The following is a 118,786-nucleotide window of genomic DNA, read 5'->3' as shown; positions in this document are numbered from 1 at the left end:
TCCAGAGCTCTGCCTGACCTCGAGGGCTCCCCTCCCACTCTCCTGTGGGCAGAGGTGAAAGTACGCCGGTACGCCCCGGTACGGCGTACTGGTAAGAGCCGGTGCGCCGTGCCAGGACCGGCTTTCCCAGAGGGCAATTTAAAGCCCTGGGGTAGCGGCGGCGGGGATTTAAAGGGCCCCAGGGCTCCAGCCGCCGCTATTGCCCCGGCCCTTTAAATCCCTGCCGGAGCCCTGCTGCCGAAGCCCTGGGGTAGAGGTGGTGGGGCTCCTGCGGGCATTTAAAGGGCCGGGGCGGTCGCAGGGGCTGGAGCCCTGGGGCCCTTTAAATCCCCGATGGAGCCCAGCCACCCCTACCCCAGGGCTCAGGCAGCAGGGCTCAGGCGGGGATTTAAAGGGCTCGGGGCTCCGGCAGCTGCTACCACAGCGGAGCCCCAGGCCCTTTAAAGCTCTGTCAGAGCCCAGAGCCCCGGGGTAGCGGTGGCAGCCGGGAGCCCCCAGGGCTCCTCAGTGATTTAAAGGGCCCGGGGCTCGGCTGTGGTAGCGGCAGCTGGAGCCCTGGGCCCTTTAAATCACCCCTGAGCCCCGGGGCTCCCAGCTGCCTCTGCAGCTGGTAGCTCAGGGGTGATTTAAAGGGCCTCGAGCTCCCAGCCGCCATGACCACAGCTGGAGCCCTGGCCCTTGAAATCAAGATTTAAAGGGCCCGGGGATTTAAGGCCACACCTCTTCCGGTTGAGGCCACGCCCCCCGCTCAGGACTCCGGCATACCAGTAAATCCTCTAATTTACTTTCACCCCTGCCTGTGTGGGAGAGTCCTCGTAATCCAACAAAGCTGGGCCCAGGATTCCTGCAGGGCTGGACCTCCAACCTTGTCGTGGTCACTTAGGACAGGGGCTAGGGTGTCCCCACTCCGGGTGCTCTCTCTGCTCTGGATACTTCCCTGACCCGTTGATCAATGTCTATAGTTCAAAGCAAATACCATTTATTAAACAGCAACCAATTAAAAAAAGAAGAAGGGAACAAATGGGAAAGGCTGAAGGAAAACCCGTCACCCTGCTCTGTGGCCCGGAGACATCACAGCCAGCGTCTGTTCCTCACACATCCCAGGCCCTGGCTGCCCTGCAGGGACGCTGCGGGTCGGACACTTGTTTTGGCGGTGGCCAAATGCCTTCAGGTGGCAGGACCCTTCTTCCCAGCATCAGCCCCCAATCGGGGTTACGATCCCATCCAAGTCTGGCCTGCAAGGCCTCTTGGCTAGTGGCATCTCCCTGCGCTGGGCCCTCTGCCCAGGGTCCTCCCCTCGCTGGCCCCATGCAGGCTCCTGGGCCCCAGAGGAGGCTGTATGTGCTCTTCGGCTTCCTGGGTTCATCAGTCACCTCCCTGCACTCCAGAGAGATTATTGATGAAGCCAGGAAGCTGAGTAGTGCATAGTGTCTCCTCAGCTGTCCCAGAACCCGCATGGGACATATCAAAAGCTTCTTTGGGAAGAGATGCTTTTCCCTGGTGCAGCTTGGGGTCTGGGGAGGGGAGGTGCCGGGCAGCTGCAGCTGGCCTGGGCTTCTTTGGGCAGGTGCAGGGCTGCTTGTGGCTCCAGCCGTGGGGGGGAAGCAGGGCAGGCGGGTGGAAGGGGTGGAGCCAGGGGCTAGCTTCCCCAAAGTGGGGCTCCACCCGCCTCCCATGCTCATTACCTTCAGGACAATATTTGATTAATGAGCTCTGATGAGTAGCACACTGTCATTAACCTGTCCGGTCTCAGAATCACTTTAACACTAATAGGGACCCGTAACTAGGGTTGCCAGTTGTGGCTGGATGTATGTGGCTTGGAGGTTTCATCACACAACATTAATCTTTACTTAAAGATTAATCTTTATATCCTGAAGACTCCAGTCCAATCCTGGAGGGTTGGCATCCCTGCCTGTGACACACAGTTCCAAAGTGGTTCAGGAGATCAAATTTATATATCTAGTACATTACTTTGAGGACAATATTTTACTAATGAGAACAGATTAGAAGCATAATGTCATTAACCCATTCCAGCCCAGACCCTGTCTGCCCCCCCCCCCCATCAGGTATCCCCAGGGGATTAAATTTATAAACATAAACACATTACCTTGAGGAGAATGTTTTAGGAATCAAAACCAATTACTAACACACTGTTATTAACTTGTTCTGGCCCCAAACCATTTTAATACCAACACCAATAAGGACTCGGAACAATTGGTTCCAAAGTGGCCCAGGGGACCAAAATTATACACATAATACAACTAACTGAGAATGACATAATACTGCTGAACATAATGATTGATACAACCTTTCATTGTCCATTCTAGTCAATAATTTTGTGTATTATTGATTCAATATATCTGGAACTTCGTATTCCCAAATTTAAGGAATAATAATAATAAATGTGTAGGTTTATATAACACAGAGTCATTTTGCCACTTGTCCAAACCTGGTTGAAATCCACTTCTAACACCATACCACCTTCTGTGCAATACAATATTATGTGTAGTACTGTTAGCCGATCATTTTTGTTATTTTTAGTGGTGGTGGTAGTCGGAGTAGTAGGTTATACAAATTTCCATGGAAATGGGACTAAAAAGGCTTTATACTATTTCTTTGTGTAGATATGAAACATTTAACTGGTGGAATAATTTAACATATATTTTTGTTGTTTTGTTTTCGTAGGGAACTCTATTTCTATGCAAATATCTGAATTGTGTTTTTTTACGTAAACATTAATTTTCTAACATTGTTTTCCTTCTTTCTTAACAATGGAGTACAGTGAGGCCCTGTTTGTATTTTGTATGAAAGCAAGTGATAAACTAGCTTTATTTTCACAAATAGATAATAAGTTTTGGAATTGCTGATTGCCCATTATGAAGTAATTTTAAACAATGTATCATTAACACACAAGTACAGAGCAAAAAACCCCACATTCACAACATTTCTATTGATACATTTGCTGCCTTGATCGTTTAATAAGAGATTTATTTTTCTTACCATCCAAATACCTTCTCAACAGAACTACCAGTGAGCTAGTCAGTTGTATCTTGAGTGTCCAATGTCAAAAGCTGCCAGTGGAGAGCTGGGGTTTGGGATTGGGTTGCATGTCTGAGAACAGTGCGTTTTCAAATTGAAATGGGATAAATGAATGGGCCTACATGTAGAACAAATACAAAGATCATTCATGATGAGATTTTTACAGTGTTTATGCCAACTTTTGTTAAACCATAAGTGGTCAAAAATCTGAACCAGTAACTCTGAAAATAAAAAGTATTATTGAATTAAATGGCAAAAAACTTTATTAACCCAGAGTAAATAGTGATAGCTCGTGCTCTTCTAGAATGTCAAGTTCAGCAAAACTCAAACTTCTGAAAACCAGAAAATACAGAGTTACGGTAAATGCCCACACAACTTTAACTTGCCCCCCCCCCACCCCCCCTGGAGCTGGCAATAGCCACTGGGAATTATCTGCATATGATTGTAACAAATGGAGAGGAGTCACTTTACTCTCTGTTGTAGGGAAAACTTGCTGCAAGGTGATAGTACACAGGATGAAAGAATCAGTGGATGCAAAGCTTGGAGAACAGGCTTTCAAATATTCACACTGAGGACCATCACAGAGGAACGTATAGAATGGCTAGCTCCCGTTTTCATCAGTTTCATTGATTTTGAAAGGCACTTGACAGTCTGTGCAGACACACATTATGGAATATTCTCCAGCCCTACAGAATCCCAGCTAAAGTCATCAACATCATCAAGGCCATGTGCAGAGATGCAAAGGGCTCTGTAGGGGGATGTCTATGCAGCAATGTAAGCCCAGGGTTAGTGGAACTCAAGTAAATGAACCCTGGGTTTGAGAACGCACTGCTTGAGCGTCAACACTGATTGAAGACCCTAGGCTGAGATTTTTTGAACCCAGGCCCCAATCCAGATCTCCAGCATCCTCACCGCAGTACACAGGCCTGGGGGGCAGGGATAGCTCAGTGGTTTGAGCATTGGCTTGCTAAACCCAGGGTTGTGAGTTCAATCCTTGAGGGGGCCATTTGGGATCTGAGGCAAAAATTGGGGATTGGTCCTGCTTCGAGCAGGGGGTTGGACTAGATGACCTCCTGAGGTCCCTTCCAACCGTGGTATTCTGTGATTCTGTGAGTCCAAACAACTATATAGCATATTTCCTAGTATCCTCCTGAAATGTGACCACTCTATAGTCCTTTGTTTGTGGTGAAATGTGGCAGAAAAGGACCTGGGGATTACAGTGGGGAAGAAGCTGGATATGAGTCAGCAGTGTGCCCTTGTTGCCAAGAAGGCTAATGGCATATTGGGCTGCATTAGTAGGCGCATTGAAAATGGTGGAGTACTATGTCCAGTTTTTGGCCCCCCCACTACAGAAGGGATGTGGACAAATTGGAGAGAGTCCAGCGGAGGGCAATGAAAATGATTAGGGGGCTGGGGCACATGACGTACAAGGAGAGGCTGAGGGAACTGGGCTTATTTAGTCTGCAGAGAGGAGAGTGAGGGGGGATTTGATAGCAGCCTTCAACTACCTGAAGAGGGTTCCAAAGAGGATGGATCTAGACTGTTCTCAGTGGTACCAGGTGACAGGACAAGGAGTAATGGCCTCAAGTTGCAGAGGGGGAGGTCTAGGTTGGATATTGGGAAACACTATTTCACTAGGAGGGTGGTGAAGCACTGGAATGGGTTCCTGAGGGAGGTGGTGGAATCTCCTTCCTTAGAGGTTTTTAAGGCCCGGCTTGACAAAGCCCTGGCTGGGATGATTTAGTTGGGGATCGGTCCTGCTTTGAGCAGGGGGTGGGACTAGATGCCCTCCTGAGGTCCCTTCCAACCCTAATATTCACTGAGTCTATGAATCTATGAACACTTGGCTGTGCGCCCCCATGCATCACAGGAAGTTTGAGCAGCCCACCAACACAGGCTGCTGAGCCAGCATTTTGGTCTGTGTGCTCCCAGCAACATGAAGGAGCCACCGTTTGTCATGGATCCACAGGTGCGGTGCTCTGGAACAGTCCCTGGGACGGGAGGACCCCTTTAGTGTGTCAGCCCCCTGAGGATCACACTCTCTCACTGGGGTAAAAGCCTCTTGGCTTCATTGCCTCCTGGGACAGAACTTCAGAGCCTTCAGCACCCCGCCCTGCCGCATGCTGTGAGCTCCCTCCAGTGCGTCTGCCCGGATTGGACAGCTGGGGGAGACTTGCACACCCAAAGGGAGCAATGCACCCCCCACTTCCCAACTCTGGAGTGACTCTCAGCATAGGCGCCGACTCCATGGGTGCTCCAGGGCTGGAGCACCCATAGGGAAAAATTAGTGGGTGCTCTGCACCCACCAGCAGCCAAGCTCCCCCCGCCCCCACCCCCGCCCCATCTCCTCCTTTCCCCCCCAGCCCCAGCGCGCCACATCCCAGCTCCTCCACTTACCTCCCAGCACTTCCCGCCCAGCTGCCACCAAACAACTGTGGTGCACTCAGGGGAGGAGGCAGGGAAGAGGCAGGGCTGGGGCGGGGATTTGGGGAAGGACTTGGAATAGGGGCAGGGAGGGGGCGGAGCTGGGGTGGGGCAGGGGTTAGAGGGGGCGGGGCCTCATGGAAGGGGTGGAGTGGGGGCGGGGCCAGGGCAGAGTGGGGTCGAGCCGAAATCGACGCCTATGACTTTCAGCCAGCACTATAAAAGCAGAAGGGTTTATCAGATGCCTGGAACACAGCGTAGAAAGCCCTTAGTTAAAATAGAGAACAGAAAGTTAGCAACTTCCATAGGGATAGTCCAGAGCCCAGAGCTCTCAGCACCCCCTGTTAGTACCTGTCAGTAAATAGTAATACCTTTAGTTCTTTGTTTCTGTATATTTGATTCATTTATATGTATTAGCTATTTAGAATCTTTATCTTCAGCAAAGAGTATGTCTAAAGTCTAAGGCCCAGAACACTGGTCTTGACCAATGTGTAAGCATATTCAGGAGTGTATTCATTCTGCTGTATTTAATAACTCTAGGGCGCCTTCATGTCTGCAAAATTCTAGATATTCTTGGAAACCATTTCCTTAACATACATATATAATGCTGACATAAGCATATACAGACGAGGGAAACTGTTATGAAGCTGGATCTGACAAGGATAGAAGGGAACAGGCTAAGATGAGAGGAGAGGGGTGGGAAGACAAGGAGGCATATGGGGAGGGGAGTGGGAGTGGGGGGGAATGGGGTTGCAGCAGGAGGGGGCAATTGGGGCAGGGTGACAGCTTGCCCCTTGTGGGCTTCTGTAGGCTTACATCTTGCCGGCTTCTCTGAGTAGTTACAACAGGTCCTGAGGAAGCTCGTAGAAGGAAGGTAATATGGATGGGGAGTGTTCAGCTGTTGTGACCTGCACTGGATGTGCCATGTTTGTCTTTCTTCCACAGGACAGAAGCGACTTTGTCTGTACAAAGTGCAAGCTGGCCTCCATATTGGAAGAGAAGGTTCAAGGTCTGGAGAAACAGGTATCGACCCCGCGTTGCATAAGAGAAACTGAAGATTTCCTGGACAGACGTCAGGATATGCTTCTACAGACACAATGTTCTGAAGATTCAGAGCAGGCTGCACTGCGGGGACAGGAGGACGGTGAAGAAATTTGGCAGCATGTGACCTCCAGAAGAGGAAAGGGGAGTGTCCATGTACCAGCAGGGCAGATACAGGTAAGTAACCATTTTCATGTTCTCTCCACAGGTACTAATGCGGAGAGTGGACCAGATGATACGTCTGAGGGAAGGGAGCAGAAGGAGACTCTGCCGATTGGAAGGCATGAGATGCACTGTCCTAGGGTTGAGGGTTCCACGACCACCACTCCCAAGAGAAGGAGGTGAGTGGTGGTGGTGGTCGGGGACTCTCTCCTCAGGGGGACTGAGTCATCTATCTGCCGCCCCGACCGGGAAAACCGAGAAGTCTGCTGCTTGCCAGGAGCTAGGATTCACAATGTGACGGAGAGACTGCCGAGACTCATCAAGCCCTCGGATCGCTGCCCCTTCCTGCTTCTCCACGTGGGCACCAATGACACTGCCAAGAATGACCTTGAGCAGATCACTGCGGACTACGTGGCTCTGGGAAGAAGGATAAAGGAGTTTGAGGCGCAAATGGTGTTCTCGTCCATCCTCCCCGTGGAAGGAAAAGGCCTAGGTAGAGACCGTCGAATCGTGGAAGTCAACGAATGGCTACACAGGTGGTGTCGGAGAGAAGGCTTTGGATTCTTTGACCATGGGATGGTGTTCCAAGAAGGAGGAGTGCTAGGCAGAGATGGGCTCCACCTAACGAAGAGAGGGAAGAGCATCTTCGCAAGCAGGCTGGCTAACTTAGTGAGGAGGGCTTTAAACTAGGTTCACCGGGGGAAGGAGACCAAAGCCCTGAGGTAAGTGGGGAAGTGGGCTACCGGGAGGAAGCACGAGCAGGAGAGCGCGAGAGGGGAGGGCTCCTGCCTCATACTGAGAAAGAGGGACAATCAGCGAGTTATCTCAAGGGCCTATACACAAATGCAAGAAGCCTGGGAAACAAGAAGGGAGAACTGGAAGTCCTGGCACAGTCAAGGAATTATGATGTGATTGGAATAACAGAGACTTGTTGGGATAACTCCCATGACTGGAGTACTGTCATGGATGGATCTAAACTGTTCAGGAGGGACAGGGAGGCCAGAAATGGTGGGGGAGTTGCAATGTATGTAAGGGAGCAGTAGGACTGCTCAGAGCTCCGGTACGAAACTTCAGAAAAACCTAAGAGTCTCTGGATTAAGTTTATAAGTGTGAGCAACAAGGGTGATGTCATGGTGGGAGTCTGCTATAGATCACCGGACCAGGGCGATGAGGTGGACAAGGCTTTCTTCAGTTAACTAACAGAAGTCACTAGATCGCAGGCCTTGGTTCTCATGGGAGACTTCAATCACCCTGGTATCTGCTGGGAGAGTAATACAGCGGTGCACAGACAATCCAGGAAGTTTTTGGAAAGTGTAGGGGACAATTTCCTGGTGCAAGTGCTGGAAGAAACCCTTCTTGGGAGAGCAGCCCCCACCCACTGACCGAGCTAAAGTGGAGGGGACTCCTGTATGGGAGTCCCATGGAGACGAGTCTCCTTTGGCAGCTCAGTCCACCATTTCAGCGAGAGAAGAGTTGCGGTCCCTGGGCATTGGGCCCCCCAAGGCCTTTAACACCACAGCCCTGGGAAGGGGGTGCTGAGATGGACCATCCAGTGAGGAACACAAGTCCTTCTACCATCCAAGTGCAAGTGCTGGAGGAACCAACTAGGGGCAGAGCTCTTCTTGACCTGCTGCTCACAAACCGGGAAGAATGAGTAGGGGAAGCAAAAGTGGATGGGAACCTGGGAGGCAGTGACCATGAGATGGTCGAGTTCAGGATCCTGACACAGGGAAGAAAGCAGAGCAGCAGAATACAGACCCTGGACTTCAGAAAAGCAGACTTTGACTCCCTCAGGGAACTGATGGGTAGGATCCCCTGGGAGAATAACATGAGGGGGAAAGGAGTCCAGGACAGCTGGCTGTATTTTAAAGAATCCTTATTGAGGTTACAGGGACAAACCATCCCGATGTGTGGAAAGAATAGTAAATATGGCAGGTGACCAGCTTGGCTTAACAGTGAAATCCTTGCTGATCTTAAACACAAAAAGGAAGCTTACAAGAAGTGGAATATTGGACAAATGGCCAGGGAGGAGTTTAAAAGTATTGCTCAGGCATGCAGGAGTGAAATCAGGAAGGCTAAATCACACCTGGAGTTGCAGCTAGCAAGAGATGTTAAGAGTAACAAGAAGGGTTTCTTCAGGTATGTTAGCAACAAGAAGAAAGTCAAGGAAAGTGTGGGCCCCTTACTGAATGAGGGAGGCAACCTAGTGTCAGAGAATGTGGAAAAAGCTAATGTACTCAATGCTCTTTTTGCCTCTGTCTTCATGAACAAGGTCAGCTTCCAGACTGCTGCACTGGGCAGCACAGCATGGGGAGGAGGTAACCAGCCCTCTGTGGAGAAAGAAGTGGTTCGGGACTATTTAGAAAAGCTGGACGAGCACAAGTCCATGGGGCCGGATGCGCTGCATCTGAGAGTGCTAAAGGAGTTGGCGGATGTGATTGCAGAGCCATTGGCCATTATCTTGGAAAACTCATGGTGATCGGGGGAGGTACCGGATGACTGGAAAAAGGCTAATGTAGTGCCAATCTTTCAAAAAGGGAAGAAGGAGGATCCTGGGAACTACAGGCCAGTCAGCCTCACCTCAGTCTCCGGAAAAATCATGGAGCAGGTCCTCAAGGAATCAATTCTGAAGCACTTAGAGGAGAGGAAAGTGATCAGGAACAGTCAGCATGGATTCCCAAGGGCAAGTCATGCCTGACTAATCTAATTGCCTTCTATGATGAGATAACTGGCTCTGTGGATGAGGGGAAAGCAGTGGACGTGTTATTCCTTGACTTTAGCAAAGCTTTTGACGGAGTCTCTCACAGTATTCTTGCCAGCAAGTTAAAGAAGTATGGGCTAGATGAATGGACTATAGGGTGAATAGAAAGCTGGCTAGATTGTCGGGCTCAACGGGTAGTGATCAATGGCTCCATGTCTAGTTGGCAGCCGATATCAAGTGGAGTGCCCCAAGGGTCGGTCCTCTGGCCGGTTTTGTTCAATATCTTCATTAATGATCTGGAGGATGGCGTGGATTGCACCCTCAGCAAGTTTGCAGATGACACTAAACTGGGAGGAGAGGCAGATACACTGGAGGGTAAGGATAGGATACAGAGGGACCTAGACAAATTAGAGGATTGGACCAAAACAAATCTGATGAGGTTCAAGATGGACAAGTGCAGAGTCCTGCATTTAGGATGGAAGAACCCCATGCACCGCTACAGGATAGGGACCGAATGGCTCGGCAGCAGTTCTGCAGAAAAGGACCTAGTGGTTACAGTGGACGAGAAACTGAATATCAGTCAACAGCGTGCCCTTGTTGCCAAGAAGGCCAATGGCATTTTGGGATGTATAAGTAGGAGCATTGCCAGCAGATCGAGGGACATGATCGTTCCCCTCTATTCTACATTGGTGAGGCCTCATCTGGAGTACTGTGTCCAGTTTTGGACCCCACACTACAAGAAGGATGTGAAAAAATTGGAAAACGTCCAGCGGAGGCAAACAAAAATGATTAGGGGACTGGAACATATGACTTATGAGGAGAGGCTGAGGGAACTGGGATTGTTTAGTCTGCGGAAGAGAAGAATGAGGGGGGATTTGATAGCTGCTTTCAACTGCCTGAAGGGGGGTTCCAAAGAGGATGGATCTAGGCTGTTCTCAGTGGTAGCAGATGACAGAAGGAGGAGTAATGGTCTCAGGTTGCAGTGGGGGAGGTTTAGGTTGGATATTAGGAAAAACTTTTTCACTAGGAGGGTGGTGAAGCACTGGAATGCGTTACCTAGGGAGGTGATGGAATCTCCTTCCTTAGAAGTTTTTAAGATCAGGCTTGACAAAGCCCTGGCTGGGATGATTTAGTTGGGGATCGGTCCTGCTTTGAGCAGGGGGTTGGACTAGATGCCCTCCTGAGGTCCCTTTCAACCCTGATATTCTATGATTCTATGTACCCTTATTCCTGTCCCCTGTGTGAGCCAGTATCTGCCACTATTATTTCATCATTCAATTTTAGATGAAGTTTTCTACCTTTTCTTCCTTCTCTTCTTCAGAATGAAACTTCCCAACAGCCGGAAAGTTAATGTGCTGCTTTCCATCAGGCAACCGTTAACCTGATAAGGGTTCATTTTATGGTGTTACCCGTATTATTTATTGCTGTAAAGTCTGAAGGTTACAACAATTCCTGCCTGCAAAGACAAGGAGCCTTTGAGCACAAACTGGTGTGAAGAAAAGGTAACAAATATGGGGGTGACTCATGTCCCTTTTCCCAGATCTGCTCTCACAGGAAACCTCTGCACCAGGTCTCCCTGCTCCCACGTGAATGGGGCTCAGAAGCAGGGCTGCCAACTGCTGAAAATAATTTTTATAGACAGTATAGAAAAAAAATTACAGACAACCAAAGTTTTTTTATGAGACATATTCTTATGTAAGGCCTTCGAGGTGCCTGTGTGACGCCAGCAACCACTTCCTTCACCCAATTTGCAAAGTGGAGGTTCACCCACCGGGCCCGGCTCAGCTGCATTCCACTGAACGGAGCCGTCCCCCACAGGAATCGGGACAAGCGATGCAGGAAGTGCGGCTACGCCAACAAAACGCTAGCCCACGTCCTGTGTGACTGCAAGCCCTACTCCAGAGCCTGGCAGCTGCGACACAGCACCACCCAGGATCACCTGGTCAGATCCATCCTGCCACCCGTGGGGAAGGCTGCCGTGAATTCTGCCATCCCTGGAATGGGCAGTCGACTGCGTCCAGACATCGTCATCACAAATGAGGCTCAGAAGATTATTACGGTGGATGTCACAGTGCCCTTCGAGAACAGGACCCCGGCCTTCCACGATGCTAGATCCTGAAAGCTGGAGAAGTACGTCCCTCTGGCTGACACCTTGAGAGCTTGGGGCTACAAGGTCCAAACCCACGCGTTGATGGTCAGAGCCCTGGGTGCATGGGACCCCAGCAACGAGCAAGTGTTGAGAGAATGTGGAGTTGGTCAACACTATGCTCTCAGCTGATGCGGCAACTCGTGGTGTCAGGCGCCATCAGGTGGTCGAGGGACATCTACACAGAACACATCACCGGACATCGGCAATACCAGGAGGGATGAGCAGGAGTGCTGATGAGAGGCGCAGCCAGGAAAGTAACTCCAATACTTCCCCGGTGGATTGTATTTCCCAACAGACAGCCTATCCTAAAAATCTGGTTTATTGAGGGACAATCTACACTCATGGATACATTTACTTTCCACTACCACCTCTCTGTAAAACTTTCCAGGAGTGATGTACCTGAATATTTGATCAATAATATCCGAACAGTATTGCTAAACTTGCACACCTAAATCTCGGTTATTGCTCATTATATACTATATGTTTCATATGACTTTTAAGCAAAACTTTTATTTGTAGATAACCCAAGCATGACACCCAGATGTACAGAAACTCTTTTTCTTAACCTGTGTACTTTGTAAAAAAAATTTTAACATTAGCTTTAATAAGGATGGCTCAAAAGGACAAAAGTGAGCAAGTGACCGCCCTGCTGTGACTTACTGGCAGGGCCGCGGGGAACCTATGGGAGGCTGCTACGCCTGGCCTGCTGTACCCTCTCCCCTTCCCCCCCAGCCACAGGGAGCCCGGCAGGAGAAGAGTTCAAAGCCAGAGGCGGAGAAGAGCAGCCCCTGACAGCCAGCAGCAGGTTGGAGGGAGCCCCCACCAGGAGAATTCCCCTCTCCGGCCCCGCACCGGGAATTGGGGACTCCCTGGAGCTGTCTTGCGGTGCAGAGCTCGCCTAGGGGCCAAGGGGAAGGGACTCCTCAGCTCCACTGCAAAGCTCGGTGGTTTTTTTACTGATATCTAAATATTTTTATGGACAGGTCCACTTTCAGCTCTTTCTTATGGACTGTCCATGAATTTACCGATGGTTGGCAACCCTGTTGTGGGAGTGCACACCCTGCAGAGCGTGCTCCAGGGACCCTACAGCAGGTGGTGAGGGGAATGAGTGGGCCAGAGCTGGGGATACCCCTCATCCCTCCCTCAGCCCAATGGAGATTCCTTGGAAAAGGCCATGTCACCTGGGGCTGTATATTTTATGTACCTTCCCGCTCATGGTGGGGATTCCCCTTTGTGGGGTTCCCCAGGGGCAACTCTGATCACAGGGGACTTCCTGCTAGTGCTGCTCCCGAGGCACTGTGTTTTTGAGGAATGGCCGTGGGGACTGCCTGGGCTTGGGGCCTCCTGACTTCCTGCTGATCCCTCAGCACCGGCCAGTTCTGGGGCAAGTCTCTGGTTCAGCCTGTGGGAGAGCAGCCCCCACCCACGGACAGAGCTACAGTGGAGGGGACTCCTGTATGGGCGCCCCATGGAGACGAGTCTCCTGTGGCGGCTCAGTCCACCATTTCAGCGAGAGAAGAGCTGCGGTCGCTGGGCATTGGGCCACCCAGGGCCTTTAACACCACAGCCCTGGGAAGGGGGTGCTGTGATGGACCATCCAGTGAGGAACACAAGTCCTTCTACCATCCACCACACCCTGTTTTGGAGCTGCTGCTGATGGCTCACCCCATCTGTGGTAACTGTTATCCCCTCTGCCACCCTCAATCTGGGGGTTTCCCCTTCTGCACCTACCTGGCAGGGCAGCCCCCCTGTCTGAACCCCAGATCCTGCCTCTCTTCTCTTCGCCTCTCTCCTTCCCCTCCCTGAATCTGATGTACCCTCCTCTGGATGTATTTTGGCCCCTGTACAAATCCTGCCCATCCCTCCGCTCCGATTTCTCCCCTTGAGCCCCCTTTTGCAGGGAGCAGATTCCGATGGCGAGTGAGGGCAGTGGCTTGCCGACGTTACTGAGCGTGTGATTGTGGGACCCTGCTCAGGAACAGCAAAGTGACAAGTTCTAATGGGAAGCAGCTTCTGGTATGAGGGCAGGTCCCTCCCCACGTTGTGGGTACAAAGAGTACAGCTCCTCTGCTCCTCCCCGTCCCTGCCACACCGAGCCTGGGAAGGGGGAGAGGGCCCCCCTGCAGCCCGCCCCACCCTGGCCTGGGATCAGGGGGAGTAAAGACCCTCAGGAGCTGCAGGTGTGAAGCTGGGATGGGGATGGAATTGATGGCAGTGACAGGGGCAGAACTGAAGTGAGGACTGGGAGTTTGGGGCCCCGCAGATGTTCCGGCTGGGCGTAGAAATGGACAGAGTCTCGTATTTCCTTTGGCGCCGTCTTCTTTGTTTTCAAGGGATGTACACAGTCCTGCTTCCCTGAACATGGAAAGACACAAACAGGGAACAGCGTCCTTGCTCACAGCACCCGAAACACTCTGCTGAGCCAGCACCCCAAAACCTCTCTCTCTCGGCTTTCTCCAGGTTGGGTCACCAGCTCCCAGACCAGGCCTTTTCTGTTCCTTTCTCTGCTGCAGCTTCTCTCTCACACGCCACACCATCCCTGTCCCCGCCTCACCGCATGCCACCGAAGCAATAGACCTGGCGGCTGGCTCTTTCAGACTCCTGGGGCCTCAGGTGTGCCTTTGCATTGGAGACTGCTATTGTTCCCCACCTGTAACCAGAATGAAAGGCGAGTATTAAATTCAACAGTTGAAAGGCAGTTAACCTAGTCTATGCCATGGCCGTGCATGACACCACCTGGGGTTAGTACCGTTACTGCTGCTGAAAGGAGCCAGGTGAATGATGGGTAAAAACCTGGGCCCATGTGTCAGCTCTGGCCACTGGGTGCGGTGCCCCTTTCTCCTGCCACAGGCTGCGCTGAATTCCCCAGGTGGCCAGCTCTCATGATTTTGTCGTGAGGCTCCTGGTAATGATTGTTTTCCTTAAAGCCCCAGCTCCTGGAGTCAGGTGGCAATGCGAGGATTTCAGCCTTCGCTCTAAGGGAAAGGTCAGTTTCTAGCCCACGCGGCGGTGGAGGAAGCTTCAAAATGTGACCCCAGGGCACCCTAAAGGCTCGAAAAGCAGAAGGCAAATAAAACAAACTCCAAGGCTGCTCTTTTGACATAACTGCATGGTTTTAAAGCCAGTCTCATGACTTTTGGTGAGACTGACTCAGCGCGTTTGAACATTTGGGGCTGGCAATTCTGAATTCCCAAACCAAGACTTTCTTCATCCTCCTCATCCTCCTCCTTGTGGGGAAAATCTTTCCCCTTTCTTCCTGCAAGCAAAATCCACCAAAGCTTTTGCTCATTCCGCAGGAGCAAATCCAGCCGCCCCTGTGAGTGCGACCCCCCTTTCGGTGGATGCATTGCATGTGATTTGGAGGCATCACTCAGCCACATGTATCCTGCTGCTGCTCCCTGCACCTGGGAACTTCCCTTCGGGGCTCTGTCTCCTGATTCGCCAAGGAGCCGCCCACGGACAGACCCCTGCACTCATATGGAGCCACTGGCAGGTTTGGGGCTTTAACACCTGTATCAAAGGCTGGTGCCTGTGCAGTGATCAGCGCTCTCAGTGCCCACGGACTCTATTTACCCAGCAAAAGTTTAAACATATTTAAGTGTTTAAACATCTAGCTTTCAGGTTACAAAATTAGACAAAAAAATGCACCCGAGGTGAGGTGGGTGGGGTCGTTCTAGTGCTTGTCCTGCTTCTGTGCTCACCCATCCCGCAGCCCTGCCTCACTTCCTAACCGCTTTTAGTCAAGTGCTCGGGAGGCCTAAAGAGCGACATGCGCTGAAGAGGGCTCCAGGTTATGGGAGAGGCAGGCTGGTCTGTGCAGACCATGGGGGAGTGTAAACAACCACAGGGAGGAGGCGGCGTGTTTAGGACTATGGGATGCTGGGGGGCATAGGAGGCAGGGGTTAAGGTGTGCATTGTGCTTTGTGAGCAATGTCATCTTGAGGCAGCGTTCCCCTGTTGTCTAGCATTGGTTATTCCTGTTGCCCCTTCGCCGACCAGTAGCAGATTGTGCATCCTTCATAGCAGGTCATTTCTCCATTGCAGGAGCATTTGGTGACACAAAATCAGATAATTTCTAGTGTGATTGTTAAGAGTGCACAAGACCTATTTCCTGGAATCTCTCCTATTAACTTGCAGCCTCTCACCCTCCTGGTATTTCGGTCCAGGGAGCCTCAAATCCCTGGTCCCCTCTGCTTCTTCCACAAAAACTGGATCAAGAAAAAATATTAAAATGGATAAAACCTCCGAACGGGGAACGCTTTATTTACCATCACTGTGAGGGGTTCAGCGGCACTGGGCGTGACCATTTAGTAACCAGAACAGAAACAACTGCCAATGTTGCTACAAAGATTTGTTTAAGGCACTGAAATAACTCCACTTTTCTTGAACTAATGCCTGAAATGGATGGAGTATGCAGTGAATGACACTGTCACTTTCAGTAGCATTTACACATCTCACTGCCACCTTGGCTTGCCTCTTTCTTTTTCACTGCCCTTTGCTCTCACTCCCCCTTCCTCAAGTTCTCCTCTCTAAGACTGGACTCTACAATTTGCCAGAGTGCTCCCAGATCACAGACGACATTGGTGACAAACAGGCCATGACACCCAGTTTTCTTGCAGTGCATGGGAAAGTTCCCTGAGCTGGGAATTTGTCACCACGAGTTCATACAGGCAGTGGTTTAGATCCCCTGCAATTCATCTTCCTTACTAGAGAGAAAGGCCATGATCCCAAGAATAGAAACAGTTAGAAATGAGCAGCTGTGCCCCCTTACCACTCAGTTAAGAGACAGCTCCTACAAAGAGTTGGGAACAGAAGATGGGTCTCTAACACGGTAATCCCAAGTCTTAGCCACGCTCCCTTTCCGACTGAGTGTCCCACAGCTAGATAGTTGGCTTCCCCCCCAGCCAGTAAGCCACAATGTCCACCTGGAGCCAGGAAACAGGAGCGTTAGAGGCTTTTTCCTTCACCCTCCCTCAGTGTGGAAGAGAACGTGCACAAACTCCTTGCCCCCTCCAGGTAACAAGTACTTGCACTGGGTTTATTAAAAAACAAAAGTGATTTTATTAAGAATAAAAGTAAGATTTAAGTGGTCGTATGAGAGAGCAGACAGAACAAAGTAGGTTACTAAGCAAAATAAAACAGAACATGCAAACTAAGCTTAATACACTAAGGAAACTTATTGCATGCAATATCTCACCCTAACAGTTGTTCTAAGAATCTTTGCACAGACTAGACGCGTTTCCATTGTGGGTCCAGTGCTTGTCCCCAGGTCAGTCTTTAGTTGTTTCCAGCAGTCCTCTTGGATGGGGTAAGCCCAAGAATCAGATCCCACTGGGATTCACAAACTCCCACTTGACTGTCTCTGAACCCTGTAGGTGCTCAGAGCCCAAATTTCCACTCTAAAAGCTCCCTTGGTGCCTATGATTCTGCCTCATTGACCTGCTAAACCCAGGGTTGTAAGTTCAGTCCTTGAGAAGGCCACTTAGGGATCTGAGGCGAAAATGGAGGATTGAGCAGCGGGTTGGACTAGATGATCTCTTGAGGTCCCTTCCAACCCTGATATTCTATGAAAGCCTCCAGGCAGGCACTCTGCAGCCCCACACCGGGCTTCTGGATGGCTGTCTTCTGCCCAGCCCTGGTGCCACGCACAAAGCAAGGGAGTATAGGTGCAGGCATAGGTGCCGACTTCCCCTCTTTCACGTGGGTGCTCGACCTCCTCTCTACCCCTGGCCCTGCCCTCACTCCACCCCTTTCATGAGGCCCTGCCCCTGCCCCACCTCTTCCCACCCCTTCCCCACCCCCATTCCAGCCCCTTCCCCAAAGTCCCTACCCCAACTCTGCCCCCTCCCTGCCAATATTCCAACCCCTTCCACAAATCCCCGCCCCGGCCCTGCCTCTGCCCCACCTCCTCCCCGAGTGCGCCACGTTCCCGCTCCTCCCCCCATTCCAGAGTGTGCTAATGCCAGGGGGGAAACGCTGGGAGGTAGGTGGAGGAGCGGGGACGCAGTGCACTCAGGGGAGGAGGAGGAGGTGGGGCAGGGGGTGAGGGGAGCTTGGCTGCTGGTAGGTGCAGAGCACCCACTAATTTTTCCCCATGGGTGCTCCAGCCCCAGAGCACCCACAGAGTCAGCACCTCTGGGTACAGGAGAACCTACCTTGCCTGGGGGACCTCATCGGCTGGTGCTAACCTGGCACTCATCCCCACCCAGCACAGAAGGGCTGGCTCTAGGCCATTGATAGATGCTAGGGCAGCTCAGCATCTGCATAAAAAACAGCTGGGGGCCAAAGGGAAGCACAAAGGGAGGAGCAGAAAGAAAAAAATACACTTGATCCTTCCTGTGAGCAGATGGACTATCCGACTACAGGGATATCTGACCGGGGTGGGCATGGATTAGTGGTGCAGGGGGGTAGGTAGACATTCAACTAACGGGTACAGGGTGAAGATGAGAATAAAACAAACAGATTTGGCTAAGCTGAAAAGTGCAAATTGTGGAACATGCATATGAAACCCGCTTTTGGAAAAGACGCCTTCACTTTCCACAAGAGGTTCACAACATCTGTGTAAAATGACAAGAGAAATTTCCCTGAGCTGATGTCTCTGAAGCATCTTCTAAAATCATCAATACATTTATTATGATCTTACTGTAATATCTATGCTGCATGTAATTACTCAATCCTTTTTCAGGTAAAACTGTACAGAAGGATGCCATAATCTTATTTCACTCTAACTCGGGGGTACAACTGGGGTTATATACATGACAGTATGGCATTTTGGCACCTTTGTCAAGCTATGTTCTTTGGTCTCCAGAATCTAAGCTTTCATTTTTTAATGTGCTGAGCAGGAGGCTACCCCACTGAAGGGAAAGTAATAGGCTGTACCACATGTTCACCCTTTTTACAAGAAAATAAATTTTGCACAAAGTACGCCTTGTGAAGTACCATTTGGAAACTCATAATCTGCTGAATATTATTGTCCTGCTAAAATGTGTGTATTAGAATTGTATGTAAAGTTATAAGATTCTACTGTATCACGTTGCTGTAACATGCTCCAAGTTTAGAAAAGCAGACACAAACCAGTTCCCCAGAAATAAAAGTCAGACCAACACCAGGTGTCAAGAAAGTCAAATGGGCTATTACCAAGTTAAGCAGCCATTCTTTGGCAAGAAGAAGGGATAAGCAAGAACATTACATATTAGCAATGGAAAACATCTGGAAGGCATATGTAAACAAACTGGCTGTCACCTGAACTCCAGCTGGAGATAATCTTCAATGGGGGAGGAATTGTATAAGAATATATCAATGAGCAGCAAACAGTACAGTATGACATGTTTTCATAAAACATATTGTAATCATGTGACAGTGGTGAATATGGGGGCTCCAGGGTGCTACTTTGAGGTACAGAGTGTCACAGTAATCAGTTCTGACTTTTATGCCTTATTACACTTAAAATCTATTTTTCTGTAGTTAATAAACTTGTGTTATTGTTTTATCTAAACCAGTGTGTTTGGACTGAAGAGTTTGGGAACTTAATTTGGGACAAGAACATCTAGGCATATCCTATTCTATTAATGAAATGAGAGACTTTCTATGAGCTTGTATTGTCCAGTAAAGTTCTGGGCAGTACAGGACATGCATTTCTGTGGGAACAAGGCTGGGACTGGGAATTTGCTGGTGTCACTCTGCAATACAATTTTGTGACTGGCAAAGCTTTTGTATAACATGGCTGGGAATGATTTTGCATGCCGGAGACTGTGTGTGCGCAGAACCAGGAGTGGTGGCTCTTACAGCAAAGCCGTGCAAAAGACATCCACAGGGTAACTCTCATTTACTTGCCAGGGAGTGGGAGACTCCCAAGATATAACACAAACACACACAACAAATTTAACACAGTAATTGTATTAAACAGGAGGTAAATATAACACAAGAGGGTAAAACACTATTCTCAGGGTCACCTCTTGCTGATTATACCAGTGAATTCCCCCAGTCACATGATCTGATACAGCCAACTTAAAAAATTAGTGTCCCGTTGCTACACACACTTTGTAGGGACCTGTGATAACCTGTGACCATGATATCTTCTGTGCAGAGTTAGCAACTTGGCGGACTGGGCTCAGTGCAGCCCAAATGTCTCACAAGTGGGATAAGGTGGTAAGTCTTTAATAGGCAGCAGGTAACACAATCCCCAAGCCCGAATCCCCTGGCTCGAGGACACAGCCCAGGGAGCAGGGGGTCTCCCAAACCATTTCTCTGAGCAGCTAACTAAAGGATGGTGCACTTACAACTCTAGGTTGAGAGATGGCTCTGGACTCCTCAGTCACTGCAGAGAGGCTGACAATCAGTGCTGGCAGGCATCCTCTTCATGCAGGAGTCAGGCTGCTGGTGCCTGGATTTTCCCTCACCACAAAGGGATGCAGGGTTCAGGTTACAAAACTCTACTGAACTCCAAACCTTAGTTCTCCGCCCCCCAGCGCTAGAGCAGTCTGGAGCCACTCAGGGAAAGGGTAACGCTGGCTGTGTGGGGAGCGGATGAGACCCAGGCCTGCTCCTTGGGGGCTACACAATGATGATCTATGACATGACATGTTAGGTAATCATAACATCCCACAATAAAAGAAGGATAAAATGAACCAATTGGCTACAAGGTGGAAGATTGTGCCTTGAGGAGCAAGAGCAACTCCCGCTGGCCAAGCTGGACGAGCAGATTCTGAAGAACCAGAAGGAAAATCAATCACTGAACTCTCTGAGGAGATTTCCTGTCTCAGGGAGCTGATCGGTGAGTGAATTCCTGCAGGTGAGACTGTTAGAAACATCCCAGATCCCCACACAGAGAGAGGTCAGCTCCTGAATTGTGGACCCCGGAGTCCAGTTGTCAGATAGCGCAGTGTAACTCAGTGTGTGAATGTGAATTACTATTGTTCTTTGCAGTTATGGACACGTGGGTGTTGGGGATGGAATTAGCCCATTAGCTCAGCAGGGCCTTTTATCCCCATATTAGCAAAGTCCTTTCCAGGCATCCTGTGTGTGTGTCGAGTCGGACCGAGATTCCTCTCGCTCTCGCATTCGCTTTCCTACTCCCTTTTATTTCATTTCAGCCAGCTGTGCATATCATTGTCTCTAGCACGTGTTTGCCATCCATTTATTTCTCTGTCTCCTCCTAAATCTCCTGTATTCCCTATCACAGATCCTTCCAACTCGGGTTCCCAGGTCTCTTCCTGCGCTTTCCCCTTCCCCTCCAGCTGTCCCCCGAGCTTTTCCCTTCCCAGGATTGCTTTGTTTTCACTCTTTTCATTTCAGTTCCCTACCACTGAACCCCTTCCCCCTGGCTTCTCTATTCACTCTTGTTTTACTTCATTATTGCCTGTTTTTTCCCCTTTCATTTCTTCTCTCCCTTCTGGTTAAACCTACCCTGTACCTGCCTCTCCCCTCCCCACAGCCAGCTCACCTCCATTTATATGAAATCCTCCCCACCTTCCAGCAACTCCTCCCCACTATAGCATCCATTCCCCATGGCCTGGAGGTCACACTCGCCAGTACCTGGGTTTCCATCTCCCAGGCTCCCTGCTGGTTAGGAGCCTCCAGCTTCTCCCCAAACCCCAATTACTTGATTCTGTGTCCCTGCCACCCCCACATCTGCCTGTCTCCAGCCCAGCTAGTAACACCGCTACAAGCCTGAACCAAGAACTTTGCATTTATTGTATGTATTTGACTCCTTTTACCAATTTTAACTCTCACCTTTCTTTCTTTCTTTCTATAAATAAACCTTTAGATTTTAGGTTCTAAAGGATTGGCAACAGTGTGATTATTGGGTAAGATCTGAGTGATATATTGACCTGGCTGTATGAATGGCCCTTTTATTTGATGAAACTGGTTTTAAATACCCACTCATCATTTAGTTCAATGTTTTTGGTGGTAATATAAGGACTGGAATGCAGAAGGAAACTGCTTTCCTGACTTTTTGTTAGCCAGTGTGGTGAAACAGAAGTTTACTTCTTACGGGAGAATAACCACTAGCTTTGGGAATTGTCTGCCCTATTTCTCAGCAGTTTGTCCTGAATTTGGTACTCTTAGTTACCACGAAGGCACAGTTACACCTGCTACCCAGCTACAACAGTGGATTTAATCCCATCATCACGCTGTGATTCCATGGCAGAAACAATGGCCAGAATCTCACGTGCTGTCACTTCCCAAAGCTTTGATGACTTTCGTGGATCTAGGCCAGGGGTTCTCAAATTCCATTGCACCGTAACCCCCTTCTGACAACGACAAGACCCCGGGAGTGGGGACCCAAGCCTGAGCCCTGCTGTGTGCCCCGACTAAAGCTTTTACAGCACATTTGGCACGTATCGGGCTTCTCTTCCTTGTGGAGTCTCTGATGAGACAGAAGGTGGGAGCTGACACTGAATCTTTTCCCACACTCTTTGCATTTGTAGGGTCCCTCCCCCATGTGGATTCTCAGGTGTTTAGTGAGCTGTCCCTGAAACTTTTCTCACAGTCAAGACACTTATAGGACTTCTCTCCACTGTGAGTTCTCTGATGAGTCATGAAGTTTGTGTTGGCACTGAAGCATTTCCCGCATTTGGGGCACTGGAAGGGTTTCTCTCCCATGTGAAAAGAAAAGGAGGACTTGTGGCACCTTAGAGACTAACAAATTTATTAGAGCATAAGCTTTCGTGAGCTACAGCTCACTTGCACCTTAGAGACTAACAAATTTATTAGAGCATAAGCTTTCATGAGCTACAGCTTACTTCATCCGATGAAGTGAGCTGTAGCTCATGAAAGCTTATGCTCTAATAAATTTGTTAGTCTCTAAGATGCCACAAGTCCTCCTTTTCTTTTTACAGATACAGACTAACACAGCTGCTACTCTGAAATCTCCCATGTGGGTTCTCTGATGTCTAGCAAGGTGTGAATTGTCTCTGAAGCCTTTCCTGCAGTCAGGGCACTTCCTGCCTCTCTTTCCTGAGCAGATTCTCTGGCGACTGAGCAAGGCTGATCTCACAGTCATGGCCCTGTCATAAATATAAAGGGAAGGGTAATCACCTTTAAAATCCCTCCTGGCCAGAGGAAAAATCCTTTTACCTGTAAAGGGTTAAGAAGCTAAAGGTAACCTCGCTGGCACCTGACCAAAATGACCAATGAGGAGACAAGATACTTTCAAAAGCTGGGAGGAGGGAGAAAAACAAAGGGTCTGTGTCTGTCTGTGTGATGCTTTTGCCGGGGACAGAACAGGAATGGAGTCTTAGAACTTAGTAAGTAACCTAGCTAGGTATGTGTTAGATTATGATTTCTTTAAATGGCTGAGAAAAGAACTGTGCTCAATAGAATGACTATTCCTGTCCGTGTGTCTTTTTTGTAATTTAAGGTTTTGCCTAGAGGGATTCTCTATGTTTTGAATCTAATTACCCTGTAAGGTATTTACCATCCTGATTTTACAGAGGTCATTCTTTTTTACTTCTATTAAAAGTCTTCTTGTAAGAAAACTGAATGCTTTTTCATTGTTCTAAGATCCAAGGGTTTGGGTCTGTGGTCACCTAGGCAAATTGGTGAGGATTTTTACCAAACCTTCCCCAGGAAGTGGGGTGCAAGGGTTGGGAGGATTTTGGGGGGAAAGACGTTTCCAAACAATGTTTTCTCGGGAACCCAGAATAAAGTTTGGTGGTGGCAGTGGAAGTCCAAGGGCAAAGGGTAAAATAGTTTGTACCTTGGGGAAGTTTTAACCTAAGTTGGTAAAAGTAAGCTTAGGAAGTTTTCATGCAGGTCCCCACATCTGTACCCTAGAGTTCAGAGTGGGGAAGGAACCTTGACAGGCCCTCTTAGGGTCTCTCTCCAGTGGGGATTCTGAGCAAAACAGATTCTTTGACTTTCTCGACTCTTTGGCTCCAGTGAGTGGATTCACGTGGTCTCCTGCGATACAGGAGCCACTGTGCAGAACCATGTGATGCCACACAAGCAGCCCTGCTGGAAGACATAGAGCAGAGCAATTCGCAGTTGCTGGCAACAGTCATACATCAGCTGAACATGGTTGAATGCCGTTTCTGGACCTGGAAAACAAGCACTGACTGGCAGGACTTCATCATTATGCATGTATGGGATGATGAGCAGAGGCTTCAGAACTTTCGAATGCGGAAGGCCACTTTCCAAGAACTGTGTGAAGAGCTTTCCCCAGCCCTAAAGTGCAGCAAAACTAAAATGAGAGCTGCTCTGACAATGGAGAAGCGAGTGGTGATCACTCTGTGGAAGCTTGCAATGCCAGACTGCTACCGATCAGTGGGGAATCACTTTGGAGTGGGTAAATCTACTCTGGGGTCTGTTGTGATCCAAGTTTGAAGGGCCATTACCCATTAACAGACTTCTGCTAAGAAGGGTAGTGACTCTGGGCAATGTGCAGGACACAGTGGATGGTTCTGCCACGGGTTCCCTAACTGTGTAGGGGCTATAGATGCATATCCCTATCTTGGCATCAGACCAACCTTGCCAAAGAGTACATAAACTGGAAGAAGAAAAGGAGAACTTGTGGAACCTTAGAGACTAACAAATTTATTAGAGCATAAGCTTTCGTGAGCTACAGCTCACTTCATCGGAAGCATTCAGTCGAAAATACAGTAGGGAGATTTCATATACACAGAGAACATGAAACAATGGGTGTTACCATACAGACTTTAACAAGAGTGATCAGGAAAGGTGAGCTATTACCAGCAGGAGAGCCGGGGAGGGGAGAAGGGGGGGGGGGGAACCTTTTGTAGTGATAATCAAGGTGGGCCATTTCCAGCCGTTTACAAGAACAGTAGGAGGGGAAATAAACAAGGGGAAATAGTTTTAGTGTGTGTAATGACCCATCCACTCCCAGTCTTTATTCAAGCCTAATTTAATGGTGTCCAGTTTGCAAATTAATTCCAATTCAGCAGTCTCTCGTTGGAGTCTGTTTTTGAAGTTTTTTGTTGAAGAATTGCCACTTTTAGGTCTCTAATCGAGTGACCAGAGAGATTGAAGTGTTCTCCAACTGGTTTTTGAATGTTATAATTCTTGATGCTGATTTGTGTCCATTTATTCTTTTACTTAGAGACTGTCCTGTTTGGCCAATGTACATGGCAGAGGGGCATTGCTGCCACATAGAATCATAGAATCATAGAATATCAGGGTTGGAAGGGACCTCAGGAGGTCATCTAGTCCAACCCCCTGCTCAAAGCAGGACCAATCCCCAATCAAATCATCCCAGCCAGGGCTTTGTCAAGCCTGACCTTAAAAACTTCCAAGGAATGAGATTCTACCACCTCCCTAGGTAACGCATTCCAGTGTTTCACCACCCTCCTGTTATTTTCCATCCCACCATCAACCTCAGCCTGGACCAGTCCACACAAGAGATCCACTTCCTGGGCACTGTGGTGCTGATAAGCGATGGTCACATAAACACCACCCTATACCGGAAACCTACTGACCGCTATTCCTACCTACATGCCTCTAGCTTTCATCCAGACCACACCACACGATCCATTGTCTACAGCCAGGCTCTACGATACAACCGCATTTGCTCCAACCCCTCAGACAGAGACAAACACCTACAAGATCTCTATCAAGCATTCTTACAACTACAATACCCACCTGCGGAAGTGAAGAAACAGATTGACAGAGCCAGAAGAGTACCCAGAAGTCACCTACTACAGGACAGGCCCAACAAAGAAAATAACAGAAAGCCAGTAGCCATCACCTTCAGCCCCCAACTAAAACCTCTCCAACACATCATCAAGGATCTACAACCTATCCTGAAGGATGATTCATCACTCTCACAGATCTTGGGAGACAGGCCAGTCCTTGCCTACAGACAGCCCCGCAACCTGAAGCAAATACCCACCAGCAACCACACACCAGAACCACTAACCCAGGAACCTATCCTTGCAACAAAGCCCGTTGGCAACTGTGCCCACATATCTATTCAGGGGACACGATCATAGGGCCTAATCACATCAACCACACTATCAGAGGCTCGTTCACCTGCACATCCACGAATGTGATATATGCCATCATGTGCCAGCAATGCCCCTCTGCCATGTACATTGGTCAAACTGGACAGTCTCTGCTTAAAAGAATAAATGGACACAAATCAGACGTCAAGAATTATAACATTCAAAAACCAGTCGGAGAACACTTCAATCTCTCTGGTCACTCGATTACAGACCTAAAAGTGGCAATTCTTCAACAAAAAAACTTCAAAAACAGACTCCAAGGAGAGACTGCTGAATTGGAATTACTTTGCAAACTGGATACAATTAATTTAGGCTTGAATAGAGACTGGGAGTGGATGGGTCATTACACAAAGTAAAACTATTTCCCCATGTTTATTCCCGCCCTCCACCCCCCACTGTTCCTCACACATTCTTGTCAACCACTGGAAATGGCCCACCTTGATTATCACTACAAAAAGTTTCCCCCCGGCTCTCCTGCTGGTAATAGCTCACCTTAAGTGATCACTCTCGTTACAGTGTGTACGGTAACACCCATTGTTTCATGTTTTCTGTGTATATAAATCTCCCCACTGTATTTTCCACTGAATGCATCCGATGAAGTGAGCTGTAGCTCACGAAAGCTTATGCTCAAATAAATTGGTTAGTCTCTAAGGTGCCACATGTCCTCCTTTTCTTTTTGTATGGAATACGTGGGACACTTTCTGATATTCTTGGTACCAATATTATAACAGTGTAAGGAATCTGACCAGCTATGCCATGTGAAGTATCTATGAAAATGTTAGAATTTGCCAAGTTTATATGTGTGTATCACTTTTGTGTTAGGAGTTATAGACATGTAGGTAGATCTGTGTTTCCAAACTTGTGCTGTGTTTCCCGGTGACACCCTCAGACAGATTGGCATCAGCACTGAAAGGCCAGGGACTACAGCTTATGAGCCAGCAAGACATGTAGGGGCATGTCTACGGACCGCACCCTAAGGCTTTGTCTACACTAACAATGATAAAGCGCTGCCACGGAACGTTGCTGTGTAGTTGTGGCCAAAGCCAGCCCCACGCGGGGCATAGCTGACGTCGCTGCGAGCGCGGCTCCCCACACTGGTGCCGCGACTACACTCGCACTGTAGAGAGCTGAACTGGCATCACTCTGGTGTTTTTTCACACCCCTGAGCAAGAAAGTTTCAGCGCTCTAAAGTGCCAGTGTTGACCAGGCTTAAGGCTTTTCCACGCCATGTCCTGTGGAGATGGTGTTCGGGACCCAGGAAGTACAAGTCACATGGCAAAAGGAATATAAAGGGCAGTTGTATCATCTCCATTTTGTCTTCAATCCTGCTTCTTACCTCCGGAGGAACTTTTCTACAAACTGAAGCTTTGAACAAAGGACTGAATGACCCATCCAAGCTGTGGATGTGTTCCAGAGGGACTTTCAAGCCAGCAAACTCACCACTACCCTGCTAAGAACCTGATCTATGGACTTTGATAATCTCTGTATATATTTGAGTGCTTTATCATTTAACAACTCTCTTCTTCTTTCCTTTTTCTTTATAACAAACCTTTAGTTTTAGATACTAAAGGATTGGCTGGCCACATGGTATTTTGGGTAAGATCCATTATATTTCAGTCAGTGACTCATAATTTCTTGCTTAGTAAAGCTTGCTTCTCTAATGGGCCTGGAGTTTGAAGTCCTTTACTTTTCCCAGCCTCAGAGCAGGCACAGCACAAACCATGGCAATCCAATATACCAGCTAAAGGTATTCTTCAGCTGTGGCCTGAAGAGACCAGCTCTGGCTGTAAAAGGCAAATTGCGTCTCCTCAGCCAATTTACTCCTTAGCCTCCATGCTCGGATGATCAGGAGGTTCCCGTGTTAAGTGCTGTAGACATCACTTCACTAGGAATGAGACTGATACCCTGCCCTGCCCCCAGCTCATTCCACTCAGGTCTCCTCAGTCCTCAAGTGGCAAAGACTCTGGATCACTGCTGACCTGGGCTGGACTGTAACCAGGGCCTTAGAGGTGACAGGCCCATATTCCATCCCCAGAATGCTGAGGCAGCCAGTCCCCCAAGGATACGTCTCTAAGAAATACGTCAGGTCAGTCTCTGCCACTGAACAGATAATTCCAGAGTCTCCTATAAAAGGGTGAGAACCTCAGGATTAACTTCACCGGGGAGATTTGTATCCAAAACGTGACCTTCCCCTCACATTTTGCTATGGCGCTCTGGGGAAATGTGGTGTTAATGTTATGTCCAAGCCCCTCCCCACATTGTGAAGTGTGGGGGGGGGTAAGAGAGAGCCACATACCTGCTCAAGGTGCTCCTGACATCCTAGAGGGAAGAGACAGAGAGAGAATATCTCAGTACCACTTGACACATGCTGGGGGTCCCAGGGAAGGGATTTTGAGTTACGAACACCTCAGAATGGAGGTTGTTCGCAACTCTGAAATGTTCGTATCACTGAACAAAACATATGGGTGGTTCTTTCAAAAGTTTACAGCTGAGCATTGACTTAATACAGCTTTGAAACTTTACTATGAAACTTTACTTTTTTTTTAGTAGTTTATGTTTAATACAGCACTCACTGTACTCTATTCACTCCCCCCACCCCCCCCACTCCTGCTGCCTGATTGCGTACTTCCAGTTCCAAATGAGGCGTGTGGCTGACTGGTCAGTTTGTAACTCTCAGGTTCTCCTGTACAGGGTAAAAAGGCCCTGCCCTGGCCCCCCGGCAATAGATTGATTGAGTTAATGGGGATTTTCCAGTTCTAATATCTCTGTGTTTGTAACTCTCCAAAGAGCAATAGCCATTTGTACTTCAGGCCCCAGGGCCCATGAGTCAGGAGCCTTTCTTTCCCTAGGCAGGGATCTGGGATGTTTCTAACTCAGTCTCACCTGCAGGAACTCACGTGCTGGCTTCTGACCCTTCCCCTCCATCTCACTGATCAGCTCACTGAGATGGGAAATCTCCTCAGAGAGTTTACTGACATTGTCATTCTGTATCTTTACAACCTTCCTGTCCGGGGTCTCCAGCCGGGCCTGCAGGAGGCGCTCTTGTTCCATCAGGAACTGCCGCAGTTGCTGAAATTCAGACACAATCTTCGGCCTCTCGGCCTGTGTCTGTTCTGTACAAAACCAGGTACCAGGCTGGCCAGGCACAGGGACGTGGCCTGAGGGCCTCTCGTACAGACGGACAGAAGAGACTCTCTTTTCCGTTTCTAAGACATCTGTGTAGGGACCCGGGCATGGGCAGTCAGGCCTAGGTCACAGCCAGGGCTGGACGCCAGGACCCGAAGCCAGAATCGGAGCCAGATTGCACCTCGGGCAGGGCCCACATGCGCGTCAGGAGTCACAGCAAAGGCGGTGCCGGAAGCGGTGCCGGGAGCCAGGTCGTGGTCAGGACTGGAGTCAGTCAGCGATCCCTGCCGTGGACCAGGCTGGACTCAGGGAACGGTGCCACACGTCCCAGCGGAGTCAGGCCAGGGTCACGCTGCCCTCGGGGTCCAGTCCAGCAGCAGAACAGGAGGCCGCTCAGCCGCTCAGACAGCTTCTGACTTAAGCCGTGCACCCGAAGGTCTGCTCCAATCAGGAGCTCCGTAGGCGGAGCCTCTGCTGGGCCCCGCCCCCACTGGGTCCAGCTTGCTACTGGGTAGTGGCTGTGGTCCGGGGCCCACCGTCCCCGGTCTGAGACCCTCGATCCTTCACTTCCTGCACTTGAGCATCCTTCGTGATTACGAGGGAGTGGATTTTCTTACAGCTTCCCGTTTGGCCCCAATACCTGCTCAAGGGAAGTTTCCATCTTGGACATGGTTAGGACCCCATGCTATCAATGGCCTCTGAGCGTGTGTTTACACGGCGTGTGGCAGGGAGCCTCCGAGCCCAAGACAACAGACTTGAGCTCACAGGGCTTGCGCTATTGCAGTAATAATAGCTGTGTGGGTGACACTGCAGCTAGGGCTGGAGCTCAGGCTCTGACCTCGGGAGGGAGAGGGGTGGACTTCAGAGCCTGAGCTCCAGCCTGACCTGCAGCTTAGAAACACTGCTGACATTAGTGCTTTACTGAGTCCCACACGACAGGAGCCTGAGTCTGTCAACCTGGGCCTGGAGGCTCCCTGCTGCTGGCTGTGTAGACATGCCCTGAGAATCCAGATCCCAAGTGCAGGAGGCAGGACTCAGCACCACACTGAGAGAGATGTCAGGGAGAAAAGTAACCAAATCATAGAATCATAGAATAATGATCTAAAAAGGCAAGTAATGATCACAGATTGTGACAGACAGTGGTGCCCGGGATATGGTCAGCTCAGTCTGGGAGAAGTTTTGTGAATGCCACGCGGGGTAGAATTTAACTCATTCAGATGCATCTCAGATTCTACAGACGATGATGTTGTCCTTCTCCAGGGAGAGAACTTTTTTCTCTCTCTCACACGCACACACACTTCTATGAGCATGGAGAAACACAAGCTCACATTCACCAAGCCACAAGGAAATCTGCCAACAAACACACCTCCCACTCTCATGTCACAACAGGTGAAAAACAGGTGTGGTCACCTACCAGCTACTCCTGGGTTCTCTTTTCTTCATGCACTTTAAATCCCAGGAGCTTTTCTCGCTCTTCCGTCAGAGTCTTCAAATGGGCCTGGATTCTCTCCTGAATAAACAGAGATGATTTGGTGATTTTATTTTAAAGGCTAGTGTGTGTGTGTGTGTGTGTGTGTGTCAGGGTGTGGGGGGTAATCTTTTGACCCAAACCCCAAGATTCTGTAGATGACTGTCACTCCTACTAGATCTGTGTGTGACTGAATGCACCCTGTGTAAGCACCCTTCACACCATTGTAATAATCTTTGTACAAAAATGCCTTCTGAGGTATGATTTGGAAACTAACAACTCACTGGTCAATAATATCATGGTAGACTGTATGTCACAACACCGTAAAGTTATGAGATCCCTCCTGTATGATGTTAAAGGGACATATTCAAACTCACATAGCCCCAAATTCATCAAGCAGGTCTTAAACAAAGGGACGTGTGGTTACCTCAATTTGCATACCACAGAGTCCTCAGACTGTGAGAGGGAAAAGAAAGGAGACATCTCAGCACACCCAGGTGAGACAAAAGAGCATGAAGCATCTGTCAGGGTTCCTTCCCCACTTTGAACTCTGGGGTACACATGTGGGGACCCTCATGAAAGACCCCCTAAGCTTATTTTTACCAGCTTAGATTAAAAACTTTCCCAAGGCACAAATTCCACCTTGTCCTTGAACAGTACGCTGCCACCACCAAGTGATTTAGACAAAGAATCAAGGAAAGGACCATTAGAGTTCCTGTTCCCCCAAAATATCCCCCCAAGCCCTACACCCCCTTTCCTGGGGAGGCTTGAGAATAATATCCTAACCAATTGGTTACAAAGTGAACACAGACCTAAACCCCTGGATCTTTGGACACTGAAAAAAAATCAATCAGTTCTTAAAAGAAGAATTTTATTTAAAAAAAGAGAAAAGGTAAAAATCCCCTCTGTAAAATCAGGTTGGAAGATAACTTTACAGAGTAACAAAAGATGCACAAAACACAGAGAAACTCCCTCTAGCCTTAGTTTCAAAGTTACAACAAAACAGGGCTAAACCTCCCTCTAGCAAAGGGAATATTCACAAGTTGAGAAAACAAAGATAAACTGATACGCCTTGCCTGGCTGTACTTACAATTTCTGTAACATGAGAGATGGGTTCAGAAGGGTTTGGAGGACATGGATTTGTGTCCCGTCCCTCTTAGTCACAAGAGCGAACGAACACAGAAACAAAGAACCCAAAACAAAGCCTCTTCCCTCCCCACCCAGATTTGAAAGTATCTTTTGTCCCCATTAGTTCCTTTGGTCAGGTGCCAACCAGGTTATCTGAGCTTCTTAAACCCTTACAGGTAAGGAGGAATTTTAGGCTACCCTTATGGTTATGACAGCATCTTTCCCCATTAGACTCCATGTCTCCCTCTGCTCAGCTGGACAGAACTTTCTAAGGGGGGGCTGAACTATAAAAGTGAGGGGCAAACACCACAAGGGATCAATCTCCCTTTATGCACCTAAGAAGACAAAAGAAACAGCTGTTGGGCTTTGGGGGAGGGATCCTGACCTGGAAAATGTGGTTAGTTGGAAGGACATGCTACAAACTTTACTTTGAATCAAGAATATTGTAGTTTGTTCTTAGGCACTAGGAAGCATTTTATTTTTATTGTAACCATTTCTGACTTTTATGCCTCATTATTTCTGCTCACTGAAGATCCTATCTTCTTCTGTTAATAAATTTCTTTTATTCTTTAACTGAAACAAATCCAGTGTTGTTAAATCAAACTGTCTGGGTAACTCCATCTAAGGTGGAAAGTTGTTGTGTATTGTTCACTCAAATGGACAAGGGACCTTGTACCTCTGGACTGTCCAGGGCTGCACAGTACAGAATCTACATTCTGGGAGGAAATCCTGGACTGAGAGTGTGTTGGGGACACCCTTCAGCAGTAACCAAGGCAGGTGAGAGCCTGAGTGTGGCAGGCTGGCTGCCTGGCTGCAGATACACACCGCCACTCAGGGGCACCTGCAGGCTGGTAGGCTGGCTGTGAGTGGCCCAGGTTTGGAGCTAACACAGCAAGGCATTGTAAGGATCCCAAGGGTGCAGGACAGGGGTCACCCAGCACCTCATTGGGTAGGATTGTGCCCCAGAATATCACAGTATGGCATCAGAGACACCAAGGAAATGACACATTATTTGTGGAGACTGGCAGCGTTTTCTATTCAGACTTTGGAATGCTTTAGTTCATTTTCTCCATTGAGTTAAACCAGCAGGATCCCTGGTGGCAGATCAATAAACCTGTTTTTGAGTCAGTTTAGCACACAAAGATATACAAGTCCCAGCGGTCACCAGGGTTAGAAATATGGGCTGGGATTCTCAAAGAATCCCAACTCCCATTGATTTTCAGCCCTGAACCCCTCTGGATCATCCGAGTTAGACAGAAGTGGCCTGGGCACATGTGGAAACCCCATTAGATGTGTTGGTTTGTGTTAAGGACAGCTGAGGTTTACCTTATCGCTGTCGTAAACTCTTTCAGTGGCAATGACCTCCGGGTAGTTACCCCACAGTCCATAGCAAAGCTCCGCGAAGCAGTGGATTCTGGGAGATTTCAAAAGGCTGCATTAGGGGACCTGTGGAACCCCTTTGGCGGGTCCTTGCCCACGTACACAACAAAACAGTTCAGACCCGCACTGGTCAGCAGCACCCAGCGGTTAGTTTTGCTGCAATGCACTGTAATCCAAATGGCATTTGGCACAGACCTGTGCTGTCTGGAGCCCTTGTGTGTGTGGACTCCTGGTGCTTGGGTCTCCCCAGTCAACTCCTCTAGTGCAGGCTGGCATCTGAGTTTAACTAGTCATGGACAGAGGCGGATTTACAGTGAAACACAGGGTGCCCTGGCACGGGGCCCCCCACGACAGGGGCCCCAGGACTGGGCAGCTGCAGGGGCAGAAGCTTGGTTCTGCTGGCTCCTGGGACTCCTGCTGCAGGTTCTGCCCCCGCCAGCAGCCAACCTCTCCCCTCCCCCACCTCTTCCCCCGAGCACGCTGCATTCCCGCCCCTCCCCCTCCCAGCGCTTCCCCCACCACCGAACAGCTGTTTGCCGGCACTCAGGTTGCTCCGGGAGGGAGGGGGAAGGGTGGGGCCGCAGTGCACTTGGGAGGAGGCGGAGAAGAGGTGGGGTGGGACTTTGGGGAAAAGGGTAGAATCGGGGCTGGGCGGAGCAAAGGCGGGCCCCCCGCACTCCCCCTACACATACCCCCCCTGCCCTGTCCTGTGAGCTGCTCAGGGCAGGTGGCTGGGGTGGGGCAGGGAGCACGTGCATGACCCCAGCCCACACCCACAGCCCCCTGCCCTGACTCCTACACTCCCTTCACACATCCCCAGCCCCCTGCCGACCCTGACTCCTGCACCCCCCACATCCCCACCTGCGCCCCTCGCACCAAACAGGAACTGCCCCAGGTAAGCGCTCCACACCCCAACCCCGTGCCCCAGCCCTGAGCCCCATCCCACACCCTAGCTCTCTCCCAGACCCTGCACCCCCAGCCCTGAGCCCCCTCCCACACCCTAGCTCCCTCCCAGACCCTGCACCCCCAGCCCTGAGCCCCCTCCCGCACCCTAGCTCCCTCCCAGACCCTGCACCCCCAGCCCTGAGCCCCAGCCCGCACCCTAAGTCCTGGCCAGACCCTGCACCCCAGCGTTTTTTTACATGTTTTTTATAAAGGGCTCTTCTCCAAAGCGCTTTACCAGAGTTAGGTAACGGCACAAACAATATTTGGCATGATCATTAAGTGGTCCACCGAGACCCTCTGTGATTTTCAAGTGGGTCTGAGGAAAAATAAGTTAGACGACAAGAACAATCAAGGTCCCTCCCTTTATTTTCGTTTACTTCCTATTAAATATAGGAGGAGGATGAAGAAAAAAAGAAGGGAAAAGGGGGTGGGGGGAGATAAGAGCCAATGTCCTTTTTCTTGGCTGGGTCCCAAGGAGGTGCCCCAGAAATGAAGCTGAGCACAGGGCTCCACTAACTCTAAATCCGCCTCTGGTCATGGAGCACCAAGAGAATTCAGAAGCCCAATGGGAAACCCCAGCTCCCTGCTGGGCTTGGGGCCTTTTTCAAGGAGACTTTTCCTCTTCATGGACAGACTTCCTCATTGCTCAGTGCTGCAGGGGTAGCATGGCCAAAGGGTTAGGCTGCTGGATTGAATCTTAGGAGACCTGGGTGCTCTTCCACTGAGTGGCTGGGTGATGATAGTCAAGATGCTTCCCCTCTCTGTGCCTCTGTTTCCCCTCCCACCCTTGTCTGTAAACTGTTCACACCAGGGACTGTTTCTCCCTGTGTTTTGTGCAGGGCCCAGCAAAATGGAGGTCAGAGCTCACTTGGGGCCTGTAGAGGCTGCTGGGATGCAAACAGTGATAATAAATATTGTGCTACAAATCAGAAACAGCAATAGCTCACAATGCCCCCTTCTCCAATCTGAAGGTGACACTCTCACATAGACTGGCCTGCAGGTCTTGTGATTTAAACCTCACTGGTCATTTAACTGCATCTGTTCTGTAGAAAGATTATTTCACCAGTGGGAGCTGGTTTGGAAAAGGATTCAGCTTCTCAGATAAAAGTTTCCCTTGACAGACAAATTTAAAAGCTTCATTTTTTGTCTTTCTTGCTAGACTGGAGAATCATTTATTTTTATAGCATCTTTCATGCAATGGAGGCTTTACAGAGCTGAATGCTGCACTTGCACCTGTGTCATGGAACTTGGGATAACATTAAATTGTAATTAAATTCCAAAGTGATTACCCATGAGTCTGGACTGCAATTCCCTACCTTGTACTTCTGGGCAGCCTCCTCTATGGGAACCACAGCTTGAGCTCGGTGAGCCCAGGATCTGTCACACACCACACTGATGGGGATTTGATCCTCGTCGCAAAGCAGTGTGAGAGCCTCCTGGTGCTCCCCACACCCCCCGGCCCCTCCTGCTCCCTTTGCGTGTTGGAAACTCAGCCGTTTGGCGATTTCTAGGACATTTCCCAGCTGCCTGTGGGGCCTGCGGTTTCTCAGTTGCACAGTTTCTCTGCACTGGGGGCAGGAGGCGTCTGTGTCAGATCCCTCCTTCTTGTCAACTGTTTGAAATGGGCCATCCTAATTATCACTACAAATGTTTTTCTTCTCCTGTTGTTAATAGCCCACCTTAATTGATTAGTCTCTTAAAGTTGGTATGGCAACCCTCTTCTTTCTATGTTCTCTGTGTATATATATCTTTCTACTGTATTTTCCAGTGGATGCATCCGATGAAGTGGGTTTTAGCCCACGAAAGCTTATGCCCAAATAAATTTGTTGGTCTCTACGGTGCCACAAGTCCTCCTCGTTCTTTTTGCGGATACAGACTATTTAATACTGCTCTAAGGGAGTCAATACACAAAAAATAAATGTTTCTGGCTGTGACCGTAATCCCGGTGGGAGCCAGATGAGGTCACTCAATTAGGGTGAACTGCAAAGAGAATGGGGCGAACAAACCCCAAACGCTGGTGGATATTCCAAGCCAGCCCAAAATAGCTTCTGTATCACCTCACTGGTTACTCAGACGTCCAAACAACACAGTTCCCTTAAAGTGCCCAGCCTCAGGCCTCCATCTAGGTATCCAAATCAAATATAATGAAGATTTCTGAAAATCTTATTTCATCATATAAAAGAAAAGGTTCTTCTGATCCCAAAGGACCAGCCACACACCGAGGTCAGATCCTACCCAAAATGCACGCGTACAGCCAATTCTTATTAACTAAACTAAACTGTCTTACAAAGAAAAGAGAGCGCACTGGTTAAACTATCTATACAGATACAGGCATGCGTTCAATTCACTGAGGTGCAGATACAGAGCAGAGATGGTGAGCTTTGTAGTCACAAAGACTTCCACTCTGAAACCAGTCCATAGGTTATAGTCCAATGTCCATATTCAGGGTGAATCCAGCTTCGGACTGGGATCTCAATCCTTATGGCTTAGGTTTCCCCTGCATGAAACCTTAGGCAGATCTGAGATGACAGAAGCAGGACCCAAGAATCCTTTATACAATTTCATGTCCTTTTTGACAAGTTGGAATTCCTCAGGGAACAAAAGGCAATTAGGATTGTGATAGGTTCTCAGTCCCTTCGGTCTGCCACACATTCTCAGTCCCTTGGGATTGTCACTTGATGTGCTGAGATACCACTGAGCCTAACCCTTGTACCATCATGGGCACCCCTTGACTCTGCCTTGCTGAGCCAGGCCACCTCCAGCACAGACCCAGATAATGGGCCTCACCCCTTTGCAGAATACAGACTCTGGGGCGGCTCAGTTAGAGGGACTTGCCTCAGCACCCCAGTGCACAGCCTCTTTAGGAGCCTGAGCCCCCAGACTTTATACAGTGTAAGTTCATGTTATTCACCCTCTTTCTCCTTGTAAAGAGAGAGACGCACAGACTGTTCTCCCCCCAGGGAACAATGACTTACACTGGGTTTATTAATGAACAAAAGTGATTTTATTAAGTATAAAAGGTAGGATTTAAGTGGTCATAAGAGATAACAGACAGAACAAAGTAAGTTACTAAGCAAAATAAAACAGGACACACAAGGCTAAGCTTAATACGCTAAGAAACTGGTTACGTGTAATATCTCACCCTCAAAGATGTTCCAATAAGCTTCTTTCACAGACTAGACTCATTTCTAGTTTGGGCCCATTCCTTCCCCTTGTTCAGTCTCTGTTAGTTCCAGCAGACATCTTGGGCGGTAAGCAGGGTTTCTCATGACTGGTCCCTCCTGTTGGGCTTCCCACCCTTATATAGCTTTTGGAGAAGGCAGAAATCCTTTGTTCTCCTGTTTAAAATTTTTCCATGCCTCTGGTGGAAAAATACCACATCCAAGATGGATTCCAGCATCAAATGACACGATCACGTCTTTGCAGGACCCTATAACTTCTCCTTACAGGCTTACTGGAAAAACAAGTTTGTTCACAGCTCATTATTGTCGTAAATGGGGCCATCGAGTTCCTGAATTACCATTAATGGCCCTCGCTTAGCATGACTACATTAGTAACAAGAAAAGGAGGACTTGTGGCACCTTAGAGACTAACCAATTTATTTGAGCATCAGCTTTTCTGAGCTACAGCTCACTGCATCGGATGCATTCAGTGGAAAATGAAGTGAACTGTAGCTCACGAAAGCTTACGCTCAAATAAATTAGTTAGTCTCTAAGGTGCCACAAGTCCTCCTTTTCTTTTTGCAGATACAGACTAACACGGCTGCTACTCTGAAACTGTTTCAGAGTAACAGCCGTGTTAGTCTGTATTCGTAAAAAGAAAAGGAGGACTTGTGGCACCTTAGAGACTAACCAGTTTATTTGAGCATGAGCTTTCGTGAGCTACAGCTCACTTCATCGGATGCATAGCATATCATGGAAACTGCAGAAGACATTATATACACACAGAGACCATGAAACAAAACTTCCTCCCACCCCACTCTCCTGCTGGTAACAGCTTATCTAAAGTGATCATCAAGTAGAGCCATTTCCAGCACAAATCCAGGTTTTCTCACCCTTCCCCCCCCCCCCCCCCCACACACACATACAAACTCACTCTCCTGCTGGTAATAGCCCATCCCTCTTTGAAACCTCTCTTTATAATGCGCATGATAATCAAGGTGGGTCATTTCCAGCACTAATCCAGGTTTTCTCACCCCCCCCACCCCCCTCCAAAAACCACACACACAAACTCACTCTCCTGCTGGCAATAGCTCATCTTACAATGTGCACAGCAATAATCCAAGTTTAACCAGAACGTCTTGGGGGGAGTTTGTAGGAAAAAAACAAGAGGAGATAGGCTACCTTGCATAATGACTTAGCCACTCCCAGTCTCTATTCAAGCCCAAATTAATAGTATCCAATTTGCAAATGAATTCCAATTCAGCAGTTTCTCGCTGGAGTCTGGATTTGAAGTTTTTTTGCTTTAAGATAGCGACCCTCATGTCTGTGATTGCGTGACCAGAGAGATTGAAGTGTTCTCCGACTGGTTTATGAATGTTATAATTCTTGACATCTGATTTGTGTCCATTTATTCTTTTACGTAGAGACTGTCCAGTTTGACCAATGTACATGGCAGAGGGGCATTGCTGGCACATGATGGCATATATCACATTGGTGGATGTGCAGGTGAACGAGCCTCTGATAGTGTGGCTGATGTTGTTAGGCCCTGTGATGGTGTCCCCTGAATAGATATGTGGGCACAGTTGGCAACGGGCTTTGTTGCAAGGATAGGTTCCTGGGTTAGTGGTTCTGTTGTGTGGTATGTGGTTGTTGGTGAGTATTCGCTTCAGGTTGGGGGGCTGTCTGTAGGCAAGGACTGGCCTTTCTCCCAAGATTTGTGAGAGTGTTGGGTCATCCTTCAGGATAGGTTGTAGATCCTTAATAATGCGTTGGAGGGGTTTTAGTTGGGGGCTGAAGGTGACAGCTAGAGGCGTTCTGTTATTTTCTTTGTTAGGCCTGTCCTGTAGTAGGTGACTTCTGGGAACTCTTCTGGCTCTATCAATCTGTTTCTTCACTTCCGCAGGTGGGTATTGTAGTTGTAAGAATGCTTGATAGAGATCTTGTAGGTGTTTGTCTCTGTCTGAGGGGTTGGAGCAAATGCGGTTGTATCGCAGAGCTTGGCTGTAGACGATGGATCGTGTGGTGTGGTCAGGGTGAAAGCTGGAGGCATGTAGGTAGGAATAGCGGTCAGTAGGTTTCCGGTATAGGGTGGTGTTGATGTGACCATCGTTTATTAGCACTGTAGTGTCCAGGAAGTGGATCTCTTGTGTGGACTGGACCAGGCTGAGGTTGATGCTGGGATGGAAATTGTTGAAATCATGGTGGAATTCCTCAAGGGCTTCTTTTCCATGGGTCCAGATGATGAAGATGTCATCAATATAGCGCAAGTAAAGTAGGGGCGTTAGGGGACGAGAGCTGAGGAAGCGTTGTTCTAAATCAGCCATAAAAATGTTGGCATACTGTGGGGCCATGCGGGTACCCATAGCAGTGCCGCTGATCTGAAGGTATACATTGTCCCCAAATGTAAAATAGTTATGGGTAAGGACAAAGTCACAAAGTTCAGCCACCAGGTTAGCCGTGACATTATCGGGGATAGTGTTCTTGACGGCTTGTAGTCCATCTTTGTGTGGAATGTTGGTATAGAGGGCTTCTACATCCATAGTGGGCAGGATGGTGTTTTCAGGAAGATCACCGATGGATTGTAGTTTCCTCAGGAAGTCAGTGGTGTCTCGAAGGTAGCTGGGAGTGCTGGTAGCGTAGGGCCTGAGGAGTGAGTCTACATAGCCGGACAATCCTGCTGTCAGGGTGCCAATGCCCGAGATGATGGGGCGCCCAGGATTTCCAGGTTTATGGATCTTGGGTAGTAGATAGAATATCCCAGGTCGGGGTTCCAGGGGTGTGTCTGTGCGGATTTGATCTTGTGCTTTTTCAGGAAGTTTCTTCAGCAAATGCTGTAGATGCTTTTGGTAACCCTCAGTGGGATCAGAGGGCAATGGCTTGTAGAAAGTGGTGTTGGAGAGCTGCCGAGCAGCCTCTTGTTCATATTCATATTCATATATTTTTTACTCTGAAACTGTACATTAGGAACACAAGTTTATACTTCCTATTCCTAACTTTAAATATAGAAATGATACAGGCATATAAATAGGATGAGCACATTCAGTAGATTATAACTTTTCCAATGGTATGTTACATAAAGCATTTTACACAAAGTGTATTCCAGTTCTGTCATATTCATAAGCATATTTCCATAAAGAATATGGAGTGCAGTGACATAAGTATGTCTTTGAAGGCGGACCATCTCCCATACTGAGCTATAGGAATTAACATAAGACAATTTGCTTGTTCCTCCACCATTCACAGGTGATTTGCTATATGATAGCATATAAGCCTGTTTGTCAGCCTGAGATAGAATTCTGGGTTTGATTTTTTGATACTCTTATATATTATACTAATATGTGTAAACAAAGGACACAGTCACTGCATTTTACATCGGCCCACAAGCAGATGGGGTGACAAGAGATAAGAAAGGGAACTAACATGGTACTGGGTATGGTGGGAATGTAATATATGAGCGCACACTCAAAGACTGCCTCAACTCCTTATCTCAAGGCAAGGTCAAGCAACCAGTTAGGAGGGGCAATGGGGAATGATGGTGGACGGGGGAGGCATAAGAAACACTAAACACCAAAGAAAAACCTGGCGTTGGCCAGGACACAACCTCATGCCTCATCCTCCTGTGGGGTACAAAAGAGGTGGGATGAAAACCCCAACTCACGACCCTCCAGAACGGAACATGACCATAAGCAGTAAGAGGTGTGACTGGGCACGCGCACTGCATGTATATTTGGGCCTGCTAAGGAGGAGGCGGGAATAGGGAATGGACAATGAGAATGGGGAATAGGAATTGGGAATTGGGAACGGGGGAATGGGGACAGGGGATAAAGTCTCTGTAGTGTCAAAGCTGGGAAGGGAACACTGGGGAGCAGACTCTATTGGCATATAGAGATAAGCCCGACTGGTGAGAAGGGCTTTGGAATATGCTTGACTGGAAACTAACCCCAATAAACATCATATTGTCTGCACTCCCGGACTTCTGGTCTGATCTCTGTCTATGTGAGAAGAACCAGGGGAGAGGGTGAAGGGGAAAGCCCTCTAACACTATACATTTCAAAGAGATGAATACCGCAACATCCCCTGTTTACAATTCATTTAAATGCCAGGATGTTCTTTTGATCTTTGAATTAACAGAACATAGCATAGATAGAAACTGCTGATTACAATGGTTCACCACTATCAATATATGTGGACATAAGAACAGCCAGTCTGGGACAGACCAAAGGTCCATCTAGTCCAGTGTCCTGTCTTCCAACAGTAGCCAGTGCCAGGTGCCCCAGAAGGAATGAACAGAACAAGCAATCATCAAGTGATTCACCCCCTGTCACTCATTCCCAGCTTCTGACAAAACAGAGGTTAGGGACACCATCCCTGCCCATCCTGGCTAATAGCCATTGATGGACCTATCCTCCATGAACTTATCTAGTTCTTTTTTGAACCTTGTTATAGTCTTGGCCTTCACAACATCTTCTGGCAAGGAGTTCCACAGGTTGACTATGCGTTGTGCAAAGGAATACTTCATTTTGTTTGTTTTAAACCTGCTGCCTAATAATTTCGTTTGCTGACCCCGAGTTCCTGTGTTATGAGAAGTAGTAAACAACACTTCCTTATCTACTTTCTCTACACCAGTCATGATTTTATAGACCTCAATCATATCACCCCTTAGTCATCTCTTTTCCAAGCTGAAAAGTCCCAGTCTTATTAATCTCTCCTCACACAGAAGCCATTCCATACCCTTAATCATTTCTGTTGCCCTTTTCTGAACCTTTTCCAATTCCCATAGATCTTTTTTGAGGTGGGGTGACCACATCTGCACACAGTATTCAAGTTGTGGGCGTACCATGGATTTATGTAGAGGCGATATGATATTTTCTGTCCTATTATCTGTCCCTTTCTTAATTATTCCCAACATTCTGTTTGCTTTTTTGACTGCCACTGCTCATTGAATGGATGTTTTCAGAGAACTCTCCACAATGACTCCAAGATCATTCTTGATTGGTAACAGCTAATTTAGACCCCATCATTTTGTATGTATAGTTGGGATTATTTTTTCCAATGTGCATTACTTTGCATTTATCAACATTAAATGTCATCTGCCATTGTGTTGCCCAGTCACCCAGTTTTGTAAGATCCTTTTGTAGCTCTTTGCAGTCTGCCTGGGACTTAACTATCTTTAGTAGTTTTGTATCATCTGCAAATTTTGGCACCTCACTGGTTATCCCTTTTTCCAGATCATTTAGGGTCCATGAGGGAGAGTGGCTGATGGACTGCACCTTGTCCCTGAGGTAAGGGACTAGACTTTGGAGTGGCAGGCGGCCACGAAGGCAGGTGTGGACTTAGACTGCTGATATACCCCTGGAAGGGGATGGGAACGGAGTAGTGGGCACTGCCGGTGGGCAGTGTCCTGAATAGGACACTGCGGTCCCAAGAGCGACGCGTGTCCTGGTGGTGCAGACAACAGTGAGGGCAGACAACGGGCAAATCCCCCTGGCAGGGGGTGCTTCACAGCTGACTGAGCTAATTCCCGGTGCGACCGACAGGAGCAGGCAGCGGTGGTAAGTCTTTGAGCCTCTCACAGTAAGCTTACATGCTAACGGTGCCGTGAAACCACGTTGCCCCGTTCCATATGGAGTATTGCTGAGTGATTTCGGGGCCTTTCATGCTATAGATTATTACACAGTACAACGCTTACAAAGATGCAGGGAATGAATCTGGTTTACAGCATTTATTTCTGGCCATAATTCTGATTTACAACCTCAGCTGAAACTGAGTAGTAGTAGTGTGGGGGGGGGGGTGTCCTCCTCCCATCCTTGATACACACCGCGAAGAGTCAGAATACACACTGCTGTGTGCTGCTGTTACTCTCCCTGACCCCTGATCTCCAGTGATTCCCTCCTGCCGCCACCCCCTCCTGACTCTTCACTGATCTATTATTGTTAAGCAAATTGTTGTTCTTCCTTTTATTTTAGAGCCAGTTTGTGACGGTGGCATTGGGGGAATCATATGGGTCAAAACCAGCGTGTTTCGCATGCATACACCTTTTCCATCAGCTGGTGCTTCTGTGAGACAGACGATGAGCAGAGCAGAGCTGCAGTCACTGTAACAGGATAAAACTCCAGGGAGGAAAGGGGGGCTGTGTTAGAGATCTCAGGATTTTGCTGGTCTGCTCCCCAGTGCTGTGGAGAGTGGGGGGGTCTTTTCCGCTCTTTCAGTGATTTGACTGCACATTCATCTGGACCCATGGAAAAGAAGCCCTTGAGGAATTCCACCATGATTTCAACAATTTCCATCCCACCACCAACCTCAGCCTGGTCCAGTCCACACAAGAGATCCACTTCCTGGACACTACGGTGCTAATAAACAATGGTCACATAAACACCACCCTATACCGGAAACCTACTGACCGCTATTCCTACCTACATGCCTCCAGCTTTCACCCTGACCACACCACACGATCCATTGTCTACAGCCAAGCTCTGCGATACAACCGCATTTGCTCCAACCCCTCAGACAGATACAAACACCTACAAGATCTCTATCAAGCATTCTTACAACTACAATACCCACCTGCGGAAGTGAAAAAACAGATTGATAGAGCCAGAAGAGTACCTAGAAGTCACCTACTACAGGACAGGCCTAACAAAGAAAATAACAGAACGCCACTAGCCGTCACCTTCAGCCCCCAACTAAAACCCCTCCAACGCATTATTAAGGATCTACAACCTATCCTGAAGGATGACCCAACACTCTCACAAATCTTGGGAGACAGGCCAGTCCTTGCCTACAGACAGCCCCCCAACCTGAAGCGAATACTCACCAGCAACCACATATCACACGACAGAACCACTAACCCAGGAACCTGTCCTTGCAACAAAGCCCGTTGCCAACTGTGCCCACATATCTATTCAGGGGACACCATCACAGGGCCTAATAACATCAGCCACACTATCAGAGGCTCGTTCACCTGCACATCCACCAATGTGATATATGCCATCATGTGCCAGCAATGCCCCTCTGCCATGTACATTGGCCAAACCGAACAGTCTCTACGTAAAAGAGTAAATGGACACAAATCAGATGTCAAGAATTATAACATTCATAAACCAGTCGGAGAACACTTCAATCTCTCTGGTCACGCGATTACAGCCATGAAAGTTGTGATATTACAACAAAAAAACTTCAAATCCAGACTCCAGCTAGAGACTGTTGAATTGGAATTCATTTGCAAATTCGATACAATTAACTTAGGCTTGAATAGAGACTGGGAGTGGCTAAGTCATTATGCAAGGTAACCTATTTCCTCTTGTTTTTTCCTAGCCCCCCCCCCCCCCCCCCCCCCCCCGACGTTCTTGTTAAACCCTGGATTTGTGCTGGAAATGGCCCACCTTGATTATCATACACATTGTAAGGAGAGGTTTCAGAGTAACAGCCGTGTTAGTCTGTATTCGCAAAAAGAAAAGGAGTACTTGTGGCACCTTAGAGACTAACCAATTTATTTGAGCATGAGCTTTCGTGAGCTACAGCTCACTTCATCGGATGCATACTGTGGAAACTGCAGAAGACATTATATACACAGACACCATGAAACAATACCTCCTCCCACCCCACTCTCCTGCTGGTAATAGCTTATCTAAAGTGATCATCAAGTTGGCCATTTCCAGCACAAATCCAGGATCATTAAACAAAAAAATGACACATGGTTGTAAACTGCCCCTCAAACTCATTAATATTAATTGGCTACTTTCTTGTAGGTTGTTACCAAAACTATTTATCCAATATTAGGGATTTCAAAAGGATTTACACATGTTAAACAATAGGTTTCCCAGCCCCGTGGCACTGAAATACACATTACACGGCTGTGTGTGGCTTTTTCTTCCTGACATTTGTAAAGATGGCAAAGGACAAGCTAATGTTCTGCTGAGGTTTGTGAGAGAAATAAGCAACTAGTATAATGTTGCAAAGAACTGGGTACAAATTTCAAGTAACCTTGAAGAGCAAGTGCAAACTATTTGGGAACAGAAAGATTAGGATGTGTAATGGTGCTAAATAATTTGGGGAATTTGTGTCCATGGTAACAGATAAGGTACAAAGAAAAGGAGTACTTATGGCACCTTAGAGACTAACAAATTTATTAGAGCATAAGCTTTTGTGAGCTACAGCTCAGCGCTCTAACACGCACAGGCAGATTGCCTTCATAACTGCTGTGACACACCAGGGGAAGAAGTAGAATTTGTGCTGCAAATTTGGGCTCATTTGGTCAAGTGGCTCTGGAGATGCAGCTTCTCTACAGTGAGCTGCTTTTAACATTTTCAATTTCTTATCTTTTTTTCCAGCAGAGCTGGGGGGAAGGGATTGTTTCCCTACCCATCCCTGGTGCAAGGTTTGCTGAACTGCACCCTTCCCCCCTGCTCCATTTTGGAACTGGGGCTGGGGAATGGAGATGTAACTTGTAGTGACCTCCTGGGTGGGGCTTGTCCCCCATCTTACCTTTCCTCCGCAGAGTCTCCTTCCCATACTCTAGAGAACTCCTTAGCCAGGGAATACATTTCTCCTCCAGGTAGCGTTTCCACTGCTGGTTGTCAAGTACTTCAGCATCCCATCTCCTCTTGGTGATCTGAGCCCCAATGTCTGCTGCTACCCAAGTCATGGTCTCCTTATCGAAGGTAAGAAAGTCTTGTCCGTCATATGAATCCTGGTAAAACCCCTGAATGACGTTGTCTTCCCGGAGATCACAGCCGCTTATCACCTGGATAATGTGAAACCCTAAAACACAGCTGAGGGTCAGCAGCAGCCTCTCTCTGAAAATCTCACCAAGACACCACTGCAGGTAGCCCAGTGGATCCTCCTTTTGTTATTGGGCCCTCCCTCCCCTGAGAAATGGGGTTTCCCCTTATGCTGTGGGGTCCTGAACCCTCCCAGCTCCTTTCAGAAGGGAGCCCAAACCCACAGGGGCACTCCCCCCCCCCCCCACACACACACACTGCAGAGAGCTCACAACCTTCAAGGAGTGCCTCACTGCTGCTTGTTCTCGTATGTTCCCTGCAGGGGGTGCAGGGTGGCACTACCCCAAAGGGAGTACTCCGGATATTACAGGGGTCTATCCCCTCCAGCTCTCTTCTGTTCTCTGAGGATCCCCCCAGTTCTGGTAGTCAGGAGGGGAGAGAGAGAGAGAGAATGTTCAGGGTGTCTGAACCCATCTCTCCTGCTATGGTTGTATTAATTTTGCAGGTCCTCAGGGTCACTTGGTCCCCCACCTCCTCCATTCACAGTACCCCCATGTCCCTGTGAGGAGGGGGTACAGGAAGTCTGTCCCCGACACTAACCTCTGCTCTGGTTTAATGACCTCACAGAATCCCCAGGGTCCCTGTGTTTCTCTGCCCCATCTTCCCCGTGCCCCCAGCTCAATCTAGGAACGGCAAAGCACCAACTTCGGATGCTTGGCCTCTTTTTCACATGGCCACTGTCTCAAGGTGATTCCCTGTAAGGATCAAGCCATTGACAGCCTTTAGTTCAGCTGGCCACCATTTTCCTACAGCCAGACTAATCTTCACAACAACGGCCCCCATCTCGCACACAACCAAGAGCAGACTCAGTTAATACAGCCACCCCTGGGCTGACAGGAGACAGGGAGGGAGACTGGGGGGTGGGACGTGAGGATGGGGACAGGAAGGAGAATTTAGGGGAGAGGGAGGGAGGCTGTGGTGAACAGAGATCACTGTGGGGAATCACAAGGAAGACTGAAACGTGCGGGGAACGGATCAGACCCCTCGCTTGGCAAACAGGGCAGAATGTGGGGGCACAAAAATAACCCAAACAGGGTCCCAAAAATATTTTCATCCCTCCCATCCTGCTTTAGATACATCGAGGTAAATGCCTAGATTTTCAGCAATCACTAGTGATTTTGGGTGCCCAACTGAGACCCTTTAAGGAGGCCTGATCAGAATGTGGAAGCACCTGGCCTCTGAATCTCAGACACCCAAAAATCACTAATCACGTTTGGAAAAATGTCGGCCAAGGGCTTAAAATACCATTTGGTGTCACAGCCACAGGTGAGAGCCAAGCCCACTAAGCTGCATCCCTGAACCATGCCCCAGGTTTGGACAAAAACCAGTTACTAACCTTCCTGTAACGGTTGTTCTCAGAGATGTGTTGCACACGTCCATTCCACGCTCGGTGTGCGTGCCCCAGACACAGTCGCCAGAAACTTTTCCCCTCGGTGATTCCCCTCGGTGATACCCCTCAGGCTGGCACTAGCGCCCCCTGGTACGATGCGCTAATGTTGCAGGGTGAAGGGACCGGTTGACCCCGCACCTTCTCAGTTCCTTCTTGCCAGCAACTCCAACAGAGGGGTAGGAGGGTGGCTCGGGGAATGGACGTGTGCAACACGTCTCAAACAACAACCGTTACAGAAAGGTTAGTAACCATTTTTTCTTCTTCAAATGCTTCAAAAACGTCCATTCCACCTTCAGTGACTCCCAATGGACACATGGATTACAACACTGCCCAGCCAAATCCAGTGCATCTCTAACTTGCTGGGTGATGGCGTCATTGGAAGAAAAAGTACGTACTGACGCCCAGGTGGCTGCTCTGCAAATGTCCTGGATCAGGCCTGGGACACGAACACCACTGAGGAAGCTTGTGGTCTCACAGAACGGGCCGTCAGGAAGGCAGGTGGTGGGACACCTGCCTGCTCGTACCACATGTGACTGCACAATGTGATCCAGGATGAAATTCTCTGAGCCTTTCATCCTATCAGCTACTGCCACAAAGAGCTGCGTGGATTTACAGATCGACTTTCTATCTAGTCCTTTCTATACAGAACACTAGGATGCCCTGCCTATGTATGGAGTATGGAGATGTCATTCCTCCCTATTCTTGTGCGGCTTCAGGAAGAAAATGGGCAGGAAAATAGCCTGATTACTGTGAACTGAGAGACTGCCTTTGGGAGGAACATGGGGTGGGAGCGACGTTGTACCTTGTCATTAAAGAACACTGTATACAGAGGTTTTGACATAAGAGGTCTAATCTCGGAGACCCTCCTGACTGAGGTAATTGCGACCAGAAAGGCGACCTTCCAGGAAAGGTACAAGAGGGCACAATGCTAGCAGCTCAAAGGGAGGCCTCGTGAGCTTTGACAGGACCAGGTTTAAGTCCCTCAGGGGGATGGGTTCCTGGATTTGCAGGTATAGCCTGTGACGGGTTGGGTCTTGGGATTGTCACCTGATGTGCTGAAATTACCTCTGAGCCAGTTTTCCCTGCCAGCCTGGGACCCCCAGATCCCTGTTCTGCTTGAGCCAGACAAGCTAGCCTGCTCAACACAGACGCAAGGCCCGGGCCACATCTCCGAAGTGCAGACTTAACAGCTTAGCAAGTTACATGTGTCCAGCACCGAGACACCCAGTTCCCAATGGGATCCAAACCCCAAATAAATCGTTTTACTGTGTATAAAGCTTATACAGGGTGAATTCATAAATTGTTCGTCCTCTATAGCACAGATAGAGAGATATGCACAGCTGTCCCCCCCGCCCCCGGCATTAATCACTTACTCTGGGTTTATTAATAAACAAAAGTGATTTTATTAAGTATAAAGAGTTGGATTTAAGTGGTTTCAAGAATAACAGACAGAACAAGGTAAGTTACTAAGTAAAATAAATAAAAATACGCAAAGCTAACTTAATACACTTAGGATCTAGTTACAGGTAATATCTCACCCTCAAAGATGTTCCAATAAGCATACTTCACAGACTGGATTCTTTCCTAGCTTGGGTCCAATCCTTTCCCCTGGTACAGTCCTTGTTAGTTCCAGCTTACATCTCAGGTGATAGACAGGGGTGTTCTCCTGACCGGCAACCTCTCAAGCCAGCTCAAGACCAAAATGGAGGGGCTTCCAGGGCCTTTTATATCTCTCTCTTTTTTGGGCGGAAACCTCTTTGTTCTTCTGTGCAAAGTCACAGCAGCAAGATGGAGTTTGTAGCTACATGGGCAAGTCACATGTCCATGAATGATTCAGCTTTCTTGCAGGCCAACACCATTGTTTACCTGTTAGCTCAGCAGATGTGGATTGGCGTCTCCCCAAAGTCCATTGTTAGTTAAATGTTTGCTGATGGGCCACTCATCAGCACACACAGAGAAATACAACTTTATATCTTATTTCCCTAAATTCAGACATAAAAATGATACATGCCAGCAAATGGAAAAACAGATTCAGCAGATTACAACCTTTGTAAAGACATGTTGCATGGCATATTTAGCATAAAGCATATTCTAGTTATGTCATATTCACATCCACAAGCATATTTTCATGAAGAATATGGAGTGCAACGTCACGTAGTCTTTCGAAGCCCTTGCGGAAGTAAATGGACATTTTGCGTGAAAAAACTGATCGATCACCCAGCAGGTGGAACGCTGAGATCGCTGCTAGACGTATCGTAATAGATGAAATCGCTAGACCTTCCTGTTTCAGGTGAAGCAGATACTCCAGAACAGTCTGGACTCGTGGAAAGATGACTCAGCGGCTGAGAGGCAGGGGTGCTGGATCCGCAGGGCCAAGGGGCCATGGCCCTACCAATTTAGCAGTGGGCAAGAGCAGGATAGGGGGGAAGCCTCAGGGGAAGAGGTGGAGCGGGGGTGGTGCCGCGGGGGAAGAAGCAGAAACCATTGCGCTCCCCCACTTGTAGGGAGGTTCCAGTGCCCCTAGCTGTGATGACCAAACAGAGAATCACTTCCGTTTGGGGAAGTAAAGTAGCTCTGCTAGAGGGTTTCCTACTGCCTAGCAAGACCTGCTCCAAACAGGCCAGTTCCACGGGATTTAAGCATGGAGTTTCCACACTGTCAGGCAGACGGAGCATTTGGCTGTGATCTTGTGAGATCGGGTACAGAAAGAGAGGGAGCAGGTAGTGGGGCGGCTGCCCCCCTCCAGCAGGGAGAGGGTTAAAAACAGCCTTGAAGTGTCCTGGGGAGAGAAAACACCCATCCCTGCGTCTTCTGGGGAGGAGGAGGCAGCCTGCACCAGCATGGGACCTTCCTCCTCCCCTTCTGCACCAACTGGATCCCGTAGCTCCAGGTTCTGAGAGTCGGTACCTGGCTCTGTATCGTAGTCCAGATCAGCTGCTGTTTGGTGTGGCAGAGGAATCCCTCTCTCAGACACCACTGAGTAGGAGCACCTAGACGGGGGGCCAGGCAGCAGACGAAAACCCCAGGGGTTCTGAAAAGGCCACTGTATCTGCATGGGCCATTGCCCACTGGGCCGGGCTCTCGGAGGATCCCCCACCCTGGGATCCACCATTGCATAGGACTGACTGGTGGGGTACTGGTACCAGTCCGTCGGCTGGGTGCAAGATTCAAACTCCAACTGGGATGATGAGTCACCTTGTGGGGACGAGGGGGTTGTGGTACCCGTAGGCTCCAAGGGATGGTGCTGAGGATCCAGGGATCGGGCCGAGATGGGGAAGCCTGCTTTGACATAAGCAGAGAGCAAGGGGCCTGGTACCAAACAGGAGCTCGGGGGATCATGCTCCCTTCTGCTTGCCCGCACTTCTGGCACCAACTGTCGTACTGCCCGCAATGGTGGTAGCGAACACGCCAGCCAGTCCCTGGCCACCACAAACGCCTCCGGGGTGGCTGGCACCGCGACCCTGCTGCTGCCTCACGGCCCCTCCGGGGCCGGCGGCTGGCCGGGCACTGGACTCCACAGAGCCTGCGGACAGGGCGGAGTCGACGGTATCGCCTGCGGAGCGGGGCAGAGGAGTGGCCAGACACAGGTCACACTCCGCTGCACTGAACCGGTGGCAGAGCTGACAGTGATCCGCAAGAGGAGTCTCAGCCACACACTTTAGACAAAAAGAAAAGGAGGACTTGTGGCACCTTAGAGACTAACCAATTTATCTGAGCATAAGCTTTCGTGAGCTACAGCTCACTTCATCGGATGCATACTGTGGAAAATACAGTGGGGAGATTTATATACACACAGAACATGAAACAATGGGTGTTTATCACGCACACTGTAAGGACAGTGATCACTTAAGATGAGCTATTACCAGCAGGAGAGTTTTGGGGGGGGAGAAAACCTTTTGTAGTGATAATCAAGGTGGGCCATTTCCAGCAGTTAACAAGAACGTCTGAGGAACAGTGGGGGGGGGGGGGACGGGGAGGAATAAATAAGGGGAAATAGTTTTACTTTGTGTAATGACTCAACCACTCCCAGTCTCTATTCAAGCCTAAGTTAATTGTATCCAGTTTGCAAATTAATTCCAATTCAGCAGTCTCTCGTCGTTGGAGTCTGTTTTCGAAGTCTTTTTGTTGAAGAATAGCCACTTTTAGGTCAGACATCGAGTGACCAGAGAGATTGAAGTGTTCTCCGACTGGTTTATGAATGTTATAATTCTTGACAAAAAGAAAAGGAGGACTTGTGGCACCTTAGAGACTAACCAATTTATTTGAGCATAAGCTTTCGTGAGCTACAGCTCACTTCATCGGATGCATACTGTGGAAACTGCAGAAGACATTATGTACACAGAGACCATGAAACAATACCTCCTCCCACCCCACTCTCCTGCTGGTAATAGCTTATCCAAAGTGACCACTCTCCTTACAATGTGTATGAAAATCAAGGTGGGCCATTTCCAGCACAAATCCAGGTCCCCCCCTCCCTCCCCCCAAAAAACACACACACACAAACTCACTCTCCTGCTGGTAATAGCTTATCCTGCTGCTATTACCAGCAGGAGAGTGAGTTTGTGTGTGTGTGTTTTGGGGGGGGGGGGGACCTGGATTTGTGCTGGAAATGGCCCACCTTGATTTTCTAGTTTGTGGGCGGGGGGGCGGAGGGTGAGAAAACCTGGATTTGTGCTGGAAATGGCCCAACTTGATTATCATACACATTGTAAGGAGAGTGATCACTTTAGATAAGCTATTACCAGCAGGAGAGTGGGGTTGGGGGAGGTATTTTTTCATGCTTTGTGTGTATAAAAGATCATCTACACTTTCCACAGTATGCATCCGATGAAGTGAGCTGTAGCTCATGAAAGCTCATGCTCAAATAAATTGGTTAGTCTCTAAGGTGCCACAAGTACTTCTTTTCTTTTTGCGAATACAGACTAACACAGCTGTTACTCTGAAACCAATAATTCTTGACGTTTGATTTGTGTCCATTTATTCTTTTACTTAGAGACTGTCCTGTTTGGCCAATGTACATGGCAGAGGGGCATTGCTGGCCCAGGATGGCATATATCACATTGGTGGATGTGCAGGTGAACGAGCCTCTGATAGTGTGGTTGATGTTATTAGGCCCTGTGATGGTGTCCCCTGAATAGATATGTGGACACAGTTGGCAACGGGCTTTGTTGCAAGGATAGGTTCCTGGGTTAGTGGTTCTGTTGTGTGGTGTGTGGTTGCTGGTGAGTATTTGCTTCAGGTTGGGGGGCTGTCTGTAAGCAAGGACTGGCCTGTCTCCCAAGATTTGTGAGAGTGATGGGTTGTCCTTCAGGATAGGTTGTAGATCCTTGATAATACGTTGGAGAGGTTTTAGTTGGGGGCTGAAGGTGACGGCTAGTGGCGTTCTGTTATTTTCTTTGTTGGGCCTGTCCTGTAGTAGGTGACTTCTGGGTACTCTTCTGGCTCTGTCAATCTGTTTCTTCACTTCAGCAGGTGGGTATTGTAGTTGTAAGAATGCTTGAGAAAGATCTTGTAGGTGTTTGTCTCTGTCTGAGGGGTTGGAGCAAATGCGGTTGTATCGTAGAGCTTGGCTGTAGACAATGGATCGTGTGGTGTGATCTGGGTGAAAGCTGGAGGCATGTAGGTAGGAATAGCGGTCAGTTGGTTTCCGGTATAGGGTGGTGTTTATGTGACCGTCGCTTATTAGCACCGTAGTGTCCAGGAAGTGGATCTCTTGTGTGGACTGGTCCAGGCTGAGGTTGATGCTGGGATGGAAATTGTTGAAATCATGGTGGAATTCCTCAAGGGCTTCTTTTCCATGGGTCCAGATGATGAAGATGTCATCAATATAGCGCAAGTAGAGTAGGGGCATTAGGGGACGAGAGCTGAGGAAGCGTTGTTCTAAGTCAGACATAAAAATGTTGGCATACTGTGGGGCCATGCGGGTACCCATAGCAGTGCCGCTGGTTTGAAGGTATACATTGTCCCCAAATGTGAACTAGTTATGGGTGAGGACAAAGTCACAAAGTTCAGCCACCAGGTTTGCCATGACATTATCGGGGACAGCGTTGCTGACGGCCTGTAGTCCATCTTTGTGTGGAAAGTGCTGGTCGCGTAGGGCCTGAGGAGGGAGTCTACATAGCCAGACAATCCTGCTGTCAGGGTGCCAATGCCTGAGATGATGGGGCATCCAGGATTTCCAGGTTTATGGATCTTGCGTAGCAGATAGAATACCTCTGGTCGGAGTTCTAGGAGTGTGTCTGTGCAGATTTGCTCTTGTGCTTTTTCAGGGAGTTTCTTGAGCAGATGGTGTCGTTTCTTTTGGTAATCCTCAGTGGGATCAGAGGGTAATGGCTTGTAGAATGTGGTGCTGGAGAGCTGCCGAGCAGCCTCTTGTTCATATTCCTACCGATTCATGATGACGACAGTACCTCCTTTACAAGCTTTTTGATTATGATGTCAGAGTTGTTTCTGAGGCTGTGGATGGTGGTGTGTTCTGCACAGCTGAGCTTATGGGGCAAGTGATGCTGCTTTTCCACAATTTCAGCCCGTGCACATCGGTGGAAGCACTCTATTTCAGTCTGGGAATGTCCCACAACAGCATTTCTAATGGGAAGCTGGCTGCAGAACAATTAAACTGCAGAGAGCTCCTATGGAGGCGGGGTGGGAATTCAGTCTCTGTATTCTGTCAGTGTAACTAGAGTGTCAAGTTTCCTTCCTCACGCTGAACTCTAAGGTACAGATGTGGGGACCTGCATGAAAGACCCCCTAAGCTTATTTTTACCAGCTTAGGTTAAAAACTTCCCCAAGGTACAAACTTTGCCTTTTCCTTGAACTGTATGCTGCCACCACCAAGTGTGTTAAACAAAGAACAGGGAAAGAGCCCACTTCGAGATGTCTTCCCCCAAAATATCCCCCCAATCCCTACACCCCCTTTCCTGGGGAAGGCTTGATAAAAATCCTCACCAATTTGTACAGATGAACACAGACCCAAACCCTTGGATCTTAAGAACAATGAAAAAACAATCAGATTCCTAAAAGAAGAATTTTAATTAAAGAAAAGGTAAAAGAATCCCCTCTCTAAAATCAGGATGGTAAATACCTTACAGGGTAATTAGATTCAAAACATAGAGAATCCCTCTAGGCAAAACCTTAAGTTACAAAAAGACACAAAAACAGGAATATACATTCCATTCAGCACAGCCTATTTACCAGCCATTAAACAAAAGGAAATCTAACGCATATCTAGCTAGATTATTTACTAACTTAACAGGAGTTGTAAGGCTGCATTCCTGATCTGTTCCCGGCAAAAGCATCACACAGACAGACAGACCCTTTGTTCCCCCCTCTCCAGCTTTGAAAGTATCTTGTCTCTTCATTGGTCATTTTGGTCAGGTGCCAGCAAGGTTATCCTAGCTTCTTAACCCTTTACAGGTGAAAGGGTTTTGCCTCTGGCCAGGAGGGATTTTATAGCACTGTATACAGAAAGGTGGTTACCCTTCCCTTTATATTTATGACATAGAGCAATGGGAAATCCCCTCCAGTCACTGTAGCAACTCTCTACTCCGAAGTGCTATAGGAGCTTTTTAAGTGTAGCCAGCCTAAGAGTGAGACCAGATCTACCTCCAGTTTTCACCATGGATGCTCCGGCACGAAGACTACAGCAATGAGAACAGTTCAATGTTTCCATAGGTGCCAGGATTCAAATCCACGTAGGAAAGCCCCAAGGGGTTTCTAGTCCATCCCCTTAACCACTCAGCCACAAGTACCTGATGGACAATTGCCTCACTACACTATGATTCTCTTCTCACTGAATTATCACTTCAAATTGTTTGCTCAGACCAGCCTCCCCAGCACACTCACTGCTGTGCGGGGGTGTAAGTGTGTCCATTGCTGGACAGCAGGAATTCCTGCCCATTTCCCTTCCGTCTGGAGCATGATTAGAGTGTGTTTGTGTTCATGACATTGCTGTAGATCATTGTTCGTTCCTGACCTTGACAATTCAGACAGTCCTTTCCCATTCAGATCTCCAGCCTATCATTCCAATAGCAGGGGTCAGGTTTTCTCTGGGGCACTGACATTTGTCAGGGGGTTGGTGAGTGAACTCAGCCTTGCATTCCATCCTTGATGTTTCATGGACTAACAACAGCAGCATAAAGAAAGAGCCGAGCCGATATCTCAGTGTTAGGGCTGAAGGTGGCCACGTCCCCCGTTTGCCCTTTGCTATTGCAAGGGAGAAAGTGTCAAAGGAATTGAATGCCCTGTCTCAGACAAGAGACACAGGGAGGTTTTGCTGCTCCTGGATCATCCATACAAAGGAAATTGTGTCTCTGTGTGAAATTGAGGAGGGAAATGAAACGTCCCCATGGTAGCACAATGCCCGAAGGCATGTGGGTGAAGGCCTCATGCTGAGAAATGATTTACCTGGGGTCTGTATCAATGTATTGCCCTGTTTAAAAACTATGGCTAAAAGGCAGCCATTGTTGGTAGTACTTGAACCTCCGTAGGGACACCCCAGTGGGTGTCAACTCCATTGCATTAACCAGCGGGCGACTATTTTCATCAAGATCCAGATTTCTTGGTCAAGGTCTAGTCAAGGTCTGGGCTCCAGAGAAAAGAATGCACGAATGATAATGAGACAAGTATAAAAAGATGCTGCAGTCACGATGGGCATAACGATGATAATTGTGTTGTGTTCATTCCTTAGATCTGGTGCCACCGCCTTTCTCTTTAGGCTTGTAGTTTCCCAAGGGTAAAAGTAACCATCTGTTGAGATACAAGGGCATGTTTGTGTTCATTCCTGCGAGCTACACAGGGGTTTGATGTTGCTGCTTTCAATCCCCGGGCTCTGCCGGGAGAAGGAGCAATTCAGGCCATCACTGAGCTGAAGGAGGGAGATGATTTTCTGACAGGGAGGGACGCCTCCTCCTAAAGGTGCTTGGCAGGCAGCCCTCCTTCCCAGGTCCGTCCCGACAACACCCAGTTGAAAAGGGACCCTCCCCAGCCCTACTCAGCGTGGTGACAATGAGCGAGTGAGTGAGTGTGGGGGAGAGGGAGCAACGGAGGAGAGGGAGATGGCGTGAGCGGGCCAGGACCTCGGCGACGGGGCGGGGCAAGGGTGTTCAGTTTTGTTGGGTGTAGAAGTTGGCAACCCTAGATCCAGGGGCAACAACTCCAACCTCCACAGAGGCTGGGCAGGGGCAGGACATCAGCTTGGAGGGGAGGGGTGGGTGGAGCAGTCACATCACAAAGGCCTTTTGCAGGAACTCAGCCCATTGGGCAAAGGTGGTGGGGAGGGGGTGACCTCACAGAGAGACCCCGACATCAGCCGGGCAGGGCAGAGGTGCAGGGCCAGGGCAGTCGCTGAGACCCCCCCGGCTTTGCTGCCGCACGTCTCCTTCTCCAGGTCTCCCCTCGAGGACGGGGAGAGAATTAGGATTCACGTCTGTGAGCATGAGGAGGAGCCTCTGTGGAGTTTTCTCCTTTCCCACCACTGACTGTGCCAGAAAACGAACTTCCCTTGGACAAGGTCAGAGGCTCCGAGAGGTTTGGAACCTGTTGGGTCTGATCCACCTGGTGCAGGCAGAATTCTCGGCACATCCTGATTTTACAGAGGTGATTATTTTATCTTTTCTTTAATTAAAATTCTTCTTTTAAGACCCTGATTGATTTTTCATTGTTCTTAAGATCTAAGAACCTTGACGTGGGGATGCCCTGCCAGGTAGGTGCAGAAGGGAAAACCCCCAGATTGAGGGTGGCAGAGGGGATAACACTGACCTGGAACACGGGGGACCCTGGTTCAACCCTTCCTCCCTTGCAGACAGTGGGGGGAGATGCTGGCAGCACCAGCTCATGCTCAGGCCTCCCTGAACCATGGATCTAGCACAAATCAGGCTTGCCTAGGTGGCAGGATCGAGCAGAGGGCCCAAGGGTAGTGTCTGGGACGCCCTGTTCAGGCTGTTACCGTGCCTGGGGAGTTGGCTCTTGGTGGGTGAAATCAAAATGTAGAGCTCCCAATCCCCATGGGTTTCAGAGTATCAGTCCTGTTAGTCTGTATCTGCAAAAAGGGGTTTGTGCCCTGGTGTGTAACACTCTGCCCTGAGGTTGGTACTCACGCCCCTGAGCTACGCTAGGCAGCTGGACACATCCCAGGTGAGTGCTGTGAGAGAAGGGTAGGGCTAGGACACCTCCCCCTTGTCAGTCTCTCCCATTCGCGGCCTTGGCTGGCTCCCTGCCCAGTGAACTGACTTTCGGGAGTTGTATTGTAAAGTGCCCGTGTCGCCCAAGCATTGTACGAGGAGTTTAGGCACCTAACTCAGCTGTGTGGATCCGTGTTGTTCCTGTGATTTTCTAGCTGTCTAAAACCATGCCCTGTGACGCTCAGCATTGCCACACCTCCGTCCTGTCCTGGGCTGCACCCTGTGTAACCAGTCAGCTCTCTGCAGGGACGGTAAGGGATGGGTTGGTGCTGTGGGAGGAGGAGAGGGGGGTTGTCGGCAGGGAGCGATTGGGTTGGAGGGATGGGGACTGGGTCTGGGAGGGATCTGGGGGAGGGAGAGGCTACAGGGGACTTGGATCGGGGACTTGGGTCAATGGCATGGCTGTGGCGGTTGGGTTGGGAGGTAGTGAGGGGCAGCACCATGGCCCCAGGGGACACAGCATGGCTGTGGGGGGCTGTGGAGGGGGGTGGGGGGGTGGCACAGCTGGGTGGGGCGGCTGCACCCTGGCTGGGGGCGAGGAGGACAGTCGGGGGGGGGGGGATTGTGGAGGGGTTCGGCCACACTGGGGCCTGGGGGCTTGTGGGGAGGCAGCCGCACGGGGCTGTGGTGGGGGGGGGTGGGGGGTGGCACAGCTGGGTGGGGCAGCTGCACCCTGGCTTGGGGCGAGGAGGGCAGTCGGGGGACTGTGGAGGGGCTCGGCCACACTGGGGCCTGGGGGCTTGTGGGGAGGCAGCCGCACGGGGCTGTGGGGAGGGGTAGTGGGGTGGCACCAGGCCATGGCTGTTGGTTTGTCTTGGGGCATCTCTGGTGGGGTGCACCAGCAGGGGATGGGGGGTGTCTGTCACCCACTGGGTGTAAGTTGTGGCATTGACTGATCTCGTGACATTTTGTATCTTCATTTTTATTTAGAAATACAGATCGATCCCCTCCGCCCGGGGCTTTGAAATCACTGGGCCCCTGGGCAATGGGCCCCTTGGCCCCCATCCCTGCTGGAGGGCCGGGAGGTGAGGCTACAAGACATGAAATAAGAGACAGACCCCCCCACCACCCGGCCAGACCCAGGGACTCCAGCGTGGTAGGATCCCGGAGGCGCCGGGTGGAGCAAGCCCGGGGCCCAGCCGGGCAGCAGGAGGGAATTGCGGTCGCTGCCTCGCCAGCCCCCCGGGCCTCGGCTGCTGCTGCTGGGGCCCCCCGAGCCCTGGCTGCGGGCGGGGAAGGGACATTCCCCCTGCCCCCCCCCCCCGAGACTCTCCCTGTGCAGAGATCCCGGCCTAGCACCCCCCCCGACTGAGACCCCGAGCCTCGCCCCCAGCAGTGCCCCCTGGGGAGAGAAGGGGAGACCTGCCCCCCCAGGGAGCTGCTCCCGGGGCAGCCTGTGGGGGGGGGAGCCCCAGGCTGCTCCCAGCGGGGTGCTGCGAGTCCCTGCCCTGGGCAGAAGGAAGCTGCGGCAGCTCCCCGGGGTTGGGGGGCAGCAACATGTGGGGAGCGGGGGGCGGAGCGGGGGCCGGGGGCTCTGAGCCGCTCCGCCCGGCCCCGAGCTCCGGAGAGCCCCCGGCCCCACCCCTGCTGTTCCCCCCCCCACAGCCTCCGCTCCCGGCGCCGCCGGCCCATGCTCCGGGCAGCGCGGTCAGGGGGCAGGGAGTAGGGGAGGAGGAAGGGGGGTAGGATAGAGGGCAGGGGAGTTCGGGGGATGGTCAGGGGTGGGGGGTGGATGGGGTCGGGGCGGTCAGAGGGTGGGGAACAGGGGGCTTGAATGGGGGCAGGAGGTCCTGGGGCGGGCAGGGAGAAGGGGTGGTTGGATGGGGCAGGGGTCCCTGGGGGCAGTGAGGAAGCAGAGGAGGGGGTGGATGGGGCAGTGGGGGGCAGTCAGGGGTGGGAGTTCAGGGGCGGTCAGAGGACAGGGAGAAGAGATGGTTGGATGGGGCAGGGGTCCCGGGGGGCAGGCAGGAAGGAGAGGGGGTGGATGGGGTGGTGGGGGTCAGTTATGGCAGGGGTCAGTTAGGGGCAGAGAGTCTGGGGGTGGTCAGGGAGAATAGGTGGTTTCATGGGGTAGGGGTCCCGGGGGGGCAGTCAGGAAGGAGGGGGGGTTGGATGGGGCAGCAGGGGGCAGTTAGGGGCGGGGGGATCCGGGTGCGGTCAGGGGACAGAGAGCGGGGGGGGGGGTGGATGGGGCAGGAGTCCTGGGGAGGCCATCAGGGGGCGAGAAGCAGGCAGGGGGTCAGATGGGGGCGGGGGCCTGGCCATGCCTTGCTGTTTGGGGAGGCACAGCCTCCCCTGACCGGCTTTACATACAATTTCTGAAACCAGATCCGATCTCAGGCCAAAAAGTTTGCCGGCCCCTGGCTTAGGGCCTGATTCATGCAAAGACCCACTGGGAGTGTGTGAACATTCCCCCATTTCTGAAACTGGAAACAACCCCCTGCACAGCGCTGGGAAAACAGAGCAGAGCACTGGAGCCTGAACCCCCTCGTCAGAGACTGCAATGAAATCCTCTCAGGCATTGGCATCCTGACAGCAGGATTATCTGGCTATGTCAACTCTTTCCTCAGGCCCTACGTGACCAGCACCCCTAGCCAATGCCTGAGATGACGGGGCGTCCAGGATTTCCTGGTTTATGGATCTTGAGTAGCAGATAGAAGACCCCTGCTCGGGGTTCCAGGGGCGTGTCTGTGCAGATTTGTTCTTTTGCTCAAGAAACTCCCTGAAAAAGCACATGGTGTAGTTTCTTTTGGTAACCCTGAGTGGGATCAGAGGGGAATGGCTTGTAGAAAGCGGTGTTAGAGAGCTGCCTAGCAGCCTCTTGTCATCATGAATAGGTCGGAATACGAACAACAGCACCTCCTTTGTCAGCCTTTTTGATTATGATGTCAGAGTTGTTCCTGAGGCTGTGGATGGTGTTGTGTTCTGCACGGCTGAGGTTATGGGGCAAGTGCTTTTCCACGTCAGCCCGTGCTCGTCAGCAGAAGCACTCTATGTAGAAGTCCAGTCTGTTTTTTCGACCTTCAGGAGGAGTCAACCCAGAATCCTCCTTTTTGTAGTGTTGGTAGGGAGGTCTCTGTGGATTAGTGTGTTGTTCAGAGGTGTGTTGGAAATATTCCTTGAGTCAGAGATGTCGAAAGTAGGATTCCAGGTCACCACAGAACTGTATCATGTTCGTGGGGGTGGAGGGGCAGAAGGAGAGGCCACACAAGAGACCCACTTCCTGGACACTACAGTGCTAATAAGCTAATAAACACCACCCTCTACCGGACCGCTACACTTACCTACATGCCTCCAGCTTCCATCCAGGACACACCACACGATCCATTGTCTACAGCCAACCTCTAAGATACAACCGCATTTGCTCCAGTCCCTTAGACAGAGACAAACACCTACAGGATCTCTGTCAAGCGTTCTTAAAACTACAATACCCACCTGCTGAAGGGAGAAAACAGATTGACAGAGCCAGAAGAGTACCCAGAAGTCACCTACTACAGGACAGGCCCAAAAAAGGAAGTAACAGAACGCCACTAGCCATCACCTTCAGCCCCCAACTAAAACCTCTCCAACCCATCATCAAGGTTCTACAACCTATCCTGAAGGACGACCCATCACTCTCACAGATCTTGGGAGACAGGCCAGTCCTCCCTTACAGACAGCCCCCCAACCTGAAGCAAATACTCAACAGCAACCACACAACAAAACCACTAACCCAGGAACCTATCCTTGCAACAAAGCCCGTTGCCAACTCTGTCCACAAATCTATTCTAGGGACACCTTCATAGGGCCTAATCACATCAGTCACACCATCATGGGCTCGTTCTCCTGAACATCTACCAATGTGATATATGCCATCATGTGCCAGCAATGCCCCTCTGCCATGTGCATTGGCCAAACTGGACAGTCTCTATGCAAAAGAATAAATGGACACAAATCAGCCGTCAAGAATTATAACATTCAAAAACCAGTCGGAGAAGACTTCAACCTCCCTGGTCACTCAGTTTCAGACCTAAAAGTCGCAATTCTCCAACAAAAAAACTTCAAAACCAGACTCCAACGAGAAACTGCATAATTGGAATTAATTTGCAAACTGGACACTATTAAATTAGGCTTGAGTAAAGACTGGAAGTGGATGGGTTATTACACTAAGTAAAAGCTATTTCCCCGTGCTAAGTTCCCCCTACTGTTACTCACACCTTCCTGTCAACTGTTTGAAATGGGCCATCCTGATTATCACTACAAAAGTTTTTTTCCTCCTGCTGATAATAGGCCACCTTAATTGATTAGTCTGTTCGAGCTTGTATGGCAACACCCATCTTATCATGTTCTCTCTGTATATATATCTTCCTACTGTATTTTCCAGTGGATGCATCCGATGAAGTGGGTTTTAGCCCACGAAAGCTTATGCTCAAATACATTTCTTAGTCTCTAAGGTGCCACGAGTACTTCTCGTTTCTTTTTGCTGATAGAGACTAACACGGCTACCATTCTGAAATAAATGATTGCATCTCTCCCCAAAATAGATCTATAAGCACAAAGAACATCCTGGAGACCAGGCCTTTAAACATTAGGAAACATCAGAGTTAAGATGACGTGTACATACTTTGCGCAGTGCTGATGTGCATGTGTGTTATGATACAGACTCAGAAGTGTGGCCTTGGGGTCAATTTCCTCCAGACTGCCAAGGGAAGTGGTGCTTTCTCCATCCCTTGATGAGATGCCTTTCTCGAGTCTGCTTTGGTCCAAAACTCGCTACTGCGCCATACAGGAGGCCTGTGATGTGTAGGGGGGCCAGATGAGATGATCTAACAGTCTCTTCTGGCCTTCAAGTCTCCAAATCTCTGCAAAACCGAGTGCGGCACATTGAGCATCCTCTGATGGTTCCACGTGTCACCTGCATGAACCCTTGCACGACCACTGAGTGTGTGGGGGTGACCCAGGGGGAGCAGCTCAAAGACACACAGGAGCTGGCTCGGGGCAGGGCATGAGCCCTGCAGGGCAGGGGTGGGTGTGGCAGTGACATCACAAGGGCCCTTTGCAGCACTCAGCTGATTGGTGAAAGGAGTTAGGGAGGCGGTGACCTCACAGAGAGTCCACGACAACGGCCAGGGAGGACAGGCTGCAGGGCAGGGGGATCTCAGAGACCCCCGGGGCTTTGCTGCAGGGAGTCTCCTTCTTGAGGTGTCTCCTTGAGGACGGAGAGAGAATTCAGGGTCTCGTATGTGAGCGCGAGGTGGAGCCTCTCTGGAGTTTTCTCCTTTCCCACTGCTCATTGAGCGAGAAGACAGACGTCCCTGTGGAGAAGGTAAGAGCCCCAGAGAGGTTGGATACCTAGGCAGCCTGATCCACTCGGTGCTGGCCAAATTCTAAGCACGGAAAACACGAGGTTAAGGTGGGACAATTTTCCCCCAGCTCGGCCTTTGTCCCTTAGAGTCATTGGGGTTTGTCTTTTTTGGTTTCCCATTTCCTGCTTCCCTCCTTCCACCGGCGAGGAGGGGGCTGCTCTGTAGCCCTCATGGTGGGAGGCCTCCCAAAGAGATGGGACAGGAAGCGTGCTCTGAGAGTGATCCTAACCGGTGACCTGAGCCATCCCTGGGCCATCTGGGGAACCCTCAGCCCACCGCCAGAGTCTCCACGCTGATTGGCTGAGCAGGGGTCAAGTGGCAGGGAGGAGATTCAGGACTTTGTTGTTCTCGTTTAAGGCCCAGCAAATAAGCCAGAACCAATCATCTGCTTGGAGAATTGTTCTCCCTCTCACTGCTGATTGTCTCTGAGCCGTTCCTGGTTCTCGCTGGTGTTCTAGTGCTTCTAACACACTTGCTGAAGAATCAGTGTGAATGGTTGTTGGTCTGTAGCTCGTTCCAGGTCACTTTATTCTGATCATTCAGTGTGTGAAACTCCAGACTGATGGTTAGTTTGAAAGTCAGGACACCCGGGTCCTGTTCCTAACTCTATCCTGACAGGTTGTGTGATGTAAGACAAGGCCCTTCGCCTTTCTCAGTCTTCGTTTCTCCCTCTGTCAGTTCGGGAGAACAATCCTCTCACACCTGCCTCCCGGTGCAGAGAGGCTGGGGAGCTGTGGGGACCTGTTTGAGAGTGTCACTCGTAGCAGTGTATCGTAGGAGGTGTCCTATCGGGTTGAGTCATTCCAGATAATGATGTAGTGAAGCAGAAGCCCGTTTCCCAACCTGGCGTTACGCAGCTTTCCATATGAACCGAACCAACAGTGCACACAGGTCCAGAAGCCGGCGATTTCTCCTTTGGCCACTAGATTAGCGCAATGGTGGTTAGTCTCCCCAAAAAGAACGTCGTTCTCGTTTTGAATATTCCTTGATGTGCACCATGTGGACTGTCGCGATACATTTCAAAAAGTTGCAGGGCTTGTTTCATGGTCTACACAATGACAATCTTTCTTCCTTTTAAGACGTGACGACATTTTTGGTAAAGATCCTTGATTATTCAGGGACTTATCCAGGAAGACCCAAAGTATTTGGTACATAAGACTTGTATGGAAGGGCGCACAGTGCTAAAGTATTTTTGGCCATAGCAAGTTACTTGTCCCAAGAATGAAGTCAATCCCCCTTCAAAACAAGCCCAAAATGAGCTGTTACCAGAATTGCCCATTACTTTGGGGTACGCTCATTTATTAGGGATACTCTTCAGGGGGGAAAGATTCTGTAATTCTGTCAATGTACTGCTTGTGTTACTTGTGTTTTCCTATGGAGCTCTACTCCTTCCTTCTGCAAGTTCCCTCCCAATGGAGCTACCCTGCAGGACCTCGGTTCCCCAGGGCTGGGGTCTTCCAGCCCCCAAATCTGATGAACACACACACACACACACACACGTCTGAGAGGACTGGGGAATCAGCACTCACAAGCTGACCTCTTATACGTCCCGGGACTCAGTCGGCTGGATTGAACAGCAATTTAAAGCTGTTACCCTCATATGTCCTTGGCCTCAGCAGGCTGGGCTAAGCAACACCTTAATCTGCCACCCTCCTCTGCCCCCAGGTTCAGCACATCCCTGTCCCCACTTTCACCCCACAACCACTTGATGAGAGGTTTCAGAGTAGCAGCCATGTTAGTCTGTATCCGTAAAAGAAAAGGAGTACTTGTGGCACCCTAGAGACTAACAAATTTATTTGAGCATGAGCTACAGCTCACTTCATCGGATGCATGCAGCATCCACTTGATGAGCAAACCCCAGAGGATCTTTGGGCACTGCAGGGATCTTTAGCTTAGGTCCAAGGAGCATTGCTGCAGAGTGAATGGAAAAGCCAAACACACCCATGATGGGGGAGACCAATCAGCTTAACCATGAAAGTTATTTATTTCCAGGTAGTAACCTTACAAGGGGAGCCAAACAAACAAAACCGTTCCAAGATTAAATCTAACTTAAATTTGATTACAAAAGTTAGGGCTAGCAAACTACAACTGATCACATAAGGCAGGGTCAGGAGGCTATACCTAGAGAGAGCCAGAGAAAGAGAGAGATGGATCTCAGCACTCCTTAAAGCTGGAATTGATCAGGGTTCCCAGGTGGCACTGGTAGCTGAGGGACCAGAGCGCTGGAGCCAGACAGAGCCCCCAGCACAATCAGTCAGGAAAAGCTAGTGAGGAGGACTTGTGGCACCTTAGAGACTAACAAATTTATTTGAGCATAAGCTTTCATGGGTTAAAGCCCACTTCATCAGATGCATGCAGTGGAAAATACAGTAGGAAGATTGGATAATCTGAGAACACGAGAAAATGGAGGTTGCCATACCAACTCTTAACGAGACCAATTGATTAAGGTGGGCTATTAGCAGCAGCAGAAAAAAAACTTTTGTTGTGATAATCAGGCTAATCTGGGGGGACTAAAACTGCAGGGCAGAGAGACCAGTAAGTGGTAGGGGGTCCCGATCCAGTCCCCCAGCTTCTAGCCACGGCCACCCCCCCAAGGCTGCCATTGCTGGGAGCCCCCTCCATCTGCAACTTCAACTTGTAAAGATTGTAGATAAAACCTGTACAGCTGTGTGCCTTAGGGGAAAAACACAGGTACATCAAATACACACAGGTACATCAAATACATTATGAAAGAATACATGCAAAAGAAAACACAGTGGGTAAAACCAGCTAACAAAAGCCTGAGCAGCCAAAACACCAGCCAGCTGTTGCTCCCACTAAGAGGGAACAGTTACAATAGCTCATCCTTCACATTTCTCATAGGAACTACTGGGGCCTGATGAAATTGGGGCAGATTGAAAACCGTTAAAACATTTTTAAAAGAAAAAACATCCAAGACTTTATTACATGTTATTTACAGCATCATTATTCATACTCACCTGCTTGACCTTCTCTGCCAGAAGAGAGGCAGACAGACTAGGATCAGGACTACCAGCTGTGCCCCCACAAGACTGGGCTCTGGGCCAAACCTCCAAATATATGAGACCCACATCCTTCCCCAGAACAACCCCCCCAAACTGGACCAGACCCACATCCCTCCCCAGAATGACCATCCGTGACCTGGACAGCGCACCCAGCTCAGCCAGGAAGGAGAACTCTTGAAACTTTCTTTGGCTTTTCATCTCCCTGTTCTTCCCCTAATTGTTGGGGGCTCAAAATATCTCTCCGTGGGAAGTGAAGACGCAGGCACTGGATTCTACCTCTCGGCAGCCAACAGCGCACACCCAGACTGTTGCCTATGGTATTGTGGCACGCTTGAAGTGCCATTTCCAAGTGAAGGAGGACTTGTGGCACTTTAGAGACTTACCAGTTTATTTGAGCATAAGCTTTCGTGAGCTACAGCTCACTTCATCGGATGCATACTGTAGCTCACGAAAGCTTATGCTCAAATAAATTGGTTAGTCTCTACAAGTACTCCTTTTCTTTTTGCGAATACAGACTAACACGGCTGCTACTCTGAAACCTGTCATTTCCAAGTGGTTCAGTTTTACAGCTAGATTTGGCTGTTGGTTTCTGGCCCAAAACTCTGAGGCCTAACAATTTCAGCAATGGCCAAATGTGGCTTGTTGCTGTAAGGGTCCGAGTCTCACTTCAGGTGCCAGAGGGCCTGGCTGCAGCTCCCGGACAAGGCCTCCCCCAGGGTGTGTTTGCTGTTGTACCTTCCCAGGCTTCTTCTGCCTGGGTGTGTGGCTGGTCATTTGTCTTTAGAAACTCCTGTGGAATGCAGGTTTTCTTAGAGTTCCCAAATGATTTGTTGGACTAGGGTGTAAGTCTCCTTTAGGATGCAAGAGATCCCGGCTTCAAATTTCGACCAAGTCCTTGCCAAGGCTCCATTTGCAGCTGACTCTGGAGGTTTTTTTCACCTGTGCTTTTCTCCAACATCCTGCAGAGGGAGAGCTGCATTTGGGTCTGACTGTGGTTTGTTGGTCAAGGTGTAGGATTCTCACTCGGGGCGGGAGAGTGTGCGTAGAAGACCTTGGAAAGGTGAAATCGGGGGCAGGACTTTTTCAGGTGCCTGTTTTTGTGGGGGTTTGTTGAATGTTGTTTTTTGCTGAAATGGAGAGAAAGGTTGTTCGCTTTTCAGCCTGAAGGCTTGTTCTGTCCAGCAGTCCAAACGGCCAGCCTTGTTCCACCTGTTTAATGTTGGACAGGGACAGGGTCACGTTAGCACCTTTGACTCTTTTGGAGCTCCTTGATTCTATTAAAATTACCACAAAAGTTCCCACCCCCTGTGTGAGTAGCATGTGGGACTGAGCGTCTTTTTTCCTTTCTCCCCTCTAGGATGTCAGAAGCACCCTAGACAGGTGCATGGCTCCTTCCCCTTCACATGGCATGATAGTGGGCACAGGCTGAGAGAAAACAACTATCCCAGGGCACAACTGCAAAGTGGGGAAGGTGACTCGTGGGGTCGGAATCTCCTTTGGTTTATTACAAACCTGGGGTTCCTGCATTTCCTACAAAACGAAAACTGTTTTCTAAATCGCTTCTCTGCTAAGGCTGCATCTACACTCCCTCGTGTGTCGGTAGAACGTATGTCACTCAGGGGTGTGAATAAGCCACCCCCCGAGTGACACAAGTTACACCGACCTAAGTGCTGGTGTGGACAGTGCTATGTCGCTGGGAGAGTTTCTCCTGCCAACCTGGCTACGGCTGCTGGCTGGAGGTGGAGAGCTCCCTCCCACTGGCTTCCAGCGGCTACACTAGAGAGCTTCCAGCGGGGCAGCTGCATCAGTGCAGCAGTTCTGCCCAGGGTAGGAGGAACAGAAGTCTGTATGACGTGATGACAATTCAGAGACTGGTAAGGAATGAGCTGGTTTGAGGGAAGTTGATCTCAGTCCAGTTGCAAATGCGCAGATGTCCACAGAATAAAGACCAGCAGGAACACTGGAATCTATTGGTCAAAGCATGGAGGCCGAGGAGTGAATTGCCCACAGGGACTGAACTCCCGTCCGGTCCCCAGAGCTGGTCTCAGGAAATCAGGGCTGAAGCACATTGACAGGACACCTCAGGGAAGCTTGCACAACCATTGCTGGAGCTGGAGCTATTCTGTGGCTGGATACACAGAAATTCCTTCTCCCGGCCCGTCAATTCAGCATTTCTCACTGGGAAGAAATTCAGAGTAAAATACGACAATAAAGTAAATAATGATCAATGGGAAAAAAACCTGTTTCTTTCTAGATGTGAAAAAGGGAAGTTCTAGCAACAGGAGGACACGTCTGCTGACCTGGAAATCAGACTTGGTTATTGGTGCCAACAAACCAGTGCTCTGAAGGAGACTCTGAGGAAAATCAAAGGTACCGAGAAGGGAACTAGGTGGGGAAACTGAGACACGGATCTGGGACTTTTGGAAGTGACAGGTTCTGACCAGTTAGTTGCAATAGATGCTAACATCAAACTGAAACAAATGAGAGTGAACCCAGAAATCATCATTCCTGACTCAGGGGAAAAGGCGGGGGGGGGGAGGGGGGAATTTACCAAGGCAACAACAACAAAAGGTTCATAATCTGTAGTCATTTGACCACAAACAAGTTTCTCTGAAGTGAGGAGAAATCCGGGTTCCAGGTGAAGGGAGCCGGGTCCCATTCTCCAGTCTGACAGTCCAGTCATGGCTTAGTCCTGTTTCTAAATAGAGATAAGAGTCCAATAATAAAAAACAGTGTAATAAAAGCGAGAAAGTGCGAACATTGGTGGCTAGAGCAGGGAGCTGGTAGATTCTAACTCACTGTGTGACCTTGGACAGTTTAATTCTATCTCCATGTCCCTATCTTTACAGGGGGGAGAGCAATAATTTCAGACCCCACAGGAGGGGGTTGGTTTGATGCTTAACCACATGGCTAAACGAGACCCACAAATTCCCCCTGTGCTTTGAGAGCCAAGTTTGCTGTTTGAATTCTGTATTTCAGATGACTTCAGGCCTGGGCATTGTGATTGTTTCCCAGTTTCTCTGGCCTTGGGGCATTGCTGGGCTCAAAGCTGTGATGGCCGACTGGTTAAAGTGTTGGACTAGAAATCCAATAGGGTTTCCCTGCACAGGTTCAAATCCTGCTCACAGCGAGGCCTGTGTTCTAGCCACACTTGCTAACCAGGGCAATACATCTCTACAAACCTCTGAGAGGCTCTCAATACGCTCTGCACCCCAAGTAAACCCTGTTCTGCTCCTTGCATAGAGATGCCTGGGATGGTGCCTCACGCTGTGTCCCTGAGGGGTGCGAGGCAAACTCTCAGCTCCCGGAGCCTCTGCCACTCACCTAGTGCCCCATGGCTCAGTCCTACCCCGAGTGCTGCGCCTCTCTAGAGTGTGGAAGGAGCTGAGCAAGGGCAGCACGTCTAAGAGGCCAGGGGAGGCTGAGCTGCTGGGGGTGCGGGGCGGGTCACCCCTCTGGAGGCACGTGGGCCCATTGTCACCTTTCCAGTGCTGGAAGCGAAGCTCCAGAGAAGTGGGGGCACCACTTATGCTCTGCCTCTTCTCATTCCCCACTGCACATCTTCCTGCCCTGTCTCCTTCCCCAAGGACCTGTTGCCCCCTGCTCACCTAAGGCAGAAAAAAGAGATGGGGGCCTGGCCCCGTGGCTCCCCTGGTAGCCCCCCCTTACAGGAAAGGGGCAGAGAGGAGCAAGCAGGGGCTGAGTGGAGTCTTGGGGGAAGAGAGAGAGAGGAGCAGGGGGCAGGTAGGAGGGTGTCGGGGGAGGGAGCGGAGAGGAGTGAAGAGTGGGGGGGCCTCGGGGGATTGGGCAGTAAGTGCCAGCGTGAGGGAGGGGCCTCAGGGGAAGACAATGACATGGGGTGGGGCCTTGGTGGCAGGGCCATGATCTAAGCGCCAGTGGCCCCCCAACTTCTAGAGAGCTTCTGGCACCTGTGTGTGAGCCTCCCCAAACAGAGCCACATGTGCCCCCCGTGCCACCGAGTGTATTAAATGCTTCCAGCGCCCTGCATGGAACAAGCACTGGGCACCTGATTGTCAGAAGTGCTGGACACCAGCAGGTCCCACTGACTTCACTTAGAGCTGTGGGTGCTCAGAGCCTTTGAAAAACAGACCCTGGGTGTGCGGAGGGGTCACTGGACACCCAGGATGAGTCTGATTCTTGTTTGCACTAAGACGACATAACACCTTTATCTTCACGGCACTGTAAAGGGGCTCGACAGTGGCATAAAGCCCTCTAGACACGGCCAGAGACAGGGAAAGGGTCGTCAGTGCGGAAGAGAATCAGGCCCAGAGTAATACAATGTGCAGGGAATATTCTGGATTCTGTTAATTACACTTCGCCCTTGCTAGAAATTCTTCCTGTATTTTCTCCATTTCACTCCCTGACTCTGTATCTCTGCCCCTATCCCCCTGCTTGTTCCTCAGAATTAGCAGGTTCTGGCAATTAATAGCAGCAATCCTGCCATAACACAGCAGCCTGAAACCTCAGCTCTCTCTCCCCCTCTCCTCACGCTGAACTTGAAAGAATGGGGAACGTCTCTGGCAGAGGGAGTGAAAAAGACACTCGGAAAGGGTGAGTTTTCACAGGGATTTCCTCAAGTGAGGAGAAACTTGGGGTCCCAATTTGAACTCAGAAAACCCCTCAGGGATCAAACAAACCAGAGGGCCAGTTCACCCAGATCTGGGCTCCACGTGGGAGTGAGCAGGGGGCTGCTGGGACACACCACAACTGACTGGCCCTGCCCAGGGGACTGTAGCTGAGGAGGGGGCAGACAGGCTCCCCGCATGACTGACACTGAGGGAGGAGGGGGCAGCTGGACAGACCTGCAGTAAGCACACGGATTGTGAGGTTTGCTCCACTCCTGTCTCCAATGGTGCTGATGTTACTCCCTGAGCCTGCTGAGCCAGCCATGCCCGTGGGAGCAGAAAACACCGAGACACAAGGCGGGGGAGGTCATATCCTTTATTGGACCAACTTCTGTTGGGGAGAGAGACAAGGGCCTGAGGACGAGCTCTGTGGAGCCTGAAGGCTTGTCTCTCCCCAGCAGAAGTTGGCCCCCACTTTGTCTCTCTAATCTCCTGGGGCCGACCCTGCAAACAGAAAACACGGAGCCAGTTCAGTGCTTCCCAGCTGCGCTGCTCTTCCGATCAAGGCACCAAGAGCCTCAATGAAACATGGACATTGCATTTATCCAAACCGTGCCTAGCGCAGCAGGGAGAGAAGGGCCTTAAGCTGCTGCCAGCTGCAGCCCCTTCTGTGCAGGGTTGCAGAAAACTGCCCAACGCAAAGGCAATTGTGCCTGCAGGCCAGACCCCTCCATCCCAGAATGGAGGTGCCCTTTGGTCTCTCACACAACCACAGCAGCTCCAGTCACCAGGTCCCCTCTTGGCACAGGGAGGTTCCTCAATCAGTAACACTCCCTGCCCTGGGCCCCGCGCACTTGGATGGAAGCCTGGTAGCCAGTGGCCCCACCTGATGCGACTCAGAGTCTAGGCTGTAGCCTATAGGGCTAACCTGCTTCCTTGCCTACATATCTTTTCTTATGGATTTCTTATTGCCTTATGGTCTGGTTATTTGTTTTATTATAATAGGTTATAAGAGGTTTATATTAAAGTAGTTTGATTGTAACACCGCAAGGGACTTACAGGCCACATCCTGTCTGTTGAGCTAAGGCAAAGTCTGCATACATATGTCTGGGACCTTTCACCCAGATAAATGGTGATGAGCTAAAGCATAAGGTCCACATATGATGTGTTAAAGCAGGCTGGCCGAGGGGCTTTCCTAAGTTCATACCCTTTTAAACTTAACAGGTACACCACAATTTGGAAAAACCCGCAATAACCGGTTAGGACAGAAATAACAAATGTGACACCTAACCACAAAACGGCCAGGGTGACGAATTGACATCTACAATAATAAGTTGAGATCAATAATATACTAACCTATAGGGAAAAGACACTCCAACATTAGTGAAGTGAGGAAATGCAAATAAGGAAAAGGGGAAAAATCCCCTACCGAATATGCATCAAATATAACGGCGTCAGCGTAACGTATTATAAAAGTGGCATCCCAGCCTAGGGGCAGCGGGAGAAGGAGGTGTAGTCCTTGGAGGGGGCAGAATGATGCCACAGGTGATGATGGGGAAGGTGATGGTGATGAGGAAGATGATGACTAGCACTTCAGATTGTTCTACAAGGGATAGTGTGAGCATATGGAAGTGCAGATGTACATTCTCTATCTATCTTGTTAAGTTGGGGTGTTTGTGACTGTGCTAAATGTATTAATAAACTATATTAAATATAAAAGAGTTCCTATAGTGTGAGTGTTGTAACTGTGCACATCAGGGTTCCCAACTATAGAATAAGTTAAATAATACAGGGTCTGATTTTGAGAGAAGAACCTGTCAATCCTTAAAGTGATAACTGGGGATTCTTAAGTAATCTATATAATTAATACACAATCCAAAGATCAGGCAACAACAGGCAGGAAAGTCACATTCTAGGGCAACGGGGGCTCAGAAAGCCAAGCGGGGAGAGAGCGCACACTCGAGACAGCAGAGGAGAGACGGTTCGGAGAGGGGAAGCAACTGGAGAGCACCTGTGAGTGCAGAGTGCCAGCCTGCCAGGTGCAGCTCATAGGTGCCCAAACAGCACGATGCAATCTGGTCCCTGGTCAAACAGTCAGGACTCTGAACTCTGCAGTCTGAGTTCAAATCTCCATGGATTTCTTGGAGTTAAAGTAGCCTGCGACAAAGCCCTGAGCTCAATATGCCCAGCTCCCCTGTCTCCAGTTGTGCAAGCGTGAGTCTTCCCTCCAGGGGAGGAAGCAGGGGGGACTGGGGTGCAGAGGACTGTAGAGGTGCAGAGATTTGGTGGCAGAGGAGGAAGAATCCTGCTGATAGGCAGTGGCTGAGGAGAAAAAGACGAAGGGTTGGTGGGACTTTTTTTTTTTCCTCTCTTTTGCCTGCCTGCCTACTTGCTCTTGTGGGAGAAGGGTAGATGCTTTCAACTAGCTCAGTTGGTAGAGCATCAGGCTCTTAATCTGAGGGTCCAGGATTCAAGCCCCTGGATGGGCACTCAGCTTTCCAGTTGCCTTGTGCATGAGGAGCCAAAAGATTTCTGACGGTGTCTTGAGCAGCATAGATTCCCAGAAGCAGTGGCAATTTCCTGGAGAAGCCCCTTTCTCCTTTGGAGTCCTTAGGAATCAGGAGAGAGGCTCCTATCCACAGGAGCAGGCCTAGAAAACAGAGTCTCCAGCTGGAAGGAAGCCCTGTGGGGCCAGGTGCCGAGACAGTCAAGGGGAGCAGAGACAGCAAAGGAGAGGGAGGGAGCAGCTGCAGAGAAGCAAAGAGGGCGAGTGGTCCTGATATTGTGGCACATTTTCCTGGCTTATACACGATTCCGGTGGAATGGGCTAGCAATAGGATGGGAGTCCTCACTCCTACTCCCTTTACCCAGAGGCCTGCCTGACCTCGAGGACTCTCCTTCGGAGATCTGACCCCCAGTTTTCCCCTCTAACCTGATCCACAGGAGAGGGGTCTGTCATGAGAAAGATCCTCCCTAGAAAAGGTGGACGGACTCTCTGGCCCCCCCTCACCTTCCATCTGGGCTTCCCTCTCTGGCTTCCCTCTGGGTCAGACACTCTTGTGTCCCCCAGAAGAGAAGGTGACCCTGATCTGGCTGTGGGCTCACAGCTACCAGCTATGACAGACCCTTCACTGGCCAGCAAAATTCCCCCCTTTTCACTCAGGTTGGGTTTGCTTCCTGCCACAGAGTCCTTGGAGATCTGTTCCCACAGCAGTGGTCACTAGGACCCCAACCCCCACCTTCGGGACACATGCCTCTGTGCACCCCAGGGCAGGCCCTTCCCCCTGCTGACCAGCAGCTGGGTGGCCCCCCATGCTACAGGGTGGTACATCCCCCTCCTATTTCCCCAGCAGTCCCTGTGGCTTCACCCCCACCCCACTCCCCAGGGCTGTTAGCACATGATTCCTGCTCACTGTTCACCAACCCAAGGACAGATTCTGCCACATTAAAGAAATCAGCCCCAGTAGAAACGGTGCCAAGCTGTGGGCCACGGTGGCAGTCAGCCAGCTCAGCCGGCAAATTTTTAGTTTGCCTGTGAACTTCAGTTAAAGGTGCAAGTAGCCCCCCCACCCGTTCCAGTTCTGCCATTTTGCCTGGCGACAAATCCTCCTCCTGGAGCAGGTCCCTCCTGACCACAGAAATCTCAGCGCCTGTGTCTCTCAATCCAGTGATTAATCTCCCATTCAGTTTAACAGCACGCATGTGCTCACTGCTGGGTTCTGTAGACACAGGCTTCACACATCCTGTGTGGAAAGAGGCAGCAGCCTGGCTCTGAAAAGCAGCAGTGTCATGTGTTACTTGTTGGCTGTTTCCACTCAGCGAGGGACACTTATTCCTCAGGTGCTTGGTGGACTTACGACGAGAGCACCTCTTGGGCTCCTCTGCTTGCACAGGAGATTTGGGACGGGTCACAGGGGAATGGGGAGGTGAACGCCCCACCTCCTTTTCCCCAGGAGTAAAACGGTGGTTCTGCTTCCCCCCAACCCTGTGCCCCTCTGCCAGGGCCTCATGTTTAATTGCAGCTTGTGCTTGTGCATAAGAGTCTGCAAACCCAGCTAATTCACCCACCTCATTTACCTTTTTGTCCCACAAATACTGTTTTACATCATCACTGCACACATTCAGGAACTATTCCTGAGTAACCAAATCACACATTCCTTCAAAGCTTGTAATGCCATTACCCCTCAAATCACTTATCTACAAAATTTCTCATTTCATTTCCATAAACCACATTACTCAATCCAGATCTCCTTTTAAGACTCCTGAATTTAACCCTGTAGGTTTTGGGTGCAACCTGATACGGTTTCAAAACCAGTTCCTTAAATTTACCATAGTTTGAAGCATCACCAATAGGCATCTTACTGAATATGTCCAGAGCGCTGCCAGTCAATTTTGCTATCAATGTGGTCATCTTTCGATCTTCAGGGATTGCATGGAGGGTACACACAGTCTTTCAAAGGTGATGAAATATTTGGCAGTATCGCTGGTTTCATCATACTGGGGGCTTAGTTGCGCCCATCTGTGGATTTTTGGGGAAGTGGAGCCAGCAGCTGGAGGGGTTTGTTTCCTCGACTCCATAACAGCCAGTTCATACTTCTAGGCCTCCATCTCTCTCTTGAGGGAAGCCTCCTCTTTGGCTCTTTCTGCCTCCATAGCTGTCTTGTGGGCATCTTCTTCTCTGTCTGCTGCTGCATTAATTTCTAATGTTTTTAAATTTGATAAGTCTCTTATGTTCGTTTTCTTACTCTTCTGCTTCCAGTCTAGCCAGCTCTAGTTTAGTAGCTGCTTCACTGGTAGTCATTTTCCTGCTTTCTTGTACTGGGCCACACTCCCTCTGTAGTTCACTGAAACTGGGATGCACTCAGCTCAGGGGCTTCTTAGTTAACAGAGACTTTTGCAGCGCCCAGTGTTCAGCCTTTCTGGGTAATTTGCAACCTGTACAGTTCTAGCTTGTTCTGATCCTCACTCTTACTTATTGTGCTTCCTTTTCTGTCCCTATTTTCCTTACCCGAAATAAGCAAACAGAAAATAACAAACCAGTAACCACTTCATCTGTTCTCCAGCCACCACACTTAAACTTCACTTAAAATCACCACCAGTATCTCAAAGCAATCAGCTGTGCACAGATCCTGCTCGATTACGCCACTGTGAGGGGTTGGATCACAGAAAACCCCTTAGGAGCTGCCAACTGATGTGCCAAGACTACTCCTGCCCCTGCTTTCCTGCCCTTTCCAGCCTAGGACACCTGAACCCTGCCTGGTTTGAGCCAGACCCGCTAGCCTGCTCCGAGCCAGACCCAGGTCTGAGCCACGTCCCCTAACAGCTGTAGGCTTTCCTGGAAGCAGCTTAGGAAGTGTTCCTGTCTTTAGCACTCAGATGCCCAACTCCCAATGGGGTCCAAACCCGAAATAAAACTGTTTTACCCTGTAGAAAGCTTATATAGGGCAAACTCATAGATTGTTCGCCCTCTGTAACACTAATAGAGAGATATGCACAGCTGTTCCCCCCTCCCCTGCCCCCGGTACTAACACATACTCCAGGTTAATTAATAAGTAAAAAGAGATTTTAATGAGTACAGAAAGTAGGATTTAAGTGGTTCCAAGTAGTAACAGACAGAACAAAGTGAATTACCAAATAAAATAAAACAAAACACCAAGATTTATCTCTAATACAGTAAATAAAAACTGAATACTGTCCTCACGCTCAGATGTTTCAGTGAGTCTCCTTTTTCAGACTAAACTTCTTTTAGTCTGGGTCCAGCTATCACTCGCACCCCCCCTGTAGTCACTGTCCATTGTTCCAGTTTCCTTCAGGTATCCTGGGCTGGAGAGGCTCTAACTTAAGCCAGCTGAAGACCAAATGGAGGGGTATCCCCGGGGTTTAAATAGACTTTCTCTTCTGGGTGGACACCCCTCTCTCCCCTTGTGTAGAACCCAGGCACAAAATGGAGATTTGGAATCACATGGGCAAGTCACATGCCCATGCATGACTCAGGACTTGCAGCTAGCAGCCATTACCCAAGTGCTACCCTGAACATCCTCAGGTAGACTTCTTATGTGGATTGGAGCCTTCCAAGCTCTTTTGTCTGTTAAGTGATTCCTGGCATTTTGGGATGTATAAGTAGGGGCATAGTGAGCAGATCGAGGGACATGATCGTTCCCCTCTATTCCACATTGGTGAGGCCTCATCTGGAGTACTGTGTCCAGTTTTGGGCCCCACACTACAAGAAGGATGTGGATAAATTGGAGAGAGTCCAGCAAAGGGCAACAAAAATGATTAGGGGTCTGGAACACATGACTTATGAGGAGAGGCTGAGGGAACTGGGATTGTTTAGTCTACGGAAGAGAAGAATGAGGGGGGATTTGGTAGCTGCTTTCAACTACCTGAGAGGTGGTTCCAGAGAGGATGGTTCTAGACTGTTCTCAGTGGTAGCAGATGACAGAACAAGGAGTAATGGTCTCAAGTTGTAGTGGGGGAGATTTAGGTTGGATATTAGGAAAAACTTTTTCACTAGGAGGGTGGTGAAACACTGGAATGCCTTACCTAGGGAGGTGGTGGAATCTCCTTCCTTGGAAGTTTTTAAGGTCAGGCTTGACAAAGCCCTGGCTGGGATGATTTGATTGGGGATTGGTCCTGCTTTGAGCAGGGGGTTGGACTAGATGACCTCCTGAGGTCCCTTCCAACCCTGATATTCTATGATTCTATGATTGAGCACTTAACTTGCACATTCCTTTCCCAAGAAGTGACTAAATGTTCTAACTAAGGCTACTTAGAAATCAAGCAAGTATACAGCCAATTTTCATAACTTTGAACACACAAATGGTACATGCATACAACTAGGATGAACATAACCTGTAGTTCATAACCTTTACATAGATATGTTACATAGCATATGTAGAAAAACCATATTCCAGTCATATCATACATACATACATTTATAAGCACCCCCCCATAAAGCCTTATGGGGTACACTGTCACATAACCTTGTATTCTTTCTTTTCTTTTTACACACCAAACCTGTCCAGAGGAAAGTTAACGGCATACAATTTTTCCTTTCAGCTTAACCGAGAGATGTGCAAAAAAGTGGGAATACAACGGAGCTTGACCAGCCCATACCATCCACAAACCAAGGGACTAGCTGAAAACACAAACAAATCCATCAAAAGGTAATTTTAGGGCACTGAACATTACAGTATTAATTAGGGTGACCAGACAGCAAGTGTGAAAAATCAGGACAGAAGGGGGGGGGGGGGTAATAGGAGTTTATATAAGAAAAAGACCCAAATATCAGGACTGTCCCGATAAAATGGGGACATCTGGTCACCCTAGTATTAATAGAAAGGAGAATGCACTACGACAGAAGCTACAGATTGCTTCACATTTTTAGTACATTGAAACTCAACTTGTCTTTTATTTCAAGTAAAAGGAATTATCCCACTGCACTATCATGGCCTCTTTACACCTTTCTGAATACATACAATTTCTCTCAGTAAAGACAGTACTTTTCCCTTCCCCCACAAATAATCCATCACCACTTTTTACAGAGCACTGTGGAAGTTGGTTGATGACAGTGCGACTAATTGGGATGAATTTCTAGGTGACATTGTGTTTTCTTTGCAAACAAAACCAAACATGACAACCAAATTCTCACCCTATCGACCACTCTATGGCGTTGAGCCGAGATTTCCAGACCAAGTGTCAGACAAGTACATGGTAAGTGTCCTTCAGCTTTCAGGTTCATATATTATTTTGATTGTTCGTTTTACAAACACAACTCCTTCTCCATTTGTATCCAAAACCAACAGATTTAGAGCAATTTGATGAAGAATACTACAAAGACTACATCATGAAAAATGAAGGTAGCCATGATGCTGAAACTAAAGTGGCTATTAGTAATATTTCAAATGCACAAGAAAAGCAACAAATACAGTATGCCAAAACTAACACTCAAATATGGGGAAATAACATTAAAGGTTGGTGACACTGTCATATTACTGAATGCGAGAAGGAAAACAAGAAAGGGAGGGCAGCTGGAACCTACCTATGTGGGACCATACAAAATTGCCGCTGTAGAGGGCAAAAGAGTTAAATTAGAAGACAAGTCAGGGAAAGCTTTAGCAAGGTTGTACAGTATCTCCCAACTAAAAGTATTTAAAGAGCCTCCAAAATTAGATGAGGAAAATATCTCACAGAGAAACACGGAAAAGGAAACTGCTCTGGATGACAATGTGAAAACCTTAGAGGTTGGAGAAATGGGAGGAAATGTATCTTACAACAGCCACGTGGAGGTCACACACATGAAAGAGGAGGAGCGTGTAGTGTCAGGAGTTTCAAGCAGGCATCCAGGTGGTTTTGATGACATGGCTATGGAGGATGACGAAGTGCCTGGGCATAAAATCAGCTGTTCTTAATGGGGGTAGGAGGCAGCAATCATTAGATTAAAAAATCTTCAGGGAAGTAGCTGCAAGTGGTCACCAAAAGTTTCTTTGTGTTCACATCTGTACAGGAATGAGGCATAAAGCAGAAATGGGGGGAGAGGCTCTGAATTAAAATCAGGGTTAGAGAGAAATATGTTCAAACACAGAGAGACTCGATGTGTGGAAGAAATAAAATGTTATCCCCAGCTTCTTCCCCCAAGCCTTAGAGGGGGATTAGCTGCCAACAGCTGCAGCTGCTGCTCTGAGGGGAGCAGTATAAGCTGCCTACCTGTGGATGCAGCCCACCAGCTGGTTCACCTGGGGCAGAAGGTGAGTGGCTGGGCAGGGTTGGGGTCTGCAATATGAACAGGGGTCTAAGGAACCGGCCTCCAGTGGAGGTTGAGGATGCTGAGGCAGTGGAGTCTCAGCATCACAGTCATCAGGAGTCAAAGCTGCTTGGCGGTGAGCAAGGGGGGGCAATGGCCCTAGTGGATTTTTTTTGTGCATCCCTTTCACTACTTGCCCACAACAACCTGGTAGCCCCCAGCTTTCTGCACTACGGTTGTGTGCTCTGTGGGAAGGGGTCTCTAGGAATTGGTATTTCCAGCTGCATTAAAGTCATAAAGAAGAAGGAAAATTTAATGCCTTTGAAAAGTGTGCGTGTGGGCTGGATGGGACAGTGTCTAGAAATCACTCTGCTCTAGTCGCTTTTCTCTGATTTCCTTTAGAAAATCTGAAGCAGGGCAGCAAAAACATTTGCTCTCTCTGAGGCTTGAACTCAGGACCTTCAGATGATGAGACTGACATGCTGCCAACTGCCCTAAGAAGGCTTGGAAAGACTTTAGCCTCAGTGCATACAGGACCCTCCTGCAGCAGTGACTGGGGCAGGGAGGCAGCCTGGGATGTGCTGGAAGAATCAGGGAGATCTGGTGCCCAGAGACCTGTCCTGGCAGCTTCCTCAGCAGCAAATGAATCAATCCTCCCTGCCAGTGAACAATCCACACAGAGCCAATGGCAGCACAGGGGGGGAGTCCCAAGCTATGCACCAACCTTCACATTTTAGAACTTACTCTCATTACTCTGTTATGGCACTTTCCATGTGAATATGGCAAAGCAAGTTGGGGAAAGGTACATGGATAACAGAAACCAGTGCTCCAGCTAAGGCCTGAACTCAGAACCCCAGCAATATTCCCCTTTGCACTAACCAGTTTGCACCCTGCAGGTGCGTCTTAGACAATATTGGGAAGTAGGCAGTTATCAGTCTCTGTGGTACTCACCTTTGCCAGGTAATTGAAAGGCTGCTGGTTCAAACCTAACTCAAGATGTGGCTTTTCAGTGATGAGACTCCAGTATCTTTTAACTGGAATAAAATATCCTTTAGTGTGGTCTCCCCGGACCGCACCTGCCACCCCCGGGCAATTTAAAAGAACTGGGGGACCCCCACCGGCAGCACAACGGGGCTAAGGTGGCTTCCTGCCCACCCTCACTCCGCATGGCGTGCTGCTCCCGGAGGTGGCTGTCATGTCCCTGTGGGCCCTGGGGCCAGGGGGGTCTCCAAGCGCTGCCCCTGCCCCGAGTGCCAATCCTGCCAACTGTGGCAATGGAAGATGTGGGGCTGGTGTCTGCGAGCAGAGGTGCACAAAAACTCCCCCAGTTCTTCCACCTAGAAGCTGCTGCCAGAGGGGATACAGGTTGCTTTTGGCAGGTACCAAGGTGACTTAGGAGCAGAAACCCCCACAGACCTTTTATGCAATCGGCACTTGCCCCTCACTGAACAGGACTGAAACTCATGCAGGGAGACTGCTGGGCCACATCCCCTCTGGGTGTGAGCAAAGGAGCAGGCCCTCCTGTTTCCAAAGCATTCAGTGGCCTAAGAGCAGCATGGGGGACACATTCCCAGCTCTGAGGGCCAATCCTGCTGTCCTGGAGGTTGCTGGTTCATAGGGGTCACTTTGCAGCAGGGCCAGATTCTATGTGTGTGGGAGAGAGAATGTATGCACTGGACTCAGGGTGCAGAGAGACGATCAGCCCTCTCCCCTGCATTGACTGGGTGGTTCTGCCACCCCCTGCTGGAAGGTAATGGTGGTGGGGGGTGCTGTGAGGAGCTCAACACCTCACAGAAGTGGTGTGGGGCGCTCCAGGTGTTTTTAGGATCTGCTGTGAAAAGCAGGACCTGCCTGAAAAGTCCAGCTTTCCCCAGCACATTCACTGCAGGGCAATTGGGTTACCGTTTCTTTGGCTGAACAGCAAAGAATCGCTCCCGGTTTCCCTTCTATCTGCAGTATGATTAGCCTCTGTCGGTGGTTAATGAGATGGATCTAGTTGTAGATTATTATTCATTCCCCACCTTGACAATTCACACAGTCCCTTTCCCATGCACATCCCCAACATCACAGTTTTCCGGTAGCAGGGGTTGGGTTTTCCCTGAGGCCCTGAGATTTTCAGGGTCCTTTTTTCCCTCCACCTGGAGTGAACTCAGCTTTTTCCCCATCCCAGACATTCCATGAAATAGCAGCAGCAGCACTACTAAGGAAAAGGGGAGGGAACATCTCCCTGCCAGGGCTGGATGTGACCAGGGCCCCCTGTTTGTCCATTGTTTCCATTGCAGAAGAGGAAGGTTCCGTGGAATTTGACACCCTTCTTTGCGCAAGGGACAGAGAAAGATCTTGCTGTTCCTGTGTCTGTGCAAAGAAAATTGTGCTTCTGTATGAAAGAGAGGAGGTAAATGGCTCCATGGTGGGACAATACCCTCAGGATTAAGAGCAAAGGACTCAGGTGGAGAACTGATTTAACTCCACTCATCTGGGATTTAACAAATTGTCTTCCATGGAGACACTGGGAACTTGTGACATTGAGCCAGACTCTGGGGATTCGGGATGCTTTAACTCACAGTAAAAATATGAACTTGATTCCAAAATGGGGGAGAGGAGAAGCCTTAGCTGAGTTTAGTCCCAGGCTGGGGTCTCCTGGATGGGTGGAAACTTCCTTTGCTGCTGCCAGGGGACAGCGGCTACTGGAGACATACTAGGGCTGGGATGAAAGTGGAATGTTGCATGGACTTTATGCGCACAGGGCCCCACTAACTCTAAATCCTCCATAGTAGCAGGAACTTAGAAAGTCACACCTCGGTCAATGGTAGGACAGGGGTTTTGAAAAGAGATTCTTTTTTCCTCCCTTCATGAGAAAGAAAGTAAGAGCTGGCCACTCACGTGAAGAATATCACTTTTTCCTTTGGCTGAGGAGCTGGAAACCAGGCACAGATGACTAGACTCTCCTGAGGGGGGGGGGGGGGGGGGGGGGCGCATAATTTCAAGGTTCAGCCACACCCCTTATAATCAACAGCCCCTCCCACATGTGAACAATGTAGGGAGAGGAAGCAGCAAAGGCAGACCCTCTCCACTTACCCCTCCAGCAGCTGCTATGCAGGGAGGGAGCCTGGCAGCACCACAAGTAGCAGGGATAGCTAACCCAGGTGGGGCACATGGCCCCACATACTGGCCTCTGCAAATGCTGCCTCTGAAATTAGGAAAATTCATGAGTTCAAGGCACAGCTGCAAACCCAGAAGAAAGCCTAGCACTACATGCCCAGAGTGAAGGGGTGTGCTACAGCCTGGAACCAGGCCAGAAATCTTCAAATCAATCTAATGCAGTCCCAACTGAGCTACTTTGGCAATGACCAGGCCAACCAGGTAGGCTTAATGCACGATCCGCAGCACTTGCTAGGAAGATTTAAATCTTGATGTCACAAGGCAGGAGACAAGCAGCGGACTTAGGCTAGGGTTTCCTATATCGCATTCACTCAAGTCAGCACCTGCCCCACCACAAGCTGTCACCAGCGCCCCCAGGTCGGCAAGAAAGGAGCAGCAGTTCTCACTGGAACAAGTCCACACACAGCTTTCAGGTTCCTCCCAAGCCTAAATCAGAAAACCATCTTGCCAGAAAGGAGCCCACTAGGACTCACCATTGCCACTTTTCCTTCCACCCAGAACCCCTCTTCTTCTCCTGGGCTGCAAGTAGCCATCCCTGGGGTGCCAGAGGCAGGCACAGGATTCTACCTCCCAGCAGCCAACCGCACCTTCCCAGGCTTTGACAGAATGAATGGTGGCATTCTACTAACCCCACTGAGGTTAGCTTAGCTTAGCTTCTGCCCTGCCTTCTTCAGCATTACCTTCCTCTTTTGCCCCATTCCCACCTCACTTTCTCCTTTGGCAAGTCATTCAAGTGAGGCCAGCAGGAAGAGCCGGCCTCTGTAGGCCAACCTCCAAGGGCAGAGGAGGCCAAGCTACAAGGCTCCAAGAGGCGACTGGCCTAGAGCAAAGAACTGGAGCTGGCTCCCAGGAAGTCAACCTTCTGTCTCCCTTGTGACTCCAGATTGAAGGAGAGCTTCTTTTTCTTCCCCTTCCTGGGAAAGAGCAAGAAAAGAAAGAAAGGTGAGGTGAGCCAAGCAGGTGCGGAAGTCCACACTGTCTTTTCCTACAGCGGCACCCAAAATGAGTGACTCGGGTCAGGTAAAGGCACTGCTGTGCTTCCAGAAAACAGCTCACCCCTGCACAAAGAGGGATGAAAGAGCATGCCAAAGCCTGGGATTGAACCAGAGACCTCTAGATCTTCAGTCTAACACTCACCCAACTGAGCTACTTTGGCACCTGCACAAATTTTTTTTATATTTGGCCAGCTGCTTCTCACCTTGAAGCTTAGTCTCAATAAAACATCTCCGATCGCCGATGGCCAATGAGAGACTGACATCACTTGCTATTTCATCACTTGAAAAGGAGATTGGCCAGTGCTTCGATCTCTGTAATGCTGCACTTCAGTTCATGAGGAGAAAGGTGAGAAAAGCGACCTTTGAACTAAAGGACTAGGGTTAACATTCTAACTCTGTCTCTTACTGTAACACTATTTAATACTGCTCCACCCTGTGTTGGTGACAGTTCAATTTCTAGACATTAGTACATTTCAGTTACTGTTAAAATTAAAAAGTTTCTATATGCTTAAAGGAAATGAATTTTTTATTTGCTTATATATGGCATGAATAAATACAGATCGTAGCATGCAAATTTGTCTTATGACATAGAAAATCATGCATCCAAATTGTACACTGAAATCCTGAAATGAGCTACAAATGCAATAAAAAAAGGTATTCAAAGGTTTAACAAATTGGGGGTGAGGGCGCAGCAAAGATGCTTCTTGGCTGGGATGCCATTTGGTCTAGGGGAAGCCACGACAGGGAGAGCATGAGTTAGTTTCAATTGCCTGTTTTCAGGCTGCAGTCTGTGGGCACCCTGCTTTGTGGGAGGGACCCTGGTTTCCCTGACTCAGGGCTGGAACAGGCCCCTGATTTAGGAGGTGGCTGCATGGTTTATAGCGCTCTGATGTCTTAGACAATCTCTCTCTCCCAAGATCTGTGTCCCCAGAAGGCTCCTGCACTGCCTCCGCTCCTTTCACATTCTGTAGAAAGGAGCAGCAACAAGGGTTAGGGGTGATCCATAGGGACTATGTGGGTAGCAGATGCTTCAGGAGTAAACCCAGCACCCAAAGCAGAGGGAGAATATAGGGCTTTTTCTCTTTACTTAGCCACGTGCTATAGCTCAGAGAGCTCCTTTAAATGTCTCCCCTCCCACAGCCTGGGAAAGGGGAAGGATTCTCATGTTCTGGCCTGATTTGAATGAGGATCACTGGACCCTAGAACCATTCACTGCCCTTTCCTAGAGAAACCTGTGATACACAGAACAGGGCTGAGATCAATGCTTACTGGAGTCAAGAATTGCTCCCCTGGAATAGCAGCAGTATTGGGCAGCTGCAAATCTCACAGAAGGAGCTGAAGCATTGCTGGTTCAGCAATCAAAGTCCTAGATAGTTCACGGGAGGTTTAGGTTTGTTTCTGGACAATAGCAGTGAGAGTTTTATTGCCTCAAAATTTCAGTAGAAAAATTCAGACCCAAACTGTGTGTGGTGGGGAGATTGACAGCAGTTTCTCTGGTTTTGATTTAGTTTGTTCTCTTACTCTCATTTTAAAAGCCCTGGATCATTTTGATGGGGGAAATGTTTGTACAAAGCTGTTCCAGGAGCTGGACAAGTTGTTCCCCTAAGTCCCTATGCAGGGGCAGTTGTTGGTTCTGACCTCATGAATATAGCGGTGACTAGCCTGACCTGTCACGTGGTGGACTAGGGCTTGATTTCCTGATGAGAAAGCTGGGATTTTGACACCAAGTGTATGTCTACAGTACAATTAAAAACCCATAGCTGGCCCAGGCCAGCTGACTCAGGCTTGCCAGGCTCTGGCTCCAGGAGCTTGCTTAGGCTGGAGCCCGACCAAAAGGATCCTCCCCCCTCGCTGGGTTCAATGGCCTATATACTGAACATGAGTTCGTAAATGGGGAGTGTGCACTGGGTGCTGCCACTGGACAGACACTTCCTAGGGGAAGACCTACTCAGTTAATGTGATATACTCTAAAAATATTGGATGAAAGAAAGGCATCCTGGGGCTCAATTACTTCAGATTCAACTTGTTCAGGTTAGAAAGACAGATTTGGGGTGGGGGGGGGGGGGGGGTAATTGTGAGCCTGGAAATCGCCTCCTGTGTGAAAGTCAGAGCTGGATTATTTCGAGCTCATGCACCCTTGTTACTAATGAAGGAGTAAAGGAATGAACAAATCAATGAAGCCTTAAATTGTCATATGCATCCTCAACCCTTGTCCCCGTGGCAGGATCTCAAGGACAGAGAGAAATGTTACTCAGGGTCAGGAGGAGAGAGGAAAGCGCTTTCCCTCGTGTATTTCCCCAGTCTCGTGGGCAAGGCAGCAGAGGGGCTTCAGGGCATTTTCTGTCACTGATTTTTTTCATGTTGGTGTGGGAGGAAAGACTTAGACCTGCCAGCTCTGTGAACGTGAAGTGACCAAGTGATGAGTTAACAATGATGCTGTGGCACAGGATTGGATTGGAACTAGAAAACAAAAAGGCCTTAAAGTTGAACTCTTAGGTGAATAGAATGATCTAATTGATATTCAACCTTGGAAGGCAATAGATTGTTACATCACTCAGAACAGCCTGGTTTGGTTGGTTGGTTTTCCCTGATAAATTGCAGAGGGTTCAGAGATGAGCCACAGGAATGATTAAAGGCTTGAGCAGAGAAATTTGAAAATAAACCCAACCTTTCCTGCTCCTGCCGGCTATGACTGCTGACGACATTTTCCTTCTCTGCTCCAGGGTCTCTCTTCTGCCAGATTCTCAGCAAGTCAGGCCACCCTGCAGACTATGGCAGAGCAGTTTAGTAATAGGCTGCAGGACTCGCCATGTAAGAGTGCAGCTGTTGTAGCACCTTAGTTGATCATGACCAAATCCTGCAGCCCTGGATAACCTCCCACTGATGGCAATGGGAATTTAGCCTTTGTAATTAGCTGCTGGTGCCTGAGGTCTCAGCTCTGAATTAAACTGGTAGCAGACACAGCTTCATTCAAATAAACGAAGGATGTAAGTCAAAGAGCAAAGCTGGCCATTTGGAGAGGTGCGGCAGTCCCACAACCACAGCTGGAAGGGAGAAGAGCAAAAACTCCCTGAAGTGCTGGGAGCAGCACCACGGAAGTTTTTCAGTGAGATCAGCAGCAATAAATACGAAATGACGGAGTGCTTGCTCCTCTGCGATGACATGTTTGAATTGTGTTACTTTACTATGATATAACGCTTTAAAATATCCTGCTCTAATTTCAGGATGGGTCTGTAACCATAATTGGTCTCTGTGGGAAGTGGGACTTTCAAAATTCCCAAGGAATTTAAGGGGTGGCGTTCCCAGTTGGTCACCTGAGGGCAGTGCAGTAGAGTTCAAACTGATGACCAGACAGATGAGAACAGAGATTGTGGGACGCCTACCCGAGGCCAGTCGCAGAGCTGTAATGGAACAGGGTGTCTACACTGGCACCGCAGCATTGTAGCTCTGGTACAGAAAGCTGTACGCCTCTCATCAGGGTGGTATTTTTACAGCGCTGCTACTGAGCAGTTTCTGCGCACTAAGTGGCTTGGCAGTATGCACACCTCAGAAGTTACACTGCAGAAATCTGGTTGACTGTGCAGACGCTTGCCAGTGTAGACAAGGCTGTAGAGGGCTTACATAAGAACGCTAGACTGGCCATACTGGGTCAGACCAATGGTCCATCTAACCCCGTGTGCTGCCTGAGAGTGACCAGTGCCAGATGTGTCAGAAGGAATGAACAGAACAGGCTTTTTGACCTGCAAAGTGAGGGTCTTTCACCCTGATCTTTAACTTCATTGTTGTAGAGTCCTACTTATCCTATTTTACCACCCCTCCCCCGAAGTCTCTGGGAAAATCAGGTGTGAACCACTCCCTTGATACAGATGTGTCCCAATCCAGCTGAACTGAGGCAGACTTTAGGCCAATGTCAGTTTGGAAAAGGCCCACTTAACCCAGCAGGTTTCTCAAAGTATCTGTTGCTGTGAACCGCATGTAGAGTGGATGTGTGAACCCCAAAGATATCACACATGAAAGAAACAAAAGGCCAGTTCTGAGAAGGTTTCCAGAGCCAGGCCTGAGAGTTAAAATGTTGTACTTAAAAGGAAAAGGGGCCTCAGCACCTGTAAAAATAACTGGTTGCAAAAACAAACCCAAAAAAGCTCCCATCACACATCCATCACCAGTTTAGATTTTGACATGTCCTGCCTTATGTGACATCTTTCCTTTGAAAACAAGAGACCTGGGGAACTCTGTGGCTGTTACACATCTTGTCTCAAGTAATTTTCCTCCTAACAGATGATTTATTTTAAAATTTATCAAAATAAATTCAATTTTAAATAGAAATAATGACAGTCTATACTAGGTCTCTATTTTCATCCATGCTATTTCTCTCACGTATTCCTCCACTCTAATTTCTTTGGAGTGAGGTTTTAATTTCAGGATTAGCAACAATTTCCTATATAGTAGGAGGGGGCAGGGAGAGAACTAGAAGAAAACCTGAATTATATTGGAACACTGAAAGTTATCACATAATCAGCCTGTGGCGGGTCTGGCACCACAGCACCCCTTTGTGGCAGGGGTGGGATGGGGTGTCGAACCCTAGCCACTCTCAAGTCCCTCATGCCCATCTCTCTGTGGGCGGCCCAATGTGGCCTAATGGCCTGTTTCTGCACAATCACCCCTTTGATCGGGGTTGTGGGCCCTAATGACCAGAGTCCATATAAATCTCTCCCAATGTCAGGGCAGTGTGGCCCAATGGCCAAAGTCCATATACCTTCCCCCTCGCAGGCAAGGTGGTGCAGCCCAACAGCCAGAGTCTATATAACTTCCCCCTCACAGGCGGGGTGGTGCAGCCCAACAGCCAGAGTCTATATAACTTCCCCCTCACAGGCAGGGTGGTGCAGCCCAGTGGCCAGAGTCCAGGTAACTCACCCCAAGTATCAGGGCGGTCTGTCCCAATGGCCAGAGTCCAAATGCCTTCCCCCTCACAGGCGGGGTGGTGCAGCCTAGAGGCCGGAGTCCTTGCAGCTCACCCACACGTGTCAGAGAAGTATGGCCCAATGGCCACCGCCCCCCCTTTGGCGGGGTAATGCAGCCAAGTGACCGGAGTCCATGCAGCTCGCCCCAAGTGTCAGGGCAGTGTGGGTGGGGTAGTAGGAGGACCTGGGCCCGCCCTCTCCACCAGGTCCCGACCCAGGGCCCTGCTAGTGGCGGGGTTCCCCTTGGCCTTAGCTCGACGGGGATCCGCCTGCAACATGCCGAGTGTCATTGCGGCTCTAACACACTTTGTCTTTAAAGTACCCCTGGGTCACTCCCTACCATAAACACAGTGTACTCCACTTTGGGGGATCCTCCATCTGGGCCTTGGCTTGGCTGGCCTCTGGATCCTGGAGTGCGGCCTGTCCCTCCTCAGGAGCTGGCGGCGTGCCTCCTTCCCCTCCGGCAGTCAGCCCAGACTGAGAAACTCTGAAGGCTTTTATACGTGTTCTCCAGTTGGTGCGTGCCCAGCAGAGCTTCCGGGGTGTGGCTTCCTCTGCTAGGAAGGAAGGGTTAACTAATTAATTAACTTCATGTTTAATTTCATTGTCGCTGGTAACAATTCATTTAAAGATTACAAAATATAAACCTATAGGGCAGTTTTCTCTTAATTCCCATTTCCACCCAGTCAGCTTTGTGTGAAGTCACACTCTACAGTTACCTAAGAGCCTTCCATTTCTGTGAGTTCATTTCTCCCTGGATCTTCTCCCATAAGTGTGGGTGGAAGGGGTCTCACACTATATGGGAAGGTTGCATTATGAGAAAAAGCACCTGTGCTCTATTTTCACACTTTCTAATCTTTCAATGTAGCAGCAGGTGGAGAAGCGATACAAATGCATAGGGACTTAATAGCAAAGCTACGAGACCAAACCACAGACTCTGGACTCAGCATTCATGTATCCTGCAGTCTGAACTTGGAATCTGGTACATTTCCTCATTGGCTACCATCATTTGCCCAGCATGGAAGTGCTTCTTGTCCAGCAAGTCAGCCAGATTGGGACCCATAGGCATGGAATGGCTCTGAAGGAATCAGCTGTTTCTCTCTGTGCTTCATGAAACTTTGGCTCCAAATGGTAAAAGACAGTTGTTCCCAATTTAATCATGGCATCCTTTAGGACCATGATCAGTGGCACTTAACTGGGGAGCAGTGTTCTAAAAATAGTTTACCTGGACCACACGTCACCACACGTCACCCTCTAGGGTGAAAATCAACCACTCGTACCTGCAGTTTCTACCTGAGTTCTTGTCAAATCTTTGACCTTACTTGGAGTAATTTTACACTTCTCTGTCATAGAATTCTTCACCAACCACACAATATATCAGTAGTGAAAGTGAGGTATAACTCCCCCAAATATGCCCTTTTATTTCCTTAATCTGGTGGCACAGATTCAAATTAGGGACTAAATTCAGGAGTGGCTTAGAATCCCTGTAAGACACCACATATCAGGTATCTATTAAAAATAGGTATCTTTCTGCAGCTATATCACATTCAACACAGATTTCATTTTCTACACATTTGCAGCATCTGACAGTGGTGAGCTGAATAGAAATGTCACTTTCATTTTTCCCATCCCTACCTAGATAGGGACTGCATTTCCCAAATAGTAAGCAACATGATTCCTAACGGATTAGGAAGGAGATTTCTTCAGGAGCGATCTCCTGCAGGACCTGAGCCACAGCTTCTTTGGGAGCCAAATGCATGCGTATTTTGCTTAGTTACACGTCATTACTAGGGAACACTCTTCCCAGCCCTTTAGAAAAAATATTGACCTAACCACTTTAACAACAGGGGGACTGGGCTGGTGATGGGGAATAAGGGAATCCCTCTGACTTACCCTATCTTCTTCCGCTGCTACAGAGGGTGAAATAACATTTTTCCCTATCCGTGCCCTGTTCCTGTTCTCTGTTATAGTTCAATATATTTTAAGTGAGGAAAATGGTAGTAAAAATATCTGGTCTCCAGCACAACCTGAAGCAACATCAGAGCAACTGGGAATAAAAAAAAAATGGTTCCCAGAGGGGGAACTTGATAACAATTGCTTTGAAATGGGGGGACAGTATAACTGTGATGCTCAGGGTTTGTTTAGATTAGGAAAAGTGATGGCGTTTAGGTCAGGTCAAGGGGAAAGCTAATGCCAACCACGGCACCTGGGCTACATCTGCACTACCACTATAATTGTCTTTTTACACCAAGGTCACTTGAGCAGCCAACACCACGTACAGTCCTAGTGAATGTAAGGCCCAGGCAGTTTTTGCCTCAGTGTAGCCTGTTGGGTCAAATCTCTCTCCCCTACCTGGAGCTGATGAACATTCCTGGCTGGAGGGAGACACACTCCTACAACTCGAAAGGAAAAGAGGGTAGAAAAAAATCACAGGACTGACCCCAAAGAATGGGGAGCTGCAAAAGGCAGAAGCAGGCAACTCATCTAGGGGAGCTGAGAGACCACGGTGAACATGGTGCAAAGGTCGCTATGTGGGAATTGGCAATTGTGATTTTGTAAAAAACAATCTTTGGCCAGCTGGAATCAAGGCATTTATTACAGTTCTCTCATATGTGGATTTTCTGATGTTTAATAAGGCTTGAGCTCTGATTGAAGCTTTTCCCACACTCAGAGCACATGTAGGACGTCTCTCCACGGTGGATTCTCTGATGTTTCGTAAGGGCTGAGCTGTAACTGAAGCATTCCCCACACTCAGAGCACGTGTAGGGCATCTCTCCTGTGTGGATTCTCTGATGTGAGATGAAGGCAGAGCTCCGCTTAAAACTTTTCCCACACTCAGCGCATGTGTAGGGAGTCTCTCTTATGTGGATTGCCCGATGTCTGATAAGGTGTGAGCGCTGATTGAAGCTTTTCCCACACTCAGAGCACATGTAGGGTCTCTCTCCTGTGTGGATTCTCTGATGCGTGACGAGGGCTGAACTATCCATGAAGCGTTTCCCACACTCAGAACATCCATAGGGTTTGTCACCTGTGTGACTTCTCTGATGTATGGTAAGGGCTGATCTATAACTGAAGCATTTCCCGCACTCAGGGCACGTGTAGGGTGTCCACCCAGTATGGATTTTCTGATGTCTGATAAGGCTTGAGCTCTGATTGAAGCTTTTCCCACACACAGAGCACATGTAGGGTGTCTCGCCTGTGTGGATTCTCTGATGTGAGATGAGGACTGAGTTATAACTGAAGCGTTTCCCACACTCAGAGCATGTGTAGGGTTTTTCTCCTGTGTGGATTCTATTATGTCTAATAAGGCTTGAGCTCCGATTGAAGCTTTTCCTGCACTCAGCGCATGTGTAGGGTGTCTCTCCTGTGTGGATGTTCCTATGTCTGTTAAGGTGTGAGCTCCGATTGAAGCTTTTCCCACACTCAGAGCACGTGTAGGGTTTCTCTCCCCTGTGGATTCTCTGATGTGTGAGAAGGTCAGAGTTCCCACTGAAGCTTTTCCCACACTCATGGCATATGTAGCATGTGTCTTCCAAGCTGATGGTCTCGCATGTAATAAGGTCTGAGTTTTCCTCTGGCCTGTGCTGAATCTCACAGGCTTTTGCTTTTTCTGGCAGTGCACAACTCCCAGAAACATTCCCTTTGGATATTCCTGATAACATCCCATGTGGTTCTACTTGCTCAGCATCTTCCCGCTGGGGCGTCTCCTCGTTCTCACTCACCATCCCGTCACCTGATGAGAGACAGAGAGAATCCAGACATAGGTCACTCCCTGCACCAGAGAGAGGAATGGAAAAAGGTGTGAACAAACCAAAATATGTGCGGGAGAGATCAAACCTATCAGGAGCTGATTTTCCCCAAACCCTTCCCCAGAGGAGAGAGAGGAAGGTATCAGTTCTGGGCGTGCATCTCACCAGAACTCTCAGGGGAAAGTGAGATTGGGGAGGGACCTGCTGCCAACTGTCAGGATAGGTGGGAAGCCATGAATGACATCTGCCTAATGACTCCACATCTGCAGGGAACAATCCTGAACTTGGAGAGCTTACAACTTGGAGTCTTTGTAGAGCATCCCAAATGTTTCCTGTATTTACTGACAGTTATTGAGATGGTTTACCCAATTCCTCACCTGTGCAGACGGTCTCAGGAGCACTTTTTTTCAGAGCCATAGAGGTCTGAGACCCACGGCTGTTCCCCTCATTCCTGCTGCGAGATCACATAAGGTTTGGAAATTGGAAACCCTGGGAAGGCAAAGAAAACAAGGAAGGTCCATGGAATTTGTGGGATACTTGTCACAAGGAATATTCCATGGTTTTAACCCCAGCTCATTTTTAAGAAGTAACATCCCAAGGCTAGCGTCCTTGGCTCAAAGTGGCAGGAGAGTTATTATTATAAATCATATTCATTACCTTAGTGCCTAAGAGCCAACTAACCGTGGGCCCCTGTTGTGCTAGGCACAGTACAAACCCAGAATAGTAGATGGCCCATGCCCTGAAGAATTTACAATCTAAATAGACAAGACAGACACAGAATGGGGGACGAGGCAGAACCCACCAGCAGAGTGAACGATGTGAAGGCAGAGTGACAGATCTGATGAACACAGGTATATCTCTTGAGACTATTGTATTTAATGTTATGACTAGGGCCAGTGTTTTCCGGAAACTGCTGCTATTACTGCATTTTTTCCTGAAATTACTCTTCATTTCTGGGAATCACCCTTCACATCCAGAATAGCTGAACAGAGGGTGGGTGGGGATGCAGGGTCACAAACCCCAGATTTCTGCCTGGAGACACCTGACTCCTCCCCAGGGCACAGGGAAAAGGCTGGGGACTGGCTGCTTTGAGACTTCCTACCAATTTCTTCCTTCCTCATACAAGTCTGAGCTCAGAAAAAACACGGTGGAGCTTCCCCTTGAGAGGCAGGGCACCCTCATCATGCTGCAGAGCAGACGGCGCTCGCACCTGCTCTTGACTGTGTCAGCAACACCTGTCCCCTGATCATCTCTCCTGCACGCAGCTGGTTCATGTCCCATCTCCCCAGCACACAGACGGCTCTAGGCTCTCAATGCCCAGTGTCTGGGCCCCACCTCCCCCACACAGCTGGCTCCTGTCCTCTCCCACAATGCACTTTCAGGCTGTAAAGGATTATATATTGCTCATGTTTGTCAACCACTTTGTTTTCGTTGCCAGCAAACACTGACCCTATTTATGACTGTTATCTGTATCTTTGAGCCAGCCCTTGAAAGCATGAATACTTCACAGACTATGATGCTGAGATGGGCCAGATGATACCAGGGAGGGCTGAGGGATAGGTTTCCTGTGCAATCTGGTATCCCTAAGGCTGGATCTCAAGGCTGATTATACACAACTTCATCTTTTGAAGCTTTGCCCCATACAGAAAGGGGCAGTGACTGATTTTACTCTTTCAGGAGACTGAAGACGACAGACAGACTTTTTGGGGAGAAACAGCTGAGTTTGAGCTGACTGAAGGGGGTCTTTTTGGGCTACAAACTGACATGACCTGATAACCAAGACATAAGCTTTTAAAGAAGGTTTTAATACACTTTGGAAATGATCGGGGACTTGTGGCACCTTAGAGACTAACCAATTTATTTGAGCATGAGCTTTCGTGAGCTACAGCTCACTTCATCGGATGCATACTGTGGAAACTCCTGTTCAGAGACTGTTCCTCATTCAATGCACAGTGCAAGTTTGTGCTGTGACACTGGGCAGACTTTTAAAACATAGCAGGGTTTATTAGTCAATCGAAACGCAGCATTGAAAGTCTTTAGATTAGGACAGAGAAGCAAAGACGACAATATAGTCCATGCTGGCCAATGCCCTTGAGCCATGCTGCTCTAGAAAACAGTTTGATTTCCATTCACTGTACCTGTCCATTTGTATTCTCTCCAATAGAGCTCCCTGCATCTGCGAGCCCAGTTCTTCCTGCTCCCAAAAACATAATGAGTCCATAAATGCTTCTGTCAAGGTTCCTCCCCCACTCTGAACTCTAGGGTACAGATGTGGGGACCTGCATGAAAAACCTCCTAAGCTTATCTTTACCAGCTTACGTCAAAACTTCCCCAAGGTACAAAATATTCCACCCTTTGTCCTTGGATTGGCAGCTACCACCACCAAACTAATACTGGTTACTGGGGAAGAGCTGTTTGGACACATCTTTCCCCCCAAAATACTTCCCAAAACCTTGCACCCCACTTTCTGGACAAGGTTTGGTAAAAAGCCTCACCAATTTGCATAGGTGACCACAGACCCAAACCCTTGGATCTGAGAACAATGAAAAAAGCATTCAGTTTTCTTACAAGAAGACTTTTAATAGAAATAGAAGTAAACAGAAACAAAGAAATCCCCCCTGTAAAATCAGGATGGTAGATACCTTACAGGGTAATTAGATTCAAAACATAGAGAACCCCTCTAGGCAAAACCTTAAGTTACAAAAAAGATACACAGACAGAAATAGTTATTCTATTCAGCACAATTCTTTTCTCAGCCCTTTAAAGAAATCATAATCTAACACGTACCTAGCTAGATTACTTACTAAAAGTTCTAAGACTCCATTCCTGGTCTATCCCCGGCAAAGACAGAATATAGACAGACAGACAGACCCTTTGTTTCTCTCCCTCCTCCCAGCTTTTGAAAGTATCTTGTCTCCTCATTGGTCATTTTGGTCAGGTGCCAGTGAGGTTACTTTTAGCTTCTTAACCCTTTACATGTGAGAGGATTTTCTTCTCTGGCCAGGAGGGATTTTAAAAGGGTTTACCCTTCCCATTATATTTATGACAGCTTCACTCAGCCAAGGGGAGATCCTCCCGTGGACAGGTGACAATCATTCCCTTGTCTCTGTCGGGTATTCCATTGATGTGGGTTGGTCCCAGCCAGTCCTTAATGACCCATTCATATCACCCCATGACAAAACACCTCATGTCTCCTGCTCTTTCTAATCATAGCAATACCAATCAGAGAGGGAAACTGAGGTGTGTATTGGCATCATAGAAGTATCACCAAAATTCCCAACTCTATCTCACACACAGTGCTTACAGCCCTTGGAGAAAAAGCAAAGCACAGGAACTGGAGGTTAGTCCAGTGAACACAATGTAGGAGAAGCTGCAATCCTCAAACCTGGTCAAAAAGGAGAGGCATGTGGGTCCCTACCCATAGAGAGGGGCTGGCTAGAGGCCTGATAACCTGAGCTGGCATTCCTTGAGCAGACCATGGAGGCAGGTCAGAGGCTTAGCTGTCCCAGAACTGTAATATTGCAAAAGCACATTGTGGGGAATTAGGAAATCTAGTGATTCAGGTATAATGGGAGAGAGAATTAAACCCCTCCAGTGTGTGGAGAAGGCTGGGGAATTAAACACTGAAATTCAGGATCAACAGCCTCTAATTCTTCCGATGAAGTGAGCTGCAGCTCACGAAAACTTATGCTCTAATAAATTGGTTAGTCTCTAAGGTGCCACAAGTACTCCTTTTCTTTTTACAGATACAGACTAACACGGCTGCTACTCTGAATCCAGAAAAGGAGAATGTAAAAAACAAGAACTGGGCCATGCAATGTCAGAAGGGACAGGCTCCAAGATCCAAGGAGCCCGGAGGAAAGGCAGCTTGTGGCTGCTGCAGATGGAGACAGCGGGGCCAAGAGTCTCTCCAAACTCTCACTCCTGTTCGCCCCGACCTGATTTTATTATCTTTGACCTAGTCTCAAGTCTTGTGTGCAATTTTATACTCGCTAGAGATAAAATGTCATTATCAGAAAATTGCTTATTAGCTTGCAATAAGCATGGAGGGTCAAGGAGGTGAACATAAATAAATGGGCTATTAAGGGCAGGTCTACACTACAGCCAGGATCCACGCTCTGAGATGGATCCACTGGTGGTCGATTTAGTGGGTCTAGTTAAGACCCGCCAAATCAACTGCAGATTGACTGCAGCTGGCTCTCCAGTCAACTCCTGTACTCTACCCCCACGCTCTCCCATCGACCGCCCGCAATGTACTCCCTGCAGCAACTCAACCTAAGTTATGTTCACTCCAGCTACATTATTCACATAGCTGGAGTTGCGTAGCGTAGGTCAGCTGACCATGGTAGTGTAAACATAGCCTAAGCTTGCTACAGTTAAGGGCCTTATATTAGGTTGAGGCTTTGTGGGAGTGATTATGATGAAGTCTATGATTTAGCTGAATAGGCCTCAGGATAAGGAGAGAATCCCAGGTGAGATATTTTGACTCCACATTTTAAAAAACTAACAAGTAATCACCAACAGGTGCAATACACCACAGGATTCTGAAAGAAGGGGCGGGCTTTAGCAGTTAGGTTGCTATGCAGTAGCTCAGCAGTTGGGCCGCATTCATATATTAGAATTATTAATAAATAGTGATGTAAATAAGTGATGTAAATCATGAGTATTAATGCTTGATGCTTAATTATGGACTTCCCAAAGGCCACATATGGGTTGGGGCAGCTATTGACATTACTGTAATCAGAGTAAAGGAGCAGATATAGTACATAGCAATCCTATTACCATAAGTGGATAAAATACCTCTCTTAGTTACCATTTTTTCATTTGTCAGGTCACCAAGATAGTGTAAACTGAAGGAAGGCCTTCCTTCTGATGGACTCCCTTGCCCCTCGATCTTTGTTTCCAATGGTGACCATAACTTGGAAGTATGCACAGTGCAAGACTCTCTTTACTATACTTACCTTAGTCTAATCATTATGCATATTGATCCTTGCCTATGATTCATAGAATCATAGAATATCAGGGTTGGAAGGGACCTCAGGAGGTCATCTAGTCCAACCCCCTGCTCAAAGCAGGACCAATCCCCAATTAAATCATCCCAGCCAGGGCTTTGTCAAGCCTGACCTTAAAAACTTCTAAGGAAGGAGATTCCACCACCTCCCTAGCTAACGCATTCCAGTGTTTCACCACCCTCCTAGTGAAAAAGTTTTTCCTAATATCCAACCTAAATCTCCCCCACTGCAACTTGAGACCATTACTCCTTGTCCTGTCATTCGCTACCACTGTGAATAGTCTAGATCCATCCTCTTTGGAACCCCCTTTCAGGTAGTTGAAAGCAGCTACCAAATCTCCCCTCATTCTTCTCTTCTGTAGACTAAACAATCCCAGTTCCCTCAGCCTCTTCTCATAAGTCATGTGTTCCAGTCCCCTAATCATTTTTGTTGCCCTCCGCTGGACTCTCTCCAATTTTTCCACATCCTTCTTGTAGTGTGGGGCCCAAAACTGGACACAGTACTCCAGATGAGGCCTCACCAATGTCGAATAGAGGGGAACGATCACGTCCCTCGATCTGCTCGCTATGCCCCTACTTATACATCCCAAAATGCCATTGGCCTTCTTGGCTACAGGGGCACACTGTTCACTCATATCCAGCTTCTCGTCCACTGTAACCCCTAGGTCCTTTTCTGCAGAACTGCTGCCTTGTCACTCGGTCCCTAGTCTGTAGCAGTATATGGGATTCTTCCATCATAAGTGCAGTACTCTGCACTTGTCCTTGTTGAACCTCATCAGATTTCTTTTGGCCCAATCCTCCAATTTGTCTAGGTCCCTCTGTATCCTATCCCTACCCTCCAGCATATCTACCTCTCCTCCCAGTTTAGTGTCATCTGCAAACTTGCTGAGGGTGCAATCCACACCATCCTCCAGATCATTTATGAAGATATTGAACAAAACCGGCCCCAGGACTGACCCTTGGGGCACTCCGCTTGATAGTGGCTGCCAGCTAGACATGGAGCCATTGATCACTACCCGTTGAGCCCGACAATCTAGCCAATTTTCAACCCACCTTATAGTGCATTCATCCAGCCCATACTTCTTTAACTTGCTGGCAAGAATACTGTGGGAGACAGTGTCAAAAGCTTTGCTAAAGTCAAGGAACAACACGTCCATTGCTTTCCCTTCATCCACAGAACCAGTTATCTCGTCACAGAAGGCAATTAGATTAGTCAGCATGACTTGCCCTTGGTGAATCCATGCTGACTGTTCCTGATCACTTTCCTCTCATCTAAGTGCTTCAGAATTGATTCCTTGAGGACCTGCTCCATGATTTTTCCAGGGACTGAGGTGAGGCTGACTGGCCTGTAGTTTCCAGGATCCTCTTTCTTCTCTTTTTTAAAGATGGGCACTACATTAGCCTTTTTCAAGTCGTCCGGGACTTCCCCGGATTGCCATGAGTTTTCAAAGATAATGGCTCTGCAATCACATCTGCCAACTCCTTTAGCACTCTCGGATGCATCGCATCCGGCCCCATGGACTTTTGCACGTCCAGCTTTTCTAAATAGTCCCGAACTACTACTTTCTCCACAGAGGGCTGGTCACCTCCTCCCCATGCTGTGCTGCCCAGTGCAGTAGTCTGGGAGCTGACCTTGTTTGTGAAGACAGAGGCAAAAAAAGCATTGAGTACATTAGCTTTTTCCACATCCTCTGTCACTAGGTTGCCTCCCTCATTCAGTAAGGGGCCCACACTTTCCTTGACTTTCTTCTTGTTGCCAACATACCTGAAGAAACCCTTCTTGTTACTCTTAACATCTCTTGCTAGCTGCAATTCCAATTATAACTGCCTGTATTAAATTAAGTTTCTGTGTGTTTCACCAAATTTCATCTTCTCAATTAACATTGAGCAGCCATGTAAAAGGGCAAGTTGTACCCCAATATGTAGGTGTAAAAATTGTACAGGCTATACTACCACCCTGACATCATCAACAAAGTGCCCATTTGTGCCTGGGTAGTGGCCCTGCTGTGGGAGGGAGGAATGCAGCAAGGACTCAGGATCGGTGAATGGGGTTGCTGTGCATAGAGACGGGAAGGTTATATGGGGAGGGGGGTAATGAGTGGGAGAGGGAGGTCAAGAGTTAAAATAATAATGTTTGGGGGAAAATGTATAATGAATTGAAACTGAACAGAAATAAAACTGGAGTGCAGGCTGTAAAGCAAAAACGCCTGGGCAGGGATTTGGGGTTAAAGATCTAGGATCCCCCACAGCTCTAGATTCCCAAAACTCTCCTACCTCCCACTGATCCACCCAGCCCACCTCCTGGGTGTCTTTCCTCCACACTTCCCTCACCTTCTTCCCATTCCTCTCAGCAACCACCACGTCCAGGCACCTTGGGAGCTTCCTATGTTCCCTCCTCGTCTCTCACTACCTCATCCCTCCCTGCTCCTTCTTACCTCTAATCCGGCACACACACTCCCCATGTCCTAGCACCCCAGAATTAGCTACTCCCCTCTTCTTCTCCCCTCCCACGGTTCTGTTCTCCCTTCACCCATGGGGTCCTGAATGGCAACATTATACACTCTCCTATCAAAAGCTGAGCTCATCTGACTGTCCCACAAGACATGCATGAGTCATACACCTATTTACTCAATTTAGAATTCTACAGGCAGCATATTTTCCTTTTAAAATGAGGAAAAGGCACGAAAGCTCTAGTTATTAATGTAGTTATTAATGTATCCAATAATGATAAATTAAATGCAATTTTAAAATGACTGACAGCACCAAAAAGGCACATGTCCAAAAATTACTCTAGTGGGTGGGAGATAAGGCAAAAACAGTGGGGGGGTGGGAGGGGTAGAACTTGTCAAAACTTGCATGACGAATACAGGTATGAAGTTATTACTACTCAAGTTCTTTAGAGACCCCACAGCTTCTTATAATCCAGGGGACAGGACTCCTTACCCAGCCAGACCACAGTCTCATAGTTCTCCTGCATGACATCCCTGTAGAGGGCTCTCACAGTGGGGTCCAGCAGAGCCCCCTCTTCCCTGATGAAATATACAGCCACCTCTTCAAAAGTCACCGGTCTCTGAAAGAGCAAGAGTCCAACACTCAGTATCTGCTGCCCCAGTCACAACCCCACTATTCACAGAACAGCAGCACCAGGTAAACGGAAGCTTCGGGAGGCACATGTTAACAGAGTCCCACCCCCACCTTGCTTAGAGCAGCCAGGAGGCCATCAGAGGGTAGAAAAAGAGAACCATTGTGTCTCCCAGCTGACAGACTAAGGCAGGGTTTTCACATTCATCACATACCTACTAGCCAGGGCCTGATATAGGAGATGGGGCTGTCTCTGGACCCTGCTGGTGGCTCCCTGGTAGGAATCCCAACTCTACAAATAAACTATATGGAAGAAAGGGGAAGTCGATAGTAAAGAATATAAGTTAGAAGGTCAGAATTGTAGAAAATTGGTAAGGGAAGCTATCAGAAATCAATGATCAATCAATGAAAATAAGAAGGAAGTTTTTAAAGGTTTCTAAAGTTCAAAATTAATCCTAACAATGGTAGTGGTAAATTACTATACAGAAATGGTGGAATTATCAAAAATAATGCAGAAGAGATAGAAGTGTTCAATAAATATTTCTCTCCTGGGTTTGGATAAAAACACATGATGTAGTCATATCATAAGATGTTGACGACAACACTCTTTCCATTCCAACAATAACTCACGAGGACATTAAACAGCAGCTATTAAAGTTAGACATGTTTAAATCAGCAGGTCCAGACAACTAGTATCCAAGAGTTTTAAAATACCTGGTGGAGGAGTGTGGTGGACTGTTAAGGTTGAATTTACTTAGGACTTGGAACATTGGGGAAATTCCAGAAGACTGGAATAAAGCTAATGCTGTGCCAATATTTAAAAAATGTAAGAGAGATGACCCAGCTAATTAAAAGCGTGTCAGTCTGACATCGATACTGGCCAAGATAATGGAGCATCCAATACTGGATTTCATTAATAAAGAAATAAAGGAGGGTAATATAATTAGTACCCATTAACAAAGATTTAGAAAAAATAGATCCTATCAAACTAATTGGATATCCTTAGTGGATGAGATCAAAAGTTTGGTTGCAGCCAGTGATGAGCTGCCAAAATCTTAACAAGGGGTTCCCTCCTCACCCCACGAGGGGGTCGTTGCCCATCCCCGCCCCCCGAGACTCCTGCCCCATCCAACCCCCCCCCCGCGTTCCTTGACGCCCCCCCTGAGGACCCCTGCCCCATCCACCCCCTCCCTGTCCCCTGGCTGCCCCCAGAACCGGGCAGGAGGGTCTCGTGGGCCACCGTAGTGGGTGCCCACTCCACGCCTAAGAGCCAGAGGCACCTGCTGGGGGGCAAGGTGGGGAGTCCCGGCGCTGCTTACCTGGGGCAGCTCCCAGGAAGCATCCGGCAGGTCCCTCTGGCTCCTAGGGGCGGGGGAGCGTAGCTAGGGGGGAGCGGCCGCTCCCCCACTGATCACATCAAAAGTGGCACCTCAGGCACCGACTCCCTGGGTGCTCCGGGGCTGGAGCACCCACGGGGAAAACTGGTGGGTGCAGAGCACCCACAGGCAGCTCCCCACCCCGTGCCTGGCCCCAGCTCACCTCCACTCCACCTCCTCCCCTGAACACACCACTCCGCTCTGCTTCTCCGCCCGCCCCCCCCCCCCCCCCCCCGGCTTCCCGCGAATCAGCTGTTCGGCAGGAAGCCTGGGAGGGCTGAGAAGCAGGCAGTGGCTTCACGCTCAGGCCAAGGATGGCGGAGGTGAGCTGGGGCGGGAAGCGGTTCCCCTGCCCCCCCTCTCCCCCCCCGGGTTACCTGCTGTGGTTCAGGTGGCCCTCTTCCCCCACCCGAGCTCACCTCCGCCTCCCTGGGCCTGCTTCCCATGCAAACAGCTGATTTGCGGGAAGCCTGGGGGGGTGGAGAAGCAGAGCGGGGTGGCGCGTTCAGAGGACGAGGCGGAGGTGAGCTGGGGCTGGGGGTGGGGCAGGGAGCTGCCGGTGGGTGCTCTGCATCCACCAAATTTTCCCCTTGGGTGCTCCAGGGCTGAAGCACCCGTGGAGTCGGCGCCTAAGGCGCCACTTTTGGCCGGTTAAATTTAGAAGCCCTTTTAGAACCGGTTGTCCCTCGCAGAACAATCGGTTCTAAAAGGGCTTCTAAACAACCGGTTCTAGCGAACCGGTGCGAACCGGCTCCAGCTCACCACTGGTTGCAGCTAATAGTATTGATGCACTATACCTAGACTTCTGTAAGGCATGACTTGGTTCAGCACAATATTTTGACTAAAAAACTAGAATGATACAAAATAAACCTGGCATACGTTAAATAGATTAAAAACTGTGATTGTAAATGGGGAACCGTGGTTGAGTGGATCTATTTCTGGAGGGTTCCCGCAAGGATTGGTTCTTGACCCTGTGGTATTTAACATTCTTATCAATGACCTAGAAGAGAATATAAAATCCTCACTGATAAAGTTTGCAGTTGCCACAAAGACTGGGAGTGGTGGTAACTAATGAAGTGTCAGTAGATTCAGGCTCCAGCACGGGAAGTCTGGGACATTTTCCCAGCCCTCGCTGGAGGGTTATTTCCTGTTCCACAAAGACGGGAAGTTCCATTCCCAACTCCTGTGCCTTGAAATAAGACCCTGCCTGACAGGACACCCCATATTCAGCATAGTGGTATGATTATAATATGATTAGGACAGAATTATAATGCATTTTGTGCAATATGTGTGGTGTCACTGGAAAAGTTATGATTTGCTGAGCGTGATTATCCTATTTGTGTGCATGTATCATGTTTGTATCTGAAGTTATGGATACAGACTATGTATGAAGTGGTGGATAAGCTGGAGGGTAGGGATAGGATACAGAGGGACCTAGATAATTTAGTGAATTGGGCCAAAATAAAAGTGATGGGGTTCAACAAGGCCAAGTACAGAGTCCTGCACTTACGATGGAAGAATCCCATACACTGCTACAGACTAGGGACCGAGTGACTAGGCAGCAGTTCTGCAGAAAAGGACCCAGGAGTTACAGTGGATGAGCAGCTGGATATAAGTCCGCAGTTTGCCCTTGTTGCCAAGAAGGCTAACGGCATTTTGGGCTGTATAAGTAGGAGCACTGCTAGAAGATCAAGAGACGTGATCATTCCCCTCTATTCGGCATTGGTGAGGCCTCATCTGGAGTACTGTGTCCCGTTTTGGGCCCCACAGTACAAGGAGGATGTGGAAAAATTGGAAAGAGTCCAGCAGAGGGCACAAAAATGAATATAACACGGTTTAAGACACAACTGGATACATTCATGGAGTTAAGTCCATTAATGACTATTGGCCAGGATAAGTAAGGAATGGTGTCCCTAGCCTCTGTCAAACGTGGGTGATGGATGGCAGGAGAGAGATCACTTGATCATTACCTGTTAGGTTCACTCACTCTGGGGCACCTAGCATTGGTCATTGTAGGTAGACAGGATACTGAGCTGGATGGACCTTTGGTCTGATCCAGGACAGCCATTCTTATGTTCTGAATAGGGGGCTGGAGCACATGACTTAACGAGGAGAGGCTAAGGGAACTGGGTTTGTTTAGTCTGCAGAAGAGAAGAATGAGGGGGGATTTGATAGCTGCTTTCAACTACCTGAAAGGGAGTTTCAAAGAGGATGGATCTAGACTGTTCTCAGTGGTAGCAGATGACAGAACAAGGAGTAATGGTCTCAAGTTGCAGTGGGGGAGGTCTAGATTGGATATTAGGAAACACTATTTCACTAGGAGGGTGGTGAAGCACTGGAATGGGTTACCTAGGGAGGTGGTGGAATCTCCTTCCTTAGAGGTTTTTAAGGTCAGGCTTGACAAAGCCCTGGCTCCAATGATTTAGTTGGGGTTTGGTCCTGCTTTGAGCAGGGGGTTGGACTAGATGACCTCCTGAGGTCCCTTCCAACCCTGATCTTCTATGAGATTCTAATCTGGGCCACAGTCTTGCACTCCTTTGCACGGGGGTGGGTGTCCAGATCTCAGTTTTACCTGTCACAACAGGGGTGCAGATCTCACTTGGGATCCTCACAACAGCGGGGTCTGACCTATGTTGGGGTCTCTGCAGTGCCTGGCGGAACAGGACCCAGATCTCACTTGGGGTCTCTGCAGCTCCAGGAACAACAAGGTCCCTGATTTTGTTTGCCATCTCTGCAGCACCTGGCACAACTGGAGCCTGATTTCACTTGGTGTTGATGCAGGGCCTGGCACAAAAAGGGGGAGGAGCTCAGTCAGGGTCACTGTAGCACCGGGTACAGCAAGGTCCCTGCTCTCTGTAAGGGTCTATCATAAATATAAAGGGAAGGGTAAACCCCTTTGAAATCCCTCCTGGCCAGGGGAAAGCTCCTCTCACCTGTAAAGGGTTAAGAAGCTAAAGGTAACCTCGCTGGCACCTGACCAAAATGACCAATGAGGAGACAAGATACTTTCAAAAGCTGGGAGGAGGGAGAGAAACAAAGGGTCTGTGTGTCTGTCTACATTCTGTCTTTGCCGGGGATAGACCAGGAATGAAGCCTTAGAACTTTTAGTAAGTAATCTAGCTAGGTACATGTTAGATTATGATTTCTTTAAATGGCTGAGAAAAGAACTGTGCTGAATAGAATAACTATTTCTGTCTGTGTATCTTTTTTGTAACTTAAGGTTTTGCCTAGAGGGGTTCTCTATGTTTTGAATCTAATTACCCTGTAAGGTATCTACCATCCTGATTTTAAAGGGGGGATTTCTTTATTTCTATTTACTTCTATTTCTATTAAAAGTCTTCTTGTAAGAAAACTGAATGCTTTTTCATTGTTCTCAGATCCAAGGGTTTGGGTCTGTGGTCACCTATGCAAATTGGTGAGGCTTTTTACCAAACCTTGTCCAGGAAGTGGGGTGCAAGGTTTTGGGAAGTATTTTGGGGGGAAAGATGTGTCCAAACAGCTCTTCCCCAGTAACCAGTATTAGTTTGGTGGTGGTAGCGGCCAATCCAAGGACAAAGGGTGGAATATTTTGTACCTTGGGGAAGTTTTGACGTAAGCTGGTAAAGATAAGCTTAGGAGGTTTTTCATGCAGGTCCCCACATCTGTACCCTAGAGTTCAGAGTGGGGGAGGAACCTTGACATGGTGGCAGAGTGGTGGGATTAACCTGAAATCATTTTGAGATCCAGTTGAGATTTTCTGAACTAGAAATACAGATTTTAAAAAAGGAAATTTTTTTTCCTTTGGAAAGGAAGTCCAGAAAGCAGCTGAAACTGAAAGCAGCTTGTTTTTCTCTGCTTTGTGGCCAAGCAGAGACAAAAGGGGATTATCTTTGTGAATTGCAGGTTTTCTTTGCCTGGAGGCAGGGTACTTAACTCCTGCAGGGAAATTCACAGTCTTCCAACCCAGAGTTTTTTTTTCCCCTAAAAGTAAAGGGGGGGGGGGGGTCTTATACCCATTTGCCTAGAGACAAAAGTGGCAGGGGTTTTTTTTGTTTTTTTGGGGGGGTTTTTTGGATTTTGATTTTTTACAAGGAGCACAAGTTTAAAAAGGAAACTTTTTTTTCCTTTGGGCTGCTGGTAAGCAGGTTTCCAAGTAGTTGGAGGTTTTTTGCTTTGATTTGGGCCCAGAGCAGAGACAAGGGAATTGTCTTTTTCTGTAGGCTGACAATCACTATCAGAGAATAGGTATTCTATTCCAGCACAGCAAAATTTTACAGCCAAGTTTTGTTTGTTTATTTCTAAACCTCGGGTGTAAAGTTAGTTAAAAACAGAGAGGTTAGAATGACAAAATCCACGGCTCGACAAAAGCTGGAATTAGCCAGATTTCAGGCTGAGGAAAGACAAAGGGAACATGAAAGACAGATAGAACTCATGCGGCTGAAGAAGGAGGAGAAGGAACAAGAAAGGGAGGCAGCGAAAGAGGCAGCGAAACAGGCAGAACAACACCAAGTGGCTGCTCACAGGAGAGCTATGGAAGCAAGGGACAAAGAACTGGAGGAGAAGGAAAAAGAGAGGAAGTATGTGGAGGAGATAGAGAAGATAAAGGCTCAGCAGAATATCCCAACAAACCCTAGCAATCCTTCTCCAAGTACCACTTCCCATCCCAGAAAGTTCCCCACCTACAAGGCAGGCGATGATACTGAGGCCTTCCTAGAAAACTTCGAAAGGGCCTGCCTTGGGTACAACCTCTCTACTGACCAATACACGGTAGAGCTGAGGCCGCAGCTCAGTGGACCCTTAGCTGAGGTGGCGGCTGAAATGCCTAAAGAACACATGAACAAGTATGAACTGTTTAAATCCAAGGCGAGAGTCAGAATGGGGATAACACCCGAGCAGTCTCGTCGGAGGTTCAGAGCCCTAAGGTGGAAACCAGACGTGTCATTTACCCGACATGCCTACCATATTGTGAAACATTGGGATACCTGGATATCAGGAGCAAGTGTTGAATCTCCAGTAAATTTGTCCTTCCTAATGCAAATGGAACAATTCTTAGAGGGTGTTCCTGAGGAAATAGAAAGATACATCCTAGATGGGAAGCCCAAAACTGTAATCGAGGCAGGAGAGATTGGAGCCAGATGGGTGGAGGTGGCAGAGAAGAAGAAAACTGGTCGCAGTTGGAGCGGAGACCAGAAGGGACAACCCCAGACCACACCCTATTATCGGGGGCCGCCCAAGGCCCCACCTACCTCCCAAAGAACCCTCCAGACCCCTTATCGTCTCACCACCCCATTCTCTAGCAACCCACCTCGCCCCAGTGACCTGTCGGCTGGACGATGTTTTAAATGTAACGAGCTGGGGCATGTAAAGGCCAACTGCCCCAAGAACCCCAACAGATTACAGTTCATTGCACCGGAATCACACCAGAGGTCCGCAGGCCCAGATACCTCCCAGATACCCTTGGAGCGGAGGGAAACTGTGAGTGTGGGCGGGAAGAAGGTCACCGCGTGGAGGGATACCGGAGCACAAGTGTCAGCTATCCATGCTTCCTTAGTGGACCCCAATTTAATCAACCCAGAGATCCAAGTGACGATTCAACCCTTCAAGTCCAACTCTTTCAATTTGCCTACAGCCAAGTTGCCTGTCCAGTACAAGGGCTGGTCAGGAACGTGGACTTTTGCAGTCTATGATGATTATCCCATCCCCATGCTGTTGGGGGAAGACTTGGCCAATCATGTGAAGCAGGCCAAGAGGGTGAGAACGGTCACCCGCAGCCAGGCTAAACAAGCCGTGAGGCCTAGCTCTGTTCCGGAAACTTCTATCAGGACCCGGTCAGAGGTGATGGACCTGGACCCCAGGACAATGTCTGCAACAGCAGTAGTGGATCCAGTCCCAGAGACCCAGACGGAGCCAGTCCCAGAACCAGAACCAGCCGAACAACCAACACCAGACCCATTGCCAGCACTGAAGCCAGTACTTGCAACCTCAACACCAGAGGGCCCCACCGACCCTGAACTGGCAGCAACCGATAACCCGACACAAGAGGCTCAGCCGGAGCCTGAATCCCAACATAGTGCACCAGCGGAGAGCGGTTCACAGTCAACAGAAACAGCTCCATCCCCTATATCACTTCCAGAGGGACCAAGCCTAGGTCCACAATCCCATGAGGAACTGATGTCTCCAACATCAAGGGAACAGTTCCAGACCGAACAGGAAGCAGATGAAAGCCTCCAGAGAGCTTGGACGGCGGTACAGAGCAACCCACCGCCTCTCAGCTCTTCTAATCGATCCAGGTTTGTTGTAGAACGAGGACTTTTATACAAGGAAACTCTTTCTGGTGGACACCAGGAAGACTGGCATCCGCAGAGACAGTTGGTAGTTCCAACTAAATACCGGGCCAAGCTCTTGAGCTTAGCCCATGATCACCCTAGTGGCCATGCTGGGGTGAACAGGACCAAAGACCGTTTGGGGGGGTCATTCCACTGGGAGGGAATGGGCAAGGATGTTTCTACCTATGTCCAGTCTTGTGAGGTGTGCCAAAGAGTGGGAAAACCCCACGACCAGGTCAAAGCCCCTCTCCAGCCACTCCCCATCATTGAAGTTCCATTTCAGTGAGTAGTTGTGGATATTCTGGGTCCTTTTCCGAAAAAGACACCCAGAGGAAAGCAGTACATACTGACTTTCATGGATTTTGCCACCCGATGGCCGGAAGCAGTAGCTCTAAGCAATACCAGGGCTAAAAGTGTGTGCTAGGCACTAGCAGACATTTTTGCCAGGGTAGGTTGGCCCTCCGACATCCTCACAGATGCAGGGACTAATTTCCTGGCAGGAACTATGAAGAACCTTTGGGAAGCTCATGGGGTAAATCACTTGGTTGCCACCCCTTACCACCATCAAACAAATGGCCTGGTGGAGAAGTTTAATGGGACTTTGGGGGCCATGAGACGTAAATTCGTAAATGAGCACTCCTATGATTGGGACTTAGTGTTGCAGCAGTTGCTCTTTGCCTACAGAGCTGTACCACATCCCAGTTTAGGGTTTTCACCATTTGAACTTGTATTTGGCCGTGAGGTTAAGGGGCCATTGCAGTTGGTGAAGCAGCAATGGGAGGGATTTACACCTTCTCCAGGAACTAACATTCTGGACTTTGTAACCAACCTACAAAACACCCTCCGAACCTCTTTAGCCCTTGCTAAAGAAAACTTACAGGATGCTCAAAAAGAGCAAAAAGCCTGGTATGATAAACATGCCAGAGAGCGTTCCTTCAAAGTAGGGGACCAGGTCATGGTCTTAAAGGCGCTCCAGGCCCATAAAATGGAAGCATCGTGGGAAGGGCCATTCACGGTCCAGGAGCGCCTGGGAGCTGTTAATTATCTCATAGCATTCCCCACCTCAAACCGAAAGCCTAAGGTGTACCATATTAATTCTCTAAAGCCCTTTTATTCCAGAGAATTAAAGCTTTGTCAGTTTACAACCCAGGGAGGAGACGACGCTGAGTGGCCTGAAGGTGTCTACTACGAAGGGAAATGTGCTGGTGGTGTGGAAGAGGTGAACCTCTCCGTGACCCTTGGGCGTATGCAGCGACAGCAGATCCAGGAGCTGTGCACTAGCTACGGGCCAACGTTCTCAGCCACCCCAGGACTGACTGAACGGGCATACCACTCCATTGACACAGGTAATGCTCAACCAATTAGGGTCCAACCTTAGCGGGTGTCTCCTCAAGCTAAAACTGCTATAGAACGGGAGATCCGGGATATGTTACAGATGGGTGTAATCCGCCCCTCAAAGTGCATGGACATCTCCAGTGGTTCTAGTTCCCAAACCAGATGGGGAAATATGTTTTTGCGTGGACTACCGTAAGCTAAATGCTGTAACTCGCCCAGACAACTATCCAATGCCACGCACAGATGAACTATTAGAGAAACTGGGACGGGCCCAGTTCATCTCTACCTTGGACTTAACCAAGGGGTACTGGCAGGTACCGCTAGATGAATCTGCCAAGGAAAGGTCAGCCTTCACCACACATCTCGGGCTGTATGAATTTAATGTACTCCCTTTCGGGCTGCGAAATGCACCTGCCACCTTCCAAAGACTTGTAGATGGTCTCCTAGCGGGATTAGGAGAATATGCAGTCGCCTACCTTGACGATGTGGCCATATTTTCGGATTCCTGGGCAGACCACCTGGAACATCTACAAAAAGTCCTTGAGCGCATAAGGGAGGCAGGACTAACTGTTAAGGCTAAGAAGTGTCAAATAGGCCTGAACAGAGTGACTTACCTTGGACACCAGGTGGGTCAAGGAACTATCAGCCCCCTACAGGCCAAAGTGGATGCTATCCAAAAGTGGCCTGTCCCAAAGTCAAAGAAACAGGTTCAATCCTTCTTAGGCTTGGCCGGTTATTACAGACGATTTGTACCGCACTACAGCCAAATTGCCGCCCCACTGACAGACCTAACCAAAAAGAAACAGCCAAATGCTGTTCAGTGGACCGAAAAGTGTCAGAAGGCCTTTAACAAGCTTAAAGCGACACTCATGTCTGACCCTGTACTAAGGGCCCCAGACTTTGACAAACCGTTCCTAGTAACCACAGATGCGTCCGAGCATGGTGTGGGAGCAGTTTTAATGCAGAAAGGACCTGATCAAGAATTCCACCCTGTAGTGTTTCTCAGCAAAAAACTGTCTGAGAGGGAAAGCAACTAGTCAGTCACTGAAAAAGAATGTTACGCCATTGTCTACGCTCTGGAAAAGCTACGCCCATATGTTTGGGGACGGCGTTTCCACCTGCAAACCGACCATGCAGCACTGAAGTGGCTTCACACCGTCAAAGAAACTAACAAAAAACTTCTTCGGTGGAGTTTAGCTCTCCAAGATTTTGATTTCGACATCCAACACATCTCAGGAGCTTCTAACAAAGTGGCTGATGCACTCTCCCGTGAAAGTTTCCCAGAATCAACTGGTTAAAATCGTCCTTGAGATGTAGAAAATATTGTTAGTCTTTATGTACTTGGTAGTATATTTAGAGATGCATGTGTCTTATTAACTCTGTTTTTCCTAGAGCTCCAGGAAGAAATCCCAGCCAGTGTTTCACCCTAGCTGAGATTTGGGGGGCGTGTCATAAGTATAAAGGGAAGGGTAAACCCCTTTGAAATCCCTCCTGGCCAGGGGAAAGCTCCTCTCACCTGTAAAGCGTTAAGAAGCTAAAGGTAACCTCGCTGGCACCTGACCAAAATGACCAATGAGGAGACAAGATACTTTCAAAAGCTGGGAGGAGGGAGAGAAACAAAGGGTCTGTGTGTCTGTCTATATTCTGTCTTTGCCGGGGATAGACCAGGAATGAAGCCTTAGAACTTTTAGTAAGTAATCTAGCTAGGTACGTGTTAGATTATGATTTCTTTAAATGGCTGAGAAAAGAACTGTGCTGAATAGAATAACTATTTCTGTCTGTGTATCTTTTTTGTAACTTAACATTTTGCCTAGAGGGGTTCTCTATGTTTTGAATCTAATTACCCTGTAAGGTATCTACCATCCTGATTTTACAGGGGGGATTTCTTTATTTCTATTTACTTCTATTTCTATTAAAAGTCTTCTTGTAAGAAAACTGAATGCTTTTTCATTGTTCTCAGATCCAAGGGTTTGGATCTGTGGTCACCTATGCAAATTGGTGAGGCTTTTTACCAAACCTTGTCCAGGAAGTGGGGTGCAAGGTTTTGGGAAGTATTTTGGGGGGAAAGATGTGTCCAAACAGCTCTTCCCCAGTAACCAGTATTAGTTTGGTGGTGGTAGCGGCCAATCCAAGGACAAAGGGTGGAATATTTTGTACCTTGGGGAAGTTTTGACCTAAGCTGGTAAAGATAAGCTTAGGAGGTTTTTCATGCAGGTCCCCACATCTGTACCCTAGAGTTCAGAGTGGGGGAGGAACCTTGTCAGGGTCTGTGCAGTTCCTGGCACAAAAGGTACCCCAAACTTGGTTAGGGTTTGTGCAGTGCCCGGCACACTGGGGCACCTGATCTCAGTCAAGGCCTGAGCCACGCTCAGAACAATAACAGCCCTGATCTCACGCAGACACCTGCGGAGAAAAGCAGGAAGATTTTCAAGAATTTGATATCAGTATTTCAGAACTGAGGAGAAAATGGGGCACAAACTAAGTATCTGCCAATATAAGAGAGAAGCCCAGCATCTGAGAAGATTTTACGTCACCATTTAACAGGTCAAGAGAAAAGAGGGAAAGTTTGAGGGGAACAACAACAGAGTGGGATGGATTCTTGTTGTCTCACATTCTCATGGCCAGCAGGGAGCCCTGGGTGATGTGGCTTTCCCAGGGGAAAGGAGTGGGGCTGGAGTCAGATCAGAGGGGGAGGGGCTGGCCATGGTGTCTGGGAATGTGACTAGCAGGCAGTGGGTTGGGCAAGGTGGGGGTGGGGGAAGTAGCTGGGACTGGAAACCTGGGGTTGAGCCCTCTCCCTGGGGGATGCTTGCTCCTCCCTCCCCTTCCTAGGCCTTCCCATGCCCTGTGGCCAGCAGAGAGTGGCCCCCCCAGCCCAGCCCAGCAGTATCCCTGTCTCAGGGCTCTCCCAGCCTCTGCCCATTAACCCTCTTCCCAGTTCAGAAATCACTCCGGGGAACGATTTCCCACCGAAAAAAGGACAAGTCACTGCAGGTAAAAATGGGGCAGAGACACCAGAAACCTGAGATTTGAACTGGCCACGGGTGAAGTGGGGAGCAAATGGGGTACAATGGGGGGAGGAGAACAAAGACCCTCTCAGCGATATGGGCGGGGGGGGGGGTCACCCTGGATGTTGCTCGTTGCTCTCTAGAGAGAAAGGGGGCAGGACGGGGGTTCCCAGGGCAGCGGGAAATCCGAGGGGATCTCAGCCCCCCCTTCTCTCCCCACTCCTTGGGGGTCACCTGCTCCTCTCCCCTCCCGCCCATGTCCGGGCTGCACAGACATTTCCCACCCGCCCCTCCCCAGATCCCCCCCCCGCCGCCCCCCGCCCAGCCACACGCAGGAACCCCAGGGCAGAGCCTGGCCGGGCCCGCGGGGCGCTGGGCTCCCGCTGGGGCAGCAGCTCCGGCCCCCCACCCCGCGGGCCCCCCGGGGGCAGATCCCGCCGCTGCCAGATGCCTGGTCCCCCCCGGACACTGGGGCAGAGTCACCGCCCGGCCCCGCCCCCGGCGCTCGCTCCGGTACCTGGCGGCTGCAGCTCCGCAGCACGAGGCGGCTCCAGCGGGAGCAGGGCCCGGGCCGGGCACGGGGAGTTAACGGGTCTCCCCGGCACAGACCCTGCTCAGCCCGGCCCCGCAGCCCCAGGGAGCAGCAGCGGAGCAGCTCTGCCTCTGCGCATGCGGGGCTCTCCCCAGCCCCCCGATCTGCGCATGCCCAAAGCCGGGAGACACAAAAACTCTTCTCCGGCTCCGGGAGAGGATCCAACGGCCCCGCACGAGCCAGGCAGAGCCGCAGCGCCCCGCGCGCGTTCACTGCCCGGCTCGTCCTCCCCCGGCCCAACGTCACTTCCGCTCCCTGGAGAGTCAAGAACTACATCTCCCATCCTGCCCCGGGGGGGCACTTCCGTCCTCCCCGGCCCAACGTCCCTTCCGGTCCCTGGAGAGTCAGGAGCTGTATGTCCCAAGCAGGCTGCTGCAGGCAGAGCTGCTGCTCAGGGGTGACTTATCACACAGACACTGAGTGTGTCCTTGAATGCCGGCTGGGAGTATCCAGACAAGGGAGCTCCAGCAGCAGAACATTGAAACTCACCCAGGATTACAGCGAGCACAACTCCTCACTGCTCTGGATGGCACCTCAGGGTGTCAAAATGGCCGAGGCTGGTAGTGAAACTCCTTGAGACGTTGAGAGTCTTGCTCCCCCTTCACCGTGTGTAATAGCCACAATCTCTCTTCTCTGCAGGCTCCTCTCATTGCCAAAGTCACATGACACCCATTCTTATTTTTCACATTCAGCTTTTCCAGACTAATTAGGAATTAGGATCTGTTGCTCCTGAATTATAGCTTCTCACTTCCCAGTGTTCTGCACACTGAGGGATTTTCCTACTCCCTCCCATTACACTGGGCTCACTAGATTCCCTAGTACGTAAATCCAGCCATAGTGGGTCAGATCAAAGTTCCATCTAGCCCAGTATCCTGTCTTCTGACAGTGACCAAGGCCAGGTGCCCCAGAGATAATGAACAGAACAGGAAATCAACAAGTGATCCATCTCCTGACGTCCATTCCCAGGTTCTGGCAGTCAGGGGCTAGGGACATCATCCATGCACATTCTGGCTAATGGCCATTCATGGACCTATCCTCCATGAATTTACCTTGTTCTTTTTTTGAACTCCGTTCTAGTCTTAACCTTCACAGCATCCCCTGGCAAAGAGTTTCACAGGTTGACTGTGCATTGTGTGAAGAAATGCTTCCTTTGGTTTGTTTTAAATCTGCTGCCTATTACTTTCATTGGGTGACTCCTAGTTCTTGTGTTAGGAGGAGGAGTAAAAAACACTTCCTTATTTACTTTCTCCACAGCAGTCTTTATTTTATAAATTTCTATCATATCTCCCCTTCGTTGTCTCTTTTCCAAGCTGAAAAGTCCCAGTTTTTTTTAATCTCTCCTCATAAAGAAGCTGTTCCATACCCCTAATCATTTTTCTTGCTCTTTTCTGAACCTTTTCCAATTCCAGTTGTGGAAGAAAACGAACTCCACTCTCAGTTTGGAAGCAACAAAATCAGAGACAGCTTTATTCGAACAATTGCAAGGGAAGAAAACAGCTGGCAGAGAGCATCTCTGCCTCAGTTTCTCCAAAGTACAAGCAAAATCACACAAGCATTTATACCTCTTTGTGACATGCAGAAATTGAGAACGTCTACATTTTATTTAGACTATTTACTATCTAATCCAGTATTTTCTCACTTTCTCTTCTCAAAACATCGTTATCTCAAGACTAGGTCACATTGACTATTCTGCTGTTTTCCACTCGCTTCTGACATGATCCCTGCTTCTAAAGGTCTCGCGATATTAGGCTAAGACTTAACGAAACAGTTGCTCCGTTTCTGACACTTAAATGGCTGCACTTAAACCCTCTCTTTCTTTCCCTGCTTCCACACTCCCCGCTTTTGTGCTTCCTTTATCACAACTAGCGTTCTTAAACCTCCAATTGCATCAAGCCTTGTATTTCTGTTTCTAGCTCAGGAGGATCAGAATCAGGCCTATAAGTCTTAACTGGATATAACGATAACGCCTTATTAGTATGAACATGAAAGGCATTTTTGTTAGTACGTCCCTTACAACAACAGTAACATATTACTATACTAAACAAAAGCAATTCACGCATTAATGTCCCCATTGTAATAATATGCTGGAGTTGTGTCATTGCCTTAGTTACAGAGCACATTACATCATAATTAGTACACAAAGCAGACGCTCTATCGGCTGTATGAAAAGCACGTTTTTCAATTTGATATATATTCTGAAGCACATGGATTTGACCCTGTAAATCAGAAATTTTCCTAACCTCTGGTAAGAGTGAGTGTAAATTTTTAAACTGGTCGGGTATCAAAGTGGTCCAATTAAAAGAAATCTGATACCCAAGGTCCAATTGTAGGGTTTTGTCTGCAGGCCAAGAAATAATGTGATTTCTTGTGACCGTAGTGAGATTAAAATGTAAGTCTTGCAAAGCGGTGACCTTAACATATACACAACTGTCATTAGCTTGGAAAAGTAACTGTCCTGTCAGGGTAGTCCCTTGTCCCATACCTTCCCAACAGACTGTGTCAAATACTGTGACAACTTCCCCTTGCTTCAATTTCCTTATGTAAGCAGTGTCAGGATGAACTCCACCCTGACATCTGGTGGTGAGGTGTGGCAAGTTGTGGAAAAGAACTTCAGGGGCCGATCTCATTTGCATAGGCACACCCACCCTGCCTAGAATGAGGCCATAGCTGCCCAAATGGTCACTTTGGCTGCTGCGGGATCCCCAGTGTCTCTGTTATCGGGGCAGGAAGAATCAATTGTTATTACCCTGATTATGGGAACTGTGCTTGGAACTGTACTTGGCCTTTTGGTATGATGGAGGGACTCACCATCAACTAAGTAGCACTTGCTAGGCAAGGGTCATGGGTTCCAAAACTCTGACTTGAGAGAGGTTGGGGACAAGTATTAATACTTGGTGGCATGGGCTCCTTGGTGAGGGCCTTACATGCTAATTGCACTTCCTCCTCTCTCCACTGTGCAATGTCAGAGCTAATTTTGATTTCATTAGGAATCTAGTTAGGAGGCTGCTGAGCTGAATTCCCTTTGGGCTAATGGTGCACCAGCACTGAGGCTCCCCTACTACAAGCTGAATTCACCTAAGAGCTGAAATCACTGAGTGTTGTGTTAAGTAGTGGGGGAGCCTGAAGATATATGGTGGAGACGTTTGTGGGGCGGCTGGAGTGCCTTGTGGACAGGCTGGTGGAGCAGTTCATAGGATGGTGGGATGTGGAGCAGAGCAGTTTGTGGGACAGCGGGAGCTGCTTGTGGGCTGCGGAGCTGAGTGAAGCAGTTTGTGGGGCGGCTGGTGGAGCAGAGCGGAGCGAAGGCCTATGGAGCTGTGGGGCGGTCAGCTTCAGATCATATAAGGTACCTTTTACTCCCGCCCCCATCTCCACCAGGTTGGGAGGTAAAGCTCTGCAGATAAACTTTTGAACTCTGGGGCTGCCCTGACGAGGGACAGAGACTTTTGGGTCATTGGACTTTTGGGACTTTGGGTTGCTGGATTCAAGAACCAAAGGGAAAGGGCATGCCCCAATTTGCTTGGGGTGGGTTTTTTGCTCATGGGTTGTGTTATGAATCCTGTTGGTGGTGTTTCCCCAACATAATGCCACATTGTTTCTCTCTGTTATTAAAAGGCTTTTTGCTACACTCAGACTAGGTGCTTGCGAGAGGGGAAGTATTGCCTCTTGGAGGTGCCCAGCGGGGGTGGTATATATTTGTCCCAGGTCACTGGGTGGGGGCTCGAGCTGGTTTGCATTGTGTTATTGGAATGGATCCCCTAGATGTTGAACCCAGCCCTTGTTGCTGCCAACTCTGACGGGCAGAAGGGTTACACTCACACATTGAAGCTGCGGGGGTTTATAAGGGCCATAATATCCACTGATTCCCTATTTCAATCCAAATATCAGGTGTTATTCCAGGAGCACTAACAACAAATCGGCTAGGCATACCAGGTGGTCTAATCTCCCAGACATCACGGCGAATAATCCAGTCCCACATGCATCCTCCCCATGGACCTGGCAGGATTCGGTATGTAGGAGCCCACACCCCTCCTACCGGCCCATATGGTTGGAAGGAGCACTGCGAGTACTTGCAACTCCATCCTGAAAATCTCCAAGTATGTCTCCATGGCCACAAAGCAGATGGTACTCCTGAAGCACTAGTAAGGGCAGTGGGCCAAGCCTGATGCTCAAGATCACTCCGAATGGCCATCAGCTGGTCATTCAGGAAATCCTGAATCTCTGAACATGCTAGATCCCACTACAATTCCTTTCCTGCCTCAGTGATATTCAACACCATTCCTGTCAACAGCTCCAGGGTCATTGAACTAAGGGTGGAAATAACATGTAATTCACCAACTCCAGCTTGCACCTGGGTCAGTTGGCAGTAGTGCTGGGACACCAATCGCATCCCACTGCAGCAAGCATCCCCCCTTTGCTCACATGCGCCACCCCGTGGTGCACGCAAGCAAGATAGGGCAGAAGCACTCTCGGCGCAACCAGCCGGCCGTACTGGAAGCGCCAAAAATACTCAGGGTGGAAAGTGCACCCAGCAACACTCCAAGAACGTTTTTCGGTCTCTGGTGCCATCTCCTGGATCCTGGCAAGGTCATGGAGGGAAGCCCGTGGAGGTTGCTCAACTAATGCAAAAATAAAAGCAGCCTGAGGGGCATAAAGGGCCGCATCCTTGGCTGCTGAATCAGCCGAAGCATTTCCAAGAGTAAGATCATCATGAGGGGTTTGATGAGCCAGGCGTTTTACAATGGCAACAGCTTTGGCCACCAAAGAGCATCCAAAAGAGCAGATACATACTGGCTATTCTTAATGGGTTTAGGGCTAGGGTGTTAGAGGGTTAGGGTTAAGGGTTTAGGGTGCGGGTTAGGGGTTTAGGGGTAGGTTGTAGGTTAAGGGTGAGGGTTTAGGGTTAAGGGATTTGGGGTTAGCTTTAGGGTTGGGGTTAGGGCTAAGGGGTTAGGGTTAAGGGTTGGGATTAGGTTAAGGTTAGGGTTTTAGGGGTTAGCGTTTTAGGGGTTGGGGTAGGGGCCTTAGGGGTAGGGTTAAGGGTTAGGTTTTAGGGTTAGGGGTCAGAGGGTCAGGGTCAGAGGGTAGGGTTTAGGGGTTAGGGCTAGGTTTAGGGGTTGGGGTTAGGGTTTTAGGGTTAAGGGTGAGGGTTGGGTTTAGGGATAGACAAGAAAAAAGCAACCTATTATGGCTGCAGTATTAATCTTCTAGCCTACTTGATGCATTTCTTCAGCCCTCATGGCATATCTGGATTCTCTAGATGCTAAGATTTCATTTACAAAGCCAAGTAGATTTCAGCCTTCATGATAACAATTGCAAGGGGATCTTTGCAAGCTGAGTAATCCAAAGTAATGTTACCTTCATGAATCTGCAGAGATTGAAGCAACAGATTTTGATTCTTCTCTTTCATGTGCTAGTGTAAATCAGGAGACAAAACCATGGAAAACCACATCCTCGTGGACTGACAAATGTGAACAGTCCTGCCCCAATTACTCTCAATGGGATGTTTCAAGTGTCAGCATTAAATATTTCATAGCCAGATCACCTTAGCTGATGAAATGGGGAAGGGACTAGGAATCAAGAGTTGTTGCAGGGAGGAAAATGCAGATGGAAGAAAGGGGGTGGGGGGGAAGACCCAGAAAGGAAGATACGGAAAGAAAAGAAAGATAAAACACACTGGCCTAAGGTTGAGCATATTTTGCCATTGAGTGATGCTGAATGCGAATTTGTTCAGAGCAAAGAAATACTAAAAGCTTAGACTGAGATTTTTAAAAGAGTATAAGGGGTTAGCTACACAAATCCCACTGACTTTCTGTGGGAGTTAAGTATCTAATCTCTTTTGAAAATTCCAACCTTAGTCACTACATGAAGGCGGACACTCACACAAATGCATTCCAGAAGTATGGTACAAGTACCCTGATACCAAGTATGGTACAAACACACCCCAAAGATAACGAGAACACAATGACCCCTCCTAAAGAGAAGTTAGGATGACAGTATAATGGATAGAAATGTTTTGATCGAACCAACATGTACAAGGTAATGGATGGTAACAACCCATATCAGGGGGGACTAACTAACTATGGTCAAAATACTTGTTTGTATTGGTGTATAAAATGGAGTCTCAGAGGGAGTGTCTTTGGCCGGCCTGCGGGGGGCGGGGGGGGGAAAATAGAAAGTCCCGCCATTCACTGAGCTGTGTCCATTGTCACGGGCATACATGTCTTCTTATCCCCGTAGAGTCTGCTGGATGCTATTACCTTTCTTTGTTGACAATAAACCTGACCGGGTGCCTTTGTACCTTAATGAATCTCATGGTCATTGGGCAGTTTGATCAAGGTCTGCTGTGCCAGCTGTCTGCACAGAGCTGGGATGGCACACAGAGGGAACACACGCAGCCACACATTTGACAATATCATTTTACAATATCTACATATGCCAGACTAGACCAGCAGTATTTTAAATGTGCAGTATTCAAGAC

The 118,786-nt window shown here is 48.9% G+C and overlaps 1 protein-coding gene, 2 long non-coding RNA genes and 2 other non-coding genes across 5 annotated transcripts; 1 reads left to right on the top strand and 4 right to left on the bottom strand.

The window, feature by feature from the left end:
* Positions 1–31,552: 31,552 nt before the first annotated feature.
* On the bottom strand, positions 31,553–45,304 carry LOC122465882. Its single transcript, XR_006291008.1, has 3 exons — positions 45,170–45,304; positions 34,913–34,916; positions 31,553–31,563 (listed from the first exon to the last, which is right to left on the bottom strand). It is a non-coding gene; the product is annotated as an uncharacterized LOC122465882 (long non-coding RNA).
* Positions 45,305–64,276: 18,972 nt separating this feature from the next.
* LOC122465917 lies at positions 64,277–76,213 on the bottom strand. Its single transcript, XR_006291061.1, has 3 exons — positions 74,317–76,213; positions 67,997–68,099; positions 64,277–66,610 (listed from the first exon to the last, which is right to left on the bottom strand). It is a non-coding gene; the product is annotated as an uncharacterized LOC122465917 (long non-coding RNA).
* Positions 68,450–68,531, top strand: TRNAS-AGA. Its single transcript has one exon. It is a non-coding gene; the product is annotated as a tRNA-Ser (tRNA).
* Positions 76,214–82,975: 6,762 nt separating the features above from the next.
* On the bottom strand, positions 82,976–83,048 carry TRNAF-GAA. The gene has a single exon. It is a non-coding gene; the product is annotated as a tRNA-Phe (tRNA).
* A 1,906-nt stretch (positions 83,049–84,954) lies between these two features.
* On the bottom strand, positions 84,955–116,259 carry LOC102932562. Its single transcript, XM_043546250.1, has 4 exons — positions 116,236–116,259; positions 112,231–112,575; positions 99,552–99,678; positions 84,955–88,405 (listed from the first exon to the last, which is right to left on the bottom strand). Exons 1-4 carry the CDS (start codon positions 116,257–116,259, stop codon positions 88,185–88,187), a joined length of 717 nt encoding a protein of 238 aa, XP_043402185.1. The 3' UTR covers positions 84,955–88,184.
* Between the last annotated feature and the right edge of the window lie 2,527 nt (positions 116,260–118,786).

The sequence above is a fragment of the Chelonia mydas genome, chromosome 5 (assembly GCF_015237465.2).
Source record: "Chelonia mydas isolate rCheMyd1 chromosome 5, rCheMyd1.pri.v2, whole genome shotgun sequence".
Taxonomy (NCBI): domain Eukaryota; kingdom Metazoa; phylum Chordata; order Testudines; family Cheloniidae; genus Chelonia; species Chelonia mydas.
Note: the sequence above shows the minus strand (reverse complement) of the source record. Positions and strands in the feature narration are given on the sequence as shown.

What these genes read in the sequence shown, in the direction of transcription:
- LOC102932562 (XM_043546250.1), bottom strand. Translation starts at nt 116,259, where the DNA reads ATGTCTGGGAGATTAGACCACCTG. An exon ending in CTGGGAGATTAGACCACCTG is followed by an intron (nt 112,576 to 116,235) that starts GTATGCCTAGCC and finishes TGGGAGATGTAG; the next exon opens with TTCTTGACTCTCCAGGGAGC. An exon ending in TGAGACTGTGGTCTGGCTGG is followed by an intron (nt 88,406 to 99,551) that starts GTAAGGAGTCCT and finishes CTTCCTTCCTAG; the next exon opens with CAGAGGAAGCCACACCCCGG.